Source organism: Mercenaria mercenaria, chromosome 1 (assembly GCF_021730395.1).
Source record: "Mercenaria mercenaria strain notata chromosome 1, MADL_Memer_1, whole genome shotgun sequence".
Lineage (NCBI taxonomy): Eukaryota > Metazoa > Mollusca > Bivalvia > Venerida > Veneridae > Mercenaria > Mercenaria mercenaria.
Genome location: NC_069361.1, coordinates 104,791,299 through 104,935,477, shown reverse-complemented (window position 1 = coordinate 104,935,477; position 144,179 = coordinate 104,791,299). Strand labels below are relative to the sequence as shown.

Below are 144,179 nucleotides of genomic sequence, written 5' to 3'. Positions count from 1 at the left end.
GTCCCCACAACCAGACTGTAACAATCTACATTATCCTCTTACCCCAACTTCCCCCCACCCCCACCCCCACCGCCAACCTGAAAAAAATCTTTTAGATTCTTGCTCTTTATTACCCCTCCCTGACACCTTCGCCCCAAAAAATCATTTAATTTTGCTTTCTTCCTCCCTTGATATAACACTTCGGGCCTAACTTGGCGGAGAACATGTTTCCAAATTAAGGAGCACTTAGAGTGTTTACTACATCATTTGAAATTTTGAAGTACTTAATTTAAAAGGGACGACTTTATTTACATTTTAAAACGACATATCGAGCTTTTTAAATATATTTAAATTCCTTAAGTGTTAGCTTATTCTGTAAACGGATAACTAACCAGCCTCAAGGTGACACCTAAAAGCATGGATATAGGTGACATTGATTTTTAAACTTTTAACAAGGACAAGCAGTTTTGTCTTTGGATTTTTTTCTGGTCGGCTCAAGATTCCAGGCGAAATCAAGAATTTCAATATTTTTAATCATTTTTTGACATTCATATTGGCAAGAGCGCTAGGTCCGTAGACAAATTTTATTAAATTCTACGCTTCCAACTTAAATATCAGATTGATGTTTTTGTTTTTATTTCTTTATTTTCGGCTATACGTCGAATAACATCCCAAATCCCAAAGCAGCACTTTAATATCACAATAACGATTTATGTTCTAAGTGCACGATAAGAGCAGTACGAACTTAATTGTTCACGAGATAATGGAGGATAGTAAACATATAACTAGATGGAGATAATCTGCTACCGCCATATACGGTGAATGATGTACAAGTTGTCTTCCCTTAACTTTTTTTAAACTGGAGTGGTTGTCTGCTTGAAGTGAACAATACTTCTATTGTTACACTCTTATCTCAAGATGAAAAGGACATCAAAAATATGGCTGTCGTATCTAACTTGTTTATACTTCAAATTGTCAACTTTCCCATACGTGAGATTTGTGAGTATACAACTTTGCGATACAAAGTATAGTTGATAGAAAGACTTTATTCGCAAAAATTACTAAAACACTTGACACGAGTGTGCATATTGTACAATACATTCCAAAAACATTAGCCTGTTGGAGAAGATGATTAGATGTACAGTATGTTCAGTAGAATATATCCGATGAACCAAAAGATACAACACAGTAGGGCACCATACTCTATTTTCAGTACCATGTTAGACAAGACAGTGTAAATAAAATAACTCCTGCTGAGAAAGGCTTTAGCTTTAGTTACAAATTTACAGAATATATATAAGTAAAACATATAAATAGGGATAATCTAAAGTATTATTACACCAATGTACTCAACAATTTGTCTGAAGTCAGAGCACCAAGAGTCCAACTTTTTAAGGCACGACTAAGCAAGCTGCAAGTCAGAATTCTACTTCCTATGTCCGTTTTTATAGGATTTACGGAGGAAAGCTTCACGGAATATTACACTTTGTTATTCATTGCACCACCAAATAGGAAAGCGACCAACTGTACAGGGGACAATCACCAAACATCAGTGTGCTTAACGATTTTCACATTCAATTTGCATCCTCTTTTGATAGACTTATCTTACACATTTTTACAAATATTTGATGAAAATAAGCATAATGGTTAATTTTTCGAAGTTTATAAACTACATCCCCATAGAATGAGGGGTGTGTATGACAAAGTTTTAGAAGTGGTAAAAGGTTTGTGTAAAATTGCTTTCAAAGTTCGAACGATCTGTAGTAAAATTTTGTGAAAGCCTTCCGTAGTTTGTGATATCGGTAATCCTGTTGTTATAACATTGTGGTAATATGTAGATTTCTATCACTAAAATTCCGCTTGAAGGACATTCTCATCTAGGAGCGGGAAATAAGTTGAAATTTTCAAAACTGAAATCCTCTTTTTAATCATATATTTTTGTTTCTAAATTACCAGTGTTCAATACCTAAACCATATGGCAAAATATTAAGATACTGTTAAAAAAACAGAGCTAGTCTTAAAACTACTGTAATTGAAACAATTGCTTAAAGTGTGAACATCATTATTCAAATTCTGAACAAAAAAAAAAGACCTGCTGTAATTGTACACTTAACTTATACAAAGATAAAGTTACATTGGCTCACCGCTCATGACCTTTTCCTTTATTTCTTGAATGAAGAAAACACTATAATTAACTTTTTTTAAAAAAGATACCGGATAGGCTATTTGGGATAAGATATGTTTATGTTATCTATAAGGCCTATATGATTAAGACAGGTTGTCATTTCAGTATATACATTTGAGAGAATTACCCAACTGATGTTCATACTTTGATTATTTATATCAAAACCATTCATTCTTACCTTTTTAAACAAACCGATGGACTGTGTCCGAGCATCTTTACGGTTTGTTAAGTACTACTTAAATGGTATATTTGGTGTTAAGCCTGCAGCATTCAATCACCTTTCGGCTTTGGTTTGTCTTGCGCTTCCTGATTACTCAAACATACATGCATCTTCTGAGTAACTTACTACATGTATGCGTACATTCACCTATAGTGACGCATAGCAGTTGAAGTATCATGCGTTAAGGTAGTTCTGCACGTTTGATAAACCGGAAGTGATGGCGTAACGTCATTTATCCGGAAACGTTGAATAAAGCCTGGATTCGGTGAACGGAAATGAAAATCATTTTATGAATTAATGGCAACCTGTGACCTAATTTTTTACACTGGCTCTGTTACTAACTTTCTAAAGTTAAAATAAGATACTAAAACAACTGACACGTTAAATAATTCAAAATAATGTCTTAAAATTAGCGTGAAATGTGTGGGTCACTTTCATCCTGATCAAATATTTCAAAAATAAGCACACGTACCTATACATTTTATTTCACCACATTATAGGCAACATGTTTATTTACAACTGAGAAGTTTCATTAAAATCTACATTGTAGAAAAAAATCTATTCACGAAAATGTTATGAAAGCTATGATTTTGCCATAGACTCCCATTATGAAAAATAGCATGAGGTCCAAATTTTTCAAATCAGTCTAGCAAAAAATCAACCACACGACCCTATCTTTTTTATTTGCTCAATTCTCTTGATACATTATGCAGTTTTGAAAAATCACAGTTTAATCAAATTCTACATTGTAGAAAAAATTTTGATCCAAACGTGCAGAACTACCTTAAATAGGACCGCTTTATACGATCTCATTTATCATTGGCCTTTATCAATCAGGAAGATCATGTTTGAAGTGTGTTTATCTTCGATGCAAGTCGTGTTCGATTAAGTGTCCTATTGAAGTGTCATTCGTTTAAACTTCTTAAATGGGACCTCCTTATGGTCTTTATCAAAGGTCGTAGGATGTTTCATTCGATTTGCCTTAAGTGAAATAAGTTCTTTCGAGACTAGAAGTTACAAATTCATGCATCACAAATCTGTCAATAACCTTTTTCTAAGAAAACGTGTGTTACCAGATAGATTCTCGCGCTCACGCGCTGTTAACACACCTTTTTTTTAAATATGCGCGTTCCGTGGCTAAGTGTAGACGCGATACGGCCCCATAAAGGATAATTCAAAAGGAAATGACGTCAATGTGAACAAACAACGCTGACAGACAACGCTGACATTCCTCTGCTGTATATGAAAATTCAACGACGTTCAACTTGTTGCATAATATATCCATATTTTAGTTTTGTACATATTTTATGCTAGAACATATGCTAACACATGCGCAGTTCGTGTTCTATAATCTGAAGAATGCCTATAGATACATTGGTACCCTGGCCCTACCGGGTTCCGGCACCAACCAATCTCTCTACGAATGACCATAAATAGATAAGGAAATGGATTCAGTGAACTATATACAGCCTTTACTGAACATATGAGCATATTAACCTGGTGTATGACGCAATGAATTAAAAGTAATTATTACATTAAGTTAAACATTTAAAACAGAGATTGCCACCTACTTAATATATGTATAAGCATGATGACTATAAAGAACACCTATCTAAAAGGATAAAAATTTCTTCTCTTCAAAATCAGATGACTGGTCTAGGCAGTATGACGCAGCAATGCAAAATTACAGAGTATAAATGTCAGTTTTTCGGTATCGCTATGAGACATGAAAGACTGATCTATTTCAACAGCTTTAGCAAAGAAAGATGTACGATACTCATCATATGCTCTAAAATGTAAAATTACATGACACTCATCTTCTACAGCTTCACAAAATTGACTATTTCTATCCTCAATAGGTAAATGTTCAAATCTTCCAGTTTCTTTGCGTAATGGAGCTTCCCACACCTAAATTTACTCAATGCTGACCTATGCTGGATTGGCATGATCAACTAACAATAAATTTCTGTACCGATTTCATTCTCAAAAAGACTGTGTGTACGCAGTTTTTTACGCCCCCTACCAGATGTACCCACAATGCTATTAATCTGAGTCAACCAACGTTGCGTAAACTGCATTTTACATGATGAATTCAGTAATGTGATATTTTAACGATTAAAATAGATTAATTTCCCCCTTAAATGAGATTCTTTAACAATTTCCCCTTTAAGGACCTCGTATCAATTTTTCCTCAGTCATGTACATTGAATGTGTATTAAATGTAATTGAATAAATTTTGTATTAAAGATTATAATTAATTAAGGTCACGAATTAACCTTTTGGAAATTGTTCTAGATATATTTGTTTGAAATAAATAAAACGTAGTTCTCCTTTGGGGTCTCTTTTTTTGTTGATTCAAGCCAACAGATCGTATATGTTCAGTATACTTTATAATAGTTAGATAAAAATGTTCATGTTTTCTTCATAAGAAACGTCTTTTCACACTCAGTTTTAAAATTAAGCATACAGTAAACATCTGATTACGTCCCATATTATTATGTATCTTGAGAAATAGTAGCATTTTTGGGTAAACTTTGTCGTTCCATGTCAGTGATATGTTATCCATATAAAACATTATTATATAGAATAAATTTCACTTTTTTCAAGACATTTTACCTCCCTCATTTAAATTGATAAAAAAAAGGTTCCAGGGCAGGTAGAGCGTGTCTCTTCCTCCTGTAGGATTTGGGATACCTTGAAGTAATTTCATGCAAAATGTTATGTTTTCTTCACAAACGGGAACATTTTTGCCATTCTTTGTTTCATATCTTATTCGCTAAAAGTAAGACGGCAAGCGAAAAATATTTTTGTGAAGACATGGAAGAGAGCGAACAGCGAATGAATATACATACGATGGCTCGTGTATCAGTGCTGACTTTGTTAATTAAGAAGGCCACAACCGTGTCTTGAAGATTTTGATGTAATACCATTTTGCATGTATTTTTGCCACCTGGTATAAATAAGTAGTATGAGCCATAACCACCTCTTGTAATTCTATAGAAAACTAAACACAACTGGAAAGGTCTCACTTATAAGTAGCATGAAATTGACCCATACTTTTCTTCAAAATTAGGTAGGGATTTATGTTATTGGCTGCGACAATACTACAAACATTGTAGTTTATCGGACTTTGGCTTGACACAATAGGGTTAAACACACCACACAGAAACAGTTCTTATATGTAATTTATAAAACCCTGAATATTGTCACTTCTTCCGGATCGTGACATATTTGACAACACCACTATTTTGTGTATGATTGAACTTTTATGCTGACCGTGAATAATGCACTTTAAAAAGCACCACTTAATGATATGAGTAGACAACAGCATGCCGCAATTACTGTGCCCGACTGTATCTCATTAAGTAACATAGTTGTATTTAGGAATGGACCTTAAAAGCAACAGGAGTTTGAAACAATACAAGGAAATATAGAAAGCCTTTTTTTCTTTACGTCTTCTGCGGATGGCAACAAATTAGCAAAAATATCAGAGTTTCTGATTGGCTTAAATCAAGAATTTTATAGGAAGGACAGTACTCCGAATCAAAATATTATTGTGTAGAAATTACAATTTGAACACAGGCATTAAACGCAAGCTTTTTATCATTTTTACTTACTGCATACTTTTAAATGACTTTTTTCTCATGAACGGCTTTATATATTTTCATCAAACTTAGTCTTCCGTTTCTTGAATGGTGGGCACTTCTAGATCTTCTTCATGAACCGCATGATGAATCTTAATAAATGTTTGTAAGGTACTCTCAATGAGGGCAATTGACTTGTTTTATGTTTTAATACTAAAAACATTTGTTACAATTCTTTATTCAGTGTGTCATACATATATTTAAGGTCAAATAGTCAAGGTTGTGTGAGCGACTTAGGGTCACTATGGCCCTTATAAATTCTTGATAAGGAGTTACTAAGTCCCAGTTAGGCTTTTCAAATTCGTTATTAGGAGACAGTTTTAATAGAACATTATGATTTGGCACCATGACGCTTCCGTAGGTACCAGATATCGAAAAATAATGTCTATTTTTAGAAAGTCAGTAGGTGCAATGCATGTCTGAAGTGACTAATTGAGACTTTAATCTTGTTTATACTCATACAAGTACATTTCGTGTACATTTATATTATATTTAGATTATTCTATACTTATAATGTGCCTTACTGTCAACTTTTACCTTACTTTCTGTACTATTTTTCGAGAAATGAAAAACAAACTTGCAAAAAGTTGTTTTAGCTATAAATAGTGGGCTTTATAGTTAACATTAATGTTGCTTTATTTAATTTTTATTCGCATAAGTTTGTTTACTTATACGGAATGAACGATTATTGACACTAAAGGGAAGCAATAAACCATGCACGCTTGACTATAATAATATGAACCTAAACTACTTCCCTTAAAAAGCAAAATACATTTGTTTCTATTTCAGTGTTTAAAATGAAATGTCATTTTACCGAACGCTGTGTTTTGATATTGTCCAAAATCTATTATACTATCTTTATGATACATTTTTCTTTTACAGAAACTGGAAAAAAGCAATGAAATAATGAAAATGCCATTTATGGTGTAAATGTAGAATTTTTAAGCTTTGAACTATTTCTCATGCTTTATTGTGTAAAGAAACACTCTGCGAGAAGTCTGTGTTCAAATCCTGGTACATATTAAAACAGATATTCCTGCTGACTTGATTCTACAAACCCGTTTTTTTCCACTGAAAGAAAATGGATTTGAAGTTTTGCATAACAATAACTTTTAAATAGTTTCATTAGTGTAACGCGTTTCCCCTGTGTCCTTTCAAAATTAAATCGCCTACATATCTTACTAAAATTTATTCATTATATACAAATTCAAACTTTGTGTTTCAAATAATCGTTTTAAATAAGGTAACGCAAGAGGAACGTCTATTCCAATGTTGAAATTCGGAGTTCTTAGCGAAACATTCGGGTCAAGTGTGGTGGAATTCGTCTTGTAGGAAAAACCAGTAAACACCAATTAAGATAAATTAAAACATTTGTGCTTTTTGCGTAAATAATAAGTGCGCATTAAAATTTAACTGTGCATCTAAATTAGCACTGTTTACATTTAAGAGTGAAAACGTGCAGAGTTGAATCTACGTATTGACCTTAAATCTTGTTATTGAAGGGTTCTGACCAATATAGAAGACAAAGCGTGATTTATTTTTGCAAAACAACCTTGTTTTATGTAAATAAATATTACTCTAAATGAAATTTTACCTTGGGGAAAATTAAAAGACGCAAGATACATTTCAACAGAGTTAAATTGATGAAGTATAAAATAACTGTATTAACAGTTTTTCTGTTAACTTATACCTTGTAACTTGTACAAAAACGTTTTCAAAACTTTTCAGAGGGCACATTTTGTATCAAGAAAGGAAACAAACAACTTAAGGGTTTGAAATAAAGAAGATAATAAAAACAACCTTATAACGAATTATTCACCCGTCCTCTTTATGAATATGTCACACTTATATATAAACATTGAGCTGTCAATAGCGCACTTGTAAATAATTATTGTGATATATATAAGTAACAAGTCTAGTTTTTAAACTTGCGGCTTTCAATTTTTATAATTATAGCGTCAGCACGTTCAAAAAAGTGCATTAGTAAACACAAGCTATAAAAATGCAATTAAAATTGTCATAGAAAAAAGAATTAACGAAATTATTATTAATTATGTATCTTTACTCCTTTAGTATTCAATAAAATCTGTAAAAAGATCATTTGGAAGCAAGTCTTAGACACAAAATTAAATAAGAATAGTGTTACATTTTCGATAAACTTTAGCTAAATGCATTTAAAACATTTTAGATGAATAATACATGAAAAGTATTAACAAATTTACGAAGCATTTAAGAACAAATAATCATTGCTGATAATGTTTGTGTCAGTCGGCACGTCTCTCTGGTTTTACTTTATACATTTGTTTATTCCCTTTATTTGATTAACTGAAAATAATTATAACATGACGTACTCTTTTATACCAGGTCATGTTGTAAATTACGCCTAACGAACTGCATTTTGTGTAAAACTGAACAAATGTTAAATACGTTGATAGTTGCTCTTAGTCCCTTATGGTTTGGTATAGCTATCGACCTAACGGAAAAATCTCCTCGCAACATTTTCACATAGACTCGACCGATACATAAGAGAGTAGGTACAAAAGGATGATGTAATTTGATGTCAGAACTGATGCGTGATATAAATGGATATTCACGATATTTTACCCCAATGGTAGTATCAAATGAAATACGGCTCACAGTGTTTTAAGAATAAGGTCAGAAAGTCAGTCAAAAATGTGTTTTCGTGGTGTAGTAAACGTAAATGTATCCTACTTTTTCTGTTGTTTACAAAATTTCGTGCAGCGGGGAAATTCAGTCATAATTTTTCAATGCTTAAAAATGAGACAGTTTACATGTTTATATTCCACCAACTATGGCAAGTTTTTCAGATCAAAACTGGAAGTATGGGTTAGGAGGAAATAGGGTAGTAGACCACCATTACATTTCATAAGGAACTAGTCAACCCTCTATTTTCTTTCTTTTTTCAATAAATTTACGTAAATAATATTTGAACTTCTTTTATATGAAACAAAGACGGATTTGAACCTTAAACCTTTTAGAAACTTCCAGAGAATGAGGCTATCGGCAGGTTAATGCCGTATGCTTATTGGACTGGCTCTTTGTTTTCACAATTTCTGTAACATTTTATGTAACACAGTCATTTTTTATAACCATTCTCAAACCCAACATTAATTAAACTAAAGGCTCGCTCTTCAATGGTCGCCAACAATTCTATTCTCTGTCAATTAAAGTGAAAATCGAAAATTTTACAATAACCGCCATCTTTCTTTAGTTTATGTAAAAAAATACATGTACACGGCTTAAGCTACATTATTGCAAAAGGTTGAATATAATTCTAGCTGTTTCATTCCCAAAAGAGATGTCTGGAAAAAATTCTAGAAAAATCTGCCGAAACACTAGTTGGAACTTACTGGAACTAAGGATTTTTTTGAAGTTCGTGCGAGTTGGTGTTGTAACTAAGTACAACAGAAATTTCAAGTTTTTGATATTTTTCATAACATTCAATGAAAATAAAAACCATATGATTTAAAAAAAAACGTGAATAAAACTATTTATATTTTATCTTTTGCAGAGAGATCGCAACACACACAAAAATGAGCGTTTATTTGTTTTCGGTCTTGCAGTAAAAATAGTGTTGCTTATTATCAAAATATCATATTTACTTATTTTTCCTTTGTTATTTTCTGCCTAATTTTTTTGTAAAATCCTTTCTATGACTGATTAAAAATGTATCTTTCAACCTAACCTTCATATAAATAATATGACTTTAAAAGTGTATCAATAATAAAACTAAATAATTTACATTCTTATGCACTGAAAAGTGTATTTTACTAGTAACCCTTTTGGTGGCGGTAAGAGGGTGCACTGCCATCTGTCAGATAAGTACGATCATTTCAAGATAACGCACGAAATGTTACCAAATTTGTTAAAATGTTCTTTTTCAAAGGTATATAACATTAGATTGCCGGTCTGACAAACATTTCAACAACATTAGACAGCTATGGTAAGTTTTTAACTGAATATCATCATTTAGCACTTTTCATTGCGTTATAAAACTTACAGAAATATATCAAAATCCGTATGCTGTAGTAGTAGGACAACTGCAGCTTTCTCTAACATACTAAAAGGCGACGGTCAGCAACGTAGTTCGTTTATATCTGAACTAATCTGTGCTGGAAAAAATAACCTAGAACAAAATAATAACAAAAACTAATGAGGGCCTATCCGCGCGATTTAGCCAAAGTAAAAAAATACGACAATCAATTATATGATAATTTATTATTTCGAAAATAGTTAATTTCAATATTGAGATAACAACCTTGATTACAGCAATGCATTTCGGGTTAACAAACCCTTTCGAGTTTGGTGAGGACAACTGGGTAAATCATATGCTGGCATCCCATTCTCTAAGTTCTGAATTTTTCACACCTGCGAATTTCAACCATATTCCTGGTCATTTTCACTCATACTTGTCTCTCCCACCCCTTTTGCACATATAAACAGCACAACGATTGTGTATTCTATAAAATAGTTTGTAATTATTTGAAAGGAAATACAAAAATCAACATACTTGCATATAATTTCATTTCATCTATATCTCAGGGGAATATATATTTACAAAACGAAAAGTTATAGTAAAAATTTGCAACTCTGACGGATATCGAACCCACAAAATGCAAAGACTGTAATATTTTAACTTACCTGCACGGTCACGGCTCTTAAGCTGGTACAGTTTTGTAGTGCTAAAAAAATTACTACAACATATATCCTTAGGAGGGCCGGCATATGTTTATACGTATGTTTTTGACACAGAAAACATTAGCTTTCTCCTGAAATAAAAGTAATGAAATGGCGGTTTTTTGTTGTTTTTTTTTTTTTTTTTTTTTTTTTTTTTTTATTAATTGAGTCAAGTCATCAGCACTTTCTTACGATTTGAAAATGCCAGCTTTATATCAACGGAAAAGTATTTGCTCTCGGAATAAAACACAAATCCCTCAGGTTCAAAGAGTATTTTTATTTCGTTTAAAAGTGTCAGTATATGTCTTGGGTGTCAGATATTTCCTTATTTTAGAGCTGCAGACCTAGACATTGCAGAAATATTTCCAAAATGAATTTCGCGTATCAGATGTTGATTCTACGGAAGCGTGAAAGGGCCATCAGGCGCTAATACGTTTTAATACTCTACGGCTACGGAAAGGATATAAAATATCAAATCATACTGTTTTGTAAAAATTGCCTAAAAACGGACCGTTCCGACATCAAAAGTACAAAAACATCGCTGACCACAAAACTTTTTAAAGATATTCCTAATTGTAAATAAAATTGCTGACCGGAAAAATCCTATTTATTTATTAGCAAAGATCGTTAAAATTAGAGTTTTTTTCTTTCTCCCTAGATGAAATTCTATATGATCTGCATGTTAGCGGTTTTGCTAAGAGTCATTGGTTCTGCGATGTCGAGGACGCTGGAGGACCCAAAGAGATACCTACTTGGTACTGACGGATTTTTTTTTGACATATTTGAATACCCTGTTATTATAGACATTTTTTCATGTTCATGCATGTGTAAACTTTGCGTCCAATAAGCGTTCTTTGTCGAAAACAATGACTTAAAAACTTCGGCATTAACTATCTTCACACATGCACACTCACACACACCAAATATCAAAATATCTACCATTTCTTTTTCTATGCATATTTTTCATGACATTCATTACTGAAATATACAGCAAATGTAACACATGTTTATCTGGCAGTAGGATGGGTCCATATCAAGGAAGCTAATGTATTTGATTATTCAATGGAGTTTCTTCTTGACCACATAATGATAATGATACATATGATCGCTAAATAGCATATTGTTAACTAGATGGTTTTCGATTAGCACGGTAGCTAGTCATATATAAATTTATTTTGAAGAAACCGTTGTATTCCTTCCATCCGCATGACTGTATGTATACAATAAATACCAAAACAGTATAGAAAAAAGTCACTGCTGACGAAGGTATAAATATGGAATCCAAACGTGGGAGAAGTCGCATAGTATTTGTTTCTCCTGGTTGAAAATCCCTGCAGATGTTTAAACCGTACAAACGTCGGATGGTCTCTGTTCACACTTGTTCTTTGGCGTAGGTTTGATTGTAATAACATGTGCTCTCGTTATCGTTGTCTCCTAATTTATTACTGATAATAAATATTTCGTGTTATTGTAAACCTAAGAATTTTCTGTTAGAAATACAATTTGTTTTTTTACAAACTCCTGTGTTCAACTCAAAGAAGAAATAACCGATGTTGTGACTAAGAAGTTCTATATGCCTAAACGTATAGTCAACGTTGACTAAGATAACACTATATATAGGTACGTAGAGGTATATGATGAAAGGTTTATTTCACATTACATTGATTCACAATGATGTACTGGACTCTCTAGATTTTGCCAGACCAGGCAAAATCATGCGAACACAAGCCAAATACAATATTTCTGATTGAAGTTTTGATCAAGGTACTGTTGAAATTTCCGTATTGTCTATTTACGCAGTTAAGTGTATTGTCATGTATTCTTTTCAGAATATACCTGCCTGACTGGAAGCGCTTGCAGCCACTGTCCGGGCAACCAGAACATTTGTTGTCATTCATGATGTAATGTAGGGGTTTCGGTCAGGTTTACAAACTCTGGTGTGTATTGTTCGTGCTGATAAAAGAAATAAAGTAACTACAGTAAAATTTATTTGTGTTTATACTACTTTATCAAACAATGTAACGTGTTACTTTGATCAAGTTTTTATTCTTGTTCACAGGTAAGACTATTTATCAAAATACTCGCTCTTAGAAATCTCACATGTAAATTTTGAACATCGTAATAAAAAATAGTAATAATATATTATTGTGTAATGAAAACCAGTTAATAGACGTTAATCGGCTAGTAAACAGATGACTAAAACATAAACAGCTTTAGGTAATGCTAATTCTGAACAATTCTATAAGTCATATATCTGATACTCCGACGGATTCTTTCGCATCTTGAATGGAGATTATGATCAACGCATCAAAATCTGTTACTACATATATATTATGTATATCTAAATTTAAGAAGTTCTGATGTATTAACAGTACTATGCATAAGGTTTACAACAGTACATAGATAATACATGTACAGCTAAACTATAAGTAAATGTGTATTACGGCTAAAATTGATTTTTAATACCTGACTGTCACTGCATGACATGTTATAATGAATGTAGCTCTACGTACACAATTACATTGTCTATTTAGTAAAGTTAAATAAATGTTATGAGGATTCTCTACATTTGAAAAAAAAAATGGCTTTTAAGAAGTACATAAAAGTTTTTCAATCTCACTGTAGTTCTGTCCTATCCTAAAGCAGCTTCCTATCTAAAGTATCATGGAAGGTTCCAGAACTTTCATGCATTACCAAGAATATAAAAAAAACCTTCTGGAAAAAAAAATTATCCAGTCTTTGAAGTAATTGCAAAAACCTATTTATCAGTATTGTGGTAGAACATTCTGGAACACCATAGAATATAAACAACTTATTGACATGCATGATGTCTCAATCCTAATGATACAAATGAAACATACATAATGCGTGGAAAAGAAATTGAATGCTTTACAATATTGTATTTACAATTTTAACACATATACTAAATAGCATCTATCACTTTTATATAGTGTAGAGAATCTTACGACTTTAAGCCGTAACAAATCAAAGATTTTAGCATGAAAATTCCCACCCATGTGCAATTTCAGATTAAATGTCGTCAATTACAAGGTAATATTCGTGCAAGCAAATTATTTTGGTTATCTTTGGCACAAGAGTACGGCTTGTGAAAACTTAATTACCAAACAAATGGAGTACGAAGAATAATGTTTGACATGGTCGCCCTCAGCCAAAGCAAAAGTGCCCCCCTCCCCCAACCCACCCACCCCCCAAAAAAATGTGTATTGTAATAACGAATCGTACGCAATGGAACAAAAATAAACCTTCAGAAGTAGGCACTATCTGTTTCAGAAAATTATTATGTGTTATTAACTGTATCAAAGTGCACAGTTTGAAGAATAATTAAAATATCATTCTCTGAAAAAGATCTATTTAAGCTGAAAATGAAACGATCCTAGGTACAATATTTGAAAACAAATTGGAGACGACTCCACTAAAACTTTATTGTAGTCTTAGGCGACTAGGTATTTATTATCTGCAAACTATGTACTTTTTACCTTCGGGCACGAAAACCGGATGCATAATCACTACAGATGTCAGTGATTTGAGACAATTAAACCAAGAAATGCGCTCGGAACGTGTAACATTTTTATACAAACAGACAATTTTTTAAAATAAAATATCAAACAGGGAATGTCACGTTCCAAAAATGCAGTCATTCACAGCACGTAGATGTACACACTACCAACACACCATTACAAAGCAAACACACGAGGACAAAACGAACAAATAAATGCACTCAGTGGGTACCCCCTGGAACCCACAGAATTCACAGGGTAAAAGATATTAAAAAAAGCCACTGCGAGAATAAAAACAATCTTTGCTACCTATATATACGCTTCAAGTACAATCAAAGATTCTTGATGCATGACTGTGATATCCTGTGTTGCAATTAACATTGATTGATATTTTTTCCATTTCATTGATATAACATGGACAGGATTAGGATTGATAAAAGGTAACCACTAAACTATTTCACTATATAAACGAATAGTTTCTCTTGTGTAAAGTGGCACTAGAGTAAAATAGAGAAAAGTGGAAACTTCACAGGTCGCTCAACACGACAAAAACGAAAATGTTGCAGGCTCGGTTTGATTGAGCCTGTTCATGGACGGTAGTGGAAATGCATGCTACCGCCCACGCCCTCTAGCCCCGGGTTGAGCAGAACTCAACATTTACACATGCTAAAAGTACAAAAAGCAATTACGAGACTTCCGCAAATGTATTCAAACGGCGGTGAACATGGAACCTTCAATGATACACGTATTAAGTCTATTTCGTATTCATATTAGTATGAGCACCTAGTTTGATGTACGATCCTGGCAGCAGAAAAGTTCCAGATTATAAACAGACGAGGTCCAGCATTATTGGCTGAGTACAGTCAATGTATATTGGCTATACTTTTATGTTAGTCAATGCTATATAATTTATGATAACATGTGAACCCATATTGAGCTGCAGCTTTCATTAAGAATAAAATTTGTAAAATGATCCTTTGGCAGCAAAGGACGCAACCAAGAAGAAGACACAGGCAGAAAATCCATACGACAGGACTTATATATAATCGGGGCATCCATTGCCGTGTTCTTAAGGTCGCAGACTTTAAATCACTTGTCCCTCACCGATGTAGGTTCGAGCCTCTCTCGGGGCGTTGAATTGTTTATACGAGAAAGCCATCAAGCTGACTTGGGTTCTACCCAGGCGCCTGCTCGTGAAGTAATAATGCACGGAGGGACGGAGAGGAACCTGTGGTCTTCCTCCACCATCAAAGCTGGAAAGTCTCTGTATGATCTGTTATTGTGTCGAGGCGAAGTTAAACTCAACTGAAACAAAAAAGAAACAAATGTATAATATCCATTCAAAGACATCGGCAGACAGAAAGATCAGTCAAGTATAGTAGTTGTATCCTACCTACAGGAAGTAAAGGCGAACATAATTAGTTGTTTGTTTTGTTATTAGTGTAAAGTGAATCGCCTGATCCCTGAAATTATTTGGCATTCAGTCTAAATCATTTGAATGAATCATTGGTACACGAATAATTAAGGCGAGGTAGCCGGTGGAAAATTTTATATATGAAATTTATAGGCTATACAGCTATACGCTAACCGTAGTTTGTCAGATAGCTTAAAACATAGTCACCTTAGTGACTGGACCCATTTCATAGCTCAAAATATATATAAAAAAACATGACACTTAACTGTTCTGTATCTCACTCTATAAGTTAAAGTGAATTCCTTTCGAACATTTCATGTATATTTACTAAAGAGAAATAATTCTAAAAGTGAGCGAAGTATAGAGTTAGGGTTGTTTTACATTGCACTTCCTCTAAATATCCGTGACATCGTGTGGCCTCCGTGGCCGAGCGGTTAAAGTCACTGACTTCGAATCACTTGCCCTTCATCGAGGTGGGGTCAAACCTCTCCAGCTGGCCTACAGAAAGTTGATGGTTCTATACCGGTGTTCGTTCATATCTGAATCAGCGCTTGATGGGAAACCTGGCGTCTTTCTTCATCCCCAAAGGCTGGAAACGTTGCCATAGGACCAATATCGGGTCGGTGTAACTCTAAACGCAATAAAACAAAACAATTATTTATGCCTATGTGTGAAGTTTGGACACATTTGGAGTTATAGTCCAGACATAGTCTTCATGAGAAATTTCGATAAATGGAGATACTTGAAAATGTAAGAAAGGATGGATTATGATTCCTGTACATTGCATTTTCTCTCAATATCCTCTGGTATTTTAGAAGTTATAATAGAATCTATTCAATGGTCTGGTAGTTTTGCTCCAAACAAAAGTGTAAGTACAGTAAAAACGTTATCCCGATACAGTTTTGGGTTTTGTACAATTCACTTTTTTTCAGTCTGTCATAGGTTCAATTTTTAAAAAGTCCTTTGAATTATTCTGGAGTTATGCACCGAACAATTGTTGTAAGTAAAACAAATATAAGATAAGTTTAATAGTAAGATAATTTAAGTTATAGTTCTTATACTTGCGCATTCTCTCTATATCCTCATTATGTGAAGTTTTAACAACATCACTTTTATATTTTATAGAGTAGTAGTTAGAGAAGTAGTGAATAAATCAAATAAAGGAATATAATTCTAAAAGTAAGGAGAGTATAGTTACTGTAATGGTTCTTATAATGTCCTTTGTCACTGTATTAAGTTTAATTAAAATGCCTTTTACAGTTCTGAAGTTATACGAAAAGACACAAACAGACTGAGAGCATAACCATATCCTTTGCGCCTTTCGATGGGGGATGGCTGGTGGAGAGAAAATATGATTACATTCTCCCCCGCCCTCCGACAGGGGAGCATTGTTCTGATTTTGTCCGTCTGGCTGTTCGTGCGTCCTTACGTTCGTCTGTCAGAAATTGAAAATGCTTATAATTCGAAAAGTATTTAAGCCGGAAATACCAAACGTCACATAACTATTAATTAGCATATATTTACTCAAATATAGTATTAGCCCCTGATCCAGGCAAGCAGTTTGCCTCTTGACATGTTTCAAAGCAAATTTAAAATTCTAATGGTTCAAACAGTTCTTCAGTTAGAATTACCAAACCTCACATAATCCCCCCCCCCCCCCACCACACCCCCCGTGATTTGTTAAGACATATAGATTTTGACTGTATCAAAGTAATCTGTTGATGGATTTTCACGAATATTTACACGGTTGTAGATCACTATAGGGCGGTTATGCATACGTAGTTTCGTCAGGATCACTTATATGATTAATTGTCCTTTAAATATTTTTCTGTCTATAAATTCTCACATAACAAAGTTATCCAATGGATCTTCGTGATATTTTACACAAATATAAATCACTGTAGGGCGGCTGTGTATATTAGTCAACTTATATTAGCGTTTATCAAAACATCACGGAGAACAGGCATAGCCCGGGGATTTAACTCATGATCCGTAAATCTACGTTCTCTTTATTGAGCTAAGACCGCCGGGTTGAAAAAAAAAAGAAGAATGACTTATATATATCTAGTCAATTAAGATGTAAAAAGAATGAGTTCTGTTGAATAAACGATACTCTAGTTCACATTATTACCAAGATAAAAGTAGTTTATATTAAACGATTTCAGGAATATTCGTTCTTATTCGGAAAGTAAACCGAAAAAAAAAACGAAAGTAAGACATGGAAAGTTGCGAATGTGTTGCACACATTTGATTAATTTCAGATTAAAGACAATACAAATTATTCATTATACAAAAAAAAAAACAGACATGTTCCACATTTAAAAAAAAAATATGCGTTGCTAATTGAGGACACTGTGCCAGAAGTTCATTAAATGTCTGCACTATGCAAACTTAACTACTATACTGTAAACGAAACAAATCACCTCTAAATATAATACAATTTACTTGTTTTGTTAAGTCTGTCATGAAAGTCAGTAAAAAGGCGTCTGAATTCACCTGAACTTGTTCAATAATGAAACTCATTAGATCATAGACAGTCTTTCAGTGATTTATGTCTTTCACATACCGGTATCATTAAAACAGGTTGCTTTGTGTTCGTATGGGTGATTTTTTTCATATTTGCTGTAAATACAATAACAAGTTAAACCTCTGAGTATGGTATTTGCTACATATTACGCTGATGCAATATAGTGTCAAAAGCCCGCACAGTTTAATATGGTGTGCGCTTAATTAACTTTAGAAAGTGAAATTTGATATCTAATCGTCTAAATAAACTTATTAGTAAAGAAGAGTAGACGAAGTGTATGCAATTTGCATATGAATGTCCATTCAAAAATATAAAGACCTAATTTTAGAATTGTTAATTTATATAACCACTTAACCTTATTTAATGTTTTAATTTATTACTCCTCACTATTTTTCCTCAATATATATTATGACATATCAGCCAATTATGAATGTTTAAATTACCTTGTACATTGTAACAATTGTTTTATATCTGCTTATTCTATATTATAATTATCATTTATCTGAAACATAGTTTGACGTTGTATGCAAATTATAATTCAGTTAATTAGTTAACTTTCCTTCGTTTAAATATATAAACTGGTTATAGCATAGCCGTAAATGAGGTCCGTTGCAAATCACGGTTAAATAATCTGAACTTAAAGCAACACAAAGAGCACTATCGATACCTGGACCAACTGTGGCATACTTGTATGTCATAATATCCGGATTTGCTTGTTATAGTCCTCATACTTTTTCATCAGAATGTACACTGTGTCGCTGATCGTGATATGATTGTAAGTGGTACGTACAGTGTTTGTATTTTTTCTCTCAAATTTTTTTATATTTATGATAGCTACTGTAAACACTAACAACTCATAAAATTAATATAATATATGAAAATCAAAACCCCACGCTTACAATAGGAACCTCTCAATTGTTATGAGCTGATATGCATTGTATAGGTTCCATAACCCTGTTTTGCAATTTTACAAAATTATGCCCCTTTTATATTCATTCAATTAACAAAGCTGTTGAATAGACGTAACAAGGTGTTCTGTTACAGCTAAAGAAACTTAATTAAACATTAGACAACGCATTATAATATGTATCTTATTGCTCACTTCACTGCGTAAAAGGACAAGTGACAGATGTAGACTTATAATGTGCCGTCCGATATTAAGTCTTATACAACTTTTAAAAACGAATTCTAACAAACTACTTAATATAAAAGATAAGGATAGGTTTTCCGAAAGCACAGAGCACCCTTAACACAGCCATAATTAAATTCATGCATCGCAAAACGGCATTGAGCCTGTTAATTAAGAAATGATAAGTTCCCAAACGTGGTTTATCGTAGAATAACCTGAGGTTTGAGTTCTTATGCGTCAGAATATATCACGAAGGCCGTAGGCCTGAGTGATATATTGTTTCGCATAAGAACGAAAAACTCGGGTTATTCTACGATAAATCACACTTGGGAACTTATTATTTCGATTCTAACACGACATACTAGCATCAAAAGTGTTAGAAACAAGAGGACCATGATGGTCCTGAATCGCTCACCTGTCCCCACGTGACCCAGTTTTGAACTGAGTATGACGTCGTTTTTTCTATTATTTGACATAGTGACCTAGTTTTTGAGCTCATGTGACCCAGTTTCAAATTTGACCTAGATATCATCAAGATGAACATTCAGACCAACTTTCATAGAGATCCCATGAAAAATATGGCCTCTAGAGAGGTCACAAGGTTTTTTTTATTATTTGACCTACTGACCTAATTTTTAATGGCACGTGACCCAGTTTCGAACTTGACCTAGATATCATCAAGTTGAACATTCTGACTAATTTTCATGAAGATCCATTGGAAAGTATGGCCTCTAGAGAGGTCACAAAGTTTTTCTATTTTTAGATCTACTGACCTAGTTTTGGACCGCACGTGACCCAGTTTCAAATTTAACCTAGATATCACCAAGATGAACATTCAGACCAACTTTCATACAGATCCCATGAAAAGTATGGCCTCTAGAGAGGTCACAAGGATTTTTTTATTATTTGACCTACTGACCTAGTTTTTGATGGCACCTGACCCAGTTTCAAACTTGACCTAGATATCATCAAGTTGAACATTCTAACTTTCATGAAGATCCATTGAAAAGTATGGCCTCTAGAGAGGTCACAAGGTTTTTCTATTTTTAGACCTACTGACCTAGTTTTGGACCGTACGTGATTCAGTTTCGAACTTGACCTAGATATCATCAAGGTAAACATTCTGACCAACTTTCAAAAAGATCCCATGAAAATTGTGACCTCTAGAATGGTCACAAGCAAAAGTTTACGCACGGACGGACGGACGGACGACGGACGCTGCACGATCACATAAGCTCACCTTGTCACTTTGTGACAGGTGAGCTAAAAAATTTTACGACCGTGCTACGCACGTGGATCGGATGACGTCATTGCACGCGAGTGGCTTATTGCAGAATAACCCGAGATAGATTTTGCTCTACATGTATGTAGGTTATTTGCTGGTCGTGTTAGAATTAATAAAATGATTGTGCAACATCTCACGCTCCTAACATTTGAATGATAAAGATGACGTTCAAAATTATGTAATTTGCGTTCGGGTTTGATCCAATTTAACTAATTGTTTATAGACTTTAAATAAAAAGTAGCTTCAATTCAATAAATGGAAACAAAACAATAAACACGTGTTCAGTGTTTGATCTCTAACAATATGCATCATATTACAACATGTCAACATATGCATTATGTATCTAAAATCGCATGTTAAATGATTTTCTCAAAGATTGTATCTGGATAAGACTACTACTTTTAGCACCATATCAAATGTCAGAAATCTATCTGAGTGTTTCTAGACTGCTGAGTGAAATTTATTACGTGATTTTGCTGCAGTACAAAATTGTGCTCTTCTTTTGCAGTTTCGATTCTGATTGGTTATAGAAAAAGTGCATACCTGCCTTATGTACTCAATGACAGCAACGCTTGACTATTCAACAGCTTTGTTAATTGAATGAATACAAAAGTCGAAAAAGGGGCATAATTTTATAAAATTGCTAAACAGGGTCATTTGGATATCAGCTAATGGCAATGGACAATTGTGTGATGTTCCAATCAATTCCAACAGGTGAATACTGAGATTCCAGCTTACATCTCACTAAAAACTGCTAAGTCAAAAAGGGGCATAGTTTTATAAAAATGCAATGTAGAGTCACGAAACCTATGTACTGTATATCAGATCATGAAAGTGAATAAGTGTGTGAAAGTTCAATCCATTCTTATTAATGGGAACTGAGATACCTGCTTTCATACACGAAAGAAACCTTATCCAAAATGTCGAAAAAGTGGTATAGTTTTGTAAAAATGCAAAGACGAGTTATGGTACCTATGCACTGCATATCACATCATCACAATGAATAAGTGTGTGATGCGTTTCAATCCATTTCCATCAGTACTAAGATACCAGCTTACACATAAAACTTTAACAAACATTTCTACGTTGAAAAAGGGGCATAATTTTGGAACTAATCAAAATAGAGTTATGGAACCTGTGTAATGTAAGTCAGTTTATCACAGTGAATAAGAATGTGACGTTTATGTTTCAATCCATTCCGACAAGTAGTCACCGAGATACCAGCTAACATACAGACATGGAACGCGGACGCAAACACAGACGCGGGTACCGTCCAATGGTGCTACCTGTTCTTGCATAAAAACTACTTTTTTCACTGGATCCGTCCATGTATTAACGGGAGAAAAATCGTGTGCAAACAAGGCAATTCACGTGCTGTTAATACCCGATTTTTATTTTCGAAATGCTTTCCCAGGGACGTATATGTATTTCTGCGCAGATTGACATCTGGTATCTGCGTCTTGTTTCTTTCATAAAAACCTCTTTTTGTAGCATAAAAGCTGCAATCTTAACCATAGAATGTTTTGCTGTATCACTTACCAACGCTTAAGACTTTATAGGGCTTTAATTAGATCTAAGCTAGATTACGGTTGTATTGTTTATGGTTCCGCAAGAAAATCTTATTTACAAATGCAAGATACCAGCCATAATCAAGGTCTTCGTATTGCTCTTGGTGCATTCCGAACATCGCCAGTTGAAAGTTTATGTGCTGAAGCAAACGAACCATCTCTTTACACACGCCGAGAAAAACTTTCATTGCAATATGCTTTAAGAGTGGCTGACAACAAATCCAATCCTGCTCATGAAATTATTTTTAAACCAAAGTACTCCGATTCATATGAGGTAAAACCAAAACAAATCAAACCGTTTGGATTTCGCATACAGTCTTCTATGAATGAAACTGACTTCAAATTCGATGGTATTAAAGAAAAATCAATTCCAGATACACCACCATGGACCCTTCATACCCCTACAGTTCTTTTCGATTTGAAAACTTCCTTTAGAAAGTCTGAAACAAACCCTGAAATATTCAAGTCCAAATATCATGAAATCAAATCAACTTACAAGGACTATTTTGCAATTTACACAGACGGTTCAAAAGATGAATCAAAGGTTGGCTGTGCTGCTGTCAGCCTACTTCATCAATCAAAATTACGTTTGCCAAATAATGCAACAATATTTTCAGCCGAGGCCAAAGCTATTGATTTAGCTCTAAATTTTATATAAAAAAATAGTGCAGAAAAATTTATTATCTTTTCCGACTCGCTTTCTGTTTTACAGTCAATTCATAACCGAAATATGGAAAATCCATTCATTCAAAATATTCTTCTCAGGCTTCATGAACTATCTTTAAAAAAGTTTATCATATTTTGTTGGATTCCTAGTCATGTTGGTATTCATGGAAACGAGGATGCTGATATTGCAGCAAAGAAATCCCTTTTAATATCACAATCTAATTTGAAATTATCACATACCGATTTTAGGCCCAATATAAAGAAATACATTTTATCTAAATGGCAATCGTCATGGAACAGTGCTTCATTCAATAAACTTCATGATATCAAACCTACTCTAGGGGAATGGGACCATGGGAACAGATCTGTTCGCAGGGAGGAAGTTGTTCTTCTCGAATAGGTCATACCCGTTTGACTCACTCTTATCTTTTGAATAAAGAAGATCAACCCGAATGTGTACCATGTCAAACACCGCTAACTATTAAACATATTTTAATCGACTGTGTGGACTTTGCTACACAACGCAGTACATATTATGACGTTCAATCTTTGAAAGAGTTATTTGATAACGTTTCAGTCGGAAATATTTTATCGTTTTTAAAGCAGATAGGAATATATCAAAAGATCTAACACTTCTTATTTTATTTACATCTTGCAATATTATTATGTTTGCAGCTGATATTTTAACACACACGTACATACATTTTTACATTACTGTTTTTAGATATGCTTTACATTTTACACGGATGTTTTTAGGTACGTTTTACATTATTCATAGTGTTCTTTACATTTTTACATGGATGTTTTTACGTATGCTTTACATTTTTACATCAAAGTTTATGCTTTACAGTTGGTGTTTGCAATATGACTTCTCCTCGGCGATATATGACCATTTTGTGTCGATTCGCCGTAAAACCCAACTCACTCACTCACTCACTTACCAATGCCAAATGCGCTGCACCCAACAATGTTCGTACTCGTTTCTTCTCTTGTTTACTCCCCTTTAAGAATTCTGCGTCGTTTCAGTTTTTGTAGATAACCGTGAATATTTAAGACTCGAGTGTAACTTGTACGATCGTTTGTTTTTAGGAATCATTATGATTTTGGTAAGTATCAGTCGATATGTTCTTATCTAATTTCTGGAAGAATTTATATAAACAGTTTGATAGTTTGACATTACGTTCGTACTCATCCGTACTCCTAATGTGTCCGTACCCAAAATAACTCGAATGTAAAGTTATTATTCTTGAAATTGGGCTCCTGTTTACCAATGTTGAAGTTATATGAATAATTTTTGGTAACTTCATGTTTGTATAACGGGAGATAAAAAAAATCGTGTAAAAACCTTCAGTATGTGCTTTTAGTAATGTTGATAATTGTTGGGCCCTGGTTATGGATATTTAAAACATGTTTACCGTTTCCAAGAACAACAGAATGGAAGTTAAAAAATGTAACGGAATCGTAAAGTCATTACACATGAAAACAATACATTTAGTCATCTGGTAATGTTCTTTTATGCAAGAATAGCGACCTTCGGTCTCGGTCACAAACAATCCCGGGCTTCTGCAGACGTTAATACATTAAAAAAACGTGTATTATCCCTACATTCTTTGAAAAGTCGATCGGGCGACTTTCTTTTAATAACTATTTCTTATATCATCCTATTTAAACAAAGCGCGGTAAACAGGAAAGACGTCATGACGTTTCAAAGACAAATAACAATGTTTAGTTCCGGTTTTGTTTTATCAGTTGTAGCGTAACGTTATGACTGTTTGATAAAATAACATTTTCTGAATAGAGAAATATACAACCAGGAACAAAGAGGATCTGTCATGAAATTGCATTTTTATTCGTTTTTTTTTTTGTTTTTTTTTTTTATTATTATTATTATTATTAAATGAAATAGATTACTACATAAATCTTTTACATATATGTAGTTCGTAATACGTCATTTACAGCACGAGAGTCATTTTACACCCAAGGGGTATAAGATGGATTTTCAAGCACCGATAAAAATACCGAAAATCACCGTCTGGTATGCAAGAATTAGGAATCTGATTGCAAGTTACTACATGTATTATAGCACTTATATGCTTTTTTAACTGACAAGCTTTTTATCATAGTAAATGTCAGGAACGTTCCTACAATGATAGAGTGTATGCACAGAAAGAGAATTCATCAAAGTTTTCATCTCAGTGTTGTTATATTTTCTGGTCCTTCGGGATCATTGATTTAAACTCATTTAGATTTGAAGATGGAATACTGCTTAAGTCGGTGCTAGGGGGCGTGGGCAGTGTTGCATTCTCCATTACTCAATCAAACCGAGTCTGCAATTTTCACTGTTTGCATTGATCTCGGTGCTTCCGAGGGATCGACTTTCCATATTTTATTTGCAGTAACGTTGCCCAAAGTATCAAATATGCGGAGTGTCTCTGCGATATGAAAGATTGAGGCAATGTGACTGGTACACGAAGGACGATAAATTATTACTTTTGCCGTACTGCGCGTTTTAGGTGATAGGTATGCGATTGAAATCGGTAAGTACATTTTGCTTGCGACCACGGTTCTTATAGAATGAACATTAATTTCATTCTAGTTTTAACATTTAATCTATCATTATATATCCCAACTAGCTCAGAAAGTTGTTATTAGTTATAAAACCAAATTCAGTGCAGTGGGTAGCGCGGAGCTCCTTAGTTTAGATATCGTTTGTTCAGCTCATACCAGGCCGCTCATGATATTCCCTAACAGTTCTTATGGAGAAAATTATCTTAGTTATTTGTCTTCCACTACTGATCAGTTAATATGGTGTTATGGTATGTCTAACTGAACGTATGCATCGGTTCATCTATGTGACCAGCTGCCTTCATGTGGTCAAGACATTGCTGAACGATGGTTTATAAACACACAAGCGAATTGAGAAAAATTGAGAAAACATATGATCGGTAGATAAGTACAAAATCTTAAATTTCTTTGTCCATAGTTTAATGAATATTTCCTTTTGTTGTTCAATATTACAGATGCAATATTTTCAAAAAAAAATCTCATAAACTTGCATTTAACAATCATTTCAGCCAAATTGTCACAGACTATTGATGCGTACCCGTCTGAAACCTATATACATGTATAATTATAGTGTATTAGTGATACTTGTAGACAACATGGCCTTGTTTTCCTAACACGTTTAACTCAAACATAAATTAATGCAACTCAACCGTCAGTATCATTTGTTGCACGCGATAATAACGTCGGTCCTTCGGTTGCATTAATTTACGTATTTAGTTGTACTTGTTAATAAAATGGCTAGTGAATTTGACCCTTTTGCTCGGCTGACAACCATATTTATTCGAAGTTTTTGTACTGCTTCGTTGTGTCGCATGTTTAACTACATGTACCAGCGCTATATATTGTAAAATCTAAACATAGAAATACTTTACATACTTTTTAAAATCTGAATTTGTCCGCCCGCTTAGCTCAGTAGGTAGAGCGTCGGTCTACGGATCGCGGTGTCGTGAGTTCGATCCTCGGACGGGGCGTATGCTCTCCGTGACTATTTGCTAAACATTGTGTCTAAAACCATTAGTCCTCCGCCTCTGATTCATGTGGGGAAGTTGGCAGTTACTTGCGGAGAACAGGTTTGTACTGGTACAGAATCCAGGAACACTGGTTAGGTTTACTGCCCACCGTTACATGAAATACTGTTGAAAAATGCGTTAACCCCAAATCAAACAAACAAACAAAAATCTGAATTCAAAAGTTGATTCCGCTGAGTAATACTTTTGTATAGGAGTCACAGACAATGGTTGCAGCAGTCCATGGCTTTTAAAATGGCAGTATTTTCTCAAAGCCCTGAATATGCTAACGATATTTGTTCTTATCGTAAAGAATCAACAATACGTTTTAGTTTATGCTTAAGTTACATAACTGGATTACAAAAACTAGTTTTTCAGCTATGTAGAATAACAAATTGACGAAACGACGACCACATATCTCGTACTGAGTAATTCTTGTTTCTCGCTCAAACATCATCGCATTTGTTATGCAAGTGTCGAGAACTGCTTTTGGCGTAACGAAGAGATGTGCATGGCATTACGTACTTTCAACCATCCATTTTAAGTGACAAAAAATGATGCTCAACTGTATTTTAGTGACATGTTGCGGCTGTAAAATTTCCCCGTTCTTTGACTTTACTTGTTATATTTTTTTCTTGTCCATTTGGATCATGAAGTACGTTCAATCTGACCATAAAGCCAATGACTCAGCTATTCGATTGCTTATTTGCGTTATATGCTTCCGAGTGGATATTTTCATAACCCTATTTGAGACGATGTTCTTCCGATTTTCAAAATTGCTAGTAATAGCTTACTAATAATAATCTCATTTCCAAACGTTTTATCTCGTGACAACTCAATCAACATTTTATTTCACATAAAAATTATGCTTATACTAATTTGTTTTAGCTCGATTGTGATGAAAGCTTCAGGCTTATTGGAGCCATTCTCGAGTCCGCTTCCTGGAAAAAGCCAGTACTGGTGTTATATGAGAGGTTATGGTCGTGACCCCAGTGGGGCTCGAACACACGACCCCTGGATTGAGCGTTCGACACTTATCCACTAGACCACAGCTACCTTACTAAAAATTAAATCAACAAGGTTGCATGTAGTGGCACTAAAACAATTGTCACTGAGATGTTTTCACATGCTGATAATGTATAAGAGTATAAGAAAAATGAGGACTAAGGAGTAAATCTAGCTATTGTGACGTAGTCACAGTCGCTCAGGCGCATAATTCTTGAAACTTTGTTTTCTTTATACTAGATCTACACGGACCTCGGTTTTCAAATCATCCTTCCTTATATTTATAGTGACATTTGTTTAAATAACACTTGTCAGAGATTGTGTTATTTGCATATACACTCAAGTATACTATAATTCGTCGTGTTTATACAACTTAATGTTACATAACTATTTGTCAGTTAATAGATTTATTACATGCATTTTTTTCTATAAACAGTATACGAGATATGTTTTCTTATAGTTTTATGTATAACAATTTAAAGGTATGAATATTCACATTTTCTCCTTTTTTTTCTCACATGACACAACTTATTTGACAAAATAAGTTTATCGTCCCTGATTAACCCGTGAAAAGGTGTACAATCAATAACCGCCATGACTACTGGATATTGATTTACATTAATTCTATTTGGAATAAACATGGGGAAATAACATTTAAAATTTATTGATAATTGAACACAACGGGACAGTATGAGGTATGTTTTTAAAACTCTTTAAAGTAGAGTAGTCTTGCATCAAGATAAATTTACTTTTATTCTCACTGAAATATCATAAATAAATTTAGAATACAGTAGTTTTAGTTAAAATTCTATAAAGCTTTATATTCATGTTATGTTTAAGGTATTAGATCACTAATAGAGAACCTCCTTTTCGAAGAGTATTCAATTCCTACCATAAACCTACTTCTACTGCAATTCTTAGGGGTGCGTAGGTTCAAACCCTACTGGGACCAAAGTTTTTTTTTCTTATTTTCCTTTTTTTTCTAGTAAGTTTTTACTTCTTTCAAGACTTATTACTGATTTCTTGTACAAAAATGGAAAAAGATTAATCTTATAAGCGATTTCTTGGTGTCAAAAGTGAATTTACTACTTAAACAGAAGGGATAGAGTTACACATCTTTAAAAATATTGAGTTACATGCGGTGAAAGTTCTCTATTTTGCTTTCACTCTTAGATTATATATTGTGGAAGAAATTTAGGTAGGTTTTACTTCTACCCTAAGGTTATTTTTTAATGCAGTAAGCAAAATTCAAAACAGAAACACAGCATTCGACCTTATTTTTTTCAATGTTGAAGTATGAATTCTATCTCATTAAATCCGTTTACTTGAGGCACCATTGAAAAAATGATATTTACATTTTTATTTTGTGTTTTATAATTGTTTACCAATAAATTGATGTTTCTTTTATTAAAATTAATGGTAAAATCAGTTCTCTGCAAACGTTTTGGATAGTGGCCACCACTTTGAAATTTGTCTCTACTTGAGCTTGAGGAGATACCATAAGTTATACAAAATTTATAAAAAAAAAAAACGGCACGGTAAAAGTTGTTTAAAAATTGCAAAATAGTGCAAAACACGGTTACCTTTCAGAATATACCAAGCAAAGGCCATTTTGAAAACATTACTATTAGTGATCTAATACCTTAAACAATTCTTCTTGCTTAAAATACCTAGAATTCATATTAAACGTAGTCTCTATTTTCTTTGTATATTCGCCTGCTGCTTATTTCGTCGGCATAATTGATAGTCATGTATATTTTGTAAGATTTAGATTGAGTTCTAGGTTCTGATATATTTACACGTTTAGTGACTCATTGACAATTTAAGTTATATTTCGTATACGTACAATCATTATGTGCCCTACACCTCGTTCATTTTTTGCAGAGTTTCTATGATTATTTCCGGTATTATATAGATGTAATTATATTCCATATTACTTTATCACCATCTTGGACATGCCAAAGTCATGCAGATTACTATGACATTTGCTTCCTTCGCTCACCAAGATAGCGGCTGAAAATGTATACTCCTTCATGTATTGTCCGATGATTCTCTGTGATACTTTTGTGCTTTTGTTATGTGCTCAGTCGACGAACATGTTTACACATTTACATGCACTACTGTTGTATGGTCAATAAGGCTTTTCCCGTTGGAATTTTGTGGCTATTAATTATAAAGGATCTTTCTTTCATTTAGATCCGATTGCAAGAGAATGTTTGAAAGTAATAGACAATAATGGCTACTGCTACTGCAATAATTCCTTCGGATGAAAAGGCCGACGGGTTACGGCTGTTATCTTTGGTTATCGATGGGGGAACTACCGTTCTCAGATACAGATTTGATCAATGTATTCCAACCAACGACCTACAGAACAAGCTGAACAACCCAACTGTGCGTGGAAAACTGAACAGTATGAGAAAAGGCAAGGTTTTAACCACAGAACAGTGGAAAGTACTCTATCCTATGTATGGGCAGCCTAATTCTGCAGATTTTGACATTTCACTGCTCGCATGTTTGTTGAGATATATATGTGGACTAGATGAACAGTCGCCGATGTGGACCTGTATACCGCCCTCTTTTAACACTTCAGTGGAGGCGGATATAACGAGATTGAGACAATGCAGGAACGAGGTAAACACACCCTTCTTTGACTGTATACTGACATTTCTGAGGATATTTTGTCGTATCTGAAAAAGATTGACATTAAAGTTGGAAATATGGAGGCTCAGATGAAAAGTATGGATGCAAAATTAGAAACATTAGAAAATTTGGAGAAAAAAGTAGATAACATTGAATCGGAATTATCGAAACTGTGGAATTACGTACACAATGTAGAGAAAACTAGTGAAAGTAAATTTAACAAGTTAGATGATAAAGTCGAAAACATTCAGATGGATCTGTCTGGAAAAGAGCACGAGATTGATAAGCTTTTGCACGAAAATTCGAAACTAAAGGAAGAAATGTTGTACATGCAGTCACAGTCAATGAGGAACAACTTAATTTTTGGCGGTGTTACTGAACAAAAGGACGAGAGACCAGACGCAACTGAGAGCCTCATACGTGTGCACCTGAAAGAGAAATTCAAAATGGCCGAAGATATAGTCAAAAGTATTAAAATCGAGCGCGCACATAGGATGGGCCATCAAAACGATGATCCTAACAAGTTAATTAACAGAAAAATTGTGTGTAAGTTTGCGTACTTCAAAGATAAAGAGCTAGTTAAGAGTTACCGCAAAAATCTAGATAAGAAATTACACTTTGTTCATGAACAATTCCCGCCGGAAGTTGTAGCAAAACGGCGTCGTTTGATACCAAAATTGAAGGAAGCCCTCAAAGACAATAAAGATGCCTGGATTTCGTACGATACACTGTTCATCGAAGGCAAACCAATTAGAGATAATCTGTAGGATTTTTCGGAGAATGGACCTAAAATTTGTGTTTGGAATTGCAACGGATTGACCCAAACAAAACTTTGTGACCCTGAATTTGTGGATAAGATTGCTAAAAATGATGTCATTTTTATGTTAGAATCATGGACGGACTCTAATTCAAATATTGAGTTGAATGATTTTACTTGCTTCAATTTCTATAGGAAATTTAAACATAGAAGGGCCAAAAGAAATAGTGGAGGGGTTGTTTTATTTATTCGAAATACCATAAAATCTGGAATAACCATTGTAAGGAATCATTTTGACACCATCATCTGGCTAAAATTTGATAAACACTTCTTTGAGATTCAAAATGATGTTTTTCTAGGGGGGGGGGGGTGTACATGTGGGGTGATGAGTCACCAGCTTCAAGCATAATTAACGAAGATTTATTTGAAATTGTTGCAAATGACATTTTTCATTTTGGAAATTTAGGTACAGTACTGGTGGCTGGAGACTGGAATGCTCGTGTGGGCACCAGATCTGATTTTGTTGCTTGTGACCGGCAAATTTCTGACTTAGACTCAGTTGATTATCTTCCAGATGTACCATTATTACGGGCCTCATATGATAAGGTGTGTAATGGAAGGGGAGTTAAATTGTTAGATTTATGTAAAACTACCTCAATGCGATTAGCTAACGGTCGGCTACACAATGATTATAATAATGGTTTTTTCACTTACTACAATAGACAGTGTAGTAGTACAATAGATTATCTATTATTGAATGAACGGTATTTCAATATAATTGACTCGTTTGAAATCGGTCAATTTAACGAATTCAGTGATCATGCACCAATATTGTTTACATTAAATTGTAAAGCTTACATGCAAAATAGTGATGTGACTAGTGATGTAGACAATATGTATAATATAAAATGGTCTGAGGATCACAAAGATGAATTTAGGCGTGGCCTAATAGGGAATTTATCAACATTTAATAGAATTGTATATGACACTGTTGTACATGACACTGTGGATGTAGACAATTTGATTTTGAATTTTTCAAAAGTTATTTGTGAAGTAGCAGATCCACTTTTTAAACGTTGTAATAATTCTAAACGAAATCAATTTTTCAATAACTCCTGGTTTGATGCCGACTGTACCACGGCTAAACGCAAATACAAACAGGCACTGTTTGTTTTTAATCAAAATAAATCACAGGAAGATAGAAATAGTTTATGTAATGCAAAAAAGGAATACAAATGTATTATTAAATTTAAGAAACGAGCACACAAAATCCAAAAATCTAAGGAGTTGGCCGAACTAAAGAAAAGTAAACCTAAGGACTTTTGGAAACATTTCAAAAAGAAAACTTCAGTGTCTGGTGCTGATATAAAAGTAAATGAATTTCATGATTATTTTTCTAAAATGTTTGATGATATAAGGACAACTGTAGTCAATGAAGCAGAAGATTTTAATTCTAAAGATGATTGTAATGTAAATGACCCTATTTTTGATGAGTTAAACATTCCTATTACCTCTGTTGAAGTTAGAGATGCTGTAAAACGCCTAAACAGAAATAAGGCATCATGTCCTAGTGATAATTTACTGAACGAATATTTTATTGTTTCTATTGACATATTAGTTGGCCATTTAACAGATATGTTTAATATAGTTCTAGATTTGGGACATTTTCCCGAATCATGGTCATATGGTTATATTGTACCGATATACAAAAAAGGAGATGTCAGAGCTCCAGACAATTACAGGGGCATAACCCTACTAAGTAATTTTGGTAAATTATTTACTAGTATATTGACGCATAGAGTGGAGAGATGGTTTGATAGGTACAATATTTTGTCAGACGCCCAGTTTGGTTTCCGCAAAGGCTGTAGTACAGTAGATGCGACTTTTGTCTTACATAGTATAGTTGAACATGTTTTGTCACAAAAATTAAGGTTACCTTGTGCATTTATTGACCTGAAAAAGGCATTTGATTCAGTTTACCGTAATGGTCTGTGGTATAAACTTTTCAAATTAGGCATTGATGGCAAACTGCTGAGGATTTTTAAAGCCATGTACCGTGTTGTCAAATCTTGTGTAAGACATTGTAATAGTTTATCTGATTTTTTTAACATATCAGTGGGCTTACGTCAAGGTCAAAATAACTCTCCAGCTCTGTTTGCTCTATTTTTAGAAGATTTGGAACTGTATTTACAGAACGATATAAATTCTGGATTATCTTTATATGAAATTTGTGTTATTTTACTATTATTTGCGGATGACATGGTAATATTGGGCCATTCCCAAGAAGATTTGCAAACTAGTCTTAATAGTTTATATGAATACTGTCAATTATGGGGACTTGAAGTCAATACTACAAAGACCAAAATAGTTGTTTTTCGCAAAAGGGGTAATATCTATCCCCATGAAACTTGGTTTTATAATAATGAACAAATTGAAGTTGTTGATGACTTCAATTATTTAGGTGTTGTTTTTAACTATACAGGTTCTTTTGTACTTAATAACCAGTACGTCTGTGGGAAAGCCTTAAAGGCTATGAATGTTTTGTCATATAATATAAATAAGTACGAATTATCACCACGTGTTGTATTGCAATTGTTTGACTCATTTGTTGGGTCTATTTTAAATTATGCTTGTCCTGTTTGGGGATTTACCAAAAGTAAGGATCTAGAAAGGATCCACTTAAAATTCTGTAAATCTACTTTGGGTGTTAAACTTAGTACCAGTAATGCGGCAGTTTATGGCGAATTGGGAAGATACCCTTTATACGTAAATAGATATGTTCAAATAATCAAGTACTGGTTTAAATTATTGCATACAAACAATATTTTACTAAATGTAGTGTATGACAATGCTTTAAATGAATGTAAGAAAGGTGTTAAAAATTGGGTTTCCAAAGTAAAATGTTTGCTTGAAGAATATGGTTTTTCAGATATATGGAATAACCCACTTGCTTATCAGTCAAATGTGTTTTTACTAACATTTAAAGAAAGGGCTATAGATTGTTTTAAGCAAAAGTGGTTTTCTGATATTGCAAACAACAATGTATTAAATACTTTGTATATGTATATTAAACCTGTATTTGGTATGGAAAGTTATCTAGAAAAAATTGTTTGTAAAAAAACTAGGCAATACTTAACCCGTATTAGGGTATCTGTACATAGTTTGCGCATAGAAACTGGAAGATATGGTAGAGATAGATTGGAGAGAAATCAAAGAACTTGTCAACTCTGTAATGTCCACGATATTGAGGACGAGTTTCATTTTATTTTGAAATGTAACTTTTATAATGAATATCGTAGCAAATGTATACAAAGGTACTACTATGAAAGACCAAATTTGTCGAACTATTGCAGTGTACTAAAAAATCGGTTCAGTTAGGGTTATGTAGATATATCAGATTGGCAAGCGATAAAAGGAATACTATGTTACTTAGATAATAAGGCAACATGTTCATTATGTCTCCCACCACACAGTGGTGTGGGAGACATATTGATTTACTCCGGTCTGTGTGTGTGTGTGTCTGTCTGTCACAAAGATTGTCCGCACTTTAAGTCAAACATTTCTCAATCGATCTTCACTAAACTTGAAAAAATATGTGTGACCATAAGACCTCGGCCATGTTCGATAATTAGCTAAACCGGTCCAGGCATATTGGAGTTACTTTGGAGTAACGGCCATTGATTTACCGAAAAGTCGGCCTTGTTGCTCTTGTCCGCAATTTAAGCCAAACATTTCTTATCCGATTTTCACCAAACTTGAACAAAATGTGTTTGACCATAAAGGGCCAAGTTGGAGTTACGGCCCTTGAATTACCGAAAAATCAGCTCTTTTGCTGTTGTCCGCACTCCAAGTTGAACATTTCCAACACGATCGTCGCCAAATTTGTACAAAATGTGTTTGACTGTAAGACCTCTGACAAGTTCGATAATGAGCCAAAGCGGAGTTTGGGCCCGTGAATTGTTGTGAGTGATATGTATATAAAGGCTTAACTTGCAATTTAGATGATTAGGCAGTTGGGGGAGGCATTCCCTTTTCTTAAAAGCAGCTCTATTTGTAGTGTTGTTATGATTGTTTCATATATTTTGTATACGAAATTATTATCTGTGCTCATCCCACATTGCATAAAAGCATTGACAATTATAACTGCATGGAAACATTAATACCAGCAGGACTAACAACTAGTTATTTTTTTGTCATAGTGAATTATACATAGTTCATTCTTCCAGATAGTTTATGTAACTATATCAATATTGAATAGTAACCACTGATGTTGTTATTGTAACGTTTTTTGTGTTCCTTCGCAACATCATCATCTTTATTTTAAGACCGTTACGATTCGCGGGTCTTTTTGCCCCGGGACGTCCCAGTTAACATTTTTAGGTTTGTCGCAACAATTGGAAGGGAAACAACTGCTACATCTTTATTTACAGCTAAGTAGTTTTGGGTTGTTCCCCTTGAGTTATCATTGTTATATAGTTACCCAATTACAGTATCAAACAAGTGATTATTTTGATGCTGGGTGTCATGGTGGTTGCTGTGTTTTGGGGTTCTGGGGTGTCTTGGGGTAAAAAGACCTGCCCGTTACGGCTTGTTACGATCCGTTCTCCATTTAAAGTTTAAATTTTCAACAACTTTGCCACATGATCATATCTTATATGTCAATGTATATCATGTAATGAGGTACTGTATGTACAAATTACTGAATAAACTTCTGTTCTGTTCTGTTCTGTTCTATAATAAACTTTGCTTTCTTGTATAATATTTTGATACTTCAGGTGTTTAATCCCTTTTATTAAATTAATTGCTTAACATCTCGCTTGAATTGCTGTTTAAGACATGATTAGCAAACATATTCACTAAATCTACTTTGATCAGTTCAATGCATGTTAAGTCAATATTTCACAAATAGGATACGTGAATTTCATACCGTTATACATACTGCATATTTGAGACGCTATTTAAACAAATCAGATAAAATGTAAACTGCACATGGTCGATATTTTTTGTTAATATAATACGGGTTACTCAAGCATTGTACAACGTTAAGCACAAGAGACAGGGATTCAGGTTTTTTAACAGTTTCTATTTTTATTAAAAGTAACTTTAACCTAAAAATAGCATTGACCCTAGTGGCCGTAAAACAATTCCTAAACCTTTCTGTCATATTAAGCTACCTACAAGTACATATATATTTCCATTAAAATATGTCATTCCTAATTAAGTTATTGAGCGGAAATGATTTTTTCTATTTTAGATATCTGCAACCCAAAATACAATTCAAAGCTGGTTCTATATGTAAGTTTGGTATGACAGAATGTCAAACCGAACAAAAGTTATAAAACCAGAAACCACTTGTTTGATGATCCCAGCGAAATTGACACTGACTCTGGCATCTAGATTTTTTCAGTGCCAAATGTCAAAATTTAAAGCTAAAATCCGGACCAGGTTAGAACGAATGCCTTTTAAAATTTCTACACTCGAAAAAGGTACACTAGACCAACGCTTTAAGTTAGTGCATTGTGCCACGACAAAATCTTCAAAGTATGCAGATTTATAAAAGGTACTTGACCTCACTAACCCTATATGCAATTCAGACCTTTATTTTTCTATAAGCGAACTATGTGCAAGTTTAATATCAATACACCAGTCCAAAATAAATTGAGTGGAAACTTTTTTCCAAATTTTAGTAAAAGTGACCTTGACTCCTATATCTCAACCCAGACTTACCGTTTTGAACGGAAATAAAACTCTTCACGCCGCCCATCAATTCGTCTACCCATGCACCTGCCCAACAACATCGCTAAGCTTATATGGTGGACGGATAGCTCAGTGGTTTGCACACTGGCCTTCCAATCCTGAGGTCTGGGGTTCGAACCCCGGCAGCTACTCGGGAATTTTCAGAAACGCTTTTCAGTGTTTCCCACCCAACTAGAGGTGTACTGGTCAGGAACCCAGGCAATTCTTGCGCGTATCAGTGCTATACACTGGGCACGTTAAAGAACTAGGCTGTCTATTCGCAACGAGCTAGGCTAAGTTAGCCGGACAAGCCTGTATCTGATTTATGATCTCTCTGTCGTGGGGGCTTTGTCTCACTCTGTCCCTCTGGTCAGATCGCTCTGTGCCTGTACTAGCAGAGGATGAATTATGCGCCCTGTGTGGCTGCATTTGAACTATGTAAAGCGCCTTTGAACGTGAAATTGATCATGAAAAGGGCGCTATATAAATCTGGTATAATAATAATAATAATAATAATAATAATATCAAGGCCTTCAACTCTGACAATCTTATTAACATGTTATAGATCAACTTTATGCATCGAGACGTTTAGCTCATAACAATACTGCGTAAACGTGGTGGATAGCGGATAAGTCACGCCTCACTAATTGGCGTTGAATTATACCTAATGTTTTTTTTCAAGATCAAAAGAACAACAAGAGCTCGTCGAACACGAAATGCCCCCATTGATGCATTCAGTAATTGCACAAGGAACAGAAATTATTTGATCACTGTAAACAAAAGTTCTACTGTTCTGGTTCAATGTGACATTGACCTTTGACCTATTGACTCAAAATCAACAGGGGTCATCTGCTGGTCATGATCAACCTCCATACTATTAAGTTAAGTGGCCCTAGGCCCAAGCGTTCTCAAGGTATCGTCCGAAAAGGGTTTAACTGTTCCGGGTAAATGTGACCTTGACCTTTTGCCTACAGACCTCAAAATCTATAAGGGTCATCTACTGGTCATGACCAACCTCCCTATCAAGTTTCATGATCCTAGGCCCAAGCGATCTCAAGTTATTGTCTGGAAACGGTTTAAATGTTCCGGGTCACTGTAACATTGACCTTTGACCTACTGACCTTAAAATCAATAGGGGTCATCTGCTTGTCATGATGAACCTCTCTATCATCTTTCATGACCCTTGGCCCAAGCGTTCTAAAGTTATCGTCCAGAAACCGTTTAACTGTTCGTGGCCAAGCTGACCTTGAACTTTGACCAAATGACCTCAAAATCAATTGGAGTCATCTGCTGGCCATGTTCAATCTTCCTATCAAGTTGCCTGATCTTAGACCCAAGCGTTCTTGAGTTATCACCTGGAAACCGTTTTACAGTTCCTGGTCACTGTGGCCTTGACCTTTGACCTACTGACCTCAAAATCAATAGGGGTCATCTGCTGGTCATGACCAACCACCCTATCAACTAGGCCCAAGCAATCTTGAGTTATCATCCGGAAACCGTTTAACTGTTCAGGATCACTGTGGCCTTGACCTTTGATATACTGACCTCAAAATCAATAGGGGTCATCTGCTGGTCATGATCAACCTTGTTATCAACTGTCATGATCCTAGGCCCAAGCGTTCTTGAGTTATCATCAGGAAACCGTTTAATTGTTCAGGGTCACTGTGACCTTGACCTTTGACATACAGATCTCAAAATCAATAGGGGTCATCTGCAGGTGATGACCAACCGTCCTATCAACTTTCATGATCCTAGGCTCAAGCGTTCTTTAGTTATCATCCGGAAACCATTTAACTGTTCAGGGTCACTGTGACCTTGACCTTTGACATACATATCTCAAAAGCAATAGGGGTCATCTGCGGTGATGACCAACCTTCTTATCAACTTTCATGAATCTAGGCTCAAGCGTTCTTGAGTTATCATCCGGAAACGGATTGGTCTACATACAGACCGACCGACAGAAAGTACAAAAATCAATTTAGAAAATTCCGCAGATGTATGCATACAGCGGTGCACATGGAACCTTCAATGATAAACTAGCGTGTAATTCCATGAAATCGGCGTATGATCCCTAGTTAAAATAATGGGTTTGCCCTAAACGAGAAAAACAATGGGCAGAACTAAACAAACTAAAATTTAGAAAGGGGATCGGAGGTTATGGAGCCTGCATATCACAGGAACTGCCAAAAGGCAAAATTAAAAAGCAGACACCATATTCAAGGGGTGACTCTACAATACCCAAATCTATGCAAACTGGAGAAATGGAACCACCCAGGCCGAAATGTGCTAGCTGATAAACTAAACAGAATCAATAACAAAGTCTTGTACCGTGATGATATGAATATTTTTTATTAAATGAAAATAAATTCTTGCATATTGTTTGTTTCTTTTTAAAATTATTTTAGAAATGTCAAACGTATATTTATGATATAACTTTGGGATATGTATTGATGGCTATATATTAAGATTAAATAACATGTAAGACCCGTTTCCAAAGGTGTATATAAATACATAGATATGTAAACATAATTTTAGATCAAAATTGTGACAAGCCATGACAAAATTGTCCCAAATGACATTTTTATGGAAACTGAGTTTTTCACATATTCTGAACTGTAGATGTGTCCTTAACATAAATTCAAAATTTTAGACCTGCATGTTTTAAAATAACAAAATTACAGCATTTTATGTACAGTAACTCCCCATCGCAAACTTGCACTTTTTGTTTAATAATAATGACAAATACTAAAATCAGGTACTTTTATCATATATTTTAATTTCATATTTTGCTATCAATATCAAAAGTATTTAACATGATTAGCACAGTTGATAATGCCTACTTGCTATAAATAAGCTATTTTATATTTAAAAAATTGTCATAATTCAAGTTTCCATAGCAACAAAATACAACAATTGCTTTAAATGTCAATTCAACAGACATTTTAGCCTACATTTGATGCAAAAAAAAAATGTAAATTTATAAAATATATATTACTTCTCTAGAAGAATAAGAATTTTTGGTTTTTATGCCCCCGGCATCTACTGATGTGGGAGGCATATAGTGATTGTCCTGTCCGTCCGTTCGTCCGTCCGTACGATGTTAACCAAATGGGACCGTTTCGTCTAGCACCAATACCCCTTGCTAGAATGACTTGATACTAATGCAGATGTAACCTGTGACCATTCCTCATCTTCACACAGCACTTGACCTCAGTTTGACCTTGACCTCATTTTGGACTTAGGTTGCTTGATATGGGCCATCTCTTGGTTAACCAAATGGGACCGTTTCGTCTAGCATCAATACCCCTTACTAACATGACTTGATACTAATGCAGATGTAACCTGTGACCATTCCTCATCTTCACACATCACCTGACCTCAGTTTGACCTTGAACTTGACCTCGTTTTGGACTTAGGTTGCTTTTTTATCGACAAGGATGCCACCGGGGGCATCAAGCGTTTATTGAACGCAGCTTCTTGTTCTGATTTATATTCTTCTCAAAAATATCTAAAAGCAATTCCATAAATATCTAATATTTGTAATGTGTCATTCAACTTCAAATGTAAGATGCATTGCTCAATGACAGTGTCAATTGAAAATTAAAAGTATCAGTGATGGTTATATAACATTAAATTGTTTACATAATTATAATTAAAAATCAAATTGCTCTGGTATGAAAGCATATATACTTAATACTCAAGTTCTGTTTCCATGGCAACAACATTTTTTATAAAATAAAGAATTCATTTTAACATCTATTTCCTTCATTTTTTACATAAATTTTCAAGTAAAAGTATCATTTCATTCTTCCTGAAGGGAGCATTTTTCAACTTATATAGTTGCATAAAATATATCTTCACTAAAATATTTAATATTTAGGTAATTACTTCAAATGTAGAAAATCATCAATAAATATATCTAACTTTGCTTAATGTATAAATCAACTGTGTATGTAGAGCTACATTCATAATTTTATGTCATGCAGTACTAAACAGTACATTGTTGAAAAATCTTCCAGTGTTTAGAGGAATTTCACATTTATACTGTGTTCCGCCTTAAATACATACAGTGTGTCTATATTTAACCAATGCATAGTACTGTTGACACCATAAACTTGTTAATTCAATGTTTACATAAACTATAATGTAGCATTTGTTCATATTCAAATATTTGGGTCTAGTACACCTTTAAAAAATCAAAAACACTTTCAAATTGATTAAAATTTCAGAAAATACCAAATTAGCTGAGCTCTTTTTCTGTATTACTTTAAATGTTAAATACTTTTTTCCATTCATTCTTCGTTTCAAATGACTGAGTTCTCAATTTTAACGGCTTTGGCGCTGCTGGTTTTGAGCATACATTGCTGTTGCTGCAAAGGGGCGCTATTTCATTATACAGGTACCACTGTCGACTGGCATCTAGCTCAGGAATGGTAATACGGTTGGAGAATTTGCCTGTCATGCCAATCCCCTGCCTAAAATATTAATCTCCGTCTCTGTGTTGAAGTTATAGTCTTTCAAGAATACTATACCAGGTCATGCAGTAGACATTCTGTAATGATAAATGTATCAAATATTTAAGACAAAGAACACTAATAACCTTTTTTTCAATCCTGAACAACAGCTGTCCATAAGACAGCCCACACATAATTACATTAAATTACATTTTAGAATTTTATTACAGTAATGACAACCTCTTTTCATAAAAAATTTCAACCATCGCACATATTCTTCATCAAGTAAGGGACATGATTTTGATCTAATTTTAACAAAAAGTTCTTTAACCTGGTAAAGAAACAACAGTTACTGTATTACAATTATGTTATTTCTGTTGAACTGGCTTGCAGTGAGCTAGACACTCTTTTAACAACTCAAAAAGAAACAGAAAATGTGGTATCTTAATATAAGTGGCCTCTTTACAGACATGACCTCTGCAGCAAGTTTTATCAATACTTGATTATTACTAAAAAACATAATTGCTTAAAGAGGCTCAAGCCAAATATACCTAAACAAGTTCAGGACTGAATTCTGTATGCCCGGCCTCCATCAGGTTGTACTCCGAGTCATCATGTAGACCCCTAAACTAAAATAAGGGTATATTTAAACAATGAATTCTTAGACAAAAACTTTTAAGTAGCAATAGTGTAGTCCTTAGAATATAACATAGCATCACTTTATTAAAACAATTAAATGCCAGCTACACAGTTGATTTTTTTTTAATACAGTATGTTGTGTAATTACGCAATATTCAAATTGTAAATCAATGTTTTACTTTATCAGTGGAGGTATGATGTTTCATTTACATAAAAGTATGCACAATATATATATATATAAACTGGAAACCAGTGACTTTCCAAACTGAAGTGTATGATCAAACTGTGAAATTAAAATTTCAACATCAAATTCTGTGTGCTTGATAAATATTTCTTTATTTATTGGGAATTCTTTCCTTATTACAACACTTTTTCTTATTTTGTCCACTATAATTGTCCATATGTAATGTAATACTCTTTTCTCCATAGACATGATGCTTGAAGTGATGGTGGACTATAAATACCACACTGTTTGCTCCTCTTCCAACAGCAGTACTGCACAGTACTTTTCATACACTAAGTAGAAAATCTGAGAGCCTTAAAAACAAGAACAGTTTATAAGAATTGTATTAAAGTTCTCATCAAAAATGGAGTGAATCAACACTGACCAAAACAGTCCATCATTTCTTAAAGATAATGCTTCACAACAACTTGCATTTATCAAAATTTAATTGAATTCCAATTTACCATGTTTACAGTGCTTATTATATAGCATCTTTGTTAGAAAGCAATGCAGTATTTTCAATCCCATTTCAGAGATTTACAAAAAGTTCAGTGAAAAAAACACCAAAGAAATTAGTAAAATCAAGCCTTAACAAAACACAAAGTTCTTCCTTTAGATAATTTTACTTAACCAAATTTCTGTTAAGGTGTCACTGTAAACTCCAATGTAAAATGTGCACTGTAGGCCTGTAGCTTTTATTCATTGAGTCATTATTTTTTTAAGACTGTGGAATTAAATCTAGTGATATATGGAATTTCATAGTTAAAATTGATATTGAAAAAATGCATTTGAGGATACTGATACTGATATGAATGTATATACTAACTTTAAAATCTTATACCTGCATGAGAATTCACAGCAACTCCACTTGCTGAGAATAGTATGTGTACAAATTATACTTGCTGCAAAGTCAAAACTGCAACGAACCTTTATCTCTTACTGCTGGAGGTTGTCCTGAAAAATATAAACAAAGAATTTTTCATTTATTTAGTAGCCTACCAGTATGCTGTTTACCAGTACTAGCAGTAGTGAGAATGAAAAAAAAAGTAGTTTTTATTGTAAATTGCATGCAGAAATTTTCAGGAGGTCTATTTTAGTTGCTATTACAATAATTTAAAACACTGGTCACTTTCCCTGTGTTATTGTACTTTTCTTTTCCAATTGTCATAGATTCTACTGTATGTGCATAATGACCATGTAATTATATTTACCAGTTCACATCTGTGACTGTTAAAACAATGTACAATATCTTACAATATTCCTGTTCATTTACAATTTCTAGACAGAAAATTTCATACAGAATGTACTTAATATAGTAGATGCCTGACTGTCTTAGCTACAAGTATATTCTGCCATCATGAAAATTTACAAATATACAGACAAGATATTAAAAGTATTTGACAGCAGACAGTCGAATCGAAATGTCAACACGGCCATTTTTCGCTACCAAGTTGTATCTTCGATACATCAACAAACGAAGCTGTCTGTCTATTCTTTTTTTACTTAAATTACGAATAAATTTATAATGAAAATAAACACTTACCATAACAATGAATAAATCGGCCATGCACTTTAAATATCCGCATATCTTCAGAGCAGTAACTGCATTTTTTCTTTGACCCAGTTTCACACATGTATACACCGTTAATAGCGTGTAGATTTCAAAGGGAAACAATCCGCTAATTCACTCATTATTTGTGATATTTCACTACTAGTGCGATAAACTTAATGTTGAAATGTTTAAACTTAAAAGTCTTTGTCCGATATTATTGATTTTAACACTAATGGCTGTTGCTTTAAAAACAAATTAATGAAAACAAATATCTAATTAAGTGACGTCAACTTCAACATTATTTTACCGAAATCGAGGCTTGTGTCATTTGGGATAAAAATGTCATGGCGGGACATAAACTTGCATTTAATTAGTTATTATTATTATTATCAATTTCAGATGTCACATATGAAGTCCACTCATTTGACACAGCAGGAATTTCAACAGAAATGGGGCGATATGGAACAGGTATATACGCAATTATAAGTCATATGGCAACTTTTTAGCTTCTGATGGCGGAGGAAGACCCGAGGTGCTCCTCCATGCATCATTTCATCACTTGCGGGCAAATTGGTAGAACCAATGACTCTTACCCAGCTGGGTTGCTTCCACACTTAAAGAATTCAACATCCCGAGCGAGGCTCGAATCCACGTCGGTATGGTACAAGTGATCCAAAGTGATCTTAACCACTCGGCCACTTTTGAACTTGAGAATAACAATGTTAATTAAGGCGACAGTCGAGGTGAGTCGATATCTGTTTTTCAAGTGTTAATTACATGTGTGTTATTTATAATTAAGGGTATGACATCATGATGTTACATGTTTTATTTACGATTTGTGCTGTTTAAGGTATTCATTGATGCGATCTTACATGATTAACATTAAGACTTTTCTGAACTACTGAGGTGTAACAAACTTATGAATGATTTACATTATATATGATAAATATCACATGCATTTTGGGTATGTTAGCACATAGTGTGACCCTGAGAAAAATATCAACAGAGGTGATAAGGTTCATAAAATAATGTAAATAATTTTAGTCGCTGTAGCATAGAAGTTATTTTATACATGGAAACGTAAAACGAAGTACAGTATTAGTATTTTGAATTAATTTAACAAATTTCAGTGAGATTTAGATATATAAATTTCATGTTTCGTTTTATTTTGTTAAAACTGAAGGATGCTTTAATATTAATCTAGAGTTGCCACATGAGTGACGAATTATACTCCCAAAATACGGATTTGTCACAGAACTAAGCCAATGTTAAAGCCGAATCTGCTTGACCTTTGACTTACTAACCTCAAAATCAATAGGTGTCATCTGCTGGTCATGATCAACCTCCCAAAGAAGTTTCATGATCGTTGGTCCAAGCGTTCTCAAGTTATTTTCCGGAAACTGTTCAAATGTTCCGGGTCACTCGGACCTTTAACCATTTGAGCTCAACATCAATAGGGGTCATCTGCTGGTCATGACCAACCTCCCTATTAAGTTTCGTTATCCTAGGCCTAAGTGTTCTAAAGTTATCGTTCGAAAGTCGTTTAACTGTTCTGGGACACTGTGACCTTGACCTGTGACCTACTGACCTCAAAATCATTAGGGTCATCTGCTGGTCATGACCAACCTCCGTATCAATCTTCATGATCCTATGCCCGAGCATTTTCAAGTTATCATCAGGAAACCGTTTAACTGCTCCGGGTCATTGTGACCTTGACCTTTGACGTACTGACTTGAAAGTCAATATTCATCTGTATTTTATGATGTTACACCTGTGTACTAAACTTTACGATTCTAGGCCAAAGCGTTCTCAAGTTATCATCCGGAAACCGTTTAACTGCTCCGGGTCATTGTGACCTTGACCTTTGGCGTACTGACCTCAAAGTCGAATTTGACATGTATTTCTTGATGTTACACCTGTGTACCAAAATTTATTATCCTAGTCTAAATCTTTCTCCAGTTATCACCCAGAAACCGTTTAACTGTTCAGGGTCATTGTGACCTTTGATCTACTGACCTAAAAAAAACAAAGACAAATATCAAACAGGGAATGCCACGTACCAAAAACGCAGCCTCCCCAAAACGAAACCCACAGCCACACACACGCATACACATACACGCGCGCACACACAAAGCCAACACATTATGACAAAACGAACAAACAAAGGAACACAGTGGGGCACCGCCTTGGAACGGTCAGTGGCAAAAACACCACTTTGGAGCTTAAACCGGTTTATGGTGCGCACCCAACCTCACTCTTACCCCCACCATGTTCCAAAGACACGGGACAGTGTAAATAAAAGTAATCCCCTCCAGGTGAATCTCTAACACACGTAATGGAAACAAAAAGGCATGGCATGTAAAACACAAAAATGCTCGTGTATAAATATATAAAAAGTAACCTTTAGAACCAAAAACGTATGTACTCAATGCCTTTTCAGAAGACAGAGCAACAAGAGAAACACCCTTAAGGGCCCACTTGACCTATATTTAAATCTGTATATCATGAGTTATTCATGTATTCATAAAGCTCCTAAGGGAAAATTTTCCCTAAGGGACTAACTAAGGGAAAAGTTCCAAACATTTGGTGGAAAATCGTCGAGATAGTTGGAATGTCTAACAATTTTGTCACATACAGTCTGGCCTAGTAATGAAGATTATCAGTAGATCTTAAAAAGTCTTTCTTTTGTGCTATGTTGTTCAGGACATTTTGCAAAGTTAAGAATTTTCCTAAACTTTCTCCTCAGGAGCTTTATGAATACGGGCCCAGATGTCTGGTTTAACTGTTACATACTTGCAAGTTGACATTGAATTCAAATAAGCTAGACTCGGATTTCTAGGTTATTCATTAAGTTATTGTGTAAGTATGCAAAATTAACCTGGTTCTCTTGATAAACTACAAGATACGCTAACGTAATTAAACAAAGCCAGGGAACGGATTCTCATTACTTTTATACAATTAATTATTACAAATTGGAAGAAAGATTGTAATACTGTCATGGAATACATTAATTTTCACACTAATATAATTCCGCTTAAGCCGGTGCTAGCAACGTGAGAGTTGTTGCACATTTCTTCACCTCTCATGAACAGTCTCAATCAAACAGAGTCTGCTATTCTGTTCTTGCGTTCTATGCTTCCAAAGGATCTTCTCACAGATTCTATCAACTTCTTGACCATCAATTTATCTTCTTTTCAGATTATTTTACGTTTAGGCAATGGGATACCAGATCTTTCTGAAAATATTCAAAGTCTTAAAGAAGAAAATATAGATCCAGCGAAAGAACTACAACTTTTAGAGACATTAAAAGAGTGGGAGGAAAGAGACAAGATTCTAGCAATTGAAATGGAGAAAGTAAATGTGAGATTAGATGAGATGGGAAACGAAGTTGATCAAATTAAGGATTCAGTAATAGCACAGAACAAAAAAAAAACGGAGTCTGAAAACGAACTAAAAAATCAAGGGCGTATGCTGGATATTATGGCGGCAAAAGAACTTGATACAGAAAATCGTATGAGCACTCTAAACATAGAAGTATCTGATCTTGGAAATAAGATATCTTCTATACAAGAAAAACAGAATACATTAGACCTAAAAGCGGAAGAAGGAAGAAAGAATTTGACAGTTGAACATGAAAAACTGTATGATCGTCTAGATAAAACTGAATCGAAAACAAAAGAGATCGAGTCAGCTGTGCTTGATATCAAGTTAAAAGGTAAGTCTATAATGTTCATGCCGATAGTCACAAACTCTACACTTTTCTATAAAGAAGTTGGATGTCAAATGAATATTAAAACAATTACGTTCTGCTGTTGTTGTGGTTTAAAGCTAGTATTAAGCGAAGATCAAAGAACCGCGGTCAGGTGATATAACTGAAGTTCTGAAAGAATGTGTAAGCAGCTCTGACCCGAGATGTATAAGGAAGTTGTTCGATCATACGTCATCCGTGCGTTGTATGCGTTTTATCATGAACAAAATTGAGCCGCGCCATGAGAAAACCAACAGCGCGTTTGAGACCAGCATGGATCCAGACAAGCCTGCTCATCCGCGTAGTCTGGTCAGGCTCTATGCTGTTCGCTTTAAAACCCTATTGCAATAAGAGAAACCGTTAGCGAACAGCATGGATCTTGACCAGACTGCGCGGATGCGCAGATTGGTCTTGATCCATGCTGGTCGCAAATGCATAAAGTTGGTTTTCTCATGGTGCAGATCAATTAGTTCAGATGTAATGACACTTGAATCAAAAAGCCATTTAAATGGCCCTCTAATATATACTATTATATTTCTTATTACTTTGTTAATAAATAGAAGACAATTAGAAGCACCAATAGCTTTAGCTTTGTTGTTTGGTATGTAGCATCATTTAATTGATCTGTATCAGTTTATACTATTCATGCACTGGGTTCAAAATTTGCTTGACATTTATCTTACATAGACTTTTCTTTGTAAACACTCGTAATTTGATATTTTTCATATTTTGATATATTATTAATATCATATTGAACTAAATGATTACTTAAAATAAACTATATTCAGTAATTTTTAAGATAATAGCAAAAAAGCTATTGGGGGCTAGCTTGTTCAACATAGACTGATATAGGAACGCCTTTTAAAAATACCTTCAGCTTAAGCACAGATATGTGGTGTATTATAATCTTATTGACCTGTATTAATAGGGCATTATGTGCCTTTTAATTGTTAACGTGTGTGTAAATAATTAGAATAAACAATAAAATCTTCAAGGAATTGACCATCTCATTTCAGTAACGGAAGACAAAAAATACAAGTACGAAGATGTGTCATCGAATTGAAAGTTGCTTGTAATTACACAGTATCATCAACATTAATAGCGAAGTAATACAACAGTTAACAGGTTCACATTACCAATTTTCTTTATTAATAGTTCCAATCAACATTAACGTACAAATTTTCTGTAGAACAACTAACATGTAAATTTTAAACATCACATTAATATTTAAATTACATTCTACTTATAATAACCAATCTTAAGCGTTCTGTTGTAAAAAGGCATGGTATGAAGTCGCTTTGCATTTGTTTACTGATAAAACACAACATAGGCATTAAAGACTTTATTAGTTGTTTGCTTGTCCATAGCTTTGATTTGAATTTTGACAGAATTATGCCCCTTTTTTAAACTTAGTATATTTGGTTAAACTCTTTGATTAAATCAAATATCTTTGTTACTATCAGGTTGCTGACTTGAAGCTTAAAATAGAAACCAACCTCATAGCTCTGATTTGAATTTTGACAGAGTAATGCCCCTTTTTAACTTATATATATAATTGGTCTGGTATATTGTGGTGGTGATTTAGTTCGTATAAATTCTCTCTTCTATATATATTGTTACGGTTTTATGTTTTATGTTTAAGTTTATACTGGCAAAACTATAATTCAGAGTCAAGCAGTGTGAAAAGTCGAGCCCCGGCTGTCTTACGGACAGCTCTTGTTATATTTTAATATCTCTATACTGTAATTGGGATCTGGGTATCTATGCCCTCATACAGCATGTTAGAATATTTGGGTTAAAATTAGAAGTGAACCATCTCTTATATTTGTATATTTTTGTATTTATTATAATTATGAATTGTATTTGTATGACGAGAAACTGTGTAAGTTTAAGTCAAATAAAACATTCTTCTCTTCTTCTTATAACTCAAATATATGAGTGGCAACACATGTATTTTATGTATGTTTTATGTACTATCTATTTGTATTGTGTTGATGAGATGTAAATAAACTAATTAAATAAATCCATCAGGAGAGTGCCTAATTATCTTATAAAATAATTAATTAATGATAATTATTTTGGCAGTCTTCTCAGTATTCGCAATAGAGGTAAAATAACCTCAGGGGGGAGGGTGCGGTCATGACATTTTGTTTAAATAAGGCTGTTATGGGTTGTTATTATTATTATTGTCGTTATTATTGCTGTTATTACTATTATTATGTACAACGCCATTGAATATGTCATTGTATAGAAATAGGCGTTTAGTCAAATTATTCAGTTTCAGTTATTGCATTACAATTAATTACTTGGGTTTTTGGACAAATAAGTACTTAATTACAATTATTCAGGAAAAGTAATAAATTATAATTTAATTTTCATCAAAGCATGCCTTAAAATTCCCACTTGTATCTTTCGGCAAAATAAAACGTTTCAATGCAGTCACGTTCATGGCGTACCTAAGCAAACCAGACTAATACCAGTAATGTGTTTCCTACAAGTTGACCTATGTATATGAAGTGACACTACTCTATTCACTCAGAAATTACTCTACAGTAATATAAAATCATTTTGTACTGGTAAACAGTACAAGACAAAAATTTCTTTCCCTGCTATGTTTTCAATAGATTGAAAAAAGGCACGAGCGATTTACTATCAGATACATTATTTTAACAATACAATATTTTGTAATGAAAAATAATGCAAATGACATTTTTGTGTGGCAACCACAAATAAAGTTATTACAGACCAGAAATGCACCTTTAAGCTACAAGTGATGAAATAATGCAAAAGGTGTTGATACCTTGTTATTTACAGCACAATGCATAGGTATAAACTATGACTACTTTACAGTGTGAAATCTCACCTGAGAACTAATAAATGAGGCACAATCATTAAGAATAATTAGATTTAATTGACAAGAATTGGTCAAATCTGAGTCAATAAATAATTAATTAAAATTGTTTTGATTGACTTTTGTCTCGATTAATAATAACTTTCAATTATTCCAAATTTGTAAATTAATTATAATTAATTATATTATAATTATAATTGGGCACAAGCCTGACATCCATCGTTGCACAAAACAAATTACAATATCAAGTTTTATTTCTTTCGGTATGTTGTTTTTCTGCTTTGATAAATTTGGTTTTGGTCAATTTTGCCCAAAATACTCTAGTTATTGTTCTGCTAAATATACCGTATAACTAAGAAGCTCGTTTCTACTTTCAGCTTTATAAAATAAATTCCGTTTGTAAATTGCGCTTCATTATGTTATTTCAGCAATGACAGAATTGTACTTGGAGAATATTGCCCGCGATGAAGTATATGTACCGACAAATGCTCACGTACAGGCAAAAGAGAGATTGAACAAGTCAGGATGTCTCATTCTAAGCGGGCTTCCTGGAGAAGGCAAGACGACAATGGCTACCAAAATCATTTCAGAAACCATTAAGCCGGGACGCTGCTTGAAACTAAGAGTACCCTCAGATTGGAGACATATAGATTTAAGCAAAGATCTATTTGACACAATTTTCATCGATGATATATTTGGGGCAGGAGCGTTAAACGAACAGTTATTGAAAGGATGGACGACATTTCTACCTGATTTAGAGCAGGCTGTACGGAAGAAGAAAATAGCTGTGGTCATAACTACTCGACATTACATCTTAGAAGAAGCAAGAGAAAAAATGCGTCGGTTGAATCTGTTCAAAGATGAAAAGGTGCAACTTCTGACTTCCTCCGAGTTAACACAGTCTGAACGGACAGACATTCTTGAGGCTCATCTAAAGCATTCTAACAGGCAGTTTGGTTCTACTCTTATAGAAGACTGTAATATTTCATATAACACTTCTTTCAGGAACTTACATTATCAGTTTCCGGACCATGTCAGCGAAACAGGGGAATTAAGCGAATACCTTCGTGCCGGAAAGTGGACAAGAATTAGGGCTATGGTAGGATTTCCCGAAATTGCTCATTTATTTTCGAATAATGATCAGGTATTTCAACGAGGAGCATCCTTTTTTGAACAGCCTCTTACATTTTTCAGAAAATGCATGGAAGATCTCTTCTTGGATGAAGAAAAGTTCTTATCACTGATCTTGGTTTGGGCAAGACCTGATCAAAAATTACAAATTCTAGAGTTCAATGAGATAGAAATGTCGAATGAAATTAGTATGACTGCTAAAAGATTTGGTTTCAAATTAAAAGGCAAGCTGCTAAGATTGCTCAAAAAATCACTTAACTACCATAAGGACGGTTTCCTGAAGTTTGAGCCTCAGACCGGCATTTATTCTTTTTGTCACAACATTGTTAAAGATATGGTTGGTCTCGTCGCAGGGCAAGAATTCCCAGATGAAGTTCTTGAGTATGCCAGTGAAGATTTTATCATGCAATATGTCACAACTGATCAAGAAAAAAATGACGGATTCCACATATTGATTGATGAATTTCGATTTAGCAAGCTCAACAGCGTTATATGTAAACTCTTGATGCGTAAGCCTTCTCCAACGGAAGTCATATATGAACTCTTACCACTTGACTTTGAAATAGCTAAAATATGTAGTGTAGAACGAACAAACGTTCCTGACATGCCAATGGAATTAGGAGAGGATACCATGAATACATCTGTTTTGAAACATGACTGTTTCGCAAATAAAGCATACGTAGTTAGGTTCCTGGAAAGTAACATGGGTAGGAACATTTTGCCAACGTCAAGCTTAACGATAACTGGGCAGTTTGGCTATTACGGTATAGACTTTGGAGAACAAAAAATCCAGGTGTTTCTTCCATCACATGCTTTGCTTTATGGCAATTTTGTGTTGTTAGAGGAATTCCTTAAGAAGGAGTTCAGTTCAGTTATAAAAAATACCAGTGAGTTTCTGTACGTTTCATTATTACTTGCGTCTCATCAAGGAATGACAAATATTGTTGAAATGCTACTGACGTACGGAGCTACAGTGAATGAGGACGCCATATTTATAGCAGCTGAAAAACAACACGACGATACTCTTAACTGTCTACTCGAAGCCAGAGGAGAAAACTACATAACACAGTCAAACATCATTAATAAAAATAGCCCCTTGATAGCAGCAGCGAAGAAAGGAGCGACATTGTCAGTTCAAACGCTTATTAATCACGGTGTAGACATCGAATACAGAAATTCTAATAATATGACAGCTTTTGAAAAGGCAATTCTTTACAAGAGACCGGATGTTTGTAAAATATTGTTGGAAAGCGGTGCTCCTGTGAATTATAAGACCGGAAAGTTCAAACGAACTCCACTCCACATAAATGCAGACGTTGGCGGGAAAAATATAACCGAGTTATTGCTTCAACACGGTGCTTCAGTAAACGCAAGAGATTACAGAGGGCATTATCCGATTCAGTGTGCTGCAATACGTGGAAACAAACACATAGTGGATACCTTGTTGAAATGGGACAAGTCACAGGCGTTGTTCAGACTACGATCCTATGGAAAGAAATCTGTATTAAATGGTATGGACTTAGTCCACATTGCTGTGTGGAAACAAAATCCGGAACTATTAGATGTTCTCATAGAAAACAATGTAAATGTCAATGCACGCGACTTTTATGGTAGAACACCCTTTTATCGCGCAGTATTTCAACATTTCACATATTTATATGATTCAGAAGATGAATTTGAAGAAAATTCTGAAATTATCAAAAGGCTTTTGAATGTAGCAGACGTTCAACAACCAGAGAAGAATGGATTCACACCCTTACATGCAGCAATACATAAAGGTCATACAAATGTAGCTAAGTTAATTTGTCCACAGGCAAATGTAAATGCCCAAGACAGGTTTGGAAAAACAGCTTTACACACCGCTTGCGAAAAGTTTAATTTTGAAATGTTTAAAACCCTTGTTGAGGAGTTCAATGCAGACGTACGTATGCTTACTAAGAAAGGAAAGACCGTCATGCATATTTTGGCGGAACAAACTAACTTGATGAGAATCCACAGCAGAACAATGAAATTGGGAGAAATGGGAAAAGTTCCACTGGAAGTACGATACTATTTGGTAGTCCAAAGGAGTCCACTCTTGAAAAACTTTGAGAGCGTTGTAGCTAGAAAAAATCCAGAGTTTGCTCTCAGATGGGCATCTTATTCGAATCAGTATTTTAGCCACTGATTATCTTTTGTTTATACATGTAAGCAAATGATTGTTGAAAGGTGATGAAGATAACAGAAACATAAGCTATGGATATATGTGTGCTTACTTTTTATGTGTTAAAGGAAAGTGTAAATGTTGCAACATTCACACATAGACTGAACCCAAATTAGTATACCTGTTGTTCAATATCACAAATATTATTTATATACAACGCCTGGAAAACGCCCTTTATCAACAAATAGCTGCTCATTAAAACACGGTTAAAGAGTCTTGAATGAAAATTTAAACTTTATATGAAAACATTAATTTATTATCAAAGTAGATAAGTGTTATCTTATAAACTGAACAGGTGTACTTTTGATAATTTTGGACCAAACTTTCTTAATAGAAGCGGCAATAGTAGGAGAATAGCCGTATTTGATTTAAAAACAGTTATGATGTCTGTCACTTCGTGTTGAATAATTTATACTTTTGTTCTTTCTCACAGTCTTGTAAAATGACTTATGTTTTATGATAACACAGTATGACGACAGTAAAAATAAGAACACTTCTATACTTAACTTATATTTTTGATATATAATAGTTCCAATGTCAAAGAATTTGAATAATGATATCATAAAGCCTGATTTCTTGCAACTGTTTTATCCAGAGTATTATCTTCATGGCAACTGTTTCAGTTTCTAATGAAATAGACAAAAGGAAATTACCTAAAGCATAAATGATATTGAATTCCTGTAAAAAATGTCTTGGAAAGATCCTTTGGGAACATTGAACGTAACCAAGCAACAGAATAGCAGGTATGATATCAATGTGAAACACCCCTCCAGCCCACTAGCACTGGTTCAAGTGGAATACAGGGAGACTTTTTTACAGCCGCCACACGGCGCTGAAAGATTTGTTATGGTAGTAGATGACTTCAGTGAAAAGTTTTTTTAGAAGCGTAGAACACAGCAAGTCAACATAATAGCAGAATCGGTTTGATGTCTGTTTATGAGAGGCAATGACATGTGCAACACCCCTAGCACCCCTCCTAGCACCGGCTAGAAAATTTATTATGAAGTGAATGTACTTCATTGTCCGTAATGGGCAAATAGACAAGAAAATGCTACAACTTTATTATTGTACCATATTCAGAAAACACTATCTTAATTTGCAAACATTTTATACGTTCAAATAAGCATTTTTATGCCCCGCAACGGAGAGACTAGTAATCAGTCTGTATGTCTGCCTGCCCTTCTCCGATTGATAACCGACAAACGCTTATATCTACATGCGTCAAATGTTAAAGGCGGATTGCCTGTGGTGATTAAAGGGTCAGTAAATCAAAGGTCAAGGTCACAGTTACCTTAAGACTGAAGACGCACAACGGACGACGCACACCGCATGACGACAGACGCTGGACAATGACCGGTCACAATAGCTCACCTTGAGCACTTGTTAAAAAGACATTTTTGAAGCGAGCTCTTCATATTGCGTAACTTTGCACATATTTTCTGCTGATTATGTAGCTGACGATGACTTCATTTTGGGTTTGCTCTCATTATTGTTTTTCAGTTCAGTGATTTTACACAATATAAGATAGCAAATAATGTACGTTTACATTAGCATAAATACTGTTACTGTTGCATGCTATATGCGTTTACATTTGATATTGATTTAAAAATATTATTCTCAGTCATAAAAATTTAGTAACCCCAAACAAAATGAAAGATATTAAGCAATTACAAGGAAATGATACAATAAATAAAAGCATGTGGTGTGATTCATCAAACGTAATGCTTGAAAGTATAATGTACAATTAAGATTTAATAAATTTTTCAACAAAATTTGTAAATACCAGTTGAAATTTTATTACATCCAATTCCCGCTGTGATGGATTGCGCGACATCCGGTGCTGGTGTTGCGCGTAAAAATAGACAAAATTCATGTAGGCGAAGTGATATTTTTACCCAGAACGATTTAAAGCAAAGTGCTATTCGACACATATGATAAAACAGCATACGTGTGAAATATCTGCTTTGAAATTTGTGACTCGACTCTGTTATCACAAATAATCTGGCGGCACGGAAAGTGAAAAAAAATGAAATCAACACAACTGCCATTTTCTGACCCCATGTGCCTTATTTGAGGATATCTGATGCTTCTAATGACAAAATAGCGTATATCACATTTATTTGCTCCAAGTCCTGCTGATGGAGACATAATAAAGCATCACCGGGAATGGTGTTGCCCCCCCCCCCCCCCCACCACCCCCAATTCTACACAAGTCGTGCGTATTAGTAAGAGTAATAATAAGGAAATCGCAGATCTCCGTATCGCAGGGTCATGAGTTCGATCCTCGGACGAGGCGTGTACATTCCACTGTGGGATAAAAGACATTGTATCTGAAATCATTTATCATTCACCTCTGATTCAGAGGAGAAGTTGACAGTAACTACGGTTACCGGACCTCTTGCTAGGTTAAATGCCCACTCAAAGCTAAAACATACATAGCTAATACGGAGCTAAACCCGAAAATCAAACATCATGTTTCCTGCTCTTGTGTCGATTAAGACTCTTTACATGTTGTTTTTTTTTTTTTTTTTTTTTGTTGTTGTTTTTTTTTACCTCAGTATGAACAGCAAACTAATGACTACGTTGATTTGTTGCAAACATGGCATAGGGAACGTTCGTCTTTCTTCGTTCAAATGTCCTTTTTAGCCTAACGCTGGTCGTAAACTGCTAAGGACAATGGCTAGAATTGAGTTTTCTTGACAAAAAAAAGTAAATACAAATAAAAAAGTAATATAATATTGTAAAACCTATTGGGGTTAAAAAAGAATTATTTGGCTATATAATGATACGAGCAACTCCATTCCCGGGGCGTATCCCCATTCCCGATGATATTTTGCCAATCCTTTCCCCAAAAGCAGCATTTTATTCAAGTATATATAATATGCATGACTGTATTACATGTGTTTGATCATTAGAAGCACGTAAGCACACGAGTAAGGAAATTGGTATTTTCATGATTTCATACATTTTTTTTAAATTTTCGTGCCAGCAAAGTATTCGTGATAACATCGCCGATTCTTAAATTACAAAGCAGATATTAAATACATATGATCTTTATTCATTTTTGTGTCGAATAGCAGTTTGCTTTTGCTGTTTTCGAATACATTCGTAAATGTGTTATTATCAACGTAAACAAAAACCCACAAACCTCGATACTGTATATACTGATGCGCAACACCATCACCGAAGTCGCGCAACCTATTTTAAGCGTACTCCTAGTGGGAATTGGATTGCGCGTTTACCACTCGTGACATACTTATTTCAAACCTGTAATTTTTAAGAGGGCGTGTAATTGTGATATATCAACAGCATCGGATCATAATCTTACATCATGAATAATCTTTCAGCACTTTTCACAACATGAAATGAAATAGAACTAAGTATTTCCTTTTAAAGGGAGACAACAACAACGGTCTTAAATGGTATTTCAAAAGCGAGTTATTGTGCATAACGAGAAGCTCTTCACCGAGTATAAAACAGTCAAACTGGAATAACGTCAAAACTCTCATTTTATTGTTACTTTGTCTTACAAAAATACAATGAAAATTGTAAATTTCATGTATATTCCGTTTCCATAAACCAATTCACTGTAGAATTAGTCCAAGACTCCAAGAACGCAGCCTCCCAAAAACTAAAATCCTACAGCAGTGTATGCAAGTATGTGTAGACATTCGTACATAAAACACACTGTCAGACAGATTAAAACAATTAGACAACAAAAACAAAACAGACGCATTATGGAACACATTGAGGCGCCGCAGAAAGTTTCCACTGTGTTCCTTTGTTTGTTCGTTTTGTCCTAATGTGTTGGCTTTGTGTGTGTGCGCGTGTATGTGTATGTGTGTGTGTGTTTGTGGTGTGCGCGTCTGCGTGCTGTGGGTTTCGTTTTGGGGAGGCTGCGTTTTTGGTACGTGGCATTCCCTGTTTGGTATTTGTCTTTGTTTTTTAAACAAAAACGCACACCCGATTTACTTAAAATTAAATCCGTACGAATCTCACATTTTGTTTCAGTATTTATGAATGCATGAATAATAAAATCTGTAAGAAGATCCTTTGAAAGCATAGAATGCAACCAAGCAAAATAATAGCAGACTCGATTTGATTGAGTCTGTTCACGAGAGGTAATTGAAAGTGCAACACCCCTCACGCCACTTAGCACCGGCTTAAGCGGAACTAAGTGTACCTACAATACATGATACATTATGAAATCAATGACGAGAATTACTAGTAATACTACTTGTCAATAATACATCGTGTCTTTATATTTATCTTTTGAAAAAAGCAGCAGCATTTATTTACTTATTTATCTTTTAGTTACACTTATTGTCATTTACGTCCGACACTGTTACTTGTATTTATCTTTCAGACGTAAGAAGAAGCTACGCAAACATCAGCTTTATCTCGACTTGAGTATCTATTAGGTATTTGAATTATCTCGTGAACATAAGGATTGACACAACCTACCCGCAATGAAAAAAGTGTCCATACATACCGTTCATTTAAACTCATACATTAATATTAAATTGTTGCATAATCTGAATTTATACTTGCACTTTTATGATTTTAAGAACACCCACATGTAGACCATCATCAATAGTAAAAGGTTTATTCGATCAAGCATATCGTGAAACGTTTTAGTTCAATGGTGCGTTGGGGTAGTAAAATTTGTTTTTTAAGTAGGCCGACTTTGACTTCCAGTAGACACTGGGATAATATTAAAGTGAATAAACACGTCGAATTTACTTTTTTATTGGATCTTAAACTGAATTCATTTGAATTGGATCTTTAACTGAATTTAAAGGATTTTCGTTTAGCAGATCATATATCTGAAAGTACACTCAAGTTACAAAATAATCATGTCTTGTATTTCCCGACTTATATTATCACCGAGGATACTTGAAAAGTCTTCTAAAAGAATATAATCAAGAATGCTCAAGAAATGAATCTACTTATGTTTAAGTTGAAACTCGATATGTTCGCCCTGTCGGGATTATACGAATCTGCCCCCTTTTCTAAAATTTCTTACGAGTAACTCTTCAAAACTATCTGATATTTTAACAACCTTTAATTAAGTCTAAAATACAAACTAAGAAATTGCAATCATGCAAGCTTTTTAGCAGGTGAAAATGAAAGTTCAAGAATATATATTCAATTTTTGAAAGAATTTAATAGCCAAAGTAAACATTTTATTAAAAACACACTTCTGCTATACTACATATAGTCGCGCATAATTTATTACTTGTGTTAAACTGTCATAAGGTATGACTAAGGAAAACACAAACGGGAAGCATAAATGGCGACCAAAGACAGAACAAGAAATGGATCAAGGGTTCGCTTGGATTGTATTGCTAGGTAAGTTTGGCAAATGTTTAAACACGTATTTACGTACATATAAAGTATCAGTAGAAAATTGTGTCGCAGATAGCAGTGGGAAATAACATCATAGCATGTTACTGTGTTGGTGCATTTTATAATAACGAAATCTTCATTTTACTCGGCACCCGTACTATGCATTAAAGTGCATCTGTATTGATCAGGTTTGTTCGTGTTCGTAATCTTATTCTTTCATGGATGCATATACCTATATCTTTTAAAGCTCTGTTATTGCAGTTCTGTTTCAAATCGGGTTCACATTAAAATACATGATTTATATTTATTATTACTGACTGATACTCATAAAGATGATTATTACTTGATGTACTTTACACATTTTTGTATCAGTTACTCCGGCTAACAGTGTCACATTCAGCTAATTGATGTTTCTTCTAGCATGTTGTTATGTTGTTATTGTCGTTTTCAAGAGGTCCTTTAACAAGGTGGTAAAGGTGTGGTAACAAGATCACGCGCTGCTAACAAACGTTTTATATATGCGTGTTCAATGACAAAACGTTAATTCAAAAGTAGAATAACTCTGTAATGTATAATTAAGCAAGTCTTAAAAGAATGAAACGCTTACCGACATAAATTAATTTTTTGCAAGTTTATATAATAGTTTTTGTTTGTGGAATAGGTCTGCATGGTGTTCGTAGACCTCTAAGTGAACCCAGCGAGCGTAGCGAGGCTCCTCACAGGTCTTTAAACACCATGCGGACCTTTTCCGAGAATGACTGACTTACCTACGTGCTCCTTTGTTTCATACAGCCCAAGTTTGTTTCTGATTTGTAACATGTTTTTCTTAAAATACGGAGCAGTACTATAAAATAAAAAAAATTCGGACACTGTTAACATAACAAAATGCCCAACTTGCTACACACCTGTAAATATGTTTGTCAGCAATTAGGATATGACATTTGTATTGGATGACAAAACCCGTGCACTTTTGGTATTGTAGTCTTTCTGAGGTATAAAATGTGTGTCTAGTCAATTTTTAAAATAAATCCGTTTGGCAGGATGGCATCTCATCAGTTTATGGACATATCTGAAGAAACTGTAAGTATTTTTTTTAATTTGGTACTTAAATATACATTTCCGCATAGATCTACTTAGTTGTTAAATATTTAAAGTATGGTGTCTCAGTTGAGTCAGTTATTTGTTAATTTCAGAGAACATACATTAAAGAAGGTCCTAAATTATCCACATGTCATCTTGTATTATAGCTGTATTATACCAGTATTATCGGAATGATTTTTACGAAGTACATGTGGGAGGTAAAAGTAGGTCACTAGGTTATGATGGGTCTCTTTAAGCGGTCTATAAGTCATTTATAGACCTCTTCCAAACACAGGATCCGGTTGGTAATGTAGAATAGCGTTCATGCATGTTTGTTTTCCTGATATAGCCGTCGGAAGTCATGCGATATATTTGCATTCAAAACGTGTTTACTGCTTGTATGTAGGTTGAGCAAAAGGGAGCATCACGCATATAAAAAATAAAACCAGTCTGTACTGACGCGTTGAAAAATTAATCTGATAAATGTTTCCCTTCACATATTCATGATCATAACCACTTCAACCCAAATAAAAAATTAGGATGCGTGAAAATGTCAGCAGTTTACGAGATTGAATACAAATAAACGTATAATTTAGATTACAAAGTACAATAGGCTGCTGAAACATTTAACATTTTGCAATATGTATACAAGACACATTTCATAAATTTAAATGGATAAACAGACAACCAGATATATTAATAATAATGTATTTAAAACGTTTAAACCGTTGCCCTGTGATAATATAAACATTTTATCCGAGTGATCAATTCCGTTTCTATATACTGTAAAACACTTTAAATTCGCGAGATCTTTATTTCGCGAATTTGTCCCGATTTTTGGCATTTTATTATTTCGCGAAATCTTAAATTCGCGATGTTAAAATCGTTATTTTAAATTCGCGAATGTGAATCCGGAAGAAAACCGGAAGTACGACTGCATTCGGTTACTTTCTGGAGTTTTATGCTAACGAAATCGCCGTCCAATTAAAGGATAGTAACATTGACTCTGTAAATGTTGATTTGCGCTTGTCCACTGTGGAACCACTGCACGCTAAATGGCTTGTTAAAACCATGCAGAAAATTGAGAATGACACTGATATGGTACAGCGTGGCTGGATTCAGACTGGAATTCACGTCACAGCTTAATTTAGAATTACTAGTACTTAGTACATGTACTATAGTATTGTAATGGAAGATAACTTTGTTTGAGCGGTCATGTACAGTAACACCGTTAGTTTCTTCCCTTGTGCTGATCGATACGTCATGAATTGGATAAATGTTTACTTTTAAATAATAAAGATAATACTTTGCTGTATATATTTGTATATAATATATAGTTTATTTAACTGTACTTGTTGAACCATGGTGGAATCACGCAAATACACAAAACTGAATTTCGTAAGTGCGAACATTTATCGTTCAGACACTATTTCGGACATCAGCGAATTTCGGATAAACACGAACAGGTAAAGCTATTTTTCGCGGTCAATTTGAATTCGCGAGTACTTAACCTCGCGAATATTAGCGAAAATTAAATTCTCGCGAATAAAAGGTGTTTTACAGTAGTCTAAAGCAGGCATTGAATTACATTTCAATGTCTTTAAATCTCCTGTGTGGTCTTTTCCACCGCTAAGCTCCATTGAGAGAGCAGAGATCGCAAAGACGTGAGTTCGATTATTTGATAAACGGCATTGTCATCCGTCCTCTACCTTTAATTTATGTACAGAAGTTGGTAGTTTCTTGCGCGGAACAGTTTAGTACTGGCACAACATGTTAGGTTAACTGAAATGTTGTTGAAAAACGGTGTTTAATAAAAAAAACACACACACACATTTCCGGAATCAGTTCATGAGAAGAATATACATGTATCTTTATATTGGCCAGAATATCTTGATATTTACAGGGCAATTTTGTTTGCGGTTTTCTTCTTAGTCCACCTATGAAGAAGACCAGGGAGGCATATAGTTTTGAACTAACAGTCCGTCTGTCATTCTGTCCATCCATCTGTCCGTCCGTCATTCTTTCTTGTGTACTCAACGCCCAATTCATAAGAACCTTTATATAGATTATCCGCATGAAGTGGACATGCCCATATTTTCTGGACTTTCATGTTCGGTTACTGTAAAATCATTAATATTCACGGGGGACTAATTTTCGTGGATTTCGTGGTTGAGAAATTTCATGCCCACGAAATTAAATGATTTTACAGTATTATATTTTGGATTAATTTCAATTTTTCGTCTAAGTCGTATAACAACTAAATATGTGCCTTGTGTATTCAGCTCCACCTTAGTCGTATAACAATTAAATATGTTCATTGTGTGCTCAGCCTACATTTTCCATTCAATGTATATATTACCAACATGAAAAAACACGACGATCATGAAGGATTATTATATTTTGTTATGCCCCCTTTTCGGACTAAAATATCTCAATATTAACTCATCCTACATTTTCCAACCAATTAAAATGAAAATTTGGTTTACGCCCTCAATACGAGGTGGTCATGCATATTTTCACAACGTTCATTAACGATTATTCTTCTGGAGTAATGGCTCTTTTTGTACTTTGAAATAGCACAACTATAGATTATTGCGTTTTGAAATGTAAACAAACAAAATAATATTTTAAGATAAAGTCTATTAACAACGTTTCCGAAGCAAATACTAATTCCTTCTTGGCCGAGTGGTTAAGCTCTCCATTTCGTACATTTTCGTCGGGAGATCGATTCTCTGACCCATATGGGTTTTTTTTGCATTTTATTTTTTTGAACTGTATTTAATTTCTTACTTATCAGTCAGGTTAAACAAAGGCAAATGAAGTTAGTTAATCAAGTTCCAACTTCTTCACTGACATGTTTGCCATTCACTTGCCCCTCACCGATGTGGGTACAAGCCTCACTCGGGGCGTTGAATTTTTCACGTAAGGAAACCATCCAGCTGGCTTACGGAAGGTCGGTGGTTCTACCAAGGTACCCGCTCGTGATGAAATAATGCACGGAGGTCTTCCTTCACCTTCTAAGCTGGAAAGTTGCCATATGACCTATAATTGTGTCGGTGCCTCCAGCAGTTTAAAGAAAGACAACTCTTTTAGGTAATACATACTGGAACAAAATGAGTATTCTCCCTTTTACATTCACATCCGTATTAAGTAAATGGTGATTTATATATTAAATAAATGTTGACTAAACACTGCTTCTCTCTTAATTTTTTAAGTGAACTGTCACTTTTAATAATTCCTAAAAGTCGATTACCGTAGTACCCAATGTATACCAAGTTGTATAGATATTGATTACTAATTGCATCAAATTTGAATGAAATTCATTCTACAACATTGATATGATTGTTTTCTACACAATACTGACAGATCCTTGCATCTCGAGGGATATTCACATGTCTGCCTGTTTCAGTTCTAAACTTATGGTTTGAACATCTAAATTTCGCATATGCAATTTTATATTTAAAGGTATATCAAGATGCAAGTATCGTTCAGTATTTAATAATGTTTTAAAATGTTTATAGTGGTCACAGCGACTTGAGCTGTTTATATCATTATGCTAATTCTGACTAAAACAGTCTATTAAGCGTTGTTTGAACATTTGAATAAACATACTGACATCGCCTATATCTTGTGCAATCCAAACATAGCCATAGCCATACGTGTACAGCATATGCCAAACATACCCGTAACAATTCTTGGGGTATCTGCTGTCCGCCATTTGTAATAATTTGCACCAATACCTGATAAATTTGTGAAGTATGTTATACATAAAGGGAGGCGACCGCATTCCCCGAGAGCAATACAATTATTAGTAGTTTTATTTACACGAAGATGCTTCTTGCAAAAGCTGTTATGTACAGCCTCAATAAGATGAGAATACCCATACCCCCAAATCTGAGACCCGTAACATTAAATTGGTTTAACTGCCGCATCAAAAATCTTAAACAATTCATGTGTAGGGAAATATCCAAATGGTTTTTGATAGCAAATGATTGAAAATATGGATTTCTGCAGCTAACTTATCCTGTGCAGAACTCTCAAAGATAATCTCGGTGTAACCAAACATCCCATATACTTATATCCTTTCGACTACCGGTATCGTACACCGACGCACTACCTGAGACGCCAAATGCAGACTATATTTTTGGGGTTCTCCATTACCGCTACTGTTTTGCAGACGGGCTACCGCAGAAGACTAATACGTACCAGAAAAATGGGGGTGCTCATTTCCATAGCGTATAATGCAGTATTTGGGTAAAAAATGTATATTTTCGCAACTGAAAATAGAAGGAATTAACCAAAAATATACTACATTTTTATGCTGCGGTAATTTTTATGCAAAACGGTTGCTACACTATGGTAGTTATGTCCATTGTGTGGTTATTTGTATAACTACACTGTGGCACAACTTATAGTTTCTTGTTTCCTGCAATAGTCTACTATGGTATTTATATGCAGATAAAACAAACAGTTAATGTTATTCATTAAATGTCACATATTTAAACGGCCACTGCATCACTGTGGCAGTACATGCTATTTTGTGCGAATATGTATTAATATACGCTGCGGCACTCTCTTTGGTTTCGCATGCCCTGCATTAAACTACTGTGGTAATCGGGGGAATAAATAATGCCTACAGGATAAGTTTTGATTACTAGTATAATCCTTTCGCAGGGTAACTTTCTCAGCACTGTGGAAGTGCACTTAATTTCATTTAATATGTATAACTACACTATAGCACTGCCTTAAATTTTAATTTTCTCACAAAAAGTATACTATAGTTCTTAGTAACAGGGGGAGTAAAACTACACTGCGGTACTACATTGAAATTCGTTCTTCCTGCAAACGTCTACTGTGGTAATTATTTGCAGAGTGGTCTGGTTGCTGTACCATTTCTCCCTATGTCAGCCCCTCCCCCTCCCCAATCCCGTCTAACAAGACATATGCATCCCCACACCTATACCTAGATCCTCACTCCCTGTAATTACTATAAGTGATCTTTTTTCCAGGCACTATAGTGCTTTGGAATTCCCATCCAGTACAACTTGTGCAAGCCCCAACCCTGAACCAGCTTAGACAGGGTGTAACCAAACTTGCACACAATGCTTAACATGATAGACCTGTTTCTTTAAACTGCTTTTATCTGTAAGTCCTTGTTTTTAACACTATCAACTGTATTCATGCTTGCAATACACATCGTGTATTACTTTTGTTCTCCTGTCCATTCTACTTTTAAAATTCTTGTACAGGCGCGCAGCTGCACGTAATACTCGTAAAGAGGAGTGATGCAGTATAAAAAGATAAATAGATAAACGTTAAGTTAATAGTATGTATTAAAGAGAGGCTTTAAAATATTCGTTTTAGCAGATGCAGTTTCTGCATATCTTTGGAAGTTTAAAGTTTATATTAGAGGGAAAAAATGAAGTAGAACTAATGAGGAAGGTTGTTGAACATCTGTTTGAACCGTATAGTGCTTCTAGACACATCCCTTTGGCACAGGCGTTCCTTGCCAGCTCAACCCATCTTTGTGGGTCTTTTAATAAGGGCGAAAATTCTTGTCATATGAATTGAAACCACAGAAATTAGTCCGACAGAAGGATGTTTCGGCAGGAATAATGTAATACATGTAATACATTATAATTCCTGGTTTCGGTTAGTACAATGAACAAAGGACAGCATATGACACGTCAAATCAAAGATGGAAACATGGTAGCTAGAGTATTGAAGGTTACCGTTCAGGAATTAGGAAACCCAAACAAACGCAGGTAGTTAATACCATTGACCGAGAGTTTGCAGACTCACATGAAATTATCTCAATGTCAGGGCGAACAAATGCTTTTCAGTTTTGCAGTATGAAGAAACTAAAGACCGCCGGTGGTCTCCGAACACCAACGTCATCATTTGGTTCTTAGCAGTGTAAAGACAATTTACACAGGTATAACAATACTCTTCTTATTAAAAAGTTATATTGATCTAATGAGTAGTTTTAAAGATTTCATGGTATTATTGAGTCATTGCTATGTTACGTGAACGTACTTTTTTTTTACTCCATGTATATAAATTGGGTCTGAGTCAACAAGTCGCTCAAATCCAAAAATGTACTCAAATTATCGCTCTGGGTCAAATTTCTCGAAATATTTAAGCATGTCAGAAAAGTCTGTAATTGCATTATTTATTCGACTGCTCTTAACAGGTTAATCTTCTTAGTACAGGATAAAATGTTTCGAGAAATCTAGCCCTTAAGTACAAAAGCCAGTTCCAGAGAAGCTGTGCAATAATTGTAGTTGAAAATCAAAATGTCTTGCTTACATAAAAATATTTGTCATCTTTTTTCAGGGTTAATCCCCGTGATCTCTTAAATAATACTTTCAGGGAATGCTTTCTTTCGTATCATGCGTCCAGAACTGGGATTGGCTAACTAAAGAACAAGTCCATACAGACCTCCAATCCGAAAACGTCCGTACAACTTATGGCAACAAGAGCAAACTGGAAACTCCAGAAAATCGATTTTAGTATATATAACCATTGCAAATCACTAAATGTTATAATTTGATACGTTTTATTATTGCTCATTATTACTACATTTTAATAAGAAATCCCTTCCTTGAATTGACATAACGGTAACAAAAAATCACCCAGGAAGGTACATATTAAAATAGAAACACCCCGTAAAATGCCAACAAAATTATCTTGGAAATCGACGAAGAAGAAATGACTGTCTGACTAGCGGACACTAAGCACAAACTGGAGAAAGAAACAGACAGTGTCTAAGATTAGTGACAACATTACATGGTGTACACATTTTTACTATGTGTCGTGTGTATATATACGTTATGTTTTTAGTACGAATGAGAAAGTTTGATTGATTCATCTTTTGATAATTTTCACATGCAATATACTTTTCTTATATGAGCTGTCTCAAGCGAAAAGGTTTTTAGAGTTAAAGATTTGAAATTCAAGAAAAACATGTTTCATACAGTTTGGCTTCTTGTGAATATTGATACATTGTAATATGGTATAGAAATAATAATCATACAACCGGGCATATTAAATATAGACACATAACTAACTTATTAAACAGTTCTACCGATGACATGTTTATCACAGTGAATTTTGGACATTTTATCTTTCTATGCGTCATTAACAATGCTAATTACCCTACCCCCCACCCCTTGCATTTAGACGGCTATTAAAAAATACATGTATATATAGATTAACGATTATTGTCGTAAGTTGTTGACAAAATTGTTACATTCTTACTCAGTTTAAACGGACTACAGTACAAATTCAACAAAAAACAGGAATTATTTCATGACTTTCAGTGAACTTTTTGTGTAACATTACATATGCTCTATGTTGCCTTTTGCGATGATTTGTAAGTAATGAATGATCCTCATCTGTTGTAGCTTTTACAACTTGCTTTCGTTTAAACATATTTTTTTTCTGTCAAATGTTTTTGTTTGCTTTTAATGTTTTACTTTTAGTCTCCTACCCGTTTCTCCGGATCGAACTATAAGTAGACTGTCTATCATGAAATTTAGTCCAAAATACGTTGTCCAGGTTGTGTAGCATTTGATATATGATTCTTCTTACTCATACCCGTTCATAGGAGATTGCCTGTACTGTAGTGTTTTCATTCAGTTGTTAATTTTATTGTTTTATCTTATTATTTTCTGTTATAAAAATGTTTTTGTTTTTTTTTTGCATTTTACTTTTAGTCACCTACCAGTTATGTCAGCGGACCATGTAAACGCGTCAACTATACGTTATTAAGGTTCATTTAAATTTGTTCATATTCATAATCTGTTTTTGTGGTGTATACGATGCAAGTGCCAAAACAAAACTCAAAAATGTCGAATGACACTTCGTGGTAAAACTTATAATAGAAACTAAAATTGTCTTTTTCTTAGTTTGTTATGCCTTACTGACTTTCAAACAGATTTTAAAATAACTGAATTTATTAGCATTATATCTAAATTAGAGCGTTTCCCAGTTGCGAGCTGTATTCCGTTGATACTGGTCTTTAAAGTCCCAATTAAGGCATCAATTGTTTAATCATATAATGAAGAATTGTAAGATCTCATTTCACCGACAGCACATTCATGTACGGTTTTGGAAACAGATCATTTTAGAGTCTGATTTTGTTTGAATTTACGGTCATTTTCAACATTATTCCTCTTATATCAGGCAGCCAGTTCAACTAACCATCGTTCCTGGGAAAGACCAGTACTAGACGCCAAAGTCCGTAAGCAACTACCTACTTTCTCACATAAAAAATCCTAGTCGGTAGCACAGCTCGAACCTGCGACCCTCCGTCAGTGAGAGGATTCAGAGTTACAAGTGCACGAATGTATCTCCTACATTACGGACCCGGACTATAAATTAATATAATGAGTATACAAAGGCACATGTGAAATACTGAATACTGTACCATTTATAAAGCATTCCAGAGTATCCATGCATGATAATGCATAATGCATGGAGCTCAAAGTCAAAATTACCATTGTGCACTTTGGGATAATTCAAATGCATTCTTACCTAAAGTTTGAGTTTTAAATTTGAAAAGTACAATACTTCCATAGTGGATAAATTTACACACTACTAGTATGAAATTGGAAGAAGCGATGTGTGCATATGCATTACCGTTGCGGCGTAAAAACGAAGAAGCGTTCTGTAGAGAATTACCACAGTGTTTATATGTATGTTCCAAGTGCAATAACAATTTAAAATATTACTGCCGTAGTGTATAAATGTACACTATTTCTGATTACCACAGTGAAATTTTGTATTTAGTGAAAAAAAGTTCAGAACTACCGTAGTGCCATAGTGAAAGTAACTGGTGAAAAGTCTACAAAACGCATCAGTGGCAGACCCGGGGTTTTCAGACTTCTAGAATGCCGGAGCCGCATAATGCAGACGTAGTAAAACAGCGTTAAATACCGTAGCGTAGAAATGAGTAATTAATAAAGTTTTAAAAACTGAGTTCGATAATTACCGCGACGAGCAACCATCAAAACTAATGGGTATTTTTGGAGAGTAATGATCCCTTAATTGTCTGAAATGGATTTTCTTATCAACAAATTGCGATAAAAAATGGTTTTAGAACATTATTGCGCACGAGACGTTTGGTTTTGTTTTTAAATTTTATGGAGACCTGTAATTTGTTGCGTAATATTATTTAGTATATCATATGAATGATTTAACTTATTATTTTAACTGATTCTATACCGTTTTGTTAATAAAATAAATGAAAGTTTACACTTCAGATCAAATTCTGCAATAAATAAAAAGCATTCAAATTCCCCCTAGATACAAAGAAAAATTTAAAAAGTCCGGTAGTCCTACGCTGTACTATGTCGGTAATCTGGACCCTCGTTTTGATAGTACGTTTTAGGCGTCTGCGGTAGTCAGTCGGTGTATGATAGCGGTAATAGCGACCCCCGTTTTTATGGTACGTATTAGTCTGCTATGGTAGCCGAAAGGATATACAGAAGTAGTATTAACTGGTTCCCCTCTGAAATACCATGTTTCATCATTTCTAAGTGTGTCACCGTTTACGGAAGACAATAATTTCCGTCTTATCAAGATTTACCTCCATACCAGTATTTTGCTCGTAATAGGGATGATAACTCATCAATAAAGAGTGTGAAGATTGTTTAACTCACTTATCCCCTTGTCTCGTTCCGATATTACACGGAAAAAAGTTTGTAGTCCCACCATTAACTGTCTTAACACCAGATTGCAGATTACTATACATAACCTTTAATAATTGGAGGAAATAACCATTTTCTAGTGATTCAAACAACTTACAGTGATATATTTTATCAAAGGCTTTTCGGAAGTCGACCTATAAACAGTAGAAACGGCCACCCTGTTTGGATAGGTATTTCCGTACCATTACTTGTAATGAAAATATATTGTCTACCGCAGAGTACCCATGCCGAAATCCAGCCTGAGATTTATCAATTTTATTATTCGTGTCTGCCCACTAATAAAGTCGCTTATTTACAACACCTGAAAATATCTTATACATGTGTTCGTTATAGAAATACCCCGATAATTTCCTGGATTACCAGTTGATCCAGTCTTGTGTACAGGACATATTATACTTCTACCCCAAGAATATGGGAAGCTACCTGTTCCCGTGATTGATTCTATTAAACAAAGTATGTAAATATGGTGCTATAAGAACCAGTGTATACTTAAAAAATTCAGATGGAACACCGTCAAATCCACAGCTTTTGCTATTTATTAACTTAGTAATAGAATACCTAATTTCATGAATCGAGAATGGCTCATTTAGACAATTTACGCTTTCATCAATGTTATCATCTACTCTATCAAATTGAATTGGTTTACTTTAAGCAATATACTAAAATAGTCGTGCCAATCACTTGCTGTTATACTAGGATCCGCGGACTTATTTGTGCGCGACTGCTTGAGCAGCTTCCACATTTTTGTAGGATTATCTCTAGTATCTATAAGAAACTCCCTCTTACCATGTTGGAATTCAGCTTTTTTCCTACTGCATGCATTTTAAACTCATTACGCTTATCTTTGTATGTTCTCTAATCGACATTTGAACTGGACATGCAAACTTTACGCAATGTGGAGATCTTAGCTGCTTTAAGGTAATCACATTCCGCGTTCCACGAATAGAACTTACTTCCAGCTTCATAATAAATAGAAGTAACTGTATGTATAGCTGTATCAATATCCTGAGTTATATCATCTAGAAGTTTATCGTTATGAACTTGTATCAATTCAGCAAGTCTTGTCTGCAAATCTAGACTCTTGTCGTATAATGACTTTATGAATTCATTATACTTATTTAGATAAGCACATTTTATCATCTTGTTTTTCGGTCAGCAATATGTCATCGGTCAGTAAAAAGTCATACACAAAGAACTTCGGAATGCTACTTTAAATAACTTCAGCGTTTGTTTACATCTGGAAAATGACAGGTTAAGATATCTCGTCCAGGTTAATTACCCTCTGGCCACGTTATTCGCTGCGTCATGATTGTTGTTTTGTTCTAACTAATTGTAATGACAGATGACTAAATGAAATAATGACATGTTTTTTATTATTATGGTCAAAATGCGTGCCCTTTTGGAGAAAAACAATTTAGTCATCCCTACGAAGTTTTCCTTAAATCCGCTAAATTCTAGATAGAACTTCAGTATCATCTGCCCGTGCTAATGTTAGTAACGTATGCCGATACTCCATACGATTTAAGATAGTTTAGAGCCGGGGCAATTATCAATGAATTATTATTGTTAGAGTTTAGACATTAATGAAATAATAGAGATTATGTTGGGGAATTGTGAAGAAAGACATTGTTGATATATTAACTCAGAACATAGTACTATATTAAACAGTAGTTATTATAGAGAACAGAGTTGTTGTTGTTGTAGTTAGAATAGTGAACTTTAGACCCTGTTACACCACACGGGACTTATTTGGTGCCTTAAAGAACCAGGATTCGAACGAACCTTCGGAACGTCGCGGCCACAACACAAAAGAGTACTACCAACTACGGTTCGGTTACCCGGGAAAACTGTGACGATCATATCCTCTGCACGGGTGAGTGAAAATTTCTTTTGCTTGTTTTTGTTGGCTTAATTATGGCAGATCAAGATATCGCAGCAATTTTCGAAAATCTGGGGCGTGAATTGTTCTAATGTTTCGGCTGTCGTAGGTACTCAAAGTATATCTCAGGTTATTCCACAATTTGATGGGATCCGAAACAATTTAAATTTTGGCTGAAAAATATTGAAAAATACGGTGTTCTTACGGGTTTACCTGGGGATAAATTAAAACTTGTCGCTTATCAGTCAAGCAGAGCGGCGGTAAGTGATTTTATACAAAGATATTTAACGGAAAATGTTGATAGGACTGGAATCATTTAAAAACAAATTGTCTTCAAGGTTCGCTGAAATACAAGATCCTCAGCATGCATTTTGTTACTAAGAACCATCAACAGGCTCCAGGTGAAAATGTTCAATTTATGCCGAAAGACTTCTTACTTTGGCAGAAGAAGCTTTCGTAGGTCACAATGGTGATTTAAATTAATTGAAAGACAAATGATTGGATTTTTGTGGATGGGTTGGCACACGATTTTTTAAAAATGAAAGTTATGAGAGATAATCCACAAACTCTTCAGGCCGCCGTACGGTCTGCCATGAACGAACAAAATTTGAGAACTAGATTTAATCTACGGATAGGACGGAGTGTGATTCGTCCTCACATAATTCCGCTCAAGAAAATGAAACCTATGGAAGTAGATCATTTAAGGCCACGCATACCTTGCGCTTACTGTAAGAAACCAGGTCACCACATAAAACAGTGCCGACACAGGCTTCAATCTATTCACTTGTGAGTATGGACCTTCAAACGTTGATCCTCGCATTCCACCTAGATTTAAGATCAAGGTCAAAATAAAATCGAACAAGATTATAATTCTCATAGATATCAAAGCTCATCTAACTCTGACTGGAAATCTAAGATTACATGCTGGAACTGTGGTAAGTTAGGGCACCTTGCCAGAGAATGTAGAACTAATCCAAACGTTACGCTAATCATCAAAATCCAAATTATCAACGTACATATAGCAATCAGGGAAACTAACAACCTCCTATCACAACGAAGTCGGTGATAGGAGAATCGTAATGTCTACTTTTAATATAGCAATTTGTGGCAACCCAAACTCTTGTATAATAAAAATTAGAGAAAAACGTTTAAGATGCCTTGTAGATACCGGAGCTGAGGTTTCGCTTATATCTATAGAACCTATGCGTCCTGCGACATAAACCAAAACTTTTAAATAATAGGCTAATCTTCAGTCTGTAAATGGACAATCTTTGGTCGTTAAGGGTAGTGTAAATTTAACATTTAAAATAGGTTCAGTTAAAAGTCCCATTTATTTTATGTGGTAAGCAACATAAACAGAAACGGTATCTTGGGCCGAGATTTCTTATCACAAAATGGTGTTAGATTATATTTTGATTTAAATTGTTTAAAAATAGATGATGAATATATTGCTTTAGAGGAGGAATACACGTAGCTTCCGTGGTTAGACTTCGCCAAACTACGGTCCTGAGACCTAATACTGTAATATTATAAAGGGAAAAGTCAATATACTAATGGACTGAAACATAACAGAGTTTATGACCTGATGGGGATGAACAACTCCTTTTGAATAACGAGCCAGGCTTGCAAATCGTTGATTCTGTAATTAGATTACATGGCCACAGGCAATTACCAGTCATGGTTATCAATAAAACACATAAAACTATAAAGTTAAGAGAAGGTTTTCCGATTGCTAGGTTAGGTGATTTTAAGCCTAGGGACATCTCGTCCGTAAAATTAGATACTAGCAATTCATCCAGTGAAGAGGACATCTTTTCAGAAATTAATGTGCCCGAGGAACATTACGACTTAATACATAATCTGCTTAAAAACAATAGAGATGTTTTCGCGAAAGATGACTCAGAACTAACATTGACTGATACCGTTACAATGAAAATTGATACCGGGTCACACCCACCCATTAGGCTCAGACCTTATCGCATTCCTATAAATCACCGCCAAGCAGCGGATGACGCAATCAAAAAAATGTTAGATGCAAATATTATACGTCCATCCCATAGTCCATGCGGTTTCCTGTTGTTATTGTTTTCCAAGAAGGACACAGCAAAAGGCTTTGTCTGGATTTCGTGCATTGAATTCTATATGCCGTCAAACGTCTTATCCGCTGCCTCGTATAGATGATATCTTACCATTATTAGGAAAAGTTGCTGGTTTTCCAGTCTGGATTTAGCTAGCGCATTCCACCAATACCTATTCAGGAACAAGACAAAGAAAAGACCGCCTTTGCCACGCCATTTCATGGGCTCATGGAATTTAATTCCATGGCATTCGGGCTTTCCAACGCACCAGGTTATTTCCAATCATTAATGAGAGAAGTCTTAAAGGGCTGTGAATCTTTTGCTATCGCATACCTTGATGACCTCATTCTATTCAGTAAATCTTTTCAGGAACATATTGATCATATTAAGATTGTTTTCCAAGGTTAAGACAACATAAGCTTAAACTAAGTTAAAAAAATGTCAATTCTACAACAGGAAACAACCTATCTCGGATTTACAATTGATAAAAATGGTATCCGTCCGGATCCAAAAAAAGTAGAAGCATCCGAAAATTGCCACGCCCACAATGTGTGCGCGACGTACGAAGCTTATTAGGAATGGTAAATTTTTTCGTCACATGAACATAACGGTAAACAATCATATACGGAAATTGTCGAGCCACTTATCGATCTAACAAGAAAGAACGTCAAATTTAATTGGTCAGTAGCTTGTCAGGATAGTTGATCAATTAAAAGATAGCTTGTCCATTATTCCACAGTTATCTTTCCCAGATCCAAGTCGACCTTATAGGTTATATTGTGGACGCTAGCGATACTGTGATTTCTGCAATACTCACACAAAAATACGATGATGAAGATTCAGGTCATTATGTTAACGAAAAACCAATTTATTCATTTCACATAGACTCAGCAGGAACACAAAGGAAAGGGCCGATCGTAGAAAAGAAATGTACAGTATTCATTTTGCTATCTCAAAGCTTTCTGCATACCTTACGGGTGCTGAATTCGTTTTATATACGGACCAGAAATCACTCATTTACCTATTTAACTCCCCATGCAAAATAGAAAGATTCAAACATGGGCATTAAATATTTCTAGTTATAACTGCAAAATCGAGCATATACCTGGCCGACTAAATGTCATAGCGGATTTTCTCAGTAGGCCACCGCGCTTAAAACCAGCAATACAATTAATTCTGATGTCGACAGCGACCCTGTCTCTGATGTCAAGGATAACACGTATAGCTGTCAACCTAACAGCCCAAATTCAGCGGACATACCGGTCAAAACAATTAACGCTATTAATTCACACCAGTTAGATCTTAATGACCTGCCGATAAACAGTTTATTCCGCAACAATCACACATAGAACGGTTCCTTCCTTTTCGGATTTAAATTTTGGTCATGGAACAAGATAAAGATCATACTATTCTTGAACTAAAATGAGATTACGGCATGGGAAACCATCTAAAACTGAAGCTACCAAGTATATTGAACTTGATCAAACACTATATTACGTCTCCAATGTCGATGAAAGAGCCGAATTTTCGATTATTCGTACCCACGTCACCTAACATTGGTTATTAAACAATACCATGATGATAACGGTCATCAGGGATGTCAAAGGTTATCGCAACAATTAAACAAACACTATTTCTGGCCCAGAATGTTTAAGGAATTGTATGATTTATGTTTCTCAATGTGTTTGTTTGTCAGACAAGAAATCTTACTACCATTAAAACCCCTAGTAAGGAAACTGGTATAACCCCCGTTTCATTTTCTATTGTTTCAATTGACGTTTGTGGGCCATATCCTCAAACTTTATCGGGAAATAGGTACATCATTTGCTTTGTAGATAATTACTCAGGTTACCCGAGCATTTCCTGCTCCTGATAAAGTATAATACCATCATACATCTGTTTTTAGAGGAATATACAGCAGATACAGCACTTGTTTAAGAATTGTAACTGATAATGGTTCGGAGTTCACTAGCGGCGCATGCGTGACGTGCTTCAGAATTAAACATAGAGCACATAAAAACTACACCCTACCTTCCATCTTCTAACGGATAAATGAAAGATCTCATGCACTATGAATGATATTCTCTCGAAAAAGGTACAAGACGATACACGTCAATGGATCTCCACTTAAATATGACTCTCGCCGCCATGCGATTCACAGTTTCTACTAATTCTAACATTCTCCCTTCTTCTTGCTTTTTAACCGTGACCCTATTCTACCAATTGATAATTTACTTAAACCTAGACGGAAATACCATGGTGAGAGTATCACAAAATTATATTAGAGGAACAACATAGAGCCTTTTTAAATGTGCATCGTACACTGAAAAAGATAAACGCAGCGTGTTTTAAAAGCTAATGAGAATATTAAAGAGACAACCTTCCAAGTTAATGATCCTGTATATTATAAAAATTTCAACAGAAAAAGTAGTTAGACGGAAGTGGAAGCCTATTTCAGAATAATTGAACAGAAAACTCCCTTAAATTTTATTATTAAAAACCAACTTGACAATTCACGCACATGTTCATGCTAACCAAATTCGTCTGGCTAAAATAAATGATTGGCCGATTCCCGCGCCTCCATCTGGAAGGCCGCTAAGAAAGGTTAATTATGCGGTTCCCCCTGCGAATTTAAGCAGCAGTGATTCCGACTCTGAGACTACTTTAAACGACCCTTTACCCCCATAACTAATAGAATACGCCAGGAGCGCTTAGATTCTATGAAACAGACGATATTCCCTTAGCAGAATTACAAAAACAATTACGCAATAAAACCATATTTCAGGTGAAAATATTAAGTCCTCAGATGACGAGATGTCTATTGACAATAAATCAGATGTTTCTCTCCCTTCGGGCAGTCAATTACTTCCGAACTGTCATCGCCCGTCACGGAAACAGACGGAAACGTATTCGCAAATTATGATTCAGACTCGGACATCGCCCTTAGCTTGTCCGACAGTGATAAATGCAGCTCAATGCCATTACTGTCAACCCGACTAAACGTCGGCGAACTAATCGTAAACATACGGTTAAACATACAGACTCTCCTACTGCTAAGTCGGGGGAAAAACATAAAACTATCAATCACATGCTCTTAAAGTGTCTTGCTACTGTATTGTAAAACAAACATAAAGAATGATAGTCATCTGCTCTTGACGCTTGACCCTCAGTGACTTATGAACCCTTTTTACTAATTGTATTTTTTGTTATTCTTGTTTCAGTAAGGATGCATTACCTGCTATTCCTGTGCTCTTTTACTTGGTCGGTGCTACAGAAACTTATGATAATGTTATTTTTCAAAAGATAAATGAAGTCTCTACCACACGTTCGCATTGGAGCGGGCTCTAGTTTTAGACACTTCGATTTTTAGTTCCTTTTTGGATCAAATTGACAAAGAAATAGAAACTGTTAATTCCACACAGAGAATGTGAGCAACCACCTTAAAACAATCCTAAGAACTTAGACTTTTTACCCTATCTTCTATCTATATCAAATGTGAAGCTGGAATTACAATACGTCCGAAGCACGTATGCGAAAATACTTAATAGTTACTCTGACTACCTATCGTTACACGTTAGAAACAAAAGAAGCATTCTGGGATTAGGGTCTGTCTTCAAATTTCTTTTGGCACTGCTGATAATGATGAAGTTCAAGTAATTAAACATAACGTAGTTAGATTAGCTAATACAAAAATCCTCATTCACATACTAGAAAACAATTTGGTCAATTTTAAACATTTCACGTTCTCACATATCAGAGAATGGCAGTCTATTAACGAATTAATACAAGCTTTACAACAGGTCGAGAGAAAATGAAAAAATGGCAAGGTCGCATGGAAAACAGATTGAACAAATTCAAGGTTATACTATTAATTATAACAACCTCCGCTTATCATTGATGAATCAAACAGACTGTTTTTTATGCTAAGGCTCATCTCTCAGAATTTAAATCCCAGCTCGACATATTAAGTGCTGGCAGGGTATTCCCTGGGCTATTATCTCCTTTCATCTGAGGGCATTATTAGTAGAAATACAGAACCAGGCGCCTAAAACTTACGCCCTGCCGGCGGATCCTAGCACGGATCTGTGAAATATTATCATTCTTACGCAGCTCGACTATGATTGCTGAGGACAAGATTATCATTAATATTCATGTTCCCTTAATCGATTTCAATAGTCGTTTTGATGTATATCGTATTCATAATTCGAACTTCCCTACAGTAACATTAATCGATCATCGATACCTCAGTCATCTCAGGTACATCTTGTCGCTAAGTACGATTTAGAATTTTCAGCTCTACTTTTTAATCGTGAACGCACAAAATTTGCTGTCATTCTGCCCAGTGAATTAGAATCTTGCAAAAGTAGCTTTACGCAATTTGTCAAGTCAGATCCCCATTTTATCAAGCAAGCATGTCTGAATTATGTGTTACGGCTTTATTTCTACGAAACCCAGCTAAGTTACGCAAAACTGTAACATTATTATTAAACCTAACACCAAGTTACCTTACGCCGAAAATATAGATAATGGTCTATGGCAGTCACCCACTTTAATTGATTTAAGATTCGTCATCGTGTGCCAATCTGACACTAAATCTAACCATGAATTAGTTGTTAAAGCCCCTCTCAGTTTAGTTCAACTTGAGATGAACTGTCAGGCCTTTAATGAACATTTGAACTTAAGTCCATGGTACTCTCAAATTTCTAAGAAAACACATCACCTTGATTATAACCCTCTACTTCCTCCTAATATTTCTACAAATCACCTATGGAAACAATTTCACTACAAACTTGAGAATTTTACAAATGTCAAGCTGCCCCACGAATTAAAAACTATTAAGCAAATTCGCTTGACATTCTCATTAACAAATTAGAGAATCTAAGCACTCTAAACTAATTGATGATTCGATTTTCCCCACCTGGATTATAGTTACTTATAGCTGCTGGTTGCTCAATTACTCTAGGAATTGGGATTTTTATTTATTGTAAATGTAAATTACGAATTCTAAGCACCGATCTGCCATAAGTCACGAAATACGGGTTCAGAAGTTATTCGCTACAAATTTGTCTCTGGAAACGACGAAATAATTACTCCTGCTGTCAAATCCGGACCATTTCAGCTACTGCACCGATCAAGGAAGATAACAGCGTTGCCGAAGGCAGTATACTATCTGCTTTGTATCCGAAACTTTAAGTCTAGAAGTGCACATCAATGTCGAAAATGTCTATTGTTCTGAGTTATGACTGGTATATATCTTTTTTGACTGTTCGTAATTTGGGTGACGGATACATCTACTATATAAGCAACTTAAAATGGATTGAGCGGTCCACTCGTTCACAGAGAATTGAGATCTGTTTACTTACAAATTCACTTGTGTTTAATACGTAAACCTAAGTATAATCTATGGAATGTATCAGAAAATTCACTATTGCCAGGATTTTTATATCCTTCACTTTGGAGTACTTAGTCTGTAAGATTTGGCACCTGATCCAAGACCAGGCGAAGCAAACTGTGATGAATGCTGGGGACAGATGACGACTGTTCCCACAACTTCAGAGCCACCGACGTCATCCAACGTTTTTGACAAGGTGTATACGGCCGTGGTAAAAACACTGCCGACGACCAGTTAGCCAGGCACATCTTCATTCGAAGGCGGAGCGACGAGTACTGGACCTTTCCAGAACCAGACACCAGTACGTCTGCCAACATTGCATACGTACTGAATTGAATGACTCAGCGCTTCAGTCTACAATGGAGACTGTGCAAACTACGAGGCGGTTTCCGGGCGGTACTTCAAAAGGTTCCGAAGTCGGCAACGTCACATCTTTTGCCAATCTGGCCGTACCAGTTACCGTGCGGAGAGACGTCTGCAGCCGACCTTAATGACGTCGACTGATTGTGTCGTTCATTAGTATTTTATATTTATATTTTTATTATATTATTCAATTACAAAAAAAAACCTTTAGAAAAAAAAATACGGAATTTATATAATCGCATATACTCGCATTTTAATTGTGTTTTTGTTATATCTATAATATCCTTCAAAAAAAATATATTTATATACATATTAAGTAATGATTTCATTTAAATAAGTAATGATTTTTTTTAGTTATTGTACTATATCTATCCTTAAGAAAAGTAGGTCATTAAACACTCATCACTATGTATACCAATTTTATGTTTTACATTATTTTTTTCCCTCACAGAAATCTGTTTGCAGCCAAGATCAACAACAATTTTTCTAGTAAGTTTTTTTTATCCAACCAGTTCTTAACGATTTTACACTAAGAATGTGAATACATTAACCTTACTTGTTGTTCTCTTCCATAATTCCTGTTATGATGATAAATTTAAAATCGATGTTTATTTATTGTAACTTTTAGCGAAATTTTCACTCTTAATTAACATATTCAGAGAGTAAAATTCATATTTTTCTTATGTCATTTCCTACTAATTGTCAGTTTATCCTTTCAGATTGCGGAAATTCCAGTAAATTATATATTAATTACCGTACTTTAAAAACCATTACTTGTCATGATGATTAAAGCATTTTTCTTATTCTTTCTATTTCAGTCACACTCTTGAAGGCAAAACCCCTCTGGCAAGGGAGGAAAAAATGGACTTTTAATTACGGAATTTATTGTGAAATCGTGTTCCGCTAGCAATTTAGTGTTTTATTAAGATTTAGAGTAATTAAATGGGTTTTGACTCAAAACGCAAGAAAAAACAATCTAGGACTGAAAACAAAAACGAAAACGAATTGAAAATTTCTAGGACTAAATCAATCGTGAAATTGTAAAAATTAAATCTACGTATTCCATGTGATTCCTATTCATTGATTATGTATATTATATCATGTGTTGAAACTATATATTCTTGATTTTGTATTCTGTTGTATTCTATCCTTCTCAAATCATTAATCTTCAGAAGTACGGCTAAAAACATTTAAAATAAATTCTACGTATTACTTATAAAAATCAGCCGGTTTTATGCATTGCCTTGTGTTAAATTGTTAATTGCCTCGCTTGAATTTTATTTTTGCTTATTTTTTTATTTTTCTTATAAATAATTAAAAAAAACAACAAAAACTCACGAGTAAGAGACGAGTGTCGTATAATGACTTTATGAATTCATTATACTTATTTAGATAAGCACATTTATCATCTTGTTTTTCGGTCAGCAATATGTCATCGGTCAGTAAAAAGTCATACACAAAGAACTTCGGAATGCTACTTTAAATAACTTCAGCGTTTGTTTACATCTGGAAAATGACAGGTTAAGATATCTCGTCCAGGTTAATTACCCTCTGCCACGTTATTCGCTGCGTCATGATTGTTGTTTGTTTCTAACTAATTGTAATGACAGATGACTAAATGAATAATGACATGTTTTTATTATTATGGTCAAAATGCGTGCCCTTTTGGGAAAACATTTAGTCATCCCTACGAAGTTTTCCTAAATACCGCTAAATTCTAGATAGAACTTCAGTATCAATCTGCCGTGCTAATGTTAGTACGTATGCCGATACTCCATACGATTTAAGATAGTTTAGAGCCGGGGCAATTATCAATGAATTATTATTGTTAGAGTTTAGACATTAATGAAATAATAGAGATTATGTTAGGGAATTGTGAAGAAAGACATTGTTGTATATATTAACTCAGAACATAGTACTATATTAAACAGTAGTTATTATAGAGAACAGAGTTGTTGTTGTTGTAGTTAGAATAGTGAACTTTAGACCCTGTTACACCACACTCTGTTCCTCCCTCCACTTAAATTTAGGTATCGGCATGACATTAGTATCAATATTCATTGTGTAATTCCCTATTTGAAGGAGACTTAGAGTTACTATTCATGAAATAGGAATATGATGTGAGTGATCACGATCTAGAAGATTAAACCCCAACACCAGGGGAAATAACTCATTAGAAGCAAGCATATAATCTACAACACTGGCCCCATTATTCGCAGAACAGGTAAAATTACCATCTTTATCATCGTGCTTTCTACCATTTAAAATATGAACATCAAAAATGCCACACAGATTTGCTACGGTTTTACCAAAATTATTTCCCCTTAAGTTATCTTTATTGTTACGTGGAAAATCAAAATTACTACCCTAATAAGCAACAACTCCAAAGATATACTCCTAATTATCAAATGGTATATAATCTAGAAAGTCTTTTGTCCTAGCATTTGTATCACCTGACAAAAATAAAAGTGTATCTGGATATTCTAACTTTATAGTTTCTAGATCCGATTGTATGCTTCTCTAATTTATCATTATAAAAGGACAAGCCCTCGGACGAAACATAGGTGAACTACATAATAACATCTCTAGAATTAAAAAAGAGAGGTTAATTTAGGATAAAATACCACACAGTTGTCAAAGCTTTCGTATATGCGGTCAATAATACTTAGTTTGTTCAACGTATTGCTAATTAACACACTAATCCCTCCAGTATTGCCTCGTACTAGTGTCTGAATGCACTACGTCATCTGTCGGAAAAGTGTTCATTGGTTGAGGAACATCATATGGATGATCACGTGCTTCAAGTATACCGACGTCATCTAAATTGTCCTGGGAATCTTACAATCTCAGTGTGTGATCGCCAACTGTGTTTACATGGCCACGTGTTCCAACACGTGATCGCCTTGTAAACTTGCGTTTACCATTGTTAACAATATTCTGGGTGTCATCGTCATATTTGTAGATAGTATCAATGGTGAAGAGTTTATCGTAGCGAACTACAGCATAGTTACCTTTTTGGCGTTCAGATAGCATACGTTCGCCAAGTATTTCCCTGTGTCGTCTAACACGATCAGTAAAATCCTGCTAAACAGAAAACTTGATGCGGGTCTAAGCAAAGAGTTCGCATGCCTCATAACAAGTTCGCAATCCTCGAGTTTCGTAAAACTAACAACAATGGTTGAGGCCTCCTCATTTCGCGATTTAGACATATAGGCTCTATCAATATCAATCTGATCGGCTTGATCATCAAAATTCAATGTATTACGCATAAAGTCACGTACCTTCTCTTCAGTAATGGGCCACTTCTCATCAATTTTACCAGAAATTCCATTAATTCTTATGTTGCTGCGACGAGTATAACTTTCAAAGCGAGCAAGTCTAGACTGCATGCTGTTAACTTGTCGCTTGAGTTCACAATTGTCCTTCGTTAATGTGTCATTATCCCGTTTTAAATCTTGTATGGTGGAGAACATAGAATCTATTTTCATATTAATATGACTAATATCCGACACCACTCGATCATTTTGTTTATCAAGGTCTCTTTTCATATTTTTCAAAAAAGACATACATACTTGCATTATCTGTAACATCCGAATCTTGTTTAATCTGGCTAGCTGAAGAACTACGCCTTTCACCAGGGGCCTGCGATGGGGCCTGAGAAAAAGTAAACGACGATATTGACCGCAGTCGTGTAACAACGCCATCGTTGCCACTTTTATGGCTTGTAGGTCCAGCTGTGGTTCCACCTGAGACACCATGACCCCAAGGACAAGATCTCTGTTGACCTGTCTTACGTAAAATATCAGCTTTTGGAGGACCCGGGTTACATTCCACATCTCCAATCAAAATCAACACAAGCGACAAGCACGTGACAATTCTCAAAACTAAACTGTACATTGTACAAGCAGTTTTCGGCACAGTTTGAATAGACATACGACATAGAGTCTTATTAAGCTGCATAAAACATCCAATTTTAGCGCGCCACTCATTTATATCCACTCCCATTTTGATAATTAAAAGTTTAAATTGTCCGTGTGAAAAAAACAACACCCCATTCTTGTTCAAGGGACACAACTCTTAACATTATTAACATGCAGTCATGTTTAAATACGCTCCGCCTTAAACATAATGTAATGCTTTTGGAGCTCTCCTGTGATATTTTAAAGCACAACGGGTTATTTCTGTAAATTTTATGACAATCTTGTACTTCACTTTAAGTAGCATTGCCCTGCAATAACATCAGTTCTGATTTATTTAAAATCACTGCTGAAAACAAGGACAAAGAATAAATAAGAATCTGGAGAAAAATAAACTTGCACAAAGTACGGATGGAAAATTCGAACCTCCAAAAATATCACAACAAAATAAGTGCCTTTTCATCCACTCTTCCCCTGCGCCAACAACAAACTATTATCTAACTTCGCATATTTTTTATTTGAAACAAAAATGCTATTGATTGTTTATTTACATAATGATAAAAATAGATTAATAATACTGTGTGGTACTTATACACCAGAACATTCCGTATTCAACTCATTTTCCATAACTTGTTTTACATTTTCAGTAAGTAGCGGTCTACGCGCATATTTTCAAGACATTTATACCCGATTACAATTCTAAATTAATGGCCCCTATTTTTACATTCAAACACTACAGTTGCTAGTCTGGCGACCAGATAATCGACTAGATAATCTTTTTAATTTTTTAATTATTTCTTTTATATATTCTGACCGATCTTTCTTGGCTCTGTTTATCTTCAGTGTTTTGAGAAAAAATGGACATAATTAAACAAAAGTTTATTAGCTCCAGGAATTATGTACTCTGAACAAAACACTGGGTCTGAACACAGACTATACACTCACATCAGAACATTGTATACTCAACTCCCCTTATGGTGTTTATTCAATTGAAAGTTGGCATTTTTCATCAACATGAAGTGGAAATGAGCATAATGTAATTGTCAGGTCTTCAATATCCGATTATTTTTTTCCGATGATAAGGCCCGTTTTTTTAATTCGAAATATTTTTCGTATATGTACATTGTTTAGTCAACTCCTCCTACAGAAATATCATCAATATGAGACTCCTAATATCTAGATATTTGTTTTGAGTAATGTCCCTTTTTCAGACTCTGAAATATTATTACTACATCAAAACAGTGTTTACTATTCCCCCTACAGTTTCGGTTTAATTGAAATGAAACTTATTTTTATACAAAATGTTTTACAACTACATATTATGTACTCAACGTCTGTTAAAGTTTCTATCCAGTTCAAATAACATTTGGTGAACATTACCAACATGAAGTAGACATGGTCATAAAGTTTCGTGTCCGAGTTTGGTTAAGTTGTTACCTACATTTTATTCTCAGGAATGTATAATATTCTATTAATCATTTTGAGGGGTTATTTTTCATCAAAATGTTTACAACATTCTTGTTCTTGCTATCGTAAATCGATTCAATTATATTTATAATGTAACAAGACGCTTATTTAACAAATTGTTTCGAGCAGTTCCAACTTTTGCAGCAAACACGTTTGTATCTGTAACTTAAAAAGAAGTTAATTTCCAAGATTATATGGAGGTTACCTTGGGACATTGTGTTTAGCTCACCTGAGCCAAAGGCTCATGGTGAGCTTTTGTGACCGCTCAATGTCCGTCGTCCGTCTTGCGTCGTCAGTCGTGCGTCTTCAGTCGTGTGTCCGTCAACAATTCCTAAACATATCTTCTTCTTGAAACAACTGGGCAGAATTACACCAATTATCCTTGGGTGGCCCCTTCAAAATTATTCAAAGAATTGAATTCCAAGCAGAACTCTGGTTGCCATGGCAACCGAAAGGAAAAACAAACTTTAAATATCTTCTCGTCCAAAACCACAGGGCCTAGGGCTTTAGCATCATATAGTGGTTCTCTACTAAGATTTTAAAATTATTCCCCTAGGGTCAAATAGGGCCCCGCCCCGGTGGTCACATGGTTTATATAGACTTATATAGGAAAAAACTTTAAAAATCTTTTTGTCTGAAACTGCAAGGCCTAGGTTTTTGATATTTGGTATATAGCATTGCCTAATGACCCTTTACCAAGACTATTCAAATTATGCCCCTGAGGTGAAAAGTGGCCCCACCCAGGGGGTCCCAAGTTTTAAATAGACTTGTAAAGGAAAAAATCTTCTTGCCCGAAACTGCAAGGCCAAGGCTTTTGATATTTGATCTGTTACATTTCCCAGTGGTCTTCTACCATAATTGTTCAAATAATGCCCCTGGGGTGAAAAGAGGTCCTGCCCCGGGGGCCCCAAGTTTTACATAGGAAAAAAGTTTAAAAATCTTCATGTCTGAAAGTTCAAGGCTTAAGCCTTTGATATTTGGTATGTAGCATTGCTTAGTGGTTCTCTAACAAGATTGTTTAAATTATGCCCCTGGGGTGAAATGAGGCTCTGGGGGTGGGGGGGGGGTCACTTGTATACGAGTTATATAGGAAAAAATACTTCAAAAATTATCTGATCATATTTCCTAGACTGTTTAATTATACTTACATGATGACCCCAAGTAATTTGGGGTCACTTGATAGTGACCTTGACCTACTGACCTACCTTCTTGTTTTTTAAGATACAGCCTTGAAATTTGGATGACATATACAGGTTTGCACATCAATCTTTACAGTATAGAAATTTAGACCATATCAATAACATTCGATAAAGATTTCAATTCTCAACTTTAATGTTCTTAGCCCTGACCTACTGACCTACTTTCTTGTTTTTGAAGCTACATCAAAAAGATTTGGACCACATGTAAAATGTTTGATACAGATTTCAATAATCATCTTGAATAGTCTTAATCATGACCTACCGACCTACGTTTTCGTTTTGTTGAAGTAACAGTTTAGAAATTTGGACCACATGTATAATTTCATACAGATTTCAATACTCATCTTAACCGTGACCTTCTGACCTACTTTCTTGTTTTTGAAGATACATCATGGAAATTTGGACCACATGTAGAACTTTTGATACAGATTTTTTATACTCATCTTAAATATTATTAACCCTGACCTACTGACCTACTTTCTTGTTTTTGAAGCTACAGCAAAGAGATTTTGACCACCTGTATAATTTCTAACAGATTTCAGTACGAATCTTGAAGAATCTTTACCATGACCTTCTCACCTAGTTTTTTATTTAAACTTTAGCGAAGAAATTTGTTCAAGAAAGCAATTAAACTCAGGTGAGCGATATAGGGCCATGATGGCCCTCTTGTTTCTTTAATTTATTTGTTGGTGCTGGGATATTTACATAAAGTCAAACTCGTCTATAAAGGCCTCCTAAGGGAAATGAAAATGCTATAAGTAACTATTTTTGGTTAACAGGGAGAGAAATCAGTGACCTTTGTACCTTGGGAGGTCGTCTACAACCTAGGTTTGACTGTAATGGTTAATGAGAAGGAGCTACCTATTGTCCACTGATATCCGATGTCTCAACCATGTTTTAAGAGTGGGAGTTTGTTATTTCTTAAGTCGCGCTAAATTACCAAATAATATATATAACAAATACCCAAACAAGATTCCGTGTGGTACAGCCGCGACTTTAATATCATTTTTAAATAACAATTAGGACATATTGTTAATATAGATCATGGTATATTGAAAACAAAAATGAGAAAACATGAAAAACAATGCATAGAAGCAACATAGCAACGAGAAAATGCTGAAAACTATAAGCACAGAATACAATAAACCTGTTAGGAAATCTAAGGTTCTAGTTATTTTTATAATAGAAAAAAGGAGCCGAAAATGCTCTCTGAGATCCCTAGGAAATGAAATGATAACCATTATCATAACCATATATAAAGCGATTTGTTCTCTAAGAACTTCAGATACATTTCATTTAATATACCCTTGAAAATCCCGATTGGATTAAAACTTGTCAAACTAGTATTAAAACTGATATGAATATTAAAGTATATACTTATGAGGGTAAGCAGTTACACGATATATATCGCAGGTCAAGCACCCACCAAAATAGAACACAATTCATTTAATAATTAAGCCCGTTGACGATTGGGTTAGTGGGCTTCATGTGTCTTGAATATTCATATTCGTTTTTTCCACTATCGCCTGACACCCGACACATTTATATATCCCTTATACCCCCACCCCATCCCCTTTGTGTATTTTGCATATAATTAAAATTTACTTGTTGGATTTTTGAAGCAGCCCATCTACAGTATTTTTCCATTACAGCTTCTTTTTGTTATGGCTTACTTTGCGTTGCATGACTCTATGGCTGTGTTTGGGGTGCTCTGAGCTTCCGGGAAATCTACCCTTACCTTTTATCTTTTGCACGTATCATAACCTCTCTTGAACAGACTCAGTCAAACCGGGTTTGATATTTTATTGCTTTACTGCGTGATAAACTTGCACACAAACTTTCTGTAAATTTGATTAATGTATTATCGAACGTATCCATTTATCCATTGCTTGTTTGCATGATGGTTATAGATATCGTTTTTACAGATGTTTCTCTGTATTAATCTATTACGGTGCCTAAAGTGACAGTAACTTTTTTCCATTAGGATGTGCGACTTTTTTTATTCGTTTAACGAATTCGTTAAACAAAATGATTCGTTACGAAATAATTTCGTTTAACAATCATTTGTTAAAGAAATAAGTTATTCGTTTAAACGAAATCATTCGTTTAACGAAATAGTTTTTTCTGTTATTAAACGAATATATGATTAAACGAAATCATTTCGTAAACGAAATATATTTCGTTTAAACGAAATCATTTCGTTTAAACGAAATAATCATTTCGTTTAAACGAAATAAGTTATTTCGTTTAAACGAAATCATTTCGTTTAAACGAAATAAGTTATTTCGTTTAAACGAAATAAGTTATTTCGTTTAAACGAAATGATTTCGTTTAAACGAAATAGTTATTTCGTTTAAACGAAATCATTTCGTTTAAACGAAATCATTTCGTTTAAACGAAATAACTTATTTCGTTTAAACGAAATCATTTCGTTTAAACGAAATCATTTCGTTTAAACGAAATAACTTATTTCGTTTAAACGAAATAGTTTATTTTGTTTAAACGAAATGATTATTTCGTTTAAACGAAATGATTTCGTTTAAACGAAATAAGTTATTTCGTTTAAACGAAATGATTTCGTTTAAACGAAATGATTTCGTTTAAACGAAATAACTATTTCGTTTAAACGAAATCATTTCGTTTAAACGAAATAAAAAAAGTCTCACATTACCTAATTGGAAAAAATGTGTGTAACATGTCACTTTAGGGGCACCGTACATATCTAATAAGTTCTTGATAAATCATCATAGGTAAGGAGGCATTATTATAGAGATAGTACCTAAGTTTTTCAAATCATAGGTTTGAAGTTAAAACGCTTTGAAATGAAAGCAAGTGTCCATATATTTCTCAAAAATAGATATTTAGACAATATTTTAACCAGAAGCATAGTGTTATGAGCATTTAATATTTTTATGTAAAAGAAAATTTTGTGATCAAGGAAATGTAACTCTTCTTGAACACGGGGAGCAGAAACATCAATATAGTGAATAGTTTCTCATTGGGTGCATTTGATTTAACATTCAATTGTGATCTGGATTGCTAAATAATGATCCAAGATACTGTGTGCTAAAAATTTAGAACATCTGGAACAGTCTGTAAACAGCAAAAATATGCTGTAGCAGAATGCAACTATTTAAGCTCTAACCGGGACTCGAACCCAGGACCTCTCACACCTAAGGCAGACATTCTACCACTTCCCTATAACAGCAGTAGCTAATAGCTATGCAGTTTAAGTGCACCTATTACATTACGTAAACTGGAACAATTTTGTGACAATAACATCATAATCGGTGAACTCCGGATTATCGGCGTATTCGTTTTGTTACCTAACGGCAATTTTCGTGTAAATAAAAAATATAATCTAATGCTGCCATCTTTTAAATAGGTCAAAACTGCCCAAATTTCTCTGACATATTGTTCAGAGTATGAACGTACTAACTGGTAGGACCATTGAAATATAACTTACACTGAATCTTTTATATTTGCCCTTTTAGCAGCTGGCGAACGGCAAAGACGGTGAGCTTTGTCCAAATATGAGCAATTATTTTACCAGTTTTGAGAGGATTTCAATTGATATGAAATTACAGTTACAAACTAAATACCTTTCTGCAACACATGGAGTCATTAGTATTCTATGTCAATCAGTATTATGACTAAGATCGACTGTCATTCATTCATTCCAAAGATTCATTGACAGAGTCCGTTGTTTACATTTTTTAATCGTAACCGGTGCACTTGTAAAAACCATATTATTTTGAAAAACCGAAGTAAGCGAAGAGCTATGGATCGGTCTCTACTTATTATCACATAGATGTGCTAGCAGTGTCTAAGGTGTGTAAGTTATGACAATTTTACCTTTTATTCAAATTAAACAATTGCAGTTGCTTTCAGGGTGTTTCTTCATGTATATGTTTGTACTGGGCACAATGAAATCATATGGTGTGTTATATACAGAAATGGTTGAGCATTTTTCCTCCGGATCCGGAAATACAGCCTGGATAGGCAGCATAGCATGGTTTCTTTTACAGGGACTTGGTATGTTTTCTACATTATCGTTTCTGAAATCTGGAGCATATTTAATCATTAAGCGAATTCAAAACCGGCGAGTGTTATTTTGACAAGAATGCACAGTTGTAACTCATAGAATTTTGTCTTTGCTATAAAAGCAATAAATACGTAGACTGGTTCTACAAGTGTGTTTTCGTTATGCGCAATTTAGCATAACTAGTACCGTTATAACTAGTAACATTTCCTCTAGCAAATGTTGTTATTGAATAGACTAACGTCCAGGATACAGAATTAGCTGTACTTGAATAACCATAATAACGCGATAGCGGCATGGTCAAAGTTTTCAAGTTGTCAATAACTGGAATAAAATGCATAAACTTGTGCAACAGAAAATCATTTAAGCACCGTGAATATATTTTATATCATAAAAGTGATGTCTCATTAATATTTAACACCAATCAGTCAATGGGGACTGAAATAAACAAAGTTTAGTTTAGGGCAGTCATACGTTGTCTGACATGAATATGTCTAGAAATCCCATTAAAACATTAAATAATGTAAGATTTCGGGAAAACACAGACACGAACTTCCGAAAAAGGTTTAGTTGACCTATCCTGAAAGATAGCTGAATCATTATCTAGCAATATTAATTCAATATCTAGATAAGGCATTATACACCAGACATATGAATAGCCTGTTTAATGACAAAAAAGTGTGACATCTACATGCTTTAGTTAAATACAGTCTTATATTAACACGGATTGATATCTTGTTGAAAATGTATATACTTTTCGTCTAATAATATGCATTGAATTTTAATAAGAAAAAATTGTTCAATATATTTCAATAGATTGAAAAATAATTACAATACCTATGATACATTTCGTATATGAAGACGTCGATGAGGTGGTCCGGGATGCGCGCTCTTTATTTAAACAAATGACTGTAAAACAAATACAACACAATATGATACTTTTAAATTTGGTACATTTGTAAAATACACATTCATTTACAAAATGATTCAAAATTGAGGCGTCCTTTTTTTGCAAGTTTAGAAGTTGTGGCATCAGTCTACGTATTTCGGCAACAACAACAACTACTACGCTGCTTTTGTTTCAAACTGGAATTAAATTCAAAAGGTAAGTTTAACAAATGGAATTCTATCTTAGAATCTGATATGAAAAGACAACAAATCCAAATTAAAAGTAATAGAACGTACACAACATTGACAACGAAGATATATTTATTAAACACCTCATACGTGTCGCAGAACGAACTGACCTATAAACAAGAGGCTTCTGAAAAGTAACCAGTGATACTTGCTTATCTTACAGTGTAATAGCACGTATTTTGAGCCGACCTAAATCATATATCGTGATTATAGTGTTCGATATTCGGACAAGGCAAATGTTAACTTTGACAATTCGATAGAAAGTGATTTAAAATGACACGAGCTTCTCTTCTTTATCCACTTTTCAGGGCCAGTAGCAAACCTTCTCAGCAAAAGGTTTACTTTTCGGCGGGTAACCATTGTGGGTGGTATAATGCTTGGAAGTGGATATTTTCTGTCTGGATTTGTAAAGAAAATGGAACTGATGTATCTGACATTTACACTTTGTGGTAATAGAAGTATCGATTTCTTGTACAAGTGTTCAATGCATACGCTAACCAGGAGGTCTGAGAGACGCATATATAAGTCTGAAGAAATTTAATTAATTGATGGATAGACTGATCTCGCTTTGCCTTTATATAACAATCGAACGTCTTTCTTTTGTTCAGGAATATATTTCTGTAATAATCATGGTATGATGTTATGTGATACAGTTATCTTAGTGTTGGCTTTTACTCTTCATTTTGGATTATGGAGTCCCTGCAATGTTTTCGTTTAATTGTTTAAGCCAGTTACTTGCGGAGAGTGATTAGTACTGCTAAAGAATCCAAGAACACTTATAAGACACCTGCCCACCGTTACATAACTGAAAAGCTCTTTAGATTGGCGCTAACCAAAAGGGAAACAAGAAACGCGGCAATGCCACGAAACCAGGTTTTCAACACTTTTCATAAGAATAAAAAAGTATACTGAATCACAGTGCACCACTTTAAAGCACAACCCTAACCCTAACCCTAACCCTAAGCACAACCCTAACCCTAACCCTAACCTAACCCTAACCCTATTTTTAGTAACAATGACCTTGACCTTGATCCCAGAAACCAACCCCAAAATCAATCCCAAGCTACAACTTTATATAAGTTTTCTATACACCAAGTTTCATCATGATAGCTCATTCCTAAGTTAAGTTATTGACCGGAAACCCTTTTTCTATTTTAAGTAACAGTGACCTTGACCTTGATCCCAGAAACCCCAAAATCAATCCCAGCCTTAGTCTTGATATAAGCTACACACATACCAAGTTTTATTCAAATATCTTTACCGAAACAAAAGTTATTGACCGGAAACACCAGTTTGACGCCGCCGCCCGCCCGCCCGACCAACGACATACCCCAATCTAATAACTCAGGTTTTGGTTGAAAACCTGGTTAACAAACTTATTTATAAATCCATTCCAGGTATCGGATACGGGCTGTCATTTGCACCTTGTGCTACCATAATTAGTTATTATTTCAAGAAGAGAAGAGCTCTAGCAAACGGCATTGTTGTATCAGCCAGTGGCATTGGGGCACTTTCGTTTCCTTTCCTGTACAGGTAAATGTTAAGTGAAATGTAAATCATTAAACTGGTAGTGCAAAAAGGACACTTACTATAGATAATTCGCATCAAATGGTATAACAAGGGAAGTAACTAGATATTTGTAAGCATCATGACTGCTTCCAGAATAAACCATATATATATAATAATACTGCATAATTGGAAAAGTTCGCGACGTTGAAATGTTTGCAAGTTTCGCGAATTCAAGAAATTCGCGAAAATATAAGCCATGGTAAATTCCAACGTTTACAATTAACGTCATTTTATACAAGTAACAATAAACAAATTAATCTTTGACACTTCGGTTTTCGGCGTTTCGTAAATAGACTTTTTGACCCGCAAATATATCCGTTCATACAGTATAGAATAAAGGTGCTATTAAAACAAGTAAAACCTAAAACTATGTCAAAAGGTTTGGGAAAAAGACTGATGTGCAACTGGTCAGTAAAACACAGCTTGATTTGGCTAAAACACGAGACCGACACTAGTTACTCAGTATATAACAAATCCTTTGAATAATACCTAAACAAATTCAATCAGGTTGTTAAAATGTCTGAATATGCTCATCCCCCTGCTTTCAAAGGTGTTGAGTACAGGCGTATATAGTTTGTCGGGATTCTAAAACTCAATCTTTGTTCATATTTGAGCAAAGCAATTGACATGTTAGTTGAAATTCAAAACCTAGAAAAGTTTAAAGTTGCCGGAAAATCAGAGACTGTTAGAGACTTAAATAATTCATTTCAATACGGTTTGGTGATTCTCCTGCTATTCCGACAATTAAAAACGCTTATTTCAATAACTTTATTTGATTCGTATACTTTCAGGTTTCTTATCGATAAATATGGCTTGCTGCAAGCATTTTGGATAATAGGCGGCGTTGTGTGTAATATTTGTGTGGCAGGATGTGTCTTCCGACAGCCCATACAGCTAATGAAAAATCGGAAAGAGCACGAATCTAAAGATGACACCGAAACTGAAACACGTGTAAATGGTTCAGACGATAGTATTGCGTCTGAAAAGAAAAGTGAAATTAAGCATCTAAAGAATACAGATATGTGCGGCTGCGGGGGATTAGACCTAAGATTATCACTTTTTAAAAACCGTCTTTTCTGTATGTACGTTTTTGCTTTCACGTTTAGCACATTTGGGCACGTGAATAATACAATTCTTATTCCCGCCCATGTAAGAGACCTTGGCTATGACAAAACATACGTAGCCCTTAGTGTTTCAATCACTGGTGGTGCAGAAGTAATTGCTAGGATTTTCTTTGGGTGGTTTGCAGATTTAAACATTGTAAGAAGAAAGTATATATTTGCAGTTTGTATGTTTATAGGAGGGATATTTTCTTTGATAACTCCTTTATTTGACAATTTTACATACATGGCCATTTACGCTGCAGCTTCGGCTACTTTTCCAGCATCATTCCTTAGCCTAATATCAGTTTTAGCAATTGAGATAGTGGGTATGGACGATTTCCCATCAGCTTTTGGACTAATAACGTTGTTTATGGCATTTGCGTCCGTTATAAACCAACCTATATGTGGTAAGTCTTACTTCGTTTAATTACAAATAAATGTTACACTACTTTCTTTTTAAAAGATTCTCATGTCTTAATGTTTGCGGACCGAATATATAACTTGTCTGTTAACATTTACTCTGCTGAATTTCTAAAATGAACTGGTTTATCATTCAATTTGGGCAGTACCACTTCCTATTCAAATGGGTGTTCACTGAAAATTTACTGACTGAATAGCGAACAGTGCAGACCATGCAGGCTGATCTTGGTATGCACTGGTCGCATAACCATTTGCCGCCAGCAGGCTGAAGGTTACGATTCTGTCTTTATATTATAAGTAAGTCATTTATCTGACGCAAATCCACGCGAGTATATTGTTAATTCTCCTTTATATGCGAGCTGTTTTTGTAAAGGAATTATAGTTTTCCTTTGTTCGATTATTGCACTTTCGAAATTTCGATTCCCTTTAATATTATTATATATCGCTTATCTGAAGATCTGTGTCTCCATTGAACAGGTTGGTTGAGGGATTATTACGGAAACTGGCACATATCATTTATACTGACTGGTGTAACACTCTTATGCTCTGGGGTAACAGTATTACTCGAGCCACTTATAATGCGATGTTCAACAAGGCAGAAGTATAAAGTGACTGACGGTAACGAGTTTGGAATGACTTCTGAAGAAGGATTGGATGTTGACAAATATAAAAAACTGATTAAAGACGACAGTTTATCAGTTGTTGACACTTCTATAAGGAGATACACTCCAAAGAAGTATATAAATGAAGCCTTCGAGAATAGTAGTCAATTACCACGAGAATTGTCATTTATTCATAAATATAATGTGTAAAAGAATTTGGTCACTGGATATACATTTCTATTCGAAGTAAGATTTTAGGTGGAAAAAAATCAGGTTATTGGGTAAAGATGTCCAAGGGAAAACTGAATATCATTTTCCTTGTTCAAAGTAGACTTACAGTCGTATCAGATGCAGAAAAAAAACTTCATGTATACAGTTTATTCACAGGCAATATGTAGATTCAAATGAAGGGCGTGAGTAAGTTATGTCATTTGTTTTCCAGAGACAAATGTAAAATCTTAAAATGCGCACGATAAATGACTGTTTGTTCCGATGGAAGCGCTGGATACATTTTACTTCCTGACACACAAAGTTATGAATGCAGAATTGCTGTTTCTTGTAGAGGAATAAAATGATTTTTATCAAAATCCTCAAGTCTTTTGTGTTAAAATACGAAGCCGTTTGAGAATCGTCTAGCCTTTAAAAAGCGAGATGCAGTTTGGCCATTTTGTTCACGTTTGTAGCTAGAAATGATCATACCATGCTGTAGAGTTTTAAACCACACAACAAATATTTAAAAAAAGGTATTAAGGGAGCACTAAAGTAATGTTTCATGAAATAGCTAGCTATAAGTAAGTTTCTTAAATACTGCTGCTGAAGAGCATTTCCAATAATGTCATCATGCAACATAACAATAGATGCACTAACTTTTAGCGGAATAAGTCAGCAGAACTATATACTTACGGGTTTGTTTTGCTTCCTTGTTTGTTTTGGGTTTAACGCTGTTTTTTCAACAATATTTCAGTTATGTAAAGGCTGGCAGTTGACCTAACTAGTGTTCGTTGATTCTGTACCAGTACAAATCTTTTCTTCGCAAGTAACTGCCAACTTCTCTACAATCAGAGGTGGAGGAGGAGTAATTTCAGACACCATGTCTTTAATCAAATCGTCACGGAGAGCATACGCATCGCCCAGGGCCCGCACTCACGAACCCGAGTTCCGTAGATCTGCGCTTTCCCTATTGAACTAAGCGGGCTGGCTTTAGGGTTTGAAAAATAAATCTAAAGATGTATTTGTCAAAACAAAGGTAACTGAAATGGAACCTCATATGATCATTCATTCCTGTCGATTGAACAAAGAGACACGAATATTTCCCTTTTCGATCTGTCTGAACAGCTTTTTTTCTGATATGTCTTACTTTAGCTTGCATTAATATTTGGGCAAACGACTTGATGGGGTAATTCACTTTTTGATGTTACATTTATACTTTGTTTAGCCGTGTGCAACATGGCAAAAATCACAACAATAACATTGCAAAATAATTTTACTTGTCTGATTAATTTTGTCCTTGCTTTATTGATTACTTGATCTTTATAAGATAGGTAAATACTATGCATTTATTGTTCCTTCTCAAGAGAAGGAACACTTATGGTGAACATGTCACACTTGACTGAGCATGTAATGGATACAAGGGTATCGTCAAAGGAATCCGATTTCCCGTAGGGCGCCGCCATCTTGGACTCATGCATATTCATTACAAATAGCCTCTAGCCTAATATGTGTTTACGCATGATCAATCTTTATTTCAGTCTTCAGTGCAATACAACTACGTAAAAAAACAGAACAACAAGACACAGTCATAAAGTTTAAAACATGTAAATCCTCAAATGAATATATCATAGTAAATAATAGAGATTAATGAAATGAATATGCATCATCTAAAGATAGACTCCCGCCAAAAAAAATTTAGGTCATGAAATTGTCCCTGATCACGTGATTCTTTTTAGCTTCTAACGTTTCAGATTTGCAAGTGCTTTTTTTGCGTACTATTTTAAACTTCCTGATTTGTGTTCCGAATCGTAAATGCGTGTATGAAATTTCTTTGTGTTAAGTGTGCAGGTACTCGCTGGTGAAGTCGCGTGATGAAAATATCCGTAAGTGAAATACAGACTGCAAGACAATTGCTTCCAAATAGCATAATACGTACTGCACTTGCTTATATTAAAAAAAAACTAAAAAACAAATTGGGTTATGATAAAGCTGTTAATAGATCTACTTAGATTAGATCTAGTTCTTAAATAGTTAAGTTTGCACCAAAAATAACAGTTCTAACATATTTTTCTCATTGCATTATTAAACATTTGTAACATTATGCTAAAACAGTATCCCTTAAAAAGAATATTTTATATGCGCTAGAAGGAACCTATTGGTAAGCTAAATCTTGTATACACTTAACGTCAACTCGGATACTATATTAAATTTTGGAAAGACGAAGTTCGCCCCGTTGCCACGTCATAGAGAGGATATAATACATGTTCCCAACTACTCATTATTTTGCCTTCCAGATAACATCAGGAATGAGGTGTCGAGAGTGAATAATATGTCATAAAATTTATTTCAACTCGAAAACCGAGCAAAACAATCATTGACCCGGCTTATAGTTGTGTTCATTAGAAGCAGTAGAAAAACTTATTTCGCGCTTTCTTAGTCAAGTGAGTTATGTTATTTCATAAAACGTCTATGAGATTGTAAAATATCATGTCAAGATATAAACAATTAATAGTCTTCATTATTTTTCGCATTTGTGTCAATGCACAAGGCTACTCATACTCCCTTTGGAACAGGAAGTAAAAGTAACTATGATACTGTTATTAAAAGCTCTTTTCCTTGCTCCCTTTCAAGACCCAGTTTAAATATATAACTGAAAGATAGCTTTCTATTAAAACATCAGTCCCATCCTCCATTTAAAGATCCAGTATCTAAAGACAAGTAGCAGATGGCTTACTTTTTGGTAATGGTCAAATTTCCAGTCTTTGGCTAAGATGGTCTGATTAATAGATAGATAAATAATTAAATTTCCGCCTGTTTGCATTATTTTGAAATAAATTATGATTTCTTAGATACATAAAATAACATAAACAGCTATGTATTTATATTCCAAAAAGGAAAGAAAGAAACTCCCGCTATTTACATGAAATGATCCGCAGCAAAATATTGATGGATTTTTTGGAGCATGCACGTTTAAACTGAGCTGTATGCAGGTATGCTGTTTTTGTTACCATAAAAAATAAAAGCAAAGTCCGAAGGTTATTTAGCTCTTTTCTATGTACACGTTAAAATAATAATTATATTTATTGTGTGTATGTTAAACGTCATTATTTTGTGTCCAGCAATGAAACTAACCCGCTGATGTGAATACCATTTCATTCACTACATGAACTTGAAAAAAAAGACCTGACAAAATTATATACACTAAAACAGAGCCTATGTTTAAGGTAATTCTGTGCGTTTGATTAACCCGAAGTGACGGTGTAATGTAATGTATCCGAATTCCTAGAATAATCATTGGCAGCCGTTCTCCGGGTAGCATAAATGTTGTTTTGAATTATTGATACCCCGTCATTAAAGTGATAATTAGTCAGCGCTGTTTTCTTCCTTCAGTGTAATTATGACAGCAGATAAGTTTGATATAGTATTTTTGAAAAATAGCATAAAATAAGTAGCAGTCTAAGGACTCGAATACAAAAAAAATGCCATATTGCGAGAAATTAAGTGTATAAATCATGCTATGCGATATGTACGTTTATAGTTGTAAAACAGTTCAATAAAATCTACATTGTAGAACTTTTACTGTTGTTGAAAATGCCTTCAAACGTGTTATTTTTCAGTAGAAGCCTATTGTAAAATACATGTATTACCTATGTTAAGCAACTTCCGTGCAAGACCATGTCGCATATTTGCTAAGGTATATTTCTCACATCCACCAAAAGAATCAATATCAAAAACATGAAAACAAATAAATTAACAAAAGAACTGATATCCATTAAAAAGAAAGCAGCTGAACTAGCAACACTTTGCCGACTAAAAACACAAAACAACCAACATTCAAATTTAAAGAGAAGGTATGCAAACTGGAATATTGGAGGTAAAATGACAGAAGAAAAAAAACAGACTATGCTGAACAAAAAATGAGTTTTAGTCACTATTTTTATCTCCCATATTTTAATGGCACGGTGTCAGAATAATTTGTATGTTTAATATATTGATAACGTAACACATTAAGCACAGATAGTGCTTGACTCCCTTTCCATGCTATCATTGCTATAAATATTGTTGAATTGCTGTTAATAATAGAATTTGGGTCATTTGTGGCTGATTTGGGTTCATTATGTGGATGGCTGGGTCCCATTATGTCATATACAAAAGTTAAAGGGAACCAGATATTTGATAGAGCAAGTACTCGTTATAAAACGTTATGTTTAAATTTGGACCAATTAGAAACAAGTTCTAAAAATAGCACGTCTGCTGGGGTATAAATAGGAAGATGGATGACAGAGAGCTCATTCGGTATCCAGCGGTGGAAGAAGACACATCGAGGATTCAACTAATAATTTATCCCAGTACCTTGAGAAGGAGACTATTGCAGTTACCCTGTCAGGGCGGATAAATGATTAAAAAGACTTTGGAAGTTCTTAGACTAAAGAAGAGTAGCAGAATTTCGATAAGATTTCGAGCTATAGGGCCAGCGCATAGGAGTTTTACCTTAAGGTTAGTTGAATGCTATAGACGATAGCATATATAGGCTGAGCATCGGGAAGCTGAGACAGAGACCCAGAGTTTGGTAATCTACTGAGATAGTAGGAGAGTTCCAGCTTATAGACGGTTCATCGTTATTGGCGAAGTACAGCCAAGGCATCGGGGATATACCTATATGGTAGTTGAATGCTACATATGATAGCATATAGGCGCTGAGCATCCAGGAGTCAGGGCAATCATATAGAGTTTGAGAGGACTCGTATGTTGTTGATTCAAAGACATTGTCTAACGGGAACTTCAACAAAAAGACCAGTCAAGTATAGAGTATCCAGCCTATAGGAGTTTGAGCTAATCACTTTTAATTGAAGATTGTTAGTTTGAAACATTTAGTGATTTGCCTGATCCATGAAATTGTCTAGCTCGTTATAGAAATCATTTACGAATCATTGGTACACGAATCATTTAGGCAAGGTAGCCAGAGGAAAATTCTATATATGAGATATTTGGTCTCACCAGCTCTACGTTTTAACAAAGGACATTCTACATTCGTTTGTCAGCTAGTCTAAGACATTAGACCTTAGCGATTGGACCCAAACCATTGTTCAAGATACTAAAGGCGTAGGCCAGTAACCAGTATCGTGACACATGGTATCTGTTTCTGCCAGCTTAACTCTTATCACACTGAACACGTTTTATTCTGCGTTTTCGACCAGTGTAGATTATGGTCAGCCTGCACATCCGTGCAGTCTGATCACGATCTGTACTGTTTGCCATTCAATCAATATTTTTGTAAGCAGCCCTTTTATATATATTCATTATAGAAATTCAGCAGGATAAAGGTGAAGAAGTTCTGTACGTGTACACTGACATTTTAGACGCATTTTAAATCATTTTCATGAACATTAATGTGAAATTTGTCGCAACGTCATTTTACGTTTTCAACTTCCTGTAACAGAGTTAGTTTATTTTCAATGACTATATTTGTTAATTATGTGTATTTTGTTCATTTTCTATTTACTTATCTTTCCGATCGATTCCGCACGTTACATTCCATGTATCGCTCGTTATAGAATGTTCCATTTGCAATTGACAGTTTCCATACTGTCAAGTTATGTCATAAACCAGCCAAATGGGAATCAAATACGTTTTCTCATGAAATTTTGAATTAATATTTTCTTTACCTGTGACATCATTCTGGCATAAGACCACAGTTATTTTACTATATGTTCTATTATAGGCACTAGACACTATAGCAATTTTGCATGCATTCCAACCCCCATACAAATACCTGAACTCAACAGAACTATTCAAGAGAAAAAAATCCAGCTACAGTAAACATTGGGTTGACCGGCTCTTTTTCCGCCATTTTGAACCAAATCACATGCGTATGAAGAATGGCCGCAAACAGGAAAAACAGGCCCTATCAAAAAGTCATGTTATACATATTCTGACATTCTCATTCTGTCAAATTGTACATGTACCTACTATTTCATATCTCCTCTATTAAATCATGCCATTTATTGCAGGTCTTTCACTCAAAAATTCACCAATATTCACCATCAAACAGAGGAGCTATTTTCCGCGTAACCACTTCCGTATTGTGGTCAACCAAGGGCAAATAACTGTGGTCGTGTGCCTATTTAGACCTAGTTTCCTCTTCAAACTAAAAAATATTTTACCAGTACAATTTCAGATGTATAGCAAATTAAATCTGAAAGTTACACCTTTGTTGAACTATGCACTAAAATTTGACAGCTTCCAGTGTTACACATGGAAATTCGCGTACTTTTCAGATGAAAAAAAAAAAACGCAAAATTCTATAACTTTTTTGTTTGATGAGATTTTCACCCAAAATAAAAAACAGCATGTTTCCTTATTATATATCTATCCAAATTAAGAGCCACTTCAAGTCTGATTACAATATCACTGTTCCAATTTTAGGAAAACTATTCATTTTACAAAAAGCACGTCGAAATGCATAGTCTACTCATACGAAAAAGTAAAATGTGAACTAAGAAAAATCCTGTAGCTGTGTTTGCCCTTTTTAAGCAGCCCAGTTTGTGGCAAATATGAGAATGAATAGCTTTTGTACATATATGTGTCATATACTTTTCAGTGATCATTCATTTATGGCTACCCTAGGTAAAATGAGCCAAACAGCTCTGAAAAGACCAATTTGTGGGCTTACTAAAAAGCTTATGAGTCTTTCTGGAATGAATATTTCACTCAAATCTTACAGTTTACAGACAATCAGTGCACTCTGTAAATGAAACATGCACACCATGACCATTTACACTGCACAAAATCTTACATTGTGTATCACAGCTGAGCTTTCTGGCAAAAACAGCCCCTATCTCTATAAAGAATGATTTTAATGTACATCACTGCCTTCTGAATGTTCCAAACTGGCTAAATTTCAGCAAAAACCTTAATAAGTATCAACCTGAGAAACTACAACTGGTGCTCTTAATTTTTCCGGTGACTAATATCAATGGAAGTGACCCTTCGTGTGATCGAACCAGGATCTTCTGTGTGACTGGAAGGCCTGCGGCCGAACAACATCTGAAATATGAGTCAAGCTAGTCATAATTTCTTAGATTGAATACTTAATCAGTTTACATGATTGTATGTATGTGCAAACTATATTTGAAAACGATCTGACTGCAAAGAAAGTGTGAAATGCTAAAAAGTGCCCCTCAAAGCAACTTTTCTATGAATATTTATATCACAATAATGTAATATAAAACCTCAATTCAAGTCTTATGTATGTAAAATGTGTCATAACAAACAGTCTGAATAACAAAACCATCAATCACAAAGCAGTCTGTCCACTTTCCTTGCTTTACTGACTGCTAGATCTTAAGCAATGTTTACTGTTTTCAGGTAAAATTAGCTACAATCTGAACTGAGTATTCACACTGTGAATACAGCTTACTGCATCAACTATTATGAACAAATTCCTATCCAATTTCATGGTAACTGATTAAAAGCATCTAAAAAGGAATTATTTACCCATTCACAACACCGAACAACTGTCTTCGGTCAAATATGAGAAGCTGTAGACATATATGTAAAAAGGCGGTCAATCGCCGTCTATACGACAAACTTCACATTGTCCGAGCGCTCTCATTTCAGGTTTTTAGGTACTAAAAGTGTAAGAAATCCAACAGAATAAGTAAATATACAATTCAGGACCTCAAATATGATGATTTATGCACAATTAAGCATTAAGGAAACCAATATGCAAGTCTAGTGTGTAAAAATCTGCCTGTTTTCCTTCAAAATCAATTAAAATATGCCAATTTCAGGCCTAATCTGTTCAATTTTCAAGTCCTTGAACTGGTTTTTCTTGCACAGATTATGATTACACATATTCTCTATTCAGACTGTGTGTACTGTGTAAATTCAAGTAACCAAAAGAGCAATTTAATGTAAACAAGAATAGAAAAAAATACATATCCGACTTTAGGTCAGATTTCCTCAGTCGCAGCTCAAATTTCTAAAAATGAAGAAAAAAACACATCGCGGCATTTGTAATACCCCATTTTGTTTTCCGCATATCGGTTTCTTATAAAAATGCATTTCATGCATGAAAACCTGCAAAATTAGAAAAAAATCCGGAAATATGTAAACTGAAATGAGGATTTTTTCACAAGTTTCAAGTGCATGTATACTTTTTACCCTTAACTGAAGCAATTTCAGCAAATGTAATGATTAATCTAAATATTTACCAGATTTCTATGCCTATCAGCCATTCACTGTCAAAATTTCAGCCATGTAGATTGAACAAGAGGGTCATGATGACCCTGGATCGCTCACCTGAGTAATATGAGCTACATGATTCAAATGTCAAACTGATGATTTTTAGAAATTGTTTGGAAAATTTTCCGATGTACAATCAAGTAACCCCTGGGGCGGGGCCAATTTTACCCAGGGGTCATGATTTGAACAAAGTGTGTAGAAGTCTACTAGGCAATGTTACACATCAAATATCTAAGATCTAAGCCTTCTGGTTTATTTTTAGCAAATTTATGAAGATTTCCCTATGTACAATCAAGTAACCCCTGGTGCTTGGTCAATTTGACCCTGGGGGGTCAAGATTTGAACAAATTTTGTAGAGGTCCACTAGGCAATGCTACATGTCGAATATATAAGCTCTAGGCCTTCTGGTTTATTTTTAGAAAATTTTGAAGATTTTTCTATGTACAATCAAGTAACCCCATGGGGCGGGGTCAATTTGATCCAGGGGGTCATGATTTGAATACATTTTGTAGAAGTCTACTAGACAATGCTACATGTCAAATATCTAAGATCTAGGCCTTCTGGTTTATTTTTAGAAAATTTTTGAAGATTTTCCTATGTAAAATCAAGTGACCCCTGGGGCAGGTTCAATTTTGATCCCGGGGGTCATGATTCGAACAAATTTTGTAGAGGTCCACTAGGCAATACTTCATGTCAAATATATAAGCTTTAGGCCTTCTGGTTTATTTTTAGAACATTTTTGAAGATTTTCCTATATAAAATCAAGTGACCCTTCGGGCAGGGTCAATTTTGATCCCGGGGTCATGATTTGAACAAATTTTGTAGAAGTTCACTAGGCAATGCTACATGTCAAATATATAAGCTCTATGCCTTCTGGTTTATTTTTAGAAATTTTTTGAAATTTTTTCTATATACAATCAAGAAACCCCGTGGGGCGGGGTTAATTTGACCCCGAGGTTCATGATTTAAATATTTTTGTAGAAGTCTACTAGGCAATGCTACATGTCAAATATCTAAGATCTAGACCTTCTGGTTAATTTTTAGAAATTTTTTGAATATTTTCCTATGTAAAATCAAGTGACCCCTGGGGCGCGGTCAATTTTGATCCCGATGGTCATGATTTGAACAGATTTTGTAGAAGTCTACTAGGCAATGCCACATGTCAAATATCTAAGCTTTAGGCCTTCTGGTTTATTTTTAGAAAAAATTTGAAGATTTTCCTTTATAAAATAAAATGACCCCTGGGGCGGGGTCAATTTAGACCCTGAGGGTCATGATTTGAACAAATTTTGTAGCGGTCAACTGGGCAATGCTACATATGAAATATCTAAGCCCTAGACCTTCTGGTTTATTTTTAGAAATTTTTTGAAGATTTTCCTATGTAAAATCAAGTGACCCCTGGGGCGGGGTTAATTTTGACCCCGGGATCATGATTTGAACAATTTTACTAGAGGTCTACTAGGCAATGCTACATGTCAAATATCTAAGCTCTAGGGCTTCTGGTTTTTGAGAAGAAGATTTTTTAAGAGGTTTTCTATGTAAAATCAAGTGACCCCTGGCGCGGGATCAATTTTGACCCCGGGGTCATGATTTGAACAAATTTGCTAGAGGTCCTCTAGACAATGCTTCATACAAAATATCTAAGCTCTAGGGCTTCTGATTTTTGAGAAGAAGATTTTTAAAGTTTTTCTTTTCGGTTGCCATGGCAACCAGAGTTCTGCATGGAATTCAATTCTTTAAACAATTTTGAAAGGCGGGCACTTAAGGATCATTCCTGTGAAGTTTGGTGTAATTCTGCCCAGTGGTTTTCAAGAAGAAGATTTTTTTTAGAAAATGTTGACGGACACACGACGCACGACGGACGACGGACATTGAGCGGTCACAATAGCTCACCATGAGCCTTTGGCTCAGGTGAGCTAAAAATAACAAAACTATTGACAGTTTACTTTCTGACATTTTCCACTATATCAGGCCTAAGACCACAGTTATTTTTACTATATGTTCTATATAGGCACTGGACACTATAGTAATTTTACATGCATTCAAACCCCCATAAAAATAGCTGAACTCATTGACAACAGAACTATTCAAGAGAAAAAAATCCAGCCACAGTAAACATTGGGTTGACCGGCTCTTTTTTCCACCATTTTGAACCAAATCACATGCGTATGAAGAATACACTCTAGATGGCCGCAAACAGGCAAAACAGGCCCTGTCAAAAAGTCATGTTATGCATATCCTGACATTCTAATTCTGTCAAATTGTACATGTACCTACTATTTCATATCTCCTCTATTAAATCATGCCATTCATTGCAGGTCTTTCACTCAAAAATTCATCAATATTCACCATCAAACAGAGGAACTATTTTCCGCGTAACCACTTCCAAGGACAAATAACTGTGATCTTGTGCCTATTTGAGGATATATCGATTTATCACCAGTCTGGTAAATGGAGAATAAAGTGAGTTTGTTCATAAAACAGTCTGGTAAATGGAGAATAAAGTAAGGCGAGTTTGTTCATAAAACAGGATTTTTTTAACAAGTTCAAAGTTAAAATATATTCCATAATTATACAAAACGAGGTCAACAAGTTCTGCGTCAGTTAGCGAAATTTTGTTATAGCATATCGGACATTTTGCTGATTGGTGTATCGGGTTTCAGACTGGACCATGAAAATAAAATATTGAAACCTTTGTAATGAGATTGTTCAAGCGGAATTCCGCTAAAGCGATTTCTGTTTCTACATCACTTTACCTGGAAGCAGACGAAACAATATAAATCTTCGGCAAGATGTTTTTATTTTCCTGATGCGATAGCGTAAGTCCGCTAACGAACATTTAAGGGGAAATGCCACAACACATTACATGTTTAAAAGTTATCAAAGCCAGCACAAAAATAATGTATTCATGAAACAGCTAGCTATAAGTAAGGTTCTTAAATACTGCTGCTGTAGAGCATTTCCAATGATGTCAGTATGCAACGTTACACTAGACGCTCTAAATTTTAGCGGAATAAGCCAACAAGGACGTCTTACGATGTACTTTTTTTTCAAAACAAAGGTAACTGAAATGCAACCTCATATAATCATTTATTCGTATCAATTAAACAAACAGGCACGAATTTTTCCCTTTTCGATCTATCTGACAAGTATTTTGTTTTTAAGAATATGCAACAGAAAATCTTATTTTGGCCTTCATGTGGTCTATTTTAATACGTTTATGCAATTTAAAATATCGTCATATCGAAATAAAACGTATAAATAATTGGTACAAAACTTTCATTTTTTGCAAAAGTTTTTTTTTTGTTGTTGTTGTTGTTTTTTCAATTCAGTCAATGCTCAATACCAGGACTGAGGGGTAATCTAAAAGCATGTTATTTAAACCTCTTTTTCATGCTCCCTTTAAAGACATATGGTGGATGTTTTGTGTAATATCACAAATACATGTTTTGACAAGGTCATAGTTGACTGTTTCACTGACTGGCTGATATAGATATTCCTTGAAAAATGACCGTTTACAACAGATAGAATCTGCGAGAAGATATTGAATAAAAGTGGAAACAGGAATAGTTCAAACAGTGTCAGACATATGGTACTCAATGGATCGTATTACATTTTTAGACCAGTTACCTTGAACTTACTTTATATTATAACAAAAAAATAACGAATAAATTCTGAATTTGGAAAACGCACATGTAAAATGACAAACTTTCGAAAAAAATAAATAATTGTACCGAAAATAGGAGGACTAAGGCGCAGATCTGGATTGTAACCTAAGTTACAGTCGCTCAGCAATTCGTGTTTGGTATGTGTTTATATCCAAAACCTGCAACGGACCTCACGGAATTGGAAGTGCGTGCGCATATGTTATATACTGTTTATAGTTGAACATGTTTTTCTTCGTGTAGAAATATTTGTAAACCATTGCACTGCAATTAAATCATATTCGTAAAATCAGATAATAGTGTATTTTGTATTCACTTATCATTTAATGTGATTATTTAGTTTAAGGAAGATACTTTTTCTAAGAAAATGCTAATACAGGCAGGTAGTTATTAGATATATTCAATGAAATAGTTAAAATGAGATATATATTATAACCAGACAACCCAGTTCTTATCGATCGAACTGAACGTTTACATTTGGGAATGCATATTCTAACGTATCAACCGTAGTTAAGTGAATTAGATTTACAATACACATGCAATGGATGTTTATCTCAGAAAATTGAATTGGTAAGATGTTTTTCTTTTAAATCTAAGACATTTCGTACTTTTTGTTGTACATGATAGTTTCTTATATTAAACAACGATCAAATATTACTAGTAATGTATTGCAATGACATTTTGACATAGTCGTCAAATTCTAGCGTGTTTGTGTCTGATTTGCTGCCATATAAACTCTTATACACTAACATACTTTAAAGACCGTTTCAATGACTCATAGGTATGTTTTCTAGCAGTGCTTAGCATGTCAAAGAACAGCAAGAAAATACTGTGAAAAAGCTATTAAATCAGGATCAGGTTTCAGATCACGCTTGAAAACAATACGTTTTGAATGAAGTATGATTATGAAAATTGTTGACAAACTAACAATGAGATTAAGCTCAAAGCTGGTGATTAGTTTTTATATAAGTTGATATATTCACTGTCTTGCCAACAAGTTTATACAAGTGTCTACGTGAGATGTGCATAAACATATCCCTACAGCGAAGGTCATATCTGATATCCGTATTTACCAAACAACGAATAGATTACTGTACCATATTTGATAGTTTAAATAACTATCAACGAACGCATGTTATAAGCTTAATATTTGTTGATAAGGGTTAGGCCAAACCAACTTCATGATTATATGTTTTTAGTCAGAACGACGGAAAGTTATTGGAAAAATAAAATTCGCATGCTTGCATTCAGAGAAAAAAGAAACTAATAGTCATTTTTGATTGATCAAAAATAGCAAATGTTCCGTAAACAGTGTTTAAACATTATTTTATTGCAACATAAAATTTAAAAAAAAAACAAGCATTAAATAGCATTTGTCCGCAACAGTTTGACTTCGCTTTGACTTCGGGTTTCCTTGAATTATTTAATTGTTCCATTTGACTTCAGATGCTTGGTCTGTACCATCCTTGAAATGTTTTTTTTTTTTCTGAAGTTTGTTAAGACAGAAAAACGTGACCCCTATTATTGGCCGCCGACTTAACGATAAAGCTTTTAACAATTCCATCTTATCTTACGAATCACTTTTTGGAACATTACGAAACTTGACCAGAATGAAGATTGTAAATACCTCTCTACATTTAGTTAAAATATAGTTGATTAATATTTTTAGAAACCGCTAAAGATTCTCTTTACTATTTGGTGTGGTGGATCTTCATCGGGTACATCTCATCTTTAGCACTATTATTTTAATATATTCTTTAAAACAACTAGTAGTTATGAACTCCACGGTGGATATTCACAAATAATGGTCTGTAGTGACAAAAGCTATTTCTTTCTCAGGTGCTGCTTGATCTCTTTTCGGAGTCGCAAAACAACTTCTTCTCATGCATCACTTTGTCCATAAATATTTTTGATTGTCTTTTCACAAAGTTTAGTTAAAACAATATCTCGAAACAATAGAAAATTTAGATTGGGAATGTTATTGATTGGCTACTTAAGGCAAGTGGCTGCTTAATTAATACCTGTAGGTGACCGTTAAGGCAGGATGCTATGTATACCTCTATCACAGTTCAAGATTAAATGTGTCCAAAAATTTCTTTAAATCTTCATTTTATCTTACACCTTATCCCCTCAGCCTTAATAATTTTATTGTCGAAAAATGACGAAATGCCTGTGCGTATGTTAGTATACTAAGCTAAGTGCCTGTTATGTGCACAGGTCATACTGGTCAGTGGCTTTTACAAGAAAACACAGTTTCTCTTTCTGTTCCCAGAAATTTTACCCGCGGGGAGATTCATTTATAGGCCTGTTAAAACCCATCAAATAGCTATTTCCAAACATTCACAAGGATTGCGTTTTTTTCATTCGTGTAACATTTGGACCACGAATTGAAATTCGCATCCATCCCATTGTCATTTCGTACTTGTGCACTTATAACCGGAGAAATAATTTACGAAACCTTGGGGGATAAATAAATATACCCTTTTCGATGCTTTCGGTCGCTATGCTGTTTTCCGGACGTTTTTATTTTAATGCACGTGCACTCTTTACGTTTAGCAAAAGAACGCTCATCAATTAGTAAACCTACATAAAATTATCATTAATTTACGAATTGGTTTGACACAATAAAGATTATGTTAATCAAGTAATTTATTATACAGAATACTATGATTAAAGATATATATCGATGGGTGGGGAACAGCAGGCTATAAGCGCAAACGAAGGTCGACAGGTTCAGAACCAGGTGGGATACCTCAGTATTCACAAGCAAACAATAATAACATTTTTAACATTACTAAACAGGAGTTTAGGGCCATGAATAATGACAATAAACTTGTTGCATTTTTTGACATGATATATTGTGTAACCTCTCGACACGAGTGCAAAAACTTGAACATTTATTTGTAAACCTAGTTCCTGAAAACGAAGATTCAAAAAACAAACTAAAAATCCTACAATACAAAAGAATTGATCAGGAGGCAAGAAGTCGTAGAAACAATTTGATTTTTAGAGGTATCCCTGAGGCGGGCTTCAGTGAGAATAGTGAACAAGTCTTTGTCGGTTTTATAGAGGATAAACTGCATATTGATGATAATACAGTGCATAGACTCGGTGCTCCTGCTCGGGGAAAAACTAGACTCATCATTTGCAATTTCGTCAGTCAAAAGGAAGTTGTACTTTCAAAGTCGTATTTATTGATATTACTGCATACACAATCAACCGCGATTATCCACCTTGAATTGTACAAGCGCGCTCTAGACTTTGGCCTCTGTACAAAGAAAAAATACGCGCGGATCTGTATTGATCGGATACCCTGTGAAGCTCATTGTTAACAGAAAGGTAATGCGCGATGAATTCCCCGACTGGCGGGACATAATGCAACAGTCAATGGTCGATGTCAATGAGCCTGTGAAACCTCAGGAAGACTCTACCTCAGAGGTACCCACCAGTAATATGTTTGAAGCACTGCTGGAGTCTGAAGGATCCGGGTTCGAATCCACGACAAGCTCGTCTGAGGAAGAGCCCGACTATAGCCAAGAAATGAACTGACTACAAAAGTGCGCCAACAAAAAGTTGACTGGCCAAAAACAAATCATCCTTTAAATTTATGTGCTAAATCTACCTGAGTTAGGAACGGAGTTACCGCAGAAGAAACGCGTTTGCCAGGCAGTTTACCGAAAATGCCTTACGGAGCCTGCCGGAGGCCCCGCAGACTACAGCGTAAATCATAAGTAGGAGTCCGGGTGAAATGTTCAACAATTATAGCGAACTAGTTTTGACTGTGGGACAATTCCTGAAGTGATAAACTCAGAAACAGGAACTGACTAAAGACACACCTCAGTCAATAAAATTATAGTGTATAGAGTGCGTTACTAAATATTTCAACGCTAAATGTATGCGGTCTGAAAAGGAGAGTCATGTATTCAGAATTCCCCTCACTTTTAAACAAATATGACATCTTTGGCGTCGTGGAAACAAAACTTGATGAGCATGATTTAGTAAAATATTGATAATTATGAGTTTATTGATTTGCCAAGAAAACTAAAATATGAAAGGAAATCTGGGGGAATAAGAGTGTTTATAAAATCGGATATTGCCAAATATTGCGAAACAATAAAGAGTCAATCAGAGTATATTTTGTAGCTCAAAATTAATAAAACTCTAGCAAAGCTAAATCAAGATATAATAAGGAATAGTATATGTACAACCTCTATCTTCCAGGTTTTATAATGAAGATGAATTTGATATTTAGAGTCTGAAATTGCATCAGTTTGTAGTGTGTTTGAATATGTCTATGTTTCTGGAGATTTTAATGCCCAAACTGCAGACCTTACAGATTATATGGAAAACGACTAAAGTTTGTCAAGATATTTTGATTTAGATAATTAATATTAAACTGTAAGTTTCATAGACCAAAAAGCACAAATGGAAATTTTAAAAAATACCAATTAAAAGAGTCTCTCAAGAAAGAAAAAATCATGGCTTCAAATTCATTGATTTACTGAAAAATAATAATCAAGTTATTACGATCAAAAAGCACAAAATTAATGGAGATTTTAAAAAATACCAATTAAAAGAGTCTCTCAAGATAGAAAAAATCATGGCTTCAAATTCATTGATTTACTGAAAAATAATAATCAAGTTATTACGAATGGCAGGTCTAAGACTGACAGAATGGGCAAAATGACCTTCAAAAATATATCAGTTATTGATTATTGTATCTCATCTCTGCTAGGATATTTGTATTTTCAAATTTTGAGGTAATTGAGGTAGATAATTTATTTTCTGATGGACATGTTTATTAGAGTTTTCTCTGAGTTTTGATACAATAAGTAGTCAACCAGATAGAAATTCAGGAAATTAACTCATTATTAGATAAATTAGGCAAACAGGATCAGGTCGACCAATGCAAAATCGACGAAATTGTAGATAAATTGTCAAATAGCTTTCTAACCAGTGCTGAAAATTTTCCACAGCAAACAGTATATCGCAATAAATTGCTAAAAAGCGTATTACAAAGCAAAGAAAAAGTACTACAGATACCCCTCTGAATATAACAGATTAGTGTATAAAATACTTGTAAAAATACAAAGTAGCAATGAATAAATATAATACATAAATTTAATACTGATAACCAAAATAAGCTTAGAAATATTAATAAAAAACAGCCTAAAGATTATTGGAGATTTATTAATAAGTTAAACGCAACTAACAAAAAAGCAGAGCAACCAAATTTAAATGACTTACATAACTGTTTTAGAAATGTGAATAACAGACAAGATCATGATATGGATGAAACTGAGATAGTAAATGATATTGACCTAACAGATAATGACAACATTTTATACTCAGAGATTACTATAACAGAAATTGAAAAATGTAAAGGACTACCTAAAAATAACAAATCTGCTGGAATTGATCATATTCTGAATGAATACTTTAACAGCTTAAAAGATAAAATGCTACCAATTTATGCCTCCCTCTTTAACATAATCTTGAACACTAGATTGGCACCAACTAATTGGTCACAAGGTGTAATTATTCCCGTCTATAAAAATAAGGGATATCCTAAATCTCCAGAAATTTTTAGACCTATCACACTACTTAGCTGCATAAGCAAACTCTTTACCTCAGTTCTGAATGAAAGACTTAATAAATTTCTTAAAACAAATAATACATTATCAGAAAATCAAGCAGGTTTTAGCAAAGATTATTTTGAATTTTATAATTGAGATCTTAAGACATTACAAAAAGAAAATTTTCTGCTTGTTCATAGATTTTAGTCAGGTCTTTGACTCAGTATGGCGAGTAGGTATGTGGGAAAAAAAATTAGCTGCAGACATGCGGCAATTTTTTTCATGGTAATAAAGAACATGCCTCTGAAAATAATGATAAATCCCAATTTTTCTCATGTAACTGCGGGGTTGTACATGCAGTTATAAAGTGTGTTAGTGAAGTAAAGATTTGTTTCTTGATTTACTTGTTGGAGATTGGTGGCGTACATTTAAGAAATAATGTATAGCAAAACAGTGCTTTATAACTATTTATACACGATGGGCGTTTATACGTCTGGCGTAATAAATTCACGAGGGCGCAGCCCGAGTGAAATTATTTCGAACGACGTATAACCGCCCGAGTCTATAGATAGTGATAAAGCACTGTTTTGCTATAAATTATTTCGATTCTAATGTGTTCTTTATTGTAAAATTTATATCAAATATGATAGAACTGTTTCTTTGCGCAAGCATGGCGCCAATAGTAGGTCTTTGTTTATACACGCCAGGGCCGGAAATGGTTATACGTCTTGCGGCAGAATTCAGTTCGGGCGAAAATTATTGCGAATTATTCAGCAAAGCGAATAACTAACTCAGTATGTTTGTAAATTAATCAACACATTTGTGCAATGTACCATTTCTTTTAAAACATGTTACTAAGTAAAATATTTCATGGAATTTGAAAGCGCTATTTCTTGATGCGTACATGGCGCTTAATATCACGTTGACGTGACGTCAACGTAATATCGTTGTGATGATTAAAGCATTGTTAGTCATATTAGAATTCATTGTAAATAATTGCTGATTTGCTCGGCGAATATTTTGGTTGTTTGGTTGTTTAATTGTGGTTTTGTTTTGCAGTTGATACTTTGGTTGTTGGCGGTTGGGATTGTTTGTTCTTTTTTGAATTTGAAGTTTATAATGTGGTTGGTTGTTTGAATTTGTGTGTTGATGGGATTTTTTTAGTTTTAGAGGTGTATGGATTGATTTTCTTCAGTTTGATTGTGTATTGTTTCGAATATATATTTTGCACCGAGTTTGGCAGATTAATTGTTTGGTTTTGAATGTTTCTTGGTGAAAACTTGTGCTGGCCGAGCATAAGTATTGAAATACTTGCGATATTTTGTATATCATATATACCTGCGTTTATGTAATAAAGCTTGACGAAAAGCGGTACCGATCAATCCCGCGGGATTCTGCAGATGTAAAAACACGAAAACACATCCGTTAACCCTACAAAAAAGTCTAGTAATTTACTTTATAGGAGTATCCGGGCACTGCTATTCAATTGTTGAGCTTTGTTCCTCAACCTATGCGTCCGTTGCTACGTTTATAAATAATCGTCTATCCATATAATAATGGAAAAAGAAACTAAGATATTTTTAAAACTTTTTAATAAACGAGACAAATAACATGCTGCAATGCTCTTAAATTCTGAGCATCATTTAAACTTAAAAATGTTTAAAAAACATTGTACAGTACGGTTTCATAGGTCATAAAATAAGAATTGCCTAAGGTCTATAGTATCAGTGTAAATTATATATTATATTCCAATATTTTGATATGCATTCTCCTCTACGTCCTATACATTCCAATACAATACTCTACTGACGGATGCCGTACAATACTATACTGATAACATCACATAACCCTTCCCATGATTTCCTTTGTTATTTTCGTCCGCCATTATCTGATAGAAAGATAGATTATCATTGTATTGTAATAAATATGTTATACATATATTTACAGGTATGTTCCATATAGTATTTAATACACACTATATATGTTATGTTTTAGTTAAGTCATACATTGCTTTATAATGTATTTGTAATATGCTTTTAATGAGAAATCGTATGTAATGTTTTACGTGAACACGTTTGTTATTGTTGTCCGCCATTATCTGATTAAGTAGGCAGGGAGGCAGCAGGCGGGGAGGCAGGCTGGCTGGCTGGCTGGCTGGCAGGCAGGCAGGCAGGCAGGCAGGCAGGCACAGACAGACAGACAGACAGATAGGATAGGATAGGATAGGATAGGTCCTAGGATAGAATAGGATTGGATTGGATTGGATTGGATTGGATTAGATTAGATTAGATTAGATTAGATTAGATTAGATTGATTGATTGATTGATTGATAGATAGATAGATAGATAGATAGATAATCAGTGTATTATAATAAATATATTATACAGATATTTACAGACTTCCTCATACAGAACCCATATTGCATAAAAGTCCCCTATGACATTAATACAGGTTTTCTCTCCTATTAAAACACCCCCGAAAAGTTACAATAACAGCAGTTTTATGCTAGAATGTAATTACTTATTTAGCAACAAAACAAATATATGTTGTTCAGATTTTTAGGGTTGCTGTCTTTATTTGTTTGTTGGGTTTTTTTTCGACAAATGATCTATTTAGTCAATAAGTTTTTTTTTGTTGTTTTTTTTTTTTCAGTTGAAATGCAAGCATATTGCATAAACCTCAATTTGAAAACAAAAAAGTAAAATAATTGGGTCCGTGCATGATTATAGTTTTAAAATATGTTAAAGAAGGCCTGGATCCACTCTGAGACCAGCAACAATGTTTAGTTCTCTCGATGGAATCATGCGTCGCGTATTTCTGTCTATTAAAAGAAAAAAATGTAAAGCATAAATGACGGCTTAATCTGGTTTCTGGGTTATCATAGAACTATCTGGATATCCAATTGAATTGCGTAGGATAAAAATTGCCATGACATTATGACTGAAACATGTTTTCATAAACTAATAGCCAGGCGGGCCTTCGTATTTATGTAGTTTAATATTTATAAAAGATATAATATATATGTCGTAGGCCAAACTGGAATCTAGGCAGATCCGGAATCGGTCTAGACCAAACTACAATTCTAGGTTGGTCTAGGCCAAACTAAAATTCTAGGTTGGTCTAGGCTAAACTAAAATTCTAGTTTGGCTAGACTGTTTCCGGATCTGCCTAGGCAAAAGTGGAATTTTCTTGTTTAAGAATTAACATATTAATCGATGCTAGTTTTCACCTCACAGGGGCACCAATATAACATGTGTTTAGATGATGATGTACAGTTTGTAGTTTGTTTTTTTTGGGGGGGGTGGGGGGGGGGGGGGGGGGTGCATATAATTCATTCTTTCATAATGAATGGAAAACAGACCATAATATTCAGTTTTAGTTTTTAAAAAACAAATAAATATGATTATGACATTTTATTGATAAAAAAAACTCAGTTCAGCATTAAATAGTAGTTAATTATAATAAAATGAATTAATTAATATTTTAATTGCTAGTAAACAAGATGATATTATTTGTTTTTATCTTTTGTTCCTGTGAAAAATTGATTCTTCAATTGCACACACTTGAAGATGAAAGGCCTACCTTTATAATTGTTACTCTTAAACAAGATAATCTTCAAAAGAAATTGTTAATAATATTTTAATAGGGTGAAATATTGGGTTTTATGATATGATTTTGGGACATGTAAGTATCCCTTTTTAATAGTTTTAATAGAGCTTTTTTTTTCTTTTCCTTTAGTGCTTTAATGCAAAACAATATAAACCAGAACATGGATTTTCATCTATTCCAAATATATTTTAAAATAAGTTAGTAAGAAAGATTCCAGTTTGGCCTTGGCAGATCCGGAATCGGTCTAGCCAAACTAGAATCTGCTTAGATTCCAGTTTGGTCTACGACATATGTCGTATAAATCCTGCAAATGCGTGAAACCATTTATTCCTTGTAAACGTGCCGGAAATGAGTCCAGGGAAACATCAACAAATTGGTTTAAATCGGTGTGTTTAACTTTATATAGATGTATAATACTGTAAAGGAATTCTGCTTAAAGCGTTGCTAGAGGACGTGAGGAGTGTTGCATATTCAATTACCTCTCATAAACAGATTCAGTCAAACCCAGTATGATATTTTTTGCTTGGATGCATTACCTAGCACAAAAGCAGTCTTGAATTGTCGTGTGGCACCTGTATAACGTCTTCCCGTACATGGGATCAGTGAGGGTTTATATAATATATATATTTTTTTCTGGTCCTTTAATAGTTACTCGATCGCAGTGTTTGGGACAGAAAGTTCAAAACTGGTATTTGATATTTGATGTATATGTGAAAGCAATTGTAAAACATATAATGAGTTTGCCTAGGCTTTCTGGTTTATTAATAAAAACTATCGAATGTATACATACTAAGTGGGTCCTTCCACGAGAAAACCTGTATCAGAAACATGATATTATTTTTTTTTTGTTATTATAAATAGTTTTAAATACTGGAAACTCATTGTTTTTCTTGAGTTTATGCAGAAACTGGAAACTAGTACAAATGTACATTGTAATTCAGTTGTGTAAGTCAACTCAAATTCTATTACATCTGAAAAATAAATGGTATATGTGTTTTCATAACAAATGTAATTCAAAAACATGCAAGCACCATGTGAATACATAGGTCAATGACTAGGTCAAAAACTACTCAGATTGATTTATAGGTAAAACCTGTTCAAAATATCTCTAAATATTGAAATGTATAATATCAACTTAATGAGAATACATTATTTATGGCATAAATGACATGAAATATACGCATTCTGCAGGACAACTTCATTCTGATTTCTCGACAAGTTGGTTTAATGTCCCTAAATGTATTTGATGACTTACTTAAATTCATTGTAACTCTTGAAAAAATGAAGATAATTTCTGCAAATGTTTAGATTTGAGAGGTAAACAATTTTCTTTATATTTTTTTAATTGCTTTTTGTCGCTAACAAAGAGTTTGTGACGAAACGGCCCAAAAATATTTTTCTGGTGAAAGTAGATTGAATTTGTTACATAGCGTATAAAATATTTTCATTCAGTGCAAAGTGCAGTACTTTGTTGAATAATTACATAACACGTTACCAATTCTTTTTTGTTTCCCAAATGCTTACTTCATGACTGAAATTGAATTTACCATAAGTTCAGTCGTTTCGTTCTCCTGTTGGTCAAATTATTTTATCATGTAGACAACTTTCCATCATTTAAAAACTTAATAATACTAAACAGCCGCACCATTTTGTGTAGGCAACTTGTCACTACAGATATTGTTAACAAATATCACATTATCATCGCTTTTTGAATATCATTTCAACTTTGACGGAATCTTGTGTAATGATTACCATCTTAGTGTCGTAAAATGCACGCATGTTAATATTGTTCTTGCAGTCAAAGCTAGAAAATGGATCACAAGGCGCAGCTTGAGAACAAGAAATACAGGAACTGGGTGAGGGCAGGACTTGGTATTAAATATGTAAAAGAAGGCTTGGAACCATTTTGCGACCATCTTGTTAACCAGCAGCATATTGCTATCTTAGATGAAGTTAAACGGAAACACAATCTTTCGGCCGTGTCATGTGGACTTTGCGATATAAGCACACTGCAGCCGGATCATGTCCAAACCAAAACAAGACAGTGTCCTCTCGGTCAATCTCATTGTAACTGTCTACACACACGCGGGAAAACGCTTTGTCCCAGCAATGTATGTGGTGCCATATATGACGAAATTATTACGCGTCACGCATCCACTCCGCCTGCTCCGTACTGGAGAAACACAGATGCACATCAGTGGTGTACTGATCCTTGGGCTGTTGCAAAATGTTTCATAAATGCTCCTGGATATGACGACAAGATAAGAGTAGTTGAGTTTGACTGTTCTGGCTTGCTGCATCTGTTGATTAATAACTTAGAGTTTCATCAACATATCCAGTGCGTTATATCGGGCAATGATGCTTTCTCAAGGGTAAGGCACAAATATACAGTATGTTTAATTAATTAGTTTGTAAGAAGAAGCTTATATATACTTTATATGAAATGCGATGAGCAGTTTTAACGTATTTTATGAACAAAAATGCCATCTCAATCTTTTTGTTACCTAAATTTAGCTGATTATTGTATTGAAAATGTAATTTAGAGGTGTTTTCTATTCTAAGATATCTATCCGAGGGAAATTAAATAAGAGAGTTTAATAAAAAAAAAAAGGAAATTAAATTGCTGTTGATATCCTGTTTACACTGGCACATTAGGGAAATCACCGCATATTTTGAGCTTGAAAAAACGATACCTCGATGTTGAAAAGTCGAAACTGCATTGATAAAAAACACAGAATTGTGATACTAAACAATCAAAAAACGAAAAGAAGTCGAAATTATTTCATACTTTTGTCATCTTACTTTCGACTTTGCACCATCGCGGATTCGTTGTTTTGACTTTTAACATCGTGAGTTCACTATTTCGACTTTTCAACATCGTAGTGTTGCGTTTCACCATCGCAATTTCGATTATTTACCGTAGCATTCGTGTAACACATGTACAACGGATCCGAAACAATTAGACGAATACAAAAGTAACAAAGTACATTCATCTTCAAACGACATGATAACATTCTTCCTCAGGTGATTGTAAACAGACCTGTGCGCATGAGGGACAGGAAGGTTACTAAAATGTTGAAATGTCGAAATAACGATATAATGATATAAAATGTGTAAATGTTCTTTTAAATATGAGCGTTATTTACATATACTGTCATGATGTTTTAAATATTATTTCTGTAGACTTAAAGATGAATGGTCTTTCACTTAGAAAGCAGACAAGCAGATATAACAGAAAACGTTAACCCTACGAAAAAAATACAATGCTTATGTTGTGATACTTTGGACATTGAAGACGAATACTAATTTATTTGTATCTTTAGATGTTACGCCGATATAAATATCTTAAAGTTTATTATTATAAGATTCCAACATATATAAGTTTATACAGCTTTTAAATACAAATAACAAAAAAAAGAAGCTCTTACTATGAAAATATATCTTTGACTGCTTAACATGTTCAACGCTCATATTTCATGATCATTCTCCATCTAATTACACTTATATATGTTTCATAAAACCCAATATTGAAAATAACTTTTGTATCATATCCTTTATTTCATGTTTATTTTCACGTTGACAGTAGATATGTGAATAAGGTAGATCATAGACGATGTACTACAAGGCTTCATAAAGTAGTCGTTTTGTTATGTTTTGTTCTGTCCTGTTCTGTTTTATATACACATACCAAAGTCTATGTTTAAACAATTATTCAATAAAGTTAGCATTTGTGATAGAAAACTATTTGTCTAAATTATATTTCTTAACCTTGTTTAGATGATGTATTGTAGGTACTTCAACATAGAAACACTATATTTCATTCTAACAATATGGAACTGGAGGACAACGACTTTGCACTTTATGTAGATGATATGATAAAACTGCTAGAAGATGATAAAGAAATCAAAGGTAGACCAGAGTCTAAAGAAGCGGTCAAGAAACTGCTTGAGGTAATATTCCTTACTCAATCTGAGTTCGAATAACTGAAATAATTCTATTAATATGTAAATGTATGTTCTTTCCGCATGCATATATAAAGTTTATTTAAAGTAATTTTAAATTCCACTGTATGAATTGTTCCCAATATTTTATATCTAATTTACAGCTTAAGCAGGAAAAGTTTATAATAACAACTACAGATGAATCCGAAGTCCGTTGTATTGCTATGGCTGCAATCAATGAGAAGGAAAAGAATCTTGAACAGAAGATAGTTGACGCAACGGAGGATATTGGAGTGAAAACTGATGAAAGTGAACAACAGATAAGGAAGATAGGTTTAACTGTGAAAGATGAACTCACACAGAAAGGGGTAGAAATGAAAGTTGATTTGAGAAAGACAGAAATTGACTTAATAGGAAGACTTGAGCAGAGAGAAAAAGAAATCATGGAAGCACAGAGGATTAGAGAAGTAGAATCTACAAAGACGATGGATCAAAAAGAGATAGAATGCAAAGAGAATTTGAGAATGACAGAAGTTGATTTAAAACTGAAACTGAAACAGAAAGAGTTGAAAATCAAAGAGAATTTGAGAGTGACAGAAGTTAACTCAAAAGAGGGACTTAAGCATGAAGAGATAGAAATTAAACAGAATTTGAAAGTGATAGAAGAGAAATCAAAAGGGAGACTAGATGAAAAAGGGAAAGAAATTGAAAAGCATTTAGAGCGTAAAGGACAAGATATACTTTATGAGCTTGAACAAAAGCAGTCAACTCAGATTCAGATCGAAGCCAGGGGTAGTGAAGACATTAGTAAGGTATTATTATTATGTAGATACTGCATTAGAGAAATATGACTATCGACCGAGACTAACGTCTCCGTTCATTTTGATATCCTCTCGGGAATGCAAGACTTTTATACCAAAAACATATAAAAGGTCCAAGGAAAAAATCAACATAAATGGTTAAATAAATTTATTGAAATGATATAAGATATAGGAAATCACCAAAATTAAAATATATAAATAAGCGCCTGGTCAATTTTAATCGTTGCAGTCCAAATGCGAAAGTAGTGGAAGATAAAATAATATCAGATGCATAGGAAACGAAATTAATGCTTTTGAGCATGAGCTATTAAAATACTGCGGAATATTATATTATTTGAAAGTCAAAAATGTGGGAATTCGGATTGGACATTTAGATGATATATAACACTAGAGTACTATAAAACATAATACCTATTTAGATATCTTTATTACAATGCATTGTTACGTAATTTCTAAAACACATACTTTATATTAACTAACATGACACTACTGCGCATTTGTTTTAAACAAATGAAAATATTTAACCCTGGCATTATTAATATAAGCGCTTGATCGTGGATCAAACAATAAACGTTAACATTTACATAGTTAAATTTCTCTGATATAGGAAGCAGCAGAAGATTTAATGAAGTCCGGTCCTCGTTGCACGCCTGTACAGTCTACTTATGAAAGAAAGAAAGCAGGTAATTCTTACATTTACTCAGCATCTAAATAACATTTTATATCATTATATTAATTGTATTGTTAAAATGTGATAGTCTTATTGGTCTGTTAAATTCCTTTTTGTTTTATTGAGTTGAACAATCTACCTGCCTTAAAAAAGCGGGACTGAAGCAATATTATCAATTTGATTGATATTCGTCATCAATATTTAAAATAATTCTATATTTATCAAGTAAGATTTGAATATTGACAACATTACTTCAATATTTTTTTTAAATTACAGTTTCATATTCAGATAAAATTATGTAATTGTTCACAGTCTATCTACTGCTAAAATAATCCTAGCAAGTCATCTGAAAGTATGAGATGGTTCCGTTTAAACCTTATAGTACTTTGGGGCCTTTACATAGTAAAACAATTCTTATCTCCTTAAAACTATTAATAAGTAATTCTATTACAAGTAAATAGGTTTGAACGTTATTAATATTTGATCATATGTCAGTGTTTAAAAAACATATAATGTTGAAGGTCAACGCAAAACTTTTTCTGAACTTAAACTTGTCAACAAACAAATGAATGTTAGTAAAAAGTTAAATTCCACATAATTTTACATGGTGAATTATGTTAACGACATAACAGAAAATAACTACTGCCTATAAATAGGCTAAAATAAGACATAAGACTAAGAATATAATCATACATTCTATGGAGTAAATAGAAATCGGAAATAAATCAGAAATGTATTTTAACCCTAGTAAATTCCAGATTCTTCAAATTTTCTAAAATAAACATACAATACAACATGATTGATTCTTGAAACCGTAAACTGTATAATAACATGGATAAGCCTATCAGACGACCTTTCTTTCAGCATCTATATCGACAAAATCTGCACAACAGGAAACAGAACAAGTTTCATTAAACGTAACATCCAAACTAAACACAAAAAGGTGAAAGAAATGACATACAAAACTTTTGTCAGGCCTCAGATTGAAAACTCGTCTTCAGTCGGGTCACCCTACACTAAACTCAATATCATAAAAATAAAAATGGTACAAAGACGTGCAATCAGATGCATACATATTAACAACTATTCCACTCAAGACAGTGTCAGTGTCTCAGATACGCATATTCACTTTGTTTCAGAACTTTGGAGAAAAACTTATTCAAAGCTAGTAATGTTTTACAAAATTGTCTATTCACTAGTAGTTATTCTGCCCCCAGCTTATTTTGCCGGCTGAGACTGACATGTCAGACACATCCTGGCCTATGGAGTAATCCGTATAGTGCTAATTATTATAAATTTTCCTTTTTTCAAAGTACTCTCGTACGGAACAACCTCCAGTCTGAAATTATTCTCCTGACCACGCTTGAATCTTTTAAGCAGATTGTATGCAATTATGCATGCAATGATTGTTAGTTATAGCAAAATGTATCTTTAACCTGATTTTACTACTCTGTCTGTATATCTAAAAAAGATAATAGGTAAGGGTATATTTCTCGGAAGCAAAGAGCACCACAGACACAGCCACAGAGCCACGCATTTTCAAAGTAGGCCCATAACACTGTTTTCAGTATAACTTTTCCACTTTAACATCTCACTGACCATACTTTTGTAAAAATCTTTTCTCTTGACCGTTTGTTAATAATACACGAAAGGGGAATTAAACAGAAATCGAAGATAGGTAGGAAGGATAAAATGCAACAAAACGAATGATACACGACTTGGTTTGATAAGTATGTTCATGAGGGGTAATACAAAGTGTATCACGCCTCCTGGCACCGGCTTTAGCGGAATCTTACTACAAAGGTGTTCGGAAGAAATAATATGATAGTTTATACCATCTATAAAAAAGATCCTTTGGAAGCATAAAATGCAAACTGGCAAAACAATATCAGACTCGGTTGAATTGAGTATGTTCATGAGAGGTAATGGAAAGTACAACACCCCTCACGTCTCTAGCAACGGCTTAAACTGAAACCATGTACGAGGAGACTTTACAGCCGCCACATTTGTCTTGTCTTTAAAATAATAACACATGGGAAATAATCTACTCATGTATTATTTGGTGACTGATGTACGCTGTGATCTCCCTTTTCCGAATCTAGAAGAGTATTTCAAATTAACTGTGTGAATTTTCTTAAAGACATCAATCCATCAAAGTTCGTTAAATTAATCCTGTTATAGAACCTAATGTACAGGAAGATACAGGTTTTAAGTGTAAAGAAACAAAGGTGTCTGATCACTTTTTTATCCAGCACAGATTGTCGACGTTAGGATAGTTATATAGGAGAGTTTGTTTTATCAATTATTTGAAATAAATATTTAAGTAATTGTACCTGCAAACGGTGCAGTAATCTGGCTAAATGCTTGATTAAGTAAATGTATGTAATGTATAATTGTTATTTCTGTACATTACCACAGTAATAATATAGATATAACAAGCAAGGGGACAAAAACAAATTTAAGAAGTAAATGGTTGATGCACACATTAATATATGTAATATATAACATACCATCATTTGATATTATTGGTGGTAGATGGTTTCTTCAATATAGCAGGTTTCAACATGCTTGGATTACCGTTACCTGTACTTTCCTGTCGTATTGGATGAACAGTGAGGTGCTTCAGCCACTCACTGCTCCAAAATAATTTCCCGCTGTATTCTGTATTTAGTAAATTTGTTTGTTTTCCCTTGTTTCCTTGTTGCTTTATTTTGTCTATGTAGTACTGTGTTACTTGTGACTTGTGACAATATAAATCAAGTCCGCCCGCTTAGCTCAGTAGGTAGAGCGTCGGTCTACGGATCGCGGGGTCGCGAGTTCGATCCTCGGGCGGGGCGTGTGTTCTCCTCGACTATTTGATAAACGAAATTGTGTCTGAAATCATTAGTCCTCCACCTCTGATTCATGTGGGGAAGTTGGCAGATACTTACGGAGAACAGGTCTGTACTGGTACAGAATCCAGGAACACTGGTTAGGTTAACTGCCCGCCGTTACATGACTGAAATACTGTTGAAAAACGGCGTTAAACCCAGAACAAACAAACAAAACAATATAAATCATTTACATATTTATACATACACTGCCGTATGGTATTGTATTAGAGTGACTTCTTTCTTAAAACGAGGCTATTCCTGTTGTAGATTATGTCTCTCATCTACTTGGGGAAACATATTGTTAATAGTTTTAGTCCCGTTCGTTTGTCCGTCCCGCTTCATTTCTGATCATTAACTGATGCACCATTTTACCTAGAACCTTCAAACTCCATAGGATGGCAAGACTTATAGAGTAGATGATACATATTGTTTTATTGGGTTATTCAATAAAAGGTCAAGGTCTTTGATAATTCAACATCTGTCATATCATCTAAGATCGGCATAATAGTTTACCCATTTCCTCAGGCAAATGACATCATAAATATTCGATGCTATTATTGTTTTAATAATTTCAGGTCAAAGTCCTGCTTGAGATAAGTTTAGAAATGTAATGTTTAAAACGAAGTTACACACGACTAACTTTTTCTTTAAACACTTGATAAACAATTGTTTTAAGTATTAACGTAATTTTAAAATTTCAGTAAACGAAATGTACGAGTCCGGATCCCGAGCATTGTCTTCAAAAATAAGACATCTAGTATGTAAGTATATATTTGTCAGAATAAGCCATATATTTCATAATGTGCTATTGGGCAGTTAACATCTAATAAGTTAAGGATTTGTTTTATCTCGTTATTCCTGTCATTTGCAGAAAAAGGGTGTAATGTTTTCCTCATGTCTGAAAATTAGTTGATGAAAGGTCATGGTTGAAATGATATTGAGACTGTGATCGATTTCCAGTAAATAAACGTTAGCATAGAGCTTGGGCCGACGCATCCAATGGAATGATTGTTTGGGATCAATTGGAGGTACCTTTAGTTTTGGAATCGGTCAGGGTCACAATGACTATGAGAGTATTTCTATGCAATTTTAATAGCATTTTAAAAAGATATTTTTACAAATGTTAGTAAATACAGTTTTCTTGGAAATTGATGTTCAGTATGCGTAACTGTAGTGTAGGTCAACGTTGCAGTTAATAAAAATAGAAAATAGTTTTTGTTCAGTAAGGAATATAATATTGTGATCAAACTTAGAATGTAGGAAGTTTGCCTGGAGACCATTTGTTAAGATGTAATTTGGTTTGCTTGAGTTCGTCTTGTGTTTTGTGTTGCGTATGTTGTCTTGCTGGTTGTTAACGTTTCTTTCCTCTTTCTCCTCACTCCCCCTATCACCCCTCCCATCCTTTCCCCTTGCATTTGCATTCCCTCTCCTTTTACAATGAGTAAGTTATCGTGCATACCTTAATTTTGGCTGCTGGATTCTTTAGGCGATGCCCGATTGTTATTTTTTCCTGTCTGCGCGTGTGAGCTTGTACGTCTGTGTGTCTTGGGTGGTGTCCTACAGGGTTGATATTTTGTTTATCCATGTAAATTAGGTGTGTGTGTGTGTGTGCGTGCGTGCGTGCGTGCGCATGTGCGTGCTGCAGCAGTTTACGTTGCAAGGTAACTGTGATTAAGGAACATAGCATTCCCTTTTTAATATTCATCCTTGTTCCACTTTCCTTTTTACCACCCCACCCCCACCATACCCTTTCTCCCCTTTTTCTATATTCTGCATAAAATCAGAATATACTTGTTGGATTTTTGAAGGAACCCGTCTATAATATTTTTCCTTTACAACTTTTTGTTGTGTGCCTACTTTGCAAATACATAGCCGTGTTTGTGGTGTTCTTTGCTTTCGAAAAATCTACCTTTTATCTTTTGATCAAAATTTTGGAAAGGAATAAGTACTTTTTAAAAACACTGATATTCCAGTGCATTTCAGAGCTATTAATATGCAAAGAATGTTTCTTCAAGGGTAAAACCTTTAAACCGTTCGGCGGGTGACACCAATTCAATGAATTTGCTTATTTCAAAGATTGATTTATTATAGTTCAGAAACTACCAAAAGTTAAGAATTAATGAGAATTATTATTAGTGAAACGTCTTTGTTTTAGTATTGCCAGCGAGACAGATATGGTCATCAGACCGCGTTTCCTGGAGAGGAGTATTGTGTTGATTTACACGGCTTTCACGTTTTAACGATTATCCGTTCAGACTTCCTAGCCTTACTAGATTCGACTATACTACGAGAGCTGTTAAAACAACGTAGACTTTGACTGTCAAAAGCTGCATATTGTGTAAAGAGCAATGTGGAATATCTCATTGTAGTTCGCAATATTTCTTTCTTTTAGTCTGGTTTTGTAACATTTTCTCTGATAGGCAAAATGCGGTAAACGATTTAATTACCATAGATACACATTTCTGGCGCATTCGCTTTTTCATCTGTTTTATTGCTAATGTTCGCACTGATAGTATACTTGCTTGCCCGAAAATATATCAAAGTTCAGCAATATTTCTGGACGACATGCACCGAGAGTATAAATGGCATTCGAGCATTTGAGGCGGAAGCAAACAACGTTTAAACTAAGTGAGATATAAGTGCTTGTCATGTATATAATGACGTCATTGACTCTCATAGATAATCAGCTAGTAATTTAATTATGTAGAATTTTAAATAAATTTATATCTTAATGAAGCAGACGCCATAACAATATTGGTTCATCTTTGTCTTTTTCTTAAAGTGGTACAAACGATTCGCACAAAATTCCTTAAAGACAGCAAAGGTGAAAAGAGAAAACAAAAAAGTAATTCGACGATAATGTCGATGTATGCCGCCTTGGATTAAAAACCTTGTATTCATAATGCGCACCTTGTCCGAGATGCTTGGCATAAGTAGTCATACTATTACTATTCAGGTATTGTTCATCAAAATTTGTTAAAGACATTTATAAATGTAAATTAATGCAAACTCAATGAAAGCATCTCGATGACGGCACGACGTCGTTTCCGTCGTTGAATTATAATAACCGTGCGCCGGGTTCGTGTAAGTGAGGAAGCGTTACTCCTGACTGTATGATCATATTAGATCAAATTTGCAGTGCAATTAGTAGAAAGATTGCGAATCATGATGATATGTTCTTTTTTTTGTTTTTATAAAATATTTCAAAGCTAGAGACAAAGTTTTCGCTATTTTTAACAGCCTTGTTTAAAATATAATATAATTTGCTATTCTTCGCTTCGTAGCATCATTATGTATCTCATAATTAGCTGGTGAGACATATTGATTTAGTGGAGTCCGCATGTCCGTCCGTTTCTATGTCATAAAGTTTGTCCACGCAATTCCTTTGATGCAACTTCGATACCACGGGTCAGGTTTACACCAAACTTTACAAAGAGTGATCACTGTTAAGCATTGATGTGCATATGATCGGTATTTTCTGTAAGCTGATGGCCCTTTGAGGTTTAAGCCACTTGTCTTATATTATTGGGCGAATCCAAACATTTCACGAGTGAACAGTGCCCTGTCTTATGGTACATATTGTCGATATATTCCAGTTCAGTGATTTTCAACAGAGTTATAGCCATTCATTTATAAAATTCCATCGATGTTTTTGTCACTTCTCTTAAATTATTGGGCGATTTTCTAATTACCCTTACAGGAGTGAATGGTGCCAAGCCTCATGGAACATAATGTCAGCATCCTCCGGTTCCTGTCATCTTCAGCAGAGTTCAGTGGCCCTTGAGTTGTTGTATTTTACTCCATCCGTATATTCACGTACATTTTCAGGTTCGGTGATTTTCAGCAGAGTTATGACCCTTTAGGTGGAATGCACCTAATTTGAAGTTACTGGGTTTCGTTTCGAAATTTTGATTAATATAAAATTCAGCATATTCCTCATAGACTGCGTTTTTTAGTTTGTTGATTTTTCTATAACTTTTTTCTCTGCAAACCTTCAAAAACGACCATTGACGTCCATTTTTGATGAACCTCGATTTCACGTCCATAAGACGATTTTTATAAATCATTCTGTTCATTCTACAAAAATCGATCTACTTGCTACTCATCATATTTTCATTTAAAAATGTCTTTAGTGGTGTTTTTTGCCACTGACCGTTCCAAGGCGGTGCCCCACTGTGTTCCTTTGTTTGTTCGTTTTGTCCTCTTGTGTAGGCTTTGTGTGTGTATGTGTTCCTTTGTTTGTTCGTTTTGTCCTCGTGTGTTGGCTTTGTGTGTGTGCACGTGTATGTGTGTGTGTGTTTGTGGTGTGCACGTCTGCGTGCTGTAGGTTTCGTTTTGGGGAGGCTGCGATTTTGGTACTTGGCATTCCCTGTTTGATATTTGTCTTTGTTTTTAAAATGGTGTATAATATATGGAGATCAGTTTAACGTAAAAGTCGATATTTACGTTAAAGTGACATCAGAGCGACAAATATGACGTTGAGTTTCGTAGAAAAAGTTTGCTTTAATCTTGTCTCATGTGAAACCCAAGCGATAGAATTTGAGAAAAAACTAACATGATGATGAAAATTTTATTTTCTATCGATTAATGGAATAAAATTATGGGGTCACCGAATTCATTTTCGCGTAAAATTACATTACGCTACCCCTACCCCCAATCCACAACATAACTATAGTTTACGTGTTTTTCTGACATATCTCTTTTCAAATCTAAGTATTTTAGACGTGAAACGAATTTTGGCACGTGAGAAAGAATGTTTTCTTTTCAAAAGAGGTATTTATAACTTTAAAACTGGCGACCGGTGCGAAATAGCTTCAATGCAGAATTTTTTACATACGCCAATGCGACCAACTTTGCGTAAAATACTGATCATGTTATTTTTTAAAATCGCTTTAAATATATTTCTTTATAATAATGATTATTTTTTCACCTTTTTCTTATTCAAAATACCAATTAACAAGTTTTCCGTTGTAATACACAGCTAAAATGAAATATTTATGCATATGCAATTGTATATTTCGAAGTTTTCACACTTGAAACATAATTATTGTAAAATATCATAGTTCAATATCATACAAGTTCAAATATTTTGTTTGTTATTTCAGACGTATGATCATTGACCTAGCCGCCCCGCCACGGGAGTAAAAGTTGTTTGAATCTTGTTTTACTTTTTATTACCCCTAACAGTCCTTAAGCACGCACGCACGCATGCACATCCCATAAGATGACCATAAGATTAGTTGCCACGGGCTTGCTCGGTAAATTACCTGCTCTACGCAGATGTTCATATTTTATACTGACGGCAGAATTAGGTTTTAAAGGTCAGAGTTTATTTTTCATTCTTTTCGATATTTTATACCACAGGCGCTATTTGAAGTAAAACATAACTTCTATAATTTCCAGAATCGTGATATAAGACATATCCTTATAAACTTCCTATGAATGTTGAAAATTCACTGTATCATTCTGAATTTTGACACCTAAGGCGCTTATTAAAATAAAAAATGAAACCTTATATATATATACACGTGCCCGTACAAATCCTAATATCTAGTAAATACGAAGGCAGGGGTTGCAAGTTTGAGCCTCCAGTCCTCCGTACAAAGTTACGATTCTTGAGTAGCACATATAGATAATGGAAACATAGAATTACAGATGTTTAACAATCAACCGCTTTGAACTACAGAGATTCTCAGCCACAACCGCTATTTTCTTTCTTTCTTTTACCCCACACGCTGAGTTCAATAGAAGGAGCGCAAAATTATGAATCGTGAGTTCGATCCCCGGGTAGGGCATGACGATTTGATAGGAGGCACGAGTCCGAAATCATTCGTCCTCCAACTCTGATTTATGTGGTGAAGTTGGAAGTTACTTGTTGAGAATACAGAATCCAGGAACACTGGCTAGCTTAACTTCCCGCCATAACGTAGAAAACAGCGCTAAACCCAAAACAAACATTTTTTTTTATTTCGTGGAATATTTAGCAGTTTTAGCAGAATGTTTACTCATAGCTGTGGTGTTTGATAGGTTTCTACTGTTAGGAAAAAAAATTACATCTCGAATATGTTTCTATTACGTGTCTAACCTTCTTTACACACATATCTGGAGAGCTAAATCCTCTTTGCAAAGGATGGTGTTTCTGTTCTAGCCAAGTTACTAAATAAATTAACCTTTTCAGAGCAACAGCCTCCGTATGACAAATATACTCTGTTTCCCGCGGGGTATTCACAGAGGATGCACTTTATTCGAAATCAGTGTGTCCGACTACTCTCCAAACAATCGAAATAGTTCCCAAGCGTAAAATCTGTAGTAAAGTTAAATAAATTAATAAAGTGTATTCAAACATGATGATATAAATTACCTAAGGCCTTTTAAATTTTGTAAAGTTGTATTCTATTTGTTTGCCTCTATGCTATTACATGCCATAAAATTTCATTTCTTTATGTATCCATTTTTACGCTCAGATAATACGTCACAGAAATAGTGGCCTGTGATGGCATTCTGTACAGGAAATTGTTAAAATTAAAAGGTTGAGATAATTCAAATAAAAGATTTTAATTATATTCTGTCGTTTTCTTATTTATTTCTGTAAATGTGCATCGATACCGGACTGTTCATGTATTACTATTAACTTGCGAAATAAATCATTTCAATCTTAATGTTGGATGAAATCATTGCACAGTTGTAAAAAACTCAAAATGTGTTTGTCTTTATCACAAGACATAAGAAAATATATTGAATTACGCATTTTTTATATCTGGGATAGGGGTAGAGTAATGTAATTCAGGGCAACGGAAATGCAGTGTCGATTTTGTCGCATTTTCTTAAATTGAATATAATCCAGACATTAAAATCTGAGTTCTACACTGAAATGATTTCGCCGAAGTTAGCAGAGTTTTAAAGAGTATTTTAATTTAATTGTACTAAGAAAAATAAAATAGTAGATTTATGGAAGAAAAGAGGAGATACTGAAAAAAAAAATACTCAATTGCGCTATGTTGTGATTTGGGGGTAGGGGTAGCGTGATATAATTTTACGCGAAAATGAATTCGGTGACCCCATAATTTTATTCCATTAATCGATAGCAAATAAACTTATCATCTTCATGTTAGTTTTTTTCTCAAATTCGATTGCTTGGGTTTTACATGAGGCAAAATTAAAGCAAATTTTTTATTCGAAACTCAACGTCATATTTGTCGCTCTGGCGTCACTTTAACGTAAATATCGACTTTCACGTTAAAATGATCTCCATAACTTATTCACCATTTTAAAGACATTTTTAAATGAAAATATGATGAGTAACAAGTAAATCGATTTTTGTAGAATGAACAGAACGATTTACAAAAAACGTCTGACGGACGTGAAATCGCGGTTCATCAAAATGGACGTCAATGGTCGTTTTTGTAGGTTTGCAGAGAAAAACGTTACAGAAATATCAAAAAAGTAAAATACGCAGTCTATGAGGAATATGCGGAAACGAAACCCAGTAACTTCAAATTAGGCGCATTCCACCTTAATTAGTCTTTTTTGATGTTCTAGCTCATGTAGCCAGCCACTTTTCTATAAAATAGAACGGATTTCAACCAAATCTTACATGAGTGCTCAGTGCTAAGTCTTAAAATGTTCAGTGATGTTTATGGATTTATGGCATTTGTTAAATTTTGTGATATTTTGTCATTGTGGCAGATTTCCAGCAGTTGCATCAGTTATCAGTGCCAAGCCTACTTACACTTATCATCAGCATGTTGCGCTTCAATGGCTTAGTTGTAAATAATATTGCCGTGTCCTGATATCAAATGATTTTCAGAGGAATCTTGACCATTGATTAAAATTTTGTCAAATTATTTGATCTGTGATACTACTTCGATACCGTTGGTGGAATTCTACCAAACTTCATAGGAGTTACCACTGCCAAACCTAGTTGTATATATAGTTGAAATGATATGGTTAAATGATTCTCGCTGGAATTATGTCCTTTAATTTGTGGCATTGCATGGTAAGTGGTTGGTGACATACGTTTTTTGTGAAGAAGAAACACTCTCTAGTTTCATTACATATTGCAAGAACTTACAACTCCTTAAACAGGGTAAAATTCATACCAGTAATAATTAATTTTTAGGTTGTATACGCATTTTTATTTCAAAGGAATGTCATTTCGTACCATTTTGTACAGTAAATAGTGCGTTATTTCAACAGTCTAAGCAAATACTTATAAAATTACAGTATTTGTGGCTGAAGAATAAATACCGCATTAAAAGATAAAAATGAGGCTGAAATCAGCAAAAATATCTAAATGGATATGTGACTGCTATACATGTATTACTGTTAACTTATTAGGTAATCGATCCTACCGATTTTTGTCGCTCGAAAATTGGAATCGTTCCTCTACAGTAACATATGATGTATAAAATATATACTATCGAAATAAAAAAATATGTCCTTCCGGCATGTGCATAGAGTGCCTGACTTCGGATATTTTGGAAAAATACGCTTTCTTCTTGTGCCTTACATGCGTCCACATAACTTGTCCGAACCGCTATGTATTGCACATCAGTACAAATATGGGCAGTGTTGTTTTAATTCCAGAATCTACCTTTAAAATGATACGGAATCGATGCTTCATTTGACAAGTTCTTTTGTCTTATGTGATGAGTTGAAGTCGGATCGATTCCCGATTAAGCAGTGCCTTATTTCATATTATATACAACGATATAGGGAATATCACACTATGTGAAGAACGAAATATCCTTTATGTTTCAGTAAATAAATGTTTTCATAATATTTAATATATTTTACAGCAGTGACAAAACTCTATATGGACGGTTCTGAGCGTGATGAGGTTTATGTTGCTACAAATGCGCATGAAAATGCAAAGAAAATTTTAAACAGTACGGGTTGTTTGATACTCAGTGGACCGCCAGGAGAAGGGAAGACTATGATGGCTATCAAACTGACTACTGAAACAACCCGGAAGGATTCCTGCTTGAAACTTGGCATGCCTTCGGATTGGGATCATATAGATTTAAGCCAAGGTATCTTTAAAACGATTTTCATCGACGACATATTTGGTGCTGGTGCCTTAGATGATAAATTATTAGAAGGCTGGTCACAACGTTTGCGAGATATTGAAAAGGCCATTGAAGCAAAAGTAATAAACGTTGTCATTACAACCCGTCATTATATCCTTAAGGAGGCAAAGGAAAAATTGCGTCAGATGACACTTTTTAAGGATCAAAACATTCAACAGCTAGCATCATTTGACCTGACAGGTTCAGAAAGAGTTGCAATAATTGAAAAGCATTTATTAAAATCACATAAAGAATTAAGTTCTTGCCGTGTAGAAAACTGCAGTAAAGCATATGAGAGAGCATTCACGTTTAAACAAATCCAGTTGAAGCTACCTGACGACATCGATGAATATCTGCAGAAGAATGATTCTATCAAGGCAATGATAGGGTTTCCAGAAATCGTCACTTTATTTGTTCGCAACGAACATCTGTTCCAGATGGGGTCATTTTTCTTTGAAAACCCAGTTTTGTTTTTCAAAAAGTGTATGGAAGAGCTATTTATAGATGGGGAGAAATTCCTTGCCCTTATTCTGATTTGGACTAGACCAAACAAAGAATTACAACTGACAAAACAAAATCTAACGAATGAAATTAAAAAGACAGCTCTGAAATTCGGCATTCACTTGAAAGGAAAAGCAGTAGGAGCTCTTTTTAAATCCTTGAAATATCACGAACATGGATTTTTGAAGTTTGATCGCTCTGCTGGCACATTTTCATTCACACACAACACAGTTAAAGACATGGTAGGACTTGTTGCGGGCCAGGAATACCAAGATGCAGTTCTTGAATTTGCAGATGAACAGTTTCTTATGCAATATATAACTACAGATGTAACAAAACAGGATAGCCTTCATATCGTTGTTGACGAATATCAATTCCCTAAGCTTTTCAAAGCTATATGTAAAGTAATGAAGCAGGAAAAATTAGAACAATATTTGTTCATTGCTGTTAAGAAAAGAGATTTTGAGATACGGAACAATTTTGGTCGCTTACCGTTAGGGCCACCGTTTGTTAATGAACTAAACATTAATACGTCTGTTTTGAAACATGACTGTTTTGAGAATGATGTTTTTGTACAATTGTTTTGCAAAAGGAAGGAAGGAAGGTATTTTTTATCAAAACCAGTCGATGTATTGCCAAAGAAATGTACAATCCAGAATTGCGACATTGACTTTGGAGAGCATCTTCCAGTTTATCTTCCGTCACTTGCGCTCCTCTACAAACACACAAAACCTCTCAAAACGTTTTTGAAAATGAAATTCCCTAGGCCATTTAAGAAAGCACAATTCTTGCGCTCGACATTGGTGATAGCCTCTCAACAAGGTATGAAAGACGTCATCGAACTTTTGCTGTTACGGGGTGCTGTCGTATGTGAAGATGCTATCTATTTTGCTGCTGCAAAGGGACATTACGATTGTCTCGAATATTTGTTACAAAATTGTGACAGAAAATATATTGCTTACACTAACAGTATAAACAAAAGCAGTCCTCTAATTGCTGCAGCTAAATATGGTTATGTTCAATGTATCAAGTCCCTGCTACGTCACGGTGCAGATGTAAATTACAGAAACAAAAATAATTGGTCAGCTCTGGACAAAGCAATTTTAAGTTTACAATTTGAATCGTGTCAAATCCTGCTGGAAAATAAAGCTGCTGTGAACTACAAGACTGGGAAGTTTAAAAGAACACCACTTCATATGAATGCAGATATTGGAGGACAACAGATAACCAAGCTCTTGTTACAATACGGAGCGTCAATAACGACAAAAGATTACAGAGGACACAACCCAATACATTGTGCTGCATTTAGGGACCATACAGGGATCGTTGAAATTCTACTTAAAGCAGATGTGTCTCAGGTAACAGTGAAACGTAGGGTGTCATATGGTAGGAACTCGGTTATCAGAGGTGCAGATTTGTTTCATATTGCTGTTTTTACGAACAACGAAATGCTTGTTGACATATTGTTAAAGAACATTGTGAGTCCAAACGTTCGTGACTTTTATGGACAAACCCCGCTCCATCGAGCCATATGTGCATGTAAACAGGACAAATTTGATCTTTTATTAAAGTATAAGAACAATTCGTATTGTAGTATAATTAAGAAGCTCTTGCCCGTCTCTGACGTTCGACAAGCTGACAGACACGGATATACTCCATTACACGCTGCAGTACATAAAGGATTAACAGATATTGTAAAATTGTTATGCCCACTAGTTGACGTCAATGCACGAGACAAGTATGGAAAAACGCCATTGCATACCGCTTGTGAGCAACTTGATCTTGATATATTCAAAATTCTGATTGATGATTATAGAGCAGATTATCGCATGCGTACAAAAACCGGATTGTCAATCTTCGATATTTTAGAGAAAAAGACATCATCGAAAAGTATACGTAGAAGGTACAGGGATAGAAAACCTGTGGAGGAGCACATGATAGAGAAACCACAATATGAATCTTTCAGAAAAATTGTTGCTGCTAAAGATCCCGACTTTGCAAAGCTGAATGCAAAACCGCTGAGCGACGCACATAGTCAGCAGCTGGACTAAGGTTGCATGTAGCATGTAATAACTTGTGATGATGTATGAAAAGCTTGAAATAACATTTCATCGACATTCGTGAAAAACAACAAGGACATATATTAAACAGGGACTGCCATGTTCCAAAAACAAAGCATCCGCAAATGAAAGCCACATCACACAGACGTGCACACACACGTACGCACGCACACACGCACGCTCGCATGCGCATACAAAGCAAACACATGGGGACAAACCAAACAAATAAAGAAATACAGTCGGGCACCGCTTTAGAACGGTCAGTGGCAAAAGACGAACGGGGAGCATAAACCGGTTTATGGTGCGCACGTAACCTTAATCTTACCTCCACTATATTCCAAAGACAGGAGACAGTGTAAATGAAAGTATCCACGCCAGGTGAATCTCTAACACACGTAATAGAAACAAAAAGGCATTGCATGTAAAACGCAAAATTGCTCCTGTATGAATATTTTAAAGACAAACCTTAAGAACCACAAACGTGTGTACTCAATGCCTTTACAGAATACAGAGCAATAAGAGAAACACTCAAAGGCCCGGGGATACAGGCCAGAGGACATATATCAATTTAACTCCACCCCCACCCTCTTCCGTCAGACACAATCAAAGAGGGAAGTGTAGTGTCCAACTGCAAAAAAGGGTTGAAAAGTAAACATGCGGTATGTCTCAAAACAGTAGGGTCGTAACCTCTATTTATAAAACGTTTGATAATTACCAAATACAGTTGAAAAAAAATACGATGACCCAAGATCTTACGAAGACTTGGCATATCTGTTCTAAAAATCAGTTTTAACTCGGTTTTGATTTAAATTGATGTTTAAAACGATTAAAATTACGCTGCACAAGGAAAGTATTTCGTGAGTAAATGCTTATATACTTTCATCATCGCACCGTTATAAAAAGAAACAAAATTGATAGAAATTTTAATCATTTCGTATCATTCAGTTTTTGTTACGTTTGCGTCTATAAATTTAAAAACGGAAGAAATGATATTTGTAATCTCAATTCATTTTCTACGATAGCATCATTCTGTTTTAGTCATGAAATTATAGAAGGACAATAATGGAGCAGAACTGGGTTATGATTTGTGTTGTAATTTGTATATAATTAAGTTGCTAGGACGGACTCGTTACCCTGATGTGATAATATGTTATGTTTAAATGTTTACAATATTATACAGAAATAAATCTTAATCTTTATACTAACCTTAAACTTTTGATAACATTGACATGCGCGTTCCCAGCAACACAGGTAAAATAAATTGATAATCAAATATAAGTGTTATTGATAATGGAAAATAAAAACATGTTACCGGTAAGAGCAAGGTGAACGGAGTTCACGGATGTTTTAATGGCTCGGCGTTTAGAAAGGTATAAGTACTCTAGTATTTTTCTTACATCGAATGCACTGCTTATTGCTGTATTAATAATTCATTGTCAGTTACATTGCATACACTTGCATATATCACTGAATGTCAAAATGAGGCAAAAATGGATATTCCACTGAAAAGTCTCGTTAAATATCATCAAAAAATCGTTTTTTATTACACAAAAGTATAAACATACCACTTCCCACATGAGTAGCTTGTGTATGGTATTTTGAGATAAATATTCCTCCATTGATTAGATTTGTTCATTACTATTGTCACTTTGACGTGTTTTTGACTTGGAGCTACGACTAAGCCATTATATTATTTTCGATTATTTTGCATCCCCGAAGACAGTTTAGTGTAATGGGAGAAGCCGGGAAACAAAATACAAACAAGGAGGGAAATATTAAGACTCCATCAATTGGTCACCGCTGCCTGTTTCAGTCCATGGATGTTTAGCTTTCAACAAGGCATTACATTTGGTTTTGCTTGTAAAATATAAGGTCTAATATAGCAGCATAGAATGCCTCAACTGTGCGTCATATCAGACAAACGAAAAACAACAACTTCCTGTTTTCCATTCACTTTTTTACTGTTCACCACCTTTTTTCCCCAGTGGCAGTTCAAGGTTTGCTGTAATAAAGTTTAGTGCTTCCTGATAGTGTTCGTTGGCTTGTGTTACAAAATAAGTATCAACAGACGACAACAATAATTATTATAACAAAATATGAGATCTGTCTCTTTCTCAAATGAGGGGCCTCCGTGGCCGAGTGGTTAGAGTCGTTGACTTCAAACCATTTGCCCCTCATCGATGTGGGTTCGAAACCTCATTTGGGGCGCAGAATTCTTCACGTGAGGAAGCCATCCAGCTGGCTTACGGAAGGTCGGTGGTTCTACCCAGGTGCCCGCTCGTGATGAAATATGCACGGAGGGGCACCTGGGGTCTTCCTCCACCTTTAAAGCTGGAAAGTCGCCATATGACCTAAAATTGTGTCGGTGCGACAATAAACCCAACAAAATAAAATAAATAAAACTTTCTCAAATGTAGAGAAGAGTAAAATTATAAATGAAAGGGGGGTTTCCAACACAAATAAAGCAGCTGAACGTGCTGTGAGAGTGCGTGCTGTGACTGTATTTGACAGAGAATGGTTTAATTAATGAAGTACAGCTGATGAAATCATTTTGAAAAAGCACGATACCTTGAAAATGGTTTTCGTTAATGTTAAATGTTTTATTTGTCGACTGTTCCATGTTAACAATTTGTTTAGATCTACTTATGACTGTTTCATGATACATCTTGAGTATGTTAAGTTTTTGATAAAATCTGTAAAAAAAGAATCTTTGGAAGCATAGAATGCAGCCAAGCAGAATAATAGCAGACTCGGTTTTAAATTTAAAGATTTTGTCTATAAATTCATTTTCTACCATTTAACCTTAACTCTTTAGCCATTTAATATGTTGTGACATTCACCAGAAAAAGCAATGTAATCTGCAAAATGGTTATCGCGGATATGCTGCGAATTTCTTTCCTAATGTTGTGGCCGATCTCATTAGAGTGTAAGGGGTAGTGTTAATAAACAAACAATTCAAGCACCTTGAGCAAATAAGTTACAAGAAAATGTATTTTCAGGATATCAGGTGAAACCGGTTGAGTTACATTTTTTTTATACTACTCTTAAAATTGGATTAGAATTATTAAATATGTAAACAATCAAAGGCATCTTGATTTATCTTTTTCCGCTATTTGATATCCGTATTGCCAATCAATACATTTTGGATACCCATTGGATGTTTTTCTTTTATATATATATACAGTAGTGAGAATTTGTACGAACTAAATCACCACCACAATATACAAGTCCAAGTACGGCAAAGCGCCTAACAGTGCAAACGAGCACGTACATGCCACAGCAAGTCCACTAACCCAATAAGATTAGTTTCGATGCTGCTTTATATACACGCCGGAATTGTACTACACATTCGTACTGGTTCAATATTTGCATATATACTCAAATCTCTGTTTTCGTGTTTCACAAATGAGTAGTGACATTTTAGTCTTTTTTTTAAACTGATTGGGACCAGAGAAGCTGTATTTTCTCTCTCTGAAAATTAACTGGATATCGAAGATACATTGAATATATAGAGAAAGTTTGCATTGAGAGATATAATAAAATATGTATATATCACATTTTAAAGCACTGGACACTATCCAGTCCAGCCTGAAACAATTGACTTCTCTAGACTTAGTGTCCTTAACTAGTCAAGGCGTAAATCCAGCTTCTATACAGAACTGTAATGAATGATTTTATATCATCAATTAGAAATATCTTCTATATATAGATGTCTTCTGTTAAACGTAATGCTAGTCTGTTGTAAAATAACTTTCCAAACTGTTTTTTTAAACCCTTCAAGAATAACTGTAACGTTTGCACTTTCTAACATCATGTCCCAGACGACGGAATGGCTAGATATGTCATAACAGAGGTAAATGATATACCTTATTTGAAAGTTTAATGTTTTAAGTGTTAAAATTTACCAACTTCCAATTCCGTGAACCTAACAGCTTTTCGTATTTTATATTATCGTACAAGAATTCCTACAATGCGAAATATGAACAACAAGCAAACTGTTATTATTTTGTTACTATGTTTTGTCGAAAATGTATGACAATGCCCAAAATTTCGTCTGTTGAAAACAAAAACGAGTTTCTGGCAAAATTATGCACCGTTGAATTTGTACTGAAATTGCTCTCTACTCGGGAGGGTTTAGAGGACCAGAATACTGAAATGTAGTATCTCCGTAATTTGCCTTTTAGTTTAAATCACACATGATGGTATTTTGTGAACTGACAAATAGGACATGCAGATTCTAATTACGTGACAGCTGAACTTTAAGACTGAAAAACAACTTATCTCCACACTTCGCAAAATTTAGGTTCTTGTATTTATACGATATTTAAATGTACAACCAATAATTAATGGAAGATTGTGTACAAGAATCGTCTACTGCACATAGAAAGCATTTACTAACGTGGTTCACTTAAGCCTGATGTTACCTACACAATTTGGATTTTTTTTAATTTGAAAAACTGTACATTGTTTACTACCAGAATGCTTATCCTGTGTAGTGAATTCAGTTTTTAGAAACAAATTTATTATTTTTATCAAAACATGTCACTGAATATTTCTGAAATCACTCATTTTTGAGAAAATGAGCATTTTTGCTATATTTAGGTCACATAGGAATGTTTTTGGTAGTGAGCACAATCAAGGACCACAAAATTATTTTGACCATAGATCCAGCTTCTTTTACAGAATTTATGGCCATTTTTAATGTGGTCGACAGCTGTGCTTATATTGAAACTTTCAGATTTCTTCAAACATTTAGTTAAAACCTGAACGTTTCCCATACCCGTAATGTTAGAAGTATTTTCAATTACGTCATATATTTTCTTTGGTAATGAATAAATTGTAAAATATTTCATGCAGTTTGACAAACCAATATTTCTTGATGAAAGAAAAAACTTGTTTCTCACTCCATTTTGACACTTTGAGTTTTTAGGCCATTTTTGATCGGATCGACCTAAGGATTTTATTGCGTAGTTAACATGAAAATTCGTGTACCATAGAGATGCGCCCAATGTGGTTCTGGGACGATCTGTGTATGAAAAGAATTAGAACCACTGCCTTACCCTTGCATGATCGTAAGAGGCGACTAATAGGGTCTTAACACTTGGTTTTTGCTGTAACTCGGTGATTCCAGCAGGTAATCAAATTTTGATTCCATACCTCATGTTTTTATTTCGATGTAAATGAGATGTGAAATCAAAATTTGTGGTCCTGTTTGGCGCCATATAACCTATACTGTGTTGGTGCGCCGTAAAACCCAAATAAATAAATAAATAACCATAGAGGTGCATCATATTATATCTAATACTTACTATATTATATGATCACATGGTGCAATTATAAATTGCTGATTTTGGTGAGAGAAAAAAAAACAAGTATAACATTATACAATATTGATACACATGTACTTGAATATGCCGATTATATTTATTCCTTTATTTGCTGACGTTTCCTCCGTTAGTGCATTGACCTTATATTCAGACTTACATACTTAACATTCTAATAGTGCCTGCTGACAAATTGTTTGTTCATAACGCTCATTAAGGTCTACCGACGTTGATTTATTTTTGTCTCTAAGCGAAATTCCTTTGCATTCGATGTTTCTCGGAGAATTGCTCTAATAGTTCAACAAACTTATTCGTGTTACTAATTTAAGATTCCGTAAGAGTGCAGTCAGACCTTAAGACATATATTTCTGGAATGTTTCCTCTGTTAAAGAAACATTGGTATTCAGTACGAATATTGTGGGTATCTTAGAAAGTAAAATAAACGAAAATCAACATATTCAAAGTATGTGTTTAAAACTTGTTTTAAACTATAGAAAATATGATAGTTCTAAGCAAGCTATCAAATTTCAATTGCCGTCTTTCATGTACAGTAGTTTCCTTCAAAAATCACCAAGTTATTTGACAGAGATTTTATCGCAATATTATCCTAACAGACTGGTTTGATGACTTCGGACAATACAGTGTGGTGCTAATGACTGAAGCAATAGTACTGTAAATCGGAGACTATGGATTAATCTGTAAGAGAAAGGTAGTATAAGTCCTTTATACCGTGCTAGTGGATATATAAACGCTGAAACAAATAAAACCGTTTCAGTTTATTATTATAATTTACAGAATTACCAACCTTTCTTCAAAACGCATTGTATATAATTCTTACACAAATTTCCTCGTTCGTCAGGATTATTTTATCAAAACTATACTATTGTCTAGCAATAAATGTGCTTTCCTCTGTAAAGTTTAGTGTCCACTATATAATCCTGGCCATTATTCTGTTCACAGAGTCTTAAAAGGGATGTATTACTCCGTGTGTTAATTGTTTTCAACATTACTGTTCAAGTAGCTAATAGAAAAAATATTGGTTGACCCTATATTAGGTAATCGTTGACTGACATTTTTTTGAGAACATTGTATGTTTTGATACATTACGAGTAAGTTACTTATGTACGAACAAATCGCCGATCTATTAATTTGTCAATTTGTTTCACAGCTCTAGCGTTTTCTTTGATTTTTATTCGAGTTCACATTCGACGCAATAATTTCGGTTTAGTTAAAACACGTTTGCGTTTAGATTTTATTGCACAAGGAAACGTATATAATACTTATAATATATTTCTGCCCGTTTTATTCTGTAAAACAAATCTAAGGTTATCTCTTTAAAGTCATTTGATCCGAATTTTAACACAAACATGACAGAAACGATGTACAATTATGTTTCTTTGATACTTTGGCGATACATGGCTATCATCATCACAACTGATATTATCAGAGCAAAATGTACATCACAGGCTGATTAAATAGTGACGTTTTAAATCTAAAATACAGTATGTCTTATCTTAGTATCCAGTCTGAAAACCATTACACGGTAGAAGTAATCACAAGAAAATATTTCATTGTTCACAACTGATTTGATAAAAATGGCTGAATTTCTGTGTAAATTGAGCAAGGTCAAATGAAATGTGTCAGTTTTTATGCCTAAATGTCACGAATAAAAATGATAATACCTGGAAAAAAATGAGTAATTGATATATAATGATTGGATCAAAATTTCTTGTCGGGTTACACTTTCTATTGATTTGGTTATAACACTTTAGTGAGCGAATATTTTGATGCTGTTACTACTGATAAATGGTGTTTATCTGCATGTTTTTTTTTCTGAATATTTTACAGCAACGATATATATTTTGCACATGTATCTTTTTAAGCATTTCAGTGTTCGTTTCAGTGAGGCTTATTCTAAAACATTCCCAAATTGCTCTCCCCTTTAAGTAGAGAGAGTATTTACAAGGTATCATTAATGTATGTAACACTTAGTATGGACACAAACAAAATTGTGATACAAAAAGGCAACTTTTTAAAGAGAAAAACAACATGAGCAACATATTTAAACGTGTAAGAGATACCATCATACTAGCCTGATATCTTTGTTATAACTCACCGAATTAGAATGCAAAATACATCAACAGAATGCTTTATATTTCATTTTGGTTTGTGAAACCGATATGGGATGAGCGGTCATTTGATAATAACAAATAAATGTCACTGGAATCATGAAAAACTACAAATTTACCGAGTGCTTTTCATGGTCCGGAGCACACACACACACACACACACACATACGCACGCACGCACGCGCGCGCGCGCGTGTGAGTGTGTGATCCGGACCAAGAAAAGCACTCAGTAAATTTGATACATAGACGAATAAGAAACTTTTAGTAATATATACCACGGTCTATGCTATCAAAAATATTTTATTACCGTTATTTATCTCAAATGGACAACATCAGCTGTCAGCTTTGGCCCAATTTGATACGCTTATACTGGCATTTTATTGACTAATGATATTATGTGTTGAATACAAAAACAAGACGAGAAAATGGAGGTTCTACTGTATTCAAATAAGTTTGCTCTTTGGCGATAATTCTGTTAGCTTCTGTCAGCATAGTTGAAAACGTTGTTCGTTTGTTTTCTCTTTTAAAGTAATACAGGCTCGTATGTGTTTAATATAACAGACACTTTGAACACTAAATCCTTTGTTATCTGTCTTACAGATGACATTGTGTCTTTATTGCTATTGATATGTTACTGGTATTTAATTTAAATGTGCTATTATGTCTTGGCGAAAAATGGGAACCAAACGTAAAGTTTTGTCGAATTAGTATATTATAAAGGTCAGCTGTAACAGCTAACTTAAGTTTGTAATTTGTTTTTTTTTATCTATACTGATTATATAAAAAGCCTGCGTTAAGTACTAGTTTGAGAACACAACTTGAAATACACGT

The 144,179-nt window shown here is 34.5% G+C and overlaps 4 protein-coding genes and 1 long non-coding RNA gene across 8 annotated transcripts; 4 read left to right on the top strand and 1 right to left on the bottom strand.

Annotated features, from left to right (window-relative positions):
* The first annotated feature begins 27,877 nt into the window (after window positions 1-27,877).
* LOC123543671 (E3 ubiquitin-protein ligase DZIP3-like) lies at window positions 27,878-48,222 on the top strand. The gene is made up of 5 exons (XM_045329738.2): window positions 27,878-28,105; window positions 29,607-30,041; window positions 43,811-43,879; window positions 46,610-47,126; window positions 48,176-48,222. The coding sequence occupies exons 2-5, from the start codon at window positions 29,646-29,648 to the stop codon at window positions 48,220-48,222; spliced, it is 1,029 nt and encodes a 342-aa protein (XP_045185673.2). The 5' UTR covers window positions 27,878-28,105; window positions 29,607-29,645.
* On the bottom strand, window positions 39,295-43,741 carry LOC128547305 (uncharacterized). Its single transcript, XR_008366443.1, has 5 exons — window positions 43,403-43,741; window positions 42,701-42,813; window positions 42,101-42,173; window positions 41,549-41,621; window positions 39,295-41,095 (listed from the first exon to the last, which is right to left on the bottom strand). It is a non-coding gene; the product is annotated as an uncharacterized LOC128547305 (long non-coding RNA).
* A 2,222-nt stretch (window positions 48,223-50,444) lies between the features above and the next one.
* On the top strand, window positions 50,445-55,027 carry LOC123563868 (uncharacterized). The gene has a single exon (XM_053519565.1). It carries the CDS (start codon window positions 50,579-50,581, stop codon window positions 53,306-53,308), a length of 2,730 nt encoding a protein of 909 aa, XP_053375540.1. The 5' UTR covers window positions 50,445-50,578; the 3' UTR covers window positions 53,309-55,027.
* A 3,037-nt stretch (window positions 55,028-58,064) lies between these two features.
* On the top strand, window positions 58,065-95,241 carry LOC123527714 (monocarboxylate transporter 12-like). Of its 3 annotated transcripts, none has more exons than XM_045307350.2 (6): window positions 58,065-58,696; window positions 89,673-89,816; window positions 91,269-91,409; window positions 92,358-92,493; window positions 93,321-94,039; window positions 94,530-95,241. In XM_045307350.2, the coding sequence occupies exons 1-6, from the start codon at window positions 58,606-58,608 to the stop codon at window positions 94,862-94,864; spliced, it is 1,566 nt and encodes a 521-aa protein (XP_045163285.1). In that variant the 5' UTR covers window positions 58,065-58,605; the 3' UTR covers window positions 94,865-95,241. The 3 variants fall into 3 exon arrangements, with proteins under 3 accessions (XP_045163285.1, XP_045163293.1, XP_053375555.1); XM_045307358.2 differs by lacking the exon at window positions 58,065-58,696 and adding an exon at window positions 59,495-59,773; XM_053519580.1 differs by lacking the exons at window positions 58,065-58,696; window positions 89,673-89,816 and adding an exon at window positions 89,879-90,928.
* Window positions 95,242-106,994: 11,753 nt separating this feature from the next.
* Window positions 106,995-137,977, top strand: LOC123527690 (uncharacterized). 2 transcript variants are annotated; one of them, XM_045307310.2, is made up of 7 exons: window positions 106,996-107,346; window positions 117,760-118,333; window positions 119,753-119,911; window positions 120,067-120,714; window positions 121,331-121,406; window positions 124,968-125,027; window positions 133,065-137,977. In XM_045307310.2, the coding sequence occupies exons 2-7, from the start codon at window positions 117,773-117,775 to the stop codon at window positions 135,884-135,886; spliced, it is 4,326 nt and encodes a 1,441-aa protein (XP_045163245.2). In that variant the 5' UTR covers window positions 106,996-107,346; window positions 117,760-117,772; the 3' UTR covers window positions 135,887-137,977. The 2 variants fall into 2 exon arrangements, with proteins under 2 accessions (XP_045163262.2, XP_045163245.2); XM_045307327.2 differs by lacking the exon at window positions 124,968-125,027 and having other exon boundaries at window positions 106,995-107,346.
* Window positions 137,978-144,179: the final 6,202 nt, after the last annotated feature.

Excerpts from the sequence above, each read along its gene's own strand:
- LOC123563868 (XM_053519565.1), top strand. The coding sequence starts at position 50,579 with ATGGCTACCAAAATCATTTCAGAAACCATTAAGCCGGGACGCTGCTTG.
- LOC123543671 (XM_045329738.2), top strand. The coding sequence starts at position 29,646 with ATGGCTACTGCTACTGCAATAATTCCTTCGGATGAAAAGGCCGACGGG. Across the intron at positions 43,880-46,609 it reads AATGGGGCGATATGGAACAG|ATTATTTTACGTTTAGGCAA; the intron begins GTATATACGCAA and ends TCTTCTTTTCAG. Across the intron at positions 47,127-48,175 it reads GCTTGATATCAAGTTAAAAG|TAACGGAAGACAAAAAATAC; the intron begins GTAAGTCTATAA and ends ATCTCATTTCAG.
- LOC123527690 (XM_045307310.2), top strand. The coding sequence starts at position 117,773 with ATGGATCACAAGGCGCAGCTTGAGAACAAGAAATACAGGAACTGGGTG. Across the intron at positions 119,912-120,066 it reads CGGTCAAGAAACTGCTTGAG|CTTAAGCAGGAAAAGTTTAT; the intron begins GTAATATTCCTT and ends TCTAATTTACAG. Across the intron at positions 125,028-133,064 it reads AAAAATAAGACATCTAGTAT|CAGTGACAAAACTCTATATG; the intron begins GTAAGTATATAT and ends TATATTTTACAG.
- LOC123527714 (XM_045307350.2), top strand. The coding sequence starts at position 58,606 with ATGACTAAGGAAAACACAAACGGGAAGCATAAATGGCGACCAAAGACA. Across the intron at positions 89,817-91,268 it reads GTTTCTTTTACAGGGACTTG|GGCCAGTAGCAAACCTTCTC; the intron begins GTATGTTTTCTA and ends TCCACTTTTCAG. Across the intron at positions 94,040-94,529 it reads TATAAACCAACCTATATGTG|GTTGGTTGAGGGATTATTAC; the intron begins GTAAGTCTTACT and ends TCCATTGAACAG.